The 113,700-nt window shown below is 45.0% G+C and overlaps 1 protein-coding gene across 1 annotated transcript; it reads left to right on the forward strand.

Annotated features, from left to right (window-relative positions):
* Positions 1–13,840: 13,840 nt before the first annotated feature.
* CCDC134 (coiled-coil domain containing 134) lies at positions 13,841–71,549 on the forward strand. Its single transcript, XM_069737039.1, has 7 exons — positions 13,841–13,975; positions 53,378–53,491; positions 58,674–58,795; positions 65,122–65,206; positions 68,448–68,629; positions 68,864–68,935; positions 71,196–71,549. The coding sequence occupies exons 2-7, from the start codon at positions 53,383–53,385 to the stop codon at positions 71,319–71,321; spliced, it is 696 nt and encodes a 231-aa protein (XP_069593140.1). The 5' UTR covers positions 13,841–13,975; positions 53,378–53,382; the 3' UTR covers positions 71,322–71,549.
* The last annotated feature ends 42,151 nt before the right edge of the window (positions 71,550–113,700 follow it).

Consider the following 113,700-nt stretch of genomic DNA (forward strand, 5'->3'; position numbering starts at 1 on the left):
CCCAAGAACGGAATTCACAACACCCTCCCCTCTCACTCAGGAATGCCTTTGTCTGAGACCTTTGAATAAGGTAAAGAACTGTCCGATCAGTGCATATCATTAACCAGCCCTTTAGTGTTGTCACAAGCTCAGAAGTATAAGTCACTATAGTCTTAGACCAGCCTTCAGTCTTGGCCGGGCAGCGATCTAACACAGCTTGGCAAAGCTGTTCCATGCATCTGGATGTATTTATCCTCCTAAGGCTCTTTTCACACTAGCGTCGTTTTGGAGAAAAAACGCATTCTGCAAAGTTGTCTGCAGGATGCGTTTTTTTCCCCATAGACTAACATTACCGACGTATTGCCACACGTCGCATCCGTCGTACGACGGTTGCGCCGTGTTGTGGCGGACCGCCGGCACAAAAAAACGTTCAATGTAACTTTTTTGGTGCGTTATGTCCGCCAATTTCGGCCGAGCCCGACGCTAATGTGAAAGTAGCCTAAGCCACAGGCCAGCCAAGATGAGACCATGACATAACCTGTAAGTTCTCTTTTCAACGTTAATCCTTTTTTATTTTGTAATCTGTAATGTACTGTATTTTCCGGCGTATAAGACGACTTTTTAACCCCTGCAAAGCATCTCAAAAGTCGGAGGTCGTCTTATATGCTGGGTACGGCATGTGCAGGGAGCGGTCCTGTATGGTTCCCAGGATCTAAAGGAGAGGAGACTCTCCTTCAGGCCCTGGGATCCATATTCATGTAAAAAAAAGAATAAAAATAAAAAATATGGGATATACTTACCCTTCGACGGCCCGCGGCTCTCATCAGTGCAAGGGCGGGCCTCCGATCCTAAGGATGCATTGAGCGAAGGACCTTCGGTGACGTCACGGTCACCCGACCAGTCACGCGACTGTGACGTCATTAAAGGTCCTTCGTTAAATGCATCCTTAGGAACGGAGGTCGCCGCTTGCGCCGCTGAGAGCCGCGGGCCGTCAGAGGGTAAGTATATCCCATATTTTTTATTTTTATTCTTTTTTTACATGAATATGGATCCCAGGGCCTGAAGGAGAGTCTCCTCTCCGCCAAACCATCTGCACCGCACATGCTGTAAAAGATGACTGGGCGTATAAAATGACCCTCGTCTTATACAGCGAATATACAGTTAGGGCCAGAAATATTTGGACAGTGACACAAGTTTTGTTATTTTAGCTGTTTACAAAAACATGTTCAGAAATACAATTATATATAATATGGGCTGAAAGTGCACACTCCCAGCTGCAATATGATAGTTTCCACATCCAAATCGGAGAAAGGGTTTAGGAATCATAGCTCTGTAATGCATAGCGTCCTCTTTTTCAAGGGACCAAAAGTAATTGGACAATGGACTCTAAGGGCTGCAATTAACTCTGAAGGCGTCTCCCTCGTTAACCTGTAATCAATTAAGTAGTTAAAAGGTCAGGGGTGAATTCCAGGTGTGTGGTTTTGCATTTGGAAGCTGTTGCTGTGAGCAGACAACATGCGGTCAAAGGAACTCTCAATTGAGGTGAAGCAGAACATCCTGAGGCTGAAAAAAAGAAAAAAATCCATCAGAGAGATAGCAGACATGCTTGGAGTAGCAAAATCAACAGTTGGGTACATTCTGAGAAAAAAGGAATTGACTGGTGAGCTTGGGAACTCAAAAAGGCCTGGGCGTCCACGGATGACAACAGTGGTGGATGATCGCCGCATACTTAATTTGGTGAAGAAGAAACCGTTCACAACATCAACTGAAGTCCAGAACACTCTCAGTGAAGTAGGTGTATCTGTCTCTAAGTCAACAGTAAAGAGAAGACTCCATGACAGTAAATACAAAGGGTTCACATCTAGATGCAAACCATTCATCAATACCAAAAATAGACAGGCCAGAGTTAAATTTGCAGAAAAACACCTCAAGAAGCCAGCTCAGTTCTGGAAAAGTATTCTATGGACAGATGAGACAAAGATCAACCTGTACCAGAATGATGGGAAGAAAAAAGTTTGGAGAAGAAAGGGAACGGCACATGATCCAAGGCACACCACATCCTCTGTAAAACATGGTGGAGGCAACGTGATGGCATGGGCATGCATGGCTTTCAATGGCACTGGGTCACTTGTGTTTATTGATGACATAAGAGCAGACAAGAGTAGCCGGATGAATTCTGAAGTGTATCGGGATATACTTTCAGCCCAGATTCAGCCAAATGCTGCAAAGTTGATTGGACGGCGCTTCATAGTACAGATGGACAATGACCCCAAGCATACAGCCAAAGCTACCCAGGAGTTCATGAGTGCCAAAAAGTGGAACATTCTGCAATGGACAAGTCAATCTCCAGATCTAAACCCAATTGAGCATGCATTTCACTTGCTCAAATCCAGACTTAAGACGGAAAGACCCACAAACAAGCAAGACCTGAAGGCTGCGGCTGTAAAGGCCTGGCAAAGCATTAAGAAGGAGGAAACCCAGTGTTTGGTGATGTCCATGGGTTCCAGACTTAAGGCAGTGATTGCCTCCAAAGGATTTGCAACAAAATATTGAAAATAAAAATATTTTGTTTGGGTTATGTTTATTTGTCCAATTACTTTTGACCTCCTAAAATGTGGAGTGTTTGTAAAGAAATGTGTACAATTCCTACATTTTCTATCAGATATTTTTGTTCAACCCTTCAAATTAAACGTTACAATCTGCACTTGAATTCTGTTGTAGAGGTTTCATTTCAAATCCAATGTGGTGGCATGCAGAGCCCAACTCGCGAAAATTGTGTCACTGTCCAAATATTTCTGGCCCTAACTGTATCCCAAACTCCATATTTTATATGGAAAAGTTGGGGGTCGTCTTATATGCCCAGTCGTCTTATACATCAGAAAATACGGTATGTATGAATTGTCTCCTTTCTAATATCTTTTTATACTTTGTAAATGCAGCGCCCCAGAGACCTGGTCGTTGCAGTATGACGCTCTGCCACTAAGGGGAGTGATGGGACGTCTGATGGCACTAAAAGAGTTCTCCTGACCAGGTATCACCAGAACACTTTACACTTCACACTCCGGCCACTAGGGGGAGCAAAAGGCTTTATTTATTGGGCCACTCCTCACACTGGTAAAACTAGGGGTTGGATAGAAAGTTAGTCAGAAGCTGACTGGGTTGGATTCAGGCAACATCCCGTGGCAGGGGGTGTTGCAGGGAGAAGACACAGGGGGTCCCTGTCAGGCGTGGGAACCTGGCAGGTACCTAGCGAACAGAACAGAACGTAATGGAACCGCGCCTGCACACCCCGCGGCGGTATCCAAGAGAGAGACACGAAGGGAAGGATATTGTGGAACAGTGTAAACACGATCAATCACAAAGGAGTACCAGTAGGAGTCGTGCCGTGAGACCGAGGCAACATCCTACTGAGGCGCGTAGCCGGTGGCAGGAACACCGCGGGAGTAACTGACTCTAGGCCTTACTTCGAACTCCACAGGACAGTTAATTATAGGTTGGCTGTCTCACCTAAACACCTACGAAGACATAGGGGGCAACTGTGGGAGAGGGGCATCTCTAGGGTCCCGGAAGAACTCCAGGCCTTCCCGTCATACGGGTGCGTCCTCGCCATAACATACCTGGGGGATGTTGAACTAGAAAGATCTGGAACCAAAGAAAGAGAGAGCTGTAGAGAACGAACGAACGAGAACAGCAGTTGTGAGGATTATTCCGAATGCTCAGCAGGGTAGGACTACAACACACAGGCGCCAGTGGTAGGCAACGATTTCCATCTGTGAAGGAAACTCTGGATGTGCCCATCGGACCGGCCGGTCTCAGACAGCCCTGTTAAACGTGCTCTGGATTGCGGATCCTGAAGTCTTCAGTAAAGAGACTGCAACCCTGTGTCCTCGTTATTGACTGCACCTTACACCATTACCATCTACCTTACTGGGAAGCCCTGGGGACATACTTCACCTTTGGGAAGGTATACCATCCAGCTGCCATTCCATCACCCCAGCGGACCCCACAGCAGCGTCGGTCACCCTCACCGAACACCAAAGGTGGCGTCACGAACCCCTGACAGACTGCACCACCTTCATTGGACGCCCCTTAGCAGGGTTGCGGACCGGATCTAGCCACCGTGACAGCCTCAGAACCGAACCAGAGAGGCCCGGTACCGAGAACGCGTGGCCCTGTGTCTGGGGGCGATCCATATACAGGTCCTTCTCAAAAAATTAGCATATAGTGTTAAATTTCATTATTTACCATAATGTAATGATTACAATTAAACTTTCATATATTATAGATTCATTATCCACCAACTGAAATTTGTCAGGTCTTTTATTGTTTTAATACTGATGATTTTGGCATACAACTCCTGATAACCCAAAAAACCTGTCTCAATAAATTAGCATATTTCACCCATCCAATCAAATAAAAGTGTTTTTTAATAACAAACAAAAAAACCAACAAATAATAATGTTCAGTTATACACTCAATACTTGGTCGGGAATCCTTTGGCAGAAATGACTGCTTCAATGCGGCGTGGCATGGAGGCAATCAGCCTGTGACACTGCTGAGATGTTATGGAGGCCCAGGATGCTTCAATAGCGGCCTTAAGCTCATCCAGAGTGTTGGGTCTTGCGTCTCTCAACTTTCTCTTCACAATATCCCACAGATTCTCTATGGGGTTCAGGTCAGGAGAGTTGGCAGGCCAATTGAGCACAGTAATACCATGGTCAGTAAACCATTTACCAGTGGTTTTGGCACTGTGAGCAGGTGCCAGGTCGTGCTGAAAAATGAAATCTTCATCTCCATAAAGCATTTCAGCCGATGGAAGCATGAAGTGCTCCAAAATCTCCTGATAGCTAGCTGCATTGACCCTGCCCTTGATGAAACACAGTGGACCAACACCAGCAGCTGACATGGCACCCCACACCATCACTGACTGTGGGTACTTGACACTGGACTTCAGGCATTTTGGCATTTCCTTCTCCCCAGTCTTCCTCCAGACTCTGGCACCTTGATTTCCGAATGACATGCAAAATTTGCTTTCATCAGAAAAAAGTACTTGGGACCACTTAGCAACAGTCCAGTGCTGCTTCTCTGTAGCCCAGGTCAGGCGCCTCTGCCGCTGTTTATGGTTCAAAAGTGGCTTTACCTGGGGAATGCGGCACCTGTAGCCCATTTCCTGCACACGCCTGTGCACGGTGGCTCTGGATGTTTCCACACCAGACTCAGTCCACTGCTTCCTCACGTTCCCCAAGGTCTGGAATCGGTCCTTCTCCACAATCTTCCTCAGGGTCCGGTCTCCTCTTCTCGTTGTACAGCGTTTTCTGCCACATTGTTTCCTTCCAACAGACTTACCATTGAGGTGCCTTGATACAGCACTCTGGGAACAGCCTATTTGTTGAGAAATTTCTTTCTGGGTCTTACCCTCTTGCTTGAGGGTGTCAATGATGGCCTTCTTGACATCTGTCAGGTCGCTAGTCTTACCCATGATGGGGGTTTTGAGTAATGAACCAGGCAGGGAGTTTATAAAAGCCTCAGGTATCTTTTGCATGTGTTTAGAGTTAATTAGTTGATTCAGAAGATTAGGGTAATAGGTCGTTTAGAGAACCTTTTCTTGATATGCTAATTTATTGAGACAGGTTTTTGGGTTATCAGGAGTTGTATGCCAAAATCATCAGTATTAAAACAATAAAAGACCTGACAAATTTCAGTTGGTGGATAATGAATCTATAATATATGAAAGTTTAATTGTAATCATTACATTATGGTAAATAATGAAATTTAACACTATATGCTAATTTTTTGAGAAGGACCTGTATGCCCAGTCATCTTGTACGGCATGTGCGGTGCGGATGGTTCCCAGGGTCTGGAGGAGAGGAGACTCTCCTTCAGGCCCTGGGATCCATATTCATGTAAAAAAAAGAATAAATATAAAAAATATGGGATATACTTACCCTCCGACGGCCTGTGGCTCTCAGCGGCGCAAGAGGCGGCCTCCGTTCCTAAGGATGCATTGAACGAAGGACCTTTGATGATGTCGCGGTCGCGTTACCGGTCGGGTGACCGTGACCTCACCGAAGGTCCTTCGCTCAATGCATCCTTAGGATTGGAGGCCGGCCCTTGCACCGATGAGAGCCGCGGGCCGTCGAAGGGTAAGTGTATCCCATATTTTTTTTTACATGAATATGGATCCCAGGGCCTGAAGGAGAGTCTCCTCTCCTTTAGATCCTGGGAACCATACAGGACCGCTCCCTGCACATGCCGTACCCGCCATAGAAGACGACCCCCGACTTTTGAGATGCTTTGCAGGGGTTAAAAAGTCGTCTTATACGCCGGAAAATACAGTACATTACAGATTACAAAATAAAAAAGGATTAACGTTGAAAAGAGAACTTACAGGTTATGTCATGGTATCATCTTGGCTGGCCTGTGGCTTAGGCTACTTTCACATTAGCATCGGGCTCGGCCCGTCGCAGAGCGTCGGGCCCAGGTACGGACGCATGGTGTGGAAGCGCCGCACAACGGGGGCAGCGGATGCATTTTTTCCACGCATCCGCTGCCCCATTGTGAGTTGCGGGGAGGAGGGGGCGGACACAATGCACAAAAAAAGCTACATTGAACGTTTTTTTGTGCCGGCGGTCCGCCACAACATGGCGCAACCGTCGCACGACGGTTGCGACGTGTGGCAATACGTCTGTAATGTTAGTCTATGGGGAAAAAACACATACTGCAGACAACTTTATTATCTTGGCTGGCCTGTGGCTTAGGAGGATAAATACATCCAGATGCATGGAACAGCTTTGCCAAGCTGTGTTAGATCGCTGCCCGGCCAGGACTGATGGCTGGTCTAAGAGTATAGTTGCTTATACTTCTGAGCTTGTGACATCACTAAAGGGCCGGTTAATGATATGCACTGATTGGACAGTTCTTTACCTTATTCCAAGGTCTCAGACAAAGGCATTCCTGAGTGAGAGGGAAAGGACAACGGGTGGCTTTGCCGGATTGGTCACCTGCAGTTTAAAGCCACACCCTGCCCACCATTAGTATCAGGTTGCCCAGTCTCTATCATAGGCTTTGTCTCGGGTAGGAGTGAAGCTGAGTGGGAGGAAGAGCAAGGGGTCGCAGCTGCATTGTGAGTGTGTGTGTGTGGTTAGCCATGTCCTTCTTAAACTACACTCACAATATGACAATTTTTGGCATTACTGTGACAGCAGCACAGGGCCATATAAATTCTTCAATGAAGCTGGCAGGCTCGTCTTACATTACGGCTGTATAGAGGGGGGAGGGAGAAAGAGTGGCTTAGAATTCCAGCCTTGTGTGGGCAGGCAGAGGAAATTGCAGCTCAGAGCGCTGTATGTCTAACTGAAGTAATCAGGACTTCTTCCTATTTCCTGACATATGCACTGTGGTATCAGTGGCTCAAAGGCATTTAACCCCTAAAAAACATCAGGTACTTATTCAAATCTGTGAAAATGGGCTGTTTGCCCACTTTGATGCCAGTTCTGGTGCCCAGAACCCATTTGGGCCAGGCTGAAGGGACCTGGGTTTGATGCAGGGCATCACTGTCTGTGTATTTTAAGTGTCGTATCAGTGGCCCAAAGGCATTTAACCCCTTAAAAACATCAGTTACTTATTCAAATCTGTGAAAATGGGCTGTTTGCCCACTTTGATGCCAGTTCTGGTGCCCAGAACCCATTTGGGCCAGGCTGAAGGGACCTGGGTTTGATGCAGGGCATCACTTTCTGTGTATTTTAAGTGTCATATAAGTGGCCCAAAGGCATTTAACCCCTTAAAAAAGCCGGATTACGTACCGGTAATGCTCTTTTAATGAGTCCACGACAGCACCCCACATGAGAGAGAGGGATCCGCCCATAGGAACAGGAAACCTACAGAATAAAAGGAGGCGGTCCCCTCTCCTCCTCAGTTTAGTTACAGAGTATAAAAAGGGGAACCGCAAAAGTGTTAGTATTCATTCTTATTCAGTCACATAAATTTCTTAACTCTATACAACCATTATTTGTGACCTTAAAGGAAAGAGCTGTGCATAATTTAGGGAGGGTAATACATGGGTGCTGTCGTGGACTCATTAAAAGAGCATTACCGGTACGTAATCCGGCTTTTTACCCTTCGCCACGACAGCACCCCACATGAGAGATTTTCAGAGAGTCATTATTTGGGTGGGATTACTGTATTAAGAACAGCTCTACCAAAGGTCAGATCAGAAGACGTGGACAGATCAAGTCTATAATGGTTGTAGAAGGTAGAAGGTGTAGACCAAGTTGCAGCCTTACATATTAAATGGATCGGTACATCTGCTTGTTCCGCCCAGGAGGAAGCCATGGCTCGTGTTGAGTGCGCTTTTATACCCACTGGAGGAATCTCGCCTTTTGACGTATAGGCCAAGCAGATAGCCTCTCTGATCCACCGAGATATGGTAGCTCTCGTGACCCCATGTCCTTTCTTGTGGCCCTGAAAGGAGATAAACAGAGCCCTACTCTCCCTCCATGTCTGACACCTTTCTATATAAGTCAGGATGGCTCTTCTGACATCTAAGGTGTGGAACTTATGATGTTCTGGAGTTACAGGTGAATCAAAAAAGGAAGGGAGAAATATTTCTTGTGACCTGTGGTAGGTGGACGCTACCTTAGGGAGGTATGAGGGGTCTGGTTTCAGGACTATCCGATCATGAAATATCAGTAAGAAAGGTGGGTCTACTGATAGGGCCTGGATGTCACTAACCCGTCTAGCTGAGGTTAGGGCTACTAGTAAGGCTACTTTATATGTTAGGATTTTTAAAGGTATTGAATCTAATGGTTCAAATGGAGAGCTTGTTAAGGCCTCTAATACTAGATTTAAATCCCACGGAGGTAGACGGGGAATATGGACCGGTTTACTACGTTCACAAGATTTTATGAATCTGGAGATCCACCTATTAGCTGCTATATTGCATCCATATAGGGCTCCTAATGCCGAGACCTGAACTCTTAAGGTATTTACAGATAGTCCTAACTCTCGGCCTTTTTGCAAGAACTCTAGGATAGGTGTGAGTGGAACTTGCTTAGTGAACGGTACCGTGTAAAAGTCTAAAAATTTATTCCATACCCTACTATATATTAGGGTGGTAGATCTTTTCCTGCTCAATAAGAGGGTGTTTACTAGTTCTGTTGAGAACCCTCTGGAACTTAATAGTTGCCTCTCAAATTCCACGCCGTCAAGTGAAGACCTTTCACTTGCGGGTGGAAAAAGGGGCCTTGGTACAGCAGCTCCTTGTCTGATGGGAGGACCTTTCTTCCTTTCACCTGCTTTATTCAGGAGTTCATCCAGCGTCTTCCCAAAAAGGAACTCACCCTGACAGGGAATCGCACAAAGTTTCGCTTTAGCTTGTGCGTCCCCCTTCCAATTCTTTAGCCAGAGTGCACGCCGGGCTGTGTTGACTAGGCCGGCTGACCTGGCTGCAAGACGTAGCGAGTCCACTGAGGCATCAGCTAGGAATGCTACTGCTTCTTTAATTTGAGGCAATTTCAGCAGGATAGATTCCCTCGAAGTTTTGCCTCTAATCTGTTCCTCCAATTGCTCCGTCCATACTAGTAGAGATCTTGCAGTACAGGTACTAGATATGGCGGGCCTGAACGCCCCCGTATTGACTTCCCATGACCTCTTTAGTAAAGCTTCTGCTTTACGGTCCAGCGGGTCTGTTAGGACCCCTGAATCCTCCACTGGTAGGACCGACTGTTTGGTTGTGGAGGCTACCGCAGCATCAACTTTTGGCACCTTTGACCAGGTGTTTAGGTCTTCATCGCTGAAGGGATAGCGCCTTTTAGAGGATGATGGTAAAAACCCTCTATTCTGCTTGTCCCACTCCTTTTTGACAATATCTTTGATGGTTTGTATGACGGGGAAGGACCTACGTTTCTTCTGTCCTAACCCCGCAAACATTATGTCCTGTGCTGATTTCTTTTCTTTCCCATCTGGGCACCCCATCGTGCTCCTGACAGATTTTATTAAATTGTCCACATTACTGTTGGGAAGACAAAGTCCCCCTTCAGTCTCGGATGAGCTCGGCTGAGATCCCTCTTCGTCTGAAGAAATACATACACCCTCTGACTCCGAACTAACCGGAGACCGGGACCTGCTAGGCTGACGGGTACTGGCGCTACTTGTCTGCGCCAAACCCTGCATCTCTTCTCGGATAATAGCTCTGACATCTGAGGGAGTCATGATATTTTCCTGCCGTAGAGTTTGCATGATACACTCTGCACACAGTTTTTTGGCATAATCATCCGGGAGGGGCTGCGTACATAAAGCACACTCTTTATGCTTAGATTTGTGTGTCCTTTTCTTAGTCTAGAGGAAGGATACAGGAGGAACATATATCAGCATATAGGAAGAGACTCTTTCAAAAACTCACCCAGTGAAGCTGACAGGTACCGGTTCTGGAGGCGGAATTCGTTTGGTGGTAGAACTCTTCTCTGGAGGTCGGCCACCACTCTTTGTGCTGCTCCTCGTGCTTCTCTCCCTGCTGGGAGAGCGCTGTTGCACTGCGGGCAGGTGCGCTTCGTCGGCCGGTGAAGCCATTTCACACACACCGGCCCGACGCTAGCGCTGCATTTTTAAACTTGCCGCCCATTCTCCTGCCTCCCCGGACCAACCCGGAAGTGCTCCCGCGACTTCCGGGTTAGACGCGCCGCTCTCACCACCATGCGGCCGCCAGAGGCTATTAAGCCGGCCGCTGCAGCGCGCGCGTCCTCACAGTGCCGGCCGGACCTACGGTGACCGGACCCGGACCGTGGATGTTTGGCCAGACGAGGGGGGAGGCTGCAAGCAGGGGCTCCCCCGCCGCTGCTTCTGGTACCGCAGCCCCTGCCGTTCCCACAGAAACCGGCGCAGGCGGGTGCATGGCCCAGGGATCCTCTTCATCTGTAGGTAAGCCGGGTCCCTGTAGGAACAGGAAACCTAAACTGAGGAGGAGAGGGGACCGCCTCCTTTTATTCTGTAGGTTTCCTGTTCCTATGGGCGGATCCCTCTCTCTCATGTGGGGTGCTGTCGTGGCGAAGGGTAAAACATCAGTTACTTATTCAAATCTGTGAGAATGGGCTGTTTGCCCACTTTGATACCAGTTCTGGTGCCCAGAACCCATTTGGGCCAGGCTGAAGGGACCTGGGTTTGATGCAGGGCATCACTTTCTGTGTATTTTAAGTGTCGTATCAGTGGCCCAAAGGCATTTAACCCCTTAAAACCATCAGCTACTTATTCAAATGGCCAAAATTGACTGTCTGACCACTTTGATGCCAGTTCTTATGCCCAGAACCCATTTGGGCCAGGCTGGAAAAAACTGGTTTTGATGTGGGGCGCCCTGTTCTATATGTCTGCAGTGTGAGATCAGTGGCCCAAAGGCATTTAACCCTTTCTTCAGCACTCTTTGGTGCCCATGTTGATGCCCAGTTTTGTGCCAGTTTTATTGTTTTTGTAGCAGTTTTTAAGTGTATTCACATCAGGGCTCCTCGCTGCATTGTCTTTTATTATTATGATCATTTTTTTGTTGTTAAACCTATAAAAAACAGAAAAGAAAAAATTGCCGAATAAGAAACCAACTTCAGCTTCGTAACAACACATAAGAAAACAGCAAAACTTCCTCATGTTCAATTAGTTGAAAACATGACATGTGACCCCGACGCCCAATCAGTGCTGTCGTCACTGTCCCTAACCACACTAAGGCCCCGACACCGTGGTAACGGCACAGGAGGGGAGTATAGGCATATTTATTTTATCAACACCAAATATTTAGATCAAGAAGGGGTTGTCCTAGTAGTGGGGCCGATAGTGACTCTTAGGCCATGTGCACACCTTGTGGATTCGCAGCAGTTTTCCATGCGTTGTACAGTACCATGGAAACCTATGGAAAACAAAATCTGCAGTGCACATGCTGCGGAAAATAGTGTGGGGAACCGCTGCGTTGTTTGTTTTCCGCAGCATGTCAATTCTTTGGGCTATGTGCACGTTGCAGATTCATGTGCAGATTTTTCCTGCGTTTTACCTGTGGATTTACAACGGATTTCCCGTGTTTTTGTGTGGATTCCTATTGAGGAACAGGTGTAAAACACTGCGGAATCCTCGCAAAGAATTGACATGCTGCGGAAAATACAACGCAGCGTTTCCACACGGTATTTTCCGCACCATGGGCACAGTGGATTTGGTTTTCCATAGGTTTACATGGTACTGTACACCTGATGGAAAACTGCTACAAATCCGCAGGAAAGTCCACACCGTGTGCACAGACCCTTGGGCGGAGTACTAGCGGTTTACACCTGTTCCTCAATAGAAATCCACACAAAAAAAGCTGGAAATCCGCAGATTTTTCAAAAACTGAGCAGAAAAATCTGCACAGAAATCTGCAACATGGGGACATAGCCTTAGGATTGCCTCTTCAGTGGTGGTGAAAGAGTCCTAGCTGCCTTCCTCTCTGAAGAGGCACTGTGCATACAAGGCTCTGCTACAGAGCACCGGAACCCCGAGCAGCGCCGTCCTCCCGCCGCCACCGTGCACAGCAGTGACCCGAGCAGCGCCGTCCTCCCGCCGCCACCGTGCACAGCAGTGACCCGAGCAGCGCCGTCCTCCCGCCGCCACCGTGCACAGCAGTGACCCGAGCAGCGCCGTCCTCCCGCCGCCACCGTGCACCGCAGTGATCCGAGCAGCGCCGTCCTCCCGCCGCCACCGTGCACCGCAGTGATCCGAGCAGCGCCGTCCTCCCGCCGCCACCGTAGTGATCCGAGCAGCGCCGTCCTCCCGCCGCCACCGTGCACAGCAGTGACCCGAGCAGCGCCGTCCTCCCGCCGCCACCGTGCACAGCAGTGATCCGAGCAGCGCCGTCCTCCCGCCGCCACCGTGCACCGCAGTGATCCGAGCAGCGCCGTCCTCCCGCCGCCACCGTGCACCGCAGTGATCCGAGCAGCGCCGTCCTCCCGCCGCCACCGTGCACCGCAGTGATCCGAGCAGCGCCGTCCTCCCGCCGCCACCGTGCACCGCAGTGATCCGAGCAGCGCCGTCCTCCCGCCGCCACCGTGCACCGCAGTGATCCGAGCAGCGCCGTCCTCCCGCCGCCACCGTGCACAGCAGTGACCCGAGCAGCGCCGTCCTCCCGCCGCCACCGTGCACAGCAGTGACCCGAGCAGCGCCGTCCTCCCGCCGCCACCGTGCACAGCAGTGACCCGAGCAGCGCCGTCCTCCCGCCGCCACCGTGCACAGCAGTGACCCGAGCAGCGCCGTCCTCCCGCCGCCACCGTGCACAGCAGTGACCCCGAGCAGCGCCGTCCTCCCGCCGCCACCGTGCACAGCAGTGACCCGAGCAGCGCCGTCCTCCCGCCGCCACCGTGCACAGCAGTGATCCGAGCAGCGCCGTCCTCCCGCCGCCACCGTGCACAGCAGTGACCCGAGCAGCGCCGTCCTCCCGCCGCCACCGTGCACAGCAGTGATCCGAGCAGCGCCGTCCTCCCGCCGCCACCGTGCACAGCAGTGACCCGAGCAGCGCCGTCCTCCCGCCACCGTGCACAGCAGTGACCCGAGCAGCGCCGTCCTCCCGCCGCCACCGTGCACAGCAGTGACCCCGAGCAGCGCCGTCCTCCCGCCGCCACCGTGCACAGCAGTGACCCCGAGAAGCGCCGTCCTCCCGCCGCCACCGTGCACAGCAGTGACCCCGAGAAGCGCCGTCCTCCCGCCGCCACCGTGCACAGCAGTGACCCCGAGAAGCGCCGTCCTCCCGCCGCCGCCACCGTGCACCGCACACACCGACCCTCATGGCTGAAGGGCAGACGCGTCTCGTTGTAAAACACAGAAGGATGAGCCACGCCCCCTCTACAGACATCTGACTGATCACATGACCATGACGTCATCAGGTCCTTACTGAGATCTCTGTCATCGACCCTTCTGCCCTGGTAACAAGCAGCATGACAGCCCGCAGGGAGTGAGGAGTCATCGCCAGCGCCGCGCACACGGCTCCGGATACTGGAAGGTCAGTGCCCCCGGGGAGCGAGAGACCGACACCTGAGGGTGCGGGGCAGAGACCGCTCACAGCCGGGGATGCCAGGCGGATCTCTGCCCAGAGCTGCTCACAGTGCGGAGCTGTGTACCGGTGATACCGGCTCCGTATACATCTGTGTACCGGTGATACCGGCTCCGTATACATCTGTGTACTGAGTGATACCGGCTCCGTATACATCTGTGTACTGAGAGATACCGGCTCCGTATACATCTGTGTACTGAGAGATACCGGCTCCGTATACATCTGTGTACTGAGTGATACCGGCCCCGTATACATCTGTACTGAGTGATACCGGCTCCGTATACATCTGTGTACCGGTGATACCGGCTCCGTATACATCTGTGTACTGAGAGATACCGGCTCCGTATACATCTGTGTACCGGTGATACCGGCTCCGTATACATCTGTGTACTGAGTGATACCGGCTCCGTATACATCTGTGTACTGAGAGATACCGGCCCCGTATACATCTGTGTACTGAGAGATACCGGCTCCGTATACATCTGTGTACTGAGAGATACCGGCCCCGTATACATCTGTGTACTGAGTGATACCGGCTCCGTATACATCTGTGTACTGAGAGATACCGGCTCCGTATACATCTGTGTACTGAGTGATACCGGCTCCGTATACATCTGTGTACTGAGAGATACCGGCTCCGTATACATCTGTGTACCGGTGATACCGGCTCCGTATACATCTGTGTACTGAGTGATACCGGCCCCGTATACATCTGTGTACTGAGTGATACCGGCTCCGTATACATCTGTGTACTGAGAGATACCGGCTCCGTATACATCTGTGTACCGGTGATACCGGCTCCGTATACATCTGTGTACTGAGTGATACCGGCTCCGTATACATCTGTGTACTGAGAGATACCGGCTCCGTATACATCTGTGTACTGAGAGATACCGGCTCCGTATACATCTGTGTACTGAGTGATACCGGCTCCGTATACATCTGTGTACTGAGTCATACCGGCCCCGTATACATCTGTGTACTGAGTGATACCGGCTCCGTATACATCTGTGTACTGAGTCATACCGGCCCCGTATACATCTGTGTACTGAGTGATACCGGCCCCGTATACATCTGTGTACTGAGTGATACCGGCTCCGTATACATCTGTGTACTGAGTGATACCGGCTCCGTAAACATCTGTGTACTGAGTGATACCGGCCCCGTATACATCTGTGTACTGAGTGATACCGGCTCCGTATACATCTGTGTACTGAGTGATACCGGCTCCGTATACATCTGTGTACTGAGTGATACCGGCTCCGTATAAATCTGTGTACCGGTGATACCGGCTCCGTATACATCTGTGTACCGGTGATACCGGCCCCGTATACATCTGTGTACTGAGTGATACCGGCTCCGTATACATCTGTGTACCGGTGATACCGGCCCCGTATACATCTGTGTACCGGTGATACCGGCTCCGTATACATCTGTGTACCGGTGATACCGGCTCCGTAAACATCTGTGTACTGAGAGATACCGGCTCCGTATACATCTGTGTACTGAGTGATACCGGCTCCGTATACATCTGTGTACTGAGTGATACCGGCTCCGTATACATCTGTGTACTGAGAGATACCGGCCCCGTATACATCTGTGTACTGAGTGATACCGGCTCCGTAAACATCTGTGTACTGAGTGATACCGGCTCCGTATACATCTGTGTACCGGTGATACCGGCCCCGTATACATCTGTGTACCGGTGATACCGGCCCCGTATACATCTGTGTACTGAGTGATACCGGCTCCGTATACATCTGTGTACTGAGTGATACCGGCTCCGTATACATCTGTGTACTGAGTGATACCGGCTCCGTATACATCTGTGTACTGAGTGATACCGGCTCCGTAAACATCTGTGTACTGAGTGATACCGGCTCCGTATACATCTGTGTACTGAGTCATACCGGCCCCGTATACATCTGTGTACTGAGTGATACCGGCTCCGTATACATCTGTGTACTGAGTGATACCGGCTCCGTATACATCTGTGTACTGAGTGATACCGGCTCCGTATACATCTGTGTACTGAGTGATACCGGCCCCGTATACATCTGTGTACTGAGTGATACCGGCTCCGTATACATCTGTGTACTGAGAGATACCGGCCCCGTATACATCTGTGTACTGAGTGATACCGGCTCCGTATACATCTGTACTGAGTGATACCGGCTCCGTATACATCTGTGTACTGAGAGATACCGGCTCCGTATACATCTGTGTACCGCTGATACCGGCTCCGTATACATCTGTGTACTGAGAGATACCGGCTCCGTATACATCTGTGTACCGGTGATACCGGCTCCGTATACATCTGTGTACCGGTGATACCGGCTCCGTATACATCTGTGTACTGAGAGATACCGGCTCCGTATACATCTGTGTCCTGAGTGATACCGGCTCCGTATACATCTGTGTACCGGTGATACCGGCCCCGTATACATCTGTGTACCGGTGATACCGGCTCCGTATACATCTGTGTACCGGTGATACCGGCTCCGTATACATCTGTGTACTGAGAGATACCGGCTCCGTATACATCTGTGTACTGAGTCATACCGGCTCCGTATACATCTGTGTACTGAGTGATACCGGCTCCGTATACATCTGTGTACCGGTGATACCGGCTCCGTATACATCTGTGTACTGAGTGATACCGGCTCCGTATACATCTGTGTACTGAGTCATACCGGCCCCGTATACATCTGTGTACCGGTGATACCGGCTCCGTATACATCTGTGTACTGAGTGATACCGGCTCCGTATACATCTGTGTACCGGTGATACCGGCTCCGTATACATCTGTGTACTGAGTGATACCGGCTCCGTATACATCTGTGTACTGAGTCATACCGGCCCCGTATACATCTGTGTACTGAGTGATACCGGCTCCGTATACATCTGTGTACTGAGTGATACCGGCTCCGTATACATCTGTGTACTGAGTGATACCGGCCCCGTATACATCTGTGTACTGAGTGATACCGGCTCCGTATACATCTGTGTACTGAGTGATACCGGCTCCGTATACATCTGTGTACTGAGTGATACCGGCTCCGTATACATCTGTGTACTGAGTGATACCGGCTCCGTATACATCTGTGTACTGAGTGATACTGGCTCCGTATACATCTGTGTACTGAGTGATACCGGCTCCGTATACATCTGTGTACTGAGTGATACCGGCTCCGTATACATCTGTGTACTGAGTGATACCGGCTCCGTATACATCCGTGTACTGAGTGATACCGGCTCCGTATACATCTGTGTACTGAGTGATACCGGCGCTGTACGTTACACATCTATGTAGGCTGATAATACACCGCGCTGTACGTTTCACATCTATGCAGGCTGATAATACACCGCGCTGTACGTTACACATCTATGCAGGCTGATAATACACCGCGCTGTACGTTACACATCTGTTTAGGCTGATAATACGCCGCGCTGTACGTTACACATCTATGCAGGCTGATAATACGCCGCGCTGTACGTTACACATCTATGCAGGCTGATAATACACCGCGCTGTACGTTACACATCTGTGTAGGCCGATAATATGCTGCGCTGTACGTTACACATCTGTGTTGGCCGATAATACGCTGCGCTGTACGTTACACATCTGTTTAGGTTGATAATACGCCGCGCTGTACGTTACACATCTATGCAGGCTGATAATACGCCGCGCTGTACGTTACACATCTATGCAGGCTGATAATACACCGCGCTGTACGTTACACATCTGTGTAGGCCGATAATATGCTGCGCTGTACGTTACACATCTGTGTTGGCCGATAATACGCTGCGCTGTACGTTACACATCTGTGTAGGCTGATAATACGCCGCGCTGTACGTTACACATCTGTGTAGGCCGATAATATGCCGTGCTGTACGTTACACATCTATGTAGGCTGATAATACGCCGCGCTGTACGTTACACATCGGTGTAGGCCGATAATACCCCACGCTGTACGTTACACATCTATGTAGGCTGATGATACACCGCGCTGTACGTTACACATCTATGCAGGCTGATAATACACCGCGCTGTACGTTACACATCTATGCAGGCTGATAATACGCCGCGCTGTACGTTACACATCTATGTAGGCTGATAATACACCGCGCTGTACGTTACACATCTGTTTAGGCTGATAATACACCGCGCTGTACGTTACACATCTATGCAGGCTGATAATACACCGCGCTGTACGTTACACATTTATGCAGGCTGATAATACGCCGCGCTGTACGTTACACATCTATGTAGGCTGATAATACACCGCGCTGTACGTTACACATCTATGCAGGCTGATAATACACCGCGCTGTACGTTACACATCTGTGTAGGCCGATAATATGCTGCGCTGTACGTTACACATCTGTGTTGGCCGATAATACGCCGCGCTGTACGTTACACATCTATGCAGGCTGATAATACACCGCGCTGTACGTTACACATCTGTGTAGGCCGATAATACGCTGCGCTGTACGTTACACATCTGTGTTGGTTGATAATACGCCGTGCTGTACGTTACACATCTATGCAGGCTGATAATACACCGCGCTGTACGTTACACATCTGTGTAGGCCGATAATATGCTGCGCTGTACGTTACACATCTATGTAGGCTGATAATACGCCGCGCTGTACGTTACACATCTGTGTAGGCCGATAATATGCCGCGCTGTACGTTACACATCTATGTAGGCTGATAATACGCCGCGCTGTACGTTACACATTGGTGTAGGCCGATAATACCCCACGCTGTACGTTACACATCTATGTAGGCTGATGATACACCGCGCTGTACGTGACACATCTGTGTAGGCCGATAATATGCCGCGCTGTACGTTACACATCTATGTAGGCTGATAATACGCCGCGCTGTACGTTACACATCTGTGTAGGCCGATAATACGCCGCGCTGTACGTTACACATCTATGTAGGCTGATGGTACACCGCGCTGTACGTTACACATCTGTGTAGGCCGATAATATGCCGCGCTGTACGTTACACATCTATGTAGGCTGATAATACGCCGTGCTGTACGTTACACATCGGTGTAGGCCGATAATACGCCACGCTGTACGTTACACATCTATGTAGGCTGATAATACACCGCGCTGTACGTTACACATCTGTGTAGGCTTATAATATGCTGTGCTGTACGTTACACAGAAGTAGGTAGAAGGAATAACGGCTAAGTGCAGTATGAAAACACCGCAATGAGGGCTCATCACCATTATTATCGCAGGGATCTAAGGGGTAACACTTCTCCTTGTGGGGAGTGACAAGTCTGGCATGGCATGTCAGAGTGAGGAGACTTCTAAGGCTAGTTTCACATTTGCGTTAGGATCCGCAGCGTTTAGTCTGCATCCGCAAGTGGAGGAAAAAACGCATCGAAAAGCGTACAAATGCGGCGTTTTTTTTACGCATGCATTTAAAAAAACGCCGTGTTTGTAAGTTTTTCGATGCGTTTTTTTCCTGCGTTTGTGTTTTTGGTGGGCATGGTGACAAATTTTAGAGGAGAAAAATCTAGATAACCAGACACCGCCAATGGGACTACAGAGGGCGTGTATTATGGGATATCTGTATATAGACCCTAGGACTACTGAAATCTTAACAGTGTGCTACTGTATCCTGTGTCATGATGGATCTTCGCATGGAGAGCTTTTATTTCAACCTGGATTTAAGCATCAAGCTGTTTCTTGCCTGTGCGTTTGCTTATGAGCAAGACAGAAATCGCGAAAGATGGAGAAGGAGACGGCGTAGGCGTTTTTGGAGACACCCCATTATTGAATTACGTGAGAGACGTGGAGCCTATGACACGCTATATGGCGAGCTTAATGCCAACCCGGACAAATTCCCGAATATACAAGAATGTCGCAAGACTCGTTCCGGGATTTGCTTGCTCGTGTCCAAGGAGCCATCCGGAGACAGGACATCCAGCTCCGTAGAGCGATTACACCAGAGGAACGTCTGCTGGTTACATTAAGGTACGTAACAAATCTATACCAATGCCAGTGCTAATTTTGGGTGTTCTGACATGTTTTTTTTGTTTGGTATTTTCCATTATGTATTTAGCATAACCAGACCATAAATAGAATTGATTGTAATTTTTCTTTATTATTTATTTTCTTCCAGATTTCTGGCAACTGGAGAGAGTTTATCATCCCTCCATTTCCAATACCGGCTTGGAATATCCACCCTGTCGGGAATAGTTGCGGACACCTGCCGGGCTTTGTGGAATGTTCTCCGGGATGAGTTTATACCCCTACCTACCGCGGACATGTGGATTGGAATAGCGGAAAAATTCTGGAGTGTGTGTGATTTCCCCAACTGTTTGGGAGCGGTGGATGGAAAGCTCATCCGCATTATCAAACCAGCCAGAACAGGATCAGAGTACTTCAACTATAAAAAATATTTTTCTGTTGTGCTCATGGCAACAGCCGATGCGGACTGTCGCTTCATCGCCGTGGACATTGGAGCTTTTGGCCGTGGCAATGATTCCCAGACTTTCAAGAACTCGGATATGGTCCGCTGTGTGTATGGCAAAAATTTTAATTTTCCACGGCCACAACCTCTCCCCAACACTGAAGGCCCACCGATGCCATTTGTTATGGTTGAGGATGAAGCCTTTCAGATGTGTGAAAACCTACTGAAGTTATATTCCAGTCAGGACTTGAACCACACTAAAAGGATCTTTAACTACAGACTGACCAGGGCACGAAGAACTGTAGAGTGTACCTTTTGGGATTCTAGTCTCAAAATGGCGCATTCTTGTATCAGCCATTAATCTAAAAATGGAGACAGTCGACGAGGTGGTCACAGCCTGTGTGGTTCTGCACAATTACATTATAGCTAAGGAGCGGCTCAATATTGAACTGGATGAACCAGTTGCACACCCACTGCCCGATTACCAGCATCACCCACTGCGGTCAACAGCTGAAGTTGGCCACATGCGGGACCAATTTGCTGCCTTTTTTGATTTGGATATTGGACGTGTGTCATGGCAGGACAATGTTGTGTAAATGTCCTGTTGTTATTTTATCTGTACCAGTTATTTTCTTACATGTTACTAATGTTTCTCGTTAATAAACGTTTTTTGGTGTCTTGACCGTGTCTCATATGTATTTCCTCTATAAACCGAGGTTGTCCTCACACTAGCAGTATTTGGTCTGTATTTATTATCAGTATTTGTAATCCAAAACCAGGAGTGGGTGATAAAGGCTGAGGTGCTAGATATGCTAATATTATAATTTTCCTCTAATTGGTCCACTCCTTGTTTTGGCTTACAAATACTAATATAAAATACTGACCACATACTGCTAGTGTGACGGCAGCCATGTTGTTTTAGTGGTAAGGTTGTTGACGTCATTGCGTCCTGATTCTGTTCTGCTATGCAGTATCCATTGGACACAGACTGAAGAGACAATGACTGTCATACAAAACAGATCTATACTCAAGGCAGGTGTCAAAAATAATGAATTCATGATGCACATATAACAGCCTCATGAATTCACTATTTCTGTCACCTGTGCAGGTGAGCATAGATATGCCGTGTATGACCGCTATCGTCCCTTCAGTTTGTGTGAAATAGATTATGTGCACAGAAGAGAAAAAGGAGGCTATACAATGCACTTCTCTACTCAACAGGTCATGCGTCCCAACTAATGAGTTTTTGGACACCTGACCTGTAGAGTATAGTTTTGCATTGTATTGCCACCATTTTCTCTTCAGTCTGCAACGTTAGTCACAGACTAAGCAGAATGAAGAGATTATGGAGAAAATACAAGTATACATTTTTTGGTCCACCTCATAGCTCTATACTACAGACACACAAAGTCTTGTGCTTGCTAACTACTGGAGCTATGATGTGACCAAAAAATAAAGTGTGCGGCGCAGTGTTTTATTTGGCGCACTGTGTGTGTTGCCGGTGGCGAAAGACACAATTAACCAAACATAATTGGGGGCAAAAAACTTGAATGTATTTTTGAACAACAAAAATATTTCTTTAACTGTGCCTGCTTGGGGTAGAGTGATGGCAACGGGGTGTGTGAAGCTGTGGGGCCTGGCTAAGTGTGGACGACGCAGGGGTGGCAGGAGAACGGGCAATGAAAATTGTGGGGTCTGGAAGTTCCAGGATAGGGCTTGACACATGAGAGGCCTGAGACGTACTGGAAGGGTGAGACAAACCTGAAATAACAGACACACTGGGAGGTGAGGGGGGAGGAATACTAAAGGTACCTTCACACATAATGATATCGTTAACGATATCGTTGCTTTTTGTGACGTAGCAACGATATCGTTAAGGAAATCGTTATGTGTGACAGCGACCAACGATCAGGCCCCTGCTGGGAGATCGTTGGTCGCTGAACAAAGTCCAGAACTTTATTTTGTCGCTGGATCTCCCGTGGACATCGCTGGATCGGCGTGTGTGACACCGATCCAGCGATGTCTTCACTGGTAACCAGGGTAAACATCGGGTAACTAAGCGCAGGGCCGCGCTTAGTAACCCGATGTTTACCCTGGTTACCAGCGTAAAAGGAAAAAAAAACAAACACTACATACTTACCTACCGCTGTCTGTCCCCGGCGCTGTGCTCTGCACTCCTCCTGCACTGGCTGTGAGCGTCGGTCAGCCGGAAAGCAGAGCGGTGACGTCACCGCTCTTCTTTCCGGCCGCTGTGCTCACAGCCAGTACAGGAGGAGTGCAGAGCACAGCGCCGGGGACAGACAGGTAGGTAAGTATGTAGTGTTTTTTTTTTTTAACTTTTACGCTGGTAACCAGGACAAACATCGGGTTACTAAGCGCGGCCCTGCGCTTAGTTACCCGATGTTTACCCTGGTTACCGGGGACCTCGGGATCGTTGGTCGCTGGAGAGCTGTCTGTGTGACAGCTCTCCAGCGACCAAACAGCGACGCTGTAGCGATCCGGATCGTTGTCGGTATCGCTGCAGCGTCGCTTAATGTGAAGGGGCCTTAAGAGTACGGTGTTTTTTATTTTTTCTCCCTTTCTGGGATCGCCGGGTTCTGGTAAGCCTCGGTGGGCTCATATGTCGTGGTTGATGACCCGTCAGGGTCCGGCTGCGCTGTGCCAGAGTCCATAATGCTCGTAGAGCGTGCAGCCATGCCAGAGTCCATAGTGCTCGTAGAGCGTGCAACCATGCCAGAGTCCATAGTGCTCGTAGAGCGTGCAGCCATGCCAGAGTCCATAGTGCTCGTAGAGCGTGCAGCCATGCCAGAGTCCATAGTGCTCGTAGAGCGTGCAGCCATGCCAGAGTCCATAGTGCTCGTAGAGCGTGCAGCCATGCCAGAGTCCATAGTGCTCGTAGAGCGTGCAGCCATGCCAGAGTCCATAGTGCTCGTAGAGCGTGCAGCCATGCCAGAGTCCATAGTGCTCGTAGAGCGTGCAGCCATGCCAGAGTCCATAGTGCTCGTAGAGCGTGCAGCCATGCCAGAGTCCATAGTGCTCGTAGAGCGTGCAGCCATGCCAGAGTCCATAGTGCTCGTAGAGCGTGCAGCCATGCCAGAGTCCATAGTGCTCGTAGAGCGTGCAGCCATGCCAGAGTCCATAGTGCTCGTAGAGCGTGCAGCCATGCCAGAGTCCATAGTGCTCGTAGAGCGTGCAGCCATGCCAGAGTCCATAGTGCTCGTAGAGCGTGCAGCCATGCCAGAGTCCATAGTGCTCGTAGAGCGTGCAGCCATGCCAGAGTCCATAGTGCTCGTAGAGCGTGCAGCCATGCCAGAGTCCATAGTGCTCGTAGAGCGTGCAGCCATGCCAGAGTCCATAGTGCTCGTAGAGCGTGCAGCCATGCCAGAGTCCATAGTTCTCGTAGAGCGTGCAGCCATGCCAGAGTCCATAGTGCTCGTAGAGCGTGCAGCCATGCCAGAGTCCATAGTGCTCGTAGAGCGTGCAGCCATGCCAGACTCCATAGTGCTCGTAGAGCGTGCAGCCATGCCAGACTCCATGGTGCTCGTAGAGCGTGCAGCCATGCCAGACTCCATGGTGCTCGTAGAGCGTGCAGCCATGCCAGAGTCCATGGTGCTCGTAGAGCGTGCAGCCATGCCAGAGTCCATGGTGCTCGTAGAGCGTGCAGCCATGCCAGAGTCCATGGTGCTCGTAGAGCGTGCAGCCATGCCAGAGTCCATAGTGCTCGTAGAGCGTGCAGCCATGCCAGAGTCCATAGTGCTCGTAGAGCGTGCAGCCATGCCAGAGTCCATAGTGCTCGTAGAGCGTGCAGCCATGCCAGAGTCCATAGTGCTCGTAGAGCGTGCAGCCATGCCAGAGTCCATAGTGCTCGTAGAGCGTGCAGCCATGCCAGAGTCCATAGTGCTCGTAGAGCGTGCAGCCATGCCAGAGTCCATAGTGCTCGTAGAGCGTGCAGCCATGCCAGAGTCCATAGTGCTCGTAGAGCGTGCAGCCATGCCAGAGTCCATAGTGCTCGTAGAGCGTGCAGCCATGCCAGAGTCCATAGTGCTCGTAGAGCGTGCAGCCATGCCAGAGTCCATAGTGCTCGTAGAGCGTGCAGCCATGCCAGAGTCCATAGTGCTCGTAGAGCGTGCAGCCATGCCAGAGTCCATAGTGCTCGTAGAGCGTGCAGCCATGCCAGAGTCCATAGTGCTCGTAGAGCGTGCAGCCATGCCAGAGTCCATAGTGCTCGTAGAGCGTGCAGCCATGCCAGAGTCCATAGTGCTCGTAGAGCGTGCAGCCATGCCAGAGTCCATAGTGCTCGTAGAGCGTGCAGCCATGCCAGAGTCCATAGTGCTCGTAGAGCGTGCAGCCATGCCAGAGTCCATAGTGCTCGTAGAGCGTGCAGCCATGCCAGAGTCCATAGCGCTCGTAGAGCAGAAGGCCATGCCAGGGTCCTGCTGCATCGTGGTGTCAGTGGAGGAGGTCCAAGCAGGAGCAGCGGTTGCATGGTGGTGGCGGTGGGCTGTCCAACTGCACTCGGCATGGTGGTGGTGCTGTACTGGTGTCCGGCAGTGCTAGGAATAGAGGTGGCCGTGCAGTGGTATGCAGCAGAGGTCGGCATTGAGGTTAATCGTGACAGTGAGGGCACAGGTGGATATGCCGACACTGTCTGCTGAAAATACCAACTCTGCTGCATAGCCTGCACGTAAGCAGCATTGCAGGCCTGCATGACACTAAGCTGGAGATCAGGAGTAAGGTGTTCCGACATGCCCTGCTCAATTTGGTTAAAGAAATGATGTGCTGGCCTCTGGAGGTCGGCTTTTACTTGGTCAAGGCTTTTGGTGACCTGGATACGTGTATTCATGTGGCTAAGGGAAATATCCATTCGGTCACCCAAAGCCTTGAGTCCTTCGTGAAAAACCGAGCTCAAGTGCAAAAACTCGGGCATGAGGGACCTGTCCGAGGCCCTCTGCCGCTGCCGGGAGGAGCCCAGAAAAAAGGGGGCAGAGGCAGAGGACTGGGAAAGGGGAACACCTGATGGACCAGCTCCCTGGTCTCCAGGTAGTGTGGCAGGCCCACTTGCTGCAGCGCTGCTGGATGGCTGGGACGGGTCCGTGGCTGTCTGATGAAGGACCGCTCCAGAACCTGGGCCAACAGTACTGCTCCATGTGCTGTGAAAAAAGAAAAAAAACATTATTACCAAAAATTAACCAGACGCCAACTCCTGTGGAATAGAAACATACAGATTATGGCAATACAACACAACCAAATGTGCGAGAGAAATACTTATGTTCTCTGGGCATGGACCGGTCTTAAAAATGCCAGAATGCGATGGTATTTGTACTTTCGGATCCTTGCTCCTGACCCACTGGGAACACGGCTCTCTTGACGCAGGTCCTTGTTGAAGGGGTCCTTCATCGAACGCCAACGTGTTTTGACTTTCTGCACTGTTGAAAAAACAAAAAATTATGGTTACACAATGGACTTTTGGGCATGCTCACACAACTGTGTGTGATGAGAGAAACTCCAGAGAGTTTCTATCATCACACACAGTTGTGTTATCCGGGCCAAGGTCACTGCTGCTTCACACTGCATTGCAATACTTACAAAATGCACTTCGGACCCGAGTAGGGGCGTTGTCCCAGCCATCCCTCATCGCTTTGGCCTCCTCATTCCATAGGCGACGGATTGTCACATTGTCCGACTGCTGTGGAACCCAGGTGTCCCACAACAGAACTTGCTCCTGGACCAGGGAGATGAGAAGGTCATTTTCTATTAGGTCTTCATCCCGTTCTGGAACCTAAAAAATAAATAAAGACATTAATGTTGGACACATTAGCATAAGGAAAAGAAAGACAACAGAGGATGAGCAATGGCATGAATAAGGAAAGTCAAGATACAAAAGGAGTGCAGAAGAAAAATGTAAAGAAAGAGTAAAGTAAAGAAAGGAAGATTCAAGAATACTAAAGTGAGGATACAGTAAACAGTCAGCCTTGTATATGTACATGCTGCCACCTTGCCACCCGACTGTGAGTCCGCTGCTCCTGCTCACCCTCTGCCGCAGTAGAAGAACTCTAAAAAAAGGAAAAATAAAATTGTCATATGTGTAGATGTGACAGTGAATACTTACCAATCTGACGAGGTGAGTACTCACTTCACTGACATGTTTGGCTTCAGAAGGCCCAGGACGTTGTGCCTCATCAGAAGAAGAAGACATTCTGATGCACGCAGAAAGAAAGAAATGGAAGATATTAGGACATGTAGAGACAGAAAATAGAAAATACAGGCATTGGCTTTGATATACTCACATTGTTCAGAGTCTTTTTTCCTCCAAGGTGCTTTCCTCTGTGTGGTCTGCTTCCCAGTCTGCTGTGTAGTGACCTGCAAATGCCCACTCCCTCCCTTTATCACCTTGTATGTGGGGGGTGGCTAATCAGTGTCTAGATATGTTTTTCTCTGGTGCAACGCATGCGTTCGCGGATGCAAGCAAACACATGTGCTTGCGGCCACATGTGTTCACATAGACAGCAATGCGTTTTTTTTGCGCATTTGTGCCGCTAACAACCGCATACGTTTCTAGGCGGCTAATTGACGCCTGCAAAATTACTACATGTAGCGTTCTCCGCGCCAAACCGCAGACGACGAAACAACACATGCGGCGTCAAACGCGGCCAAACCCAATCAAACGCCGACACTTGCGTTTCTAATGTTAAATATAGGAATACACAACGCATGCGGATTACTGCGGATGAAACGCTGCGGACACAACCGCAAATGTGAAACCGGCCTAAGCCTTGCAATGCTCCTCTGGGAAATTCATTATGCATATTACATCTTCAAGAAGAAGAAACAAAGCACCAACCACAGTATATTGTCCAAAATAGTAAATATAATTTATTGTAATTAAATAACAGGGTAAAACAGGAGAGAGAAATGCAGCAATGCAGCACATGTATGTGCACATAAGAGCGGTGGACAGCACAAGGGGTTAATCATAGGTGTAAAGGGGCAATTCCACCAAACAGAGCCATAATGAAGCTGGTATATAACACAGCCAGCAATGGGCTAACATCCAAGACTAAATAACACCTCAACGATAAAGAGGAATAAAACATAAGCGGGGGAATTGCCAGTAAACATACCCTTAATGTAAACTCCAACCACCGTGCCGTCCACAGCCCACCCCGATGCGCGTTTCGGAATGAAACCTTCCTCAGGAAGGAAGAGGAATTGAACTGTAGTGCCACCTATTGGAAGTAGAAATCCTAAAAATCAATTTCGACCCTTTAAGGAGCCTTGACATACGATGTGTCTCTGAGGAGGCAACTTGCATACAATATGATCACAATAGTTACCGTAATTGAAATAATTTAGTAGCCATTTGAAAATTGTTCCCGAAGGGTCGAACCCAACTGAGATAGTTTGTGATGAGTTGGACGCAGAGTGAAGGCAAAGCAGTCACAAGTGCTCAGCTTCCTGGGAACTCCTGGTGAAGCTTCTAAGAGAATGCCAAATCAGGGTGTAGCTGTCATCACATAAGGGCTCGCTCACACTTGCGATTAAATTGTACAAATGCAAACTGATTCAAATCTGATTGCATTCATACCAATTTAATCTTAGGCTAGGTTCCCATTGCGTTAATAGGTTAACGCTAACGGACAGCGTTGCACGGCAAAAATGTTGCAATTAACGCCGTGCAATGGGTCCGTTAGCGCACCCATTGACAGCAATGTTATTTCTGCCTGTAGCGCATCGCTAGTGCGTGCCATTTTCGGCACTCGCTAGCGATGTGCCGTTCTTTTGTGAGGTCCGTCCCTCGCTACCACAGATCGGGGATCTGCGCTAGCGGGGAAGGCAAATGCGGACCAAAAATAAACATTGCATTAGCGCAATCCGCTAGCGCTATGCGCTAACGGATTGCCCTAACGCAATGGGAACCTAGCCTTATGGTTCTGGTCACCTTTTCAATTGCATTTTTTTTTCCTGCTCCATTTGGATAGGAAAAAAATAGCAGCATACTTAATCCTTATGGGGCATACCCATATAAGTCTGTAGGACCCTGTAAAACATTGCACTGCACTCCGATATCACCCGAGTGCAGTGCGATTCCTGCCGACGTCATCCGCAGAGGAAGTGGAGAAATTATGCTTTCATTCTCTCGTGAGATAACAGCACACAGAGCACTGACTCGGATCACGCTCGCAGCAGTGACGCATCAGATGTGATTCGCTAAATGGAGGTGTACTATGTGGAATACCAGTGTTAACACATCCTGGTGTGTTTCACTCGGGTATCTTTATGCCTTGTTTCCATATGTGCTACTTTGTGGTTTTGCAGACTTCATTCTGAATCTACAGTGTGCACATTTTAAAAAGATCAATTCTAACCACTGCATGATCAGGTGTCCAAACTTTTTAGGGGCAATGTATGTACAGACTAATAATACGTACAGTGCCGTATATTACACACATTTCTACCAATCTGTGTACTGAAGACACAAAAGTGCAAAGAGAGGTCAAAAAATACTCTGTTGTAAAAAAGTCACAGTAAATAAGCAAGTGCTAGTCAAAAAATGAAAAAAATACAGGGTATTTAGTTAATACGTTTTTTTGCAAAAAAAAGTATGTTAAGCTGCTCCACCAATCGTATTAACTAAATACCCTGAATTTTTACATTTTTTGACTAGCACTTGCTTATTTACTGTGACTTTTTTACAACAGAGTATTTTTTGACCTCTCTGTGCGTTTTTGTGTCTTCAAGTTCTTTGGTGGTGTGAACAGGTTTCTACAGACTTGTTCACTGTGCAAGTAGCCCATGTGTTTTTGGTTTTATAATTGTTCTCTTGTTTCTACAAGACTGGGGAGTCCACCACTCCTCTGTGGGTCATTTGCATTGTAGCTGTTCCATCCTGCATGTTCTACATGGATATTTTCTCTCTGAACCCTGCTCATACAGGTACTATACAGATGATCAGGTTTTTAAATGCATCAGATACGGATTATATACATTAGATAGGACTGCTCTATTATGGGTATACCTTGGCGATTGGTGGAGCAGCTTAACATACTTTTTTTGCAAAAAAACGTATTAACTAAATACCCTGTATTTTTTCATTTTTTGACTAGCACTTATTTACTGTGACTTTTTTACAACAGAGTATTTTTTGACCTTTCTGTGCGCTTTTGTGTCTTCAAGTTCTTTGGTGGTGTGAACAGGTTTCTACAGACTTGTTCACTGTGCAAGTAGCCCATGTGTTTTTGGTTTTACTATCTGTGTACTGAGTAGTATTACAGTTAGGTCCATATATATTTGGACAAAGACAACATTTTTCTAGTTTTGGTTATAGACATTACCACAATGAATTTTAACCCCTTCATGACCCAGCCTATTTTGACCTTAAAGACCTTGCCGTTTTTTGCAATTCTGACCAGTGTCCCTTTATGAGGTAATAACTCAGGAACGCTTCAACGGATCCTAGCGGTTCTGAGATTGTTTTTTCGTGACATATTGGGCTTCATGTTAGTGGTAAATTTAGGTCAATAAATTCTGCGTTTATTTGTGATAAAAACGGAAATTTGGCGAAAATTTTGAAAATTTCGCAATTTTCACATTTTGAATTTTTATTCTGTTAAACCAGAGAGATATGTGACACAAAATAGTTAATAAATAACATTTCCCACATGTTTACTTTACATCAGCACAATTTTGGAAACAAAATTTTTTTTTGTTAGGAAGTTATAAGGGTTAAAATTTGACCAGCGATTTGTCATTTTTACAACGAAATTTACAAAACCATTTTTTTTAGGGACCACCTGAAGTCAGTTTGAGGGGTCTATATGGCTGAAAATACCCAAAAGTGACACCATTCTAAAAACTGCACCCCTCAAGGTACTCAAAACCACATTCAAGAAGTTTATTAACCCTTCAGGTGCTTCACAGCAGCAGAAGCAACATGGAAGGAAAAAATGAACATTTAACTTTTTAGTCACAAAAATTATCTTTTAGCAACAATTTTTTTATTTTCCCAATGGTAAAAGGAGAAACTGAACCACGAAAGTTGTTGTCCAATTTGTCCTGAGTACGCTGATACCTCATATGTGGGGGTAAACCACTGTTTGGGCGCACGGCAGGGCTTGGAAGGGAAGGAGCGCCATTTGACTTTTTGAATCAAAAATTGGCTCCACTCTTTAGCGGACACCATGTCACGTTTGGAGAGCCCCCGTGTGCCTAAAAATTGGAGCTCCCCCACAAGTGACCCCATTTTGGAAACTAGACGCCCCAAGGAACTTATCTAGATGCATAGTGAGCACTTTGAACCCCCAGGTGCTTCACAAATTAATCCGTAAAAATGAAAAAGTACTTTTTTTTCACAAAAAAATTCTTTTAGCCTCAATTTTTTCATTTTCACATGGGCAACAGGATAAAATGGATCCTAAAATGTGTTGGGCAATTTCTCCTGAGTACACCAATACCTCACATGTGGGGGTAAACCACTGTTTGGGCACATGGTAAGGCTCGGAAGGGAAGGAGCGCCATTTGACTTTTTGAATGAAAAATTATTTCCATCGTTAGCGGACACCATGTCGCGTTTGGAGAGCTCCTGTGTGCCTAAACATTGGCGCTCCCCCACAAGTGACCCCATTTTGGAAACTAGACCCCCCAAGGAACTTATTTAGATGCCTAGTGAGCACTTTAAACCCTCAGGTGCTTCACAAATTGATCTGTAAAAATGAAAAAGTACTTTTTTTTCACAAAAAAATTCTTTTCGCCTCAATTTTTTCATTTTCACATGGGCAGTAGGGTAAAATGGATCATAAAATTTGTTGGGCAATTTCTCCCGAGTACGTCGATACCTCATATGTGGGGGTAAACCACTGTTTGGGCACTCGGCAGGGCTCGGAAGGGAAGGCGCGCCATTTGACTTTTTGAATGGAAAATTAGCTCCAATTGTTAGCGGACACCATGTCGAGTTTGGAGAGCCCCTGTGTGCCTAAACATTGGAGCTCCCCCACAAGTGACCCCATTTTGGAAACTAGACCCCCCAAGGAACTTATCTAGATGCATATTGAGCACTTTAAACCCCCAGGTGCTTCACAGAAGTTTATAACGCAGAGCCATGAAAATAAAAAATAATTTTTCTTTCCTCAAAAATGATTTTTTAGCCTGGAATTTCCTATTTTGCCAAGGATAATAGGAGAAATTGGACCCCAAATATTGTTGTCCTGTTTGTCCTGAGTACGCAGATACCCAATATGTGGGGGTAAACCACTGTTTGGGCGCACGGCAGGGCTCGGAAGGGATGGCACGCCATTTGGCTTTTTAAATGGAAAATTAGCTCCAATCATTAGCGGACACCATGTCACGTTTGGAGAGCCCCTGTGTGCCTAAACATTGGAGATCCCCCAGAAATGACACCATTTTGGAAACTAGACCCCCAAAGGAACTAATCTAGATGTGTGGTGAGGACTTTGAACCCCCAAGTGCTTCACAGAAGTTTATAACGCAGAGCCATGAAAAAAAAAAAAAATTTATTTTCTCAAAAATGATCTTTTAGCCTGCAATTTTTTATTTTCCCAAGGGTAACAGGAGAAATTTGACCCCAAAAGTTGTTGTCCAGTTTCTCCTGAGTACGCTGATACCCCATATGTGGGGGTAAATCACTGTTTGGGCACATGCCGGGGCTCGGAAGTGAAGTAGTGACGTTTTGAAATGCAGACTTTGATGGAATGCTCTGTGGGCGTCACGTTGCGTTTGCAGAGCCCCTGATGTGGCTTAACAGTAGAAACCCTCCACAAGTTACCCCATTTTGGAAACTAGACCCCCAAAGGAACTTATCTAGATGTGTGGTGAGCACTTTGAACCCCCAAGTGCTTCATAGAAGTTTATAATGCAGAGCCGTGAAAATAATAAATACGTTTTCTTTCCTCAAAAATAATTATTTAGCCCAGAATTTTTTAATTTTCCCAAGGGTAACAGGAGAAATTTGACCCCAATATTTGTTGTCCAGTTTCTCCTGAGTATGGTGATACCCCATATGTGGGGGTAAACTACTGTTTGGGCACATGCCGGGGCTTGGAATTGAAGTAGTGACGTTTTGAAATGCAGACTTTGATGGAATGCTCTTCGGGCGTCACGTTGCGTTTGCAGAGCCCCTGATGTGCCTAAACAGTAGAAACCCCCCACAAGTGACCCCATTTTGGAAACTAGACCCCGAAAGGAACTTATCTAGCTGTGTGGTGAGCACTTTGAACCCCCAAGTGCTTCATAGAAGTTTATAATGCAGAGCCGTGAAAATAATAAATACGTTTTCTTTCCTCAAAAATAATTATTTAGCCCAGAATTTTTTATTTTCCCAAGGGTTACAGGAGAAATTGGACCCCAAAAGTTGTTGTCCAGTTTCTCCTGAGTACGCTGATACCCCATGAGTGGGGGTAAACCACTGTTTGGGCACACGTCGGGGCTCAGAAGGGAAGTAGTGACTTTTGAAATGCAGACTTTGATGGAATGGTCTGCGGGTGTCACGTTGCGTTTGCAGAGCCCCTGGTGTGCCTAAACAGTAGAAACCCCCACAAGTGACCCCATTTTAGAAATTAGACCCCCCAAGGAACTTATCTAGATATGTGGTGAGCACTTTGAACCCCCAAGTGCTTCACAGACGTTTACAACGCAGAGCCGTGAAAATAAAAAATCATTTTTCTTTCCTCAAAAATTATGTTTTAGCAAGCATTTTTTTTGATTCACAAGGGTAACAGGAGAAATTGGACCCCAGTAATTGTTGCGCAGTTTGTCCTGAGTATGCTGGTACCCCATATGTGGGGGTAAACCACTGTTTGGGCACACGTCAGGGCTCGGAAGTGAGGGAGCACCATTTGACTTTTTGAATACGAGATTGGCTGGAATCAATGGTGGCGCCATGTTGCGTTTGGAGACCCCTGATGTGCCTAAACAGTGGTAACCCCTCAATTCTACCTCCAACACTAACCCCAACACACCCCTAACCCTAATCCCAACTGTAGCCATAACCCTAAACACAACCCTAACCCCAACACACCCCTAACCATAACCACAACCCTAATTCCAACCCTAACCCTAAGGCTATGTGCCCACGTTGCGGATTCGTGTGAGATATTTTCGCACCATTTTTGAAAAATCCGCGGGTAAAAGGCACTGCGTTTTACCTGCGGATTTTCCGCGGACTTCCAGTGTTTTTTGTGCGGATTTCACCTGCGGATTCCTATTGAGGAACAGGTGTAAAACGCTGCGGAATCCGCACAAAGAATTGACATGCTGCGGAAAATACAACGCAGCGTTTCCGCGTGGTATTTTCTGCACCATGGGCACAGCGGATTTGGTTTCCATATGTTTACATGGTACTGTAAACCTGATGGAACACTGCTGCGAATCCGCAGCCAAATCCGCACCGTGTGCACATAGCCTAATTCTAAAGGTATGTGCACACGCTGCGGAAAACGCTGCGGATCCGCAGCAGTTTCCCATGAGTTTACAGTTCAATGTAAACCTACGGGAAACAAAAATCGCTGTGCCCATGCTGCGGAAAAACTGCACGGAAACGCAGCGGTTTACATTCCGCAGCATGTCACTTCTTTGTGCGGATTCCGCAGCGGTTTTACAACTGCTCCAATAGAAAATCGCAGTTGTAAAACCGCAGTGAAATGCGCAGAAAAACCGCGGTAAATCCGCCATTAATCCGCAGCGGTTTAGCACTGCGGATTTATCAAATCCGCAGCGGAAAAATCCGCAGAGGACCAGAATACGTGTGCACATACCGAAACCCTAACCCTAACCCTACCCCTACCCCTAACCCCTACCCCTAGCCCTAACCCTACCCCTAGCCCTAACCCTACCCCTAACCCTAACCCTAACCCTATTCTAACATTAGTGGAAAAAAAAAAATTTCTTTATTTTTTTATTGTCCCTACCTATGGGGGTGACAAAGAGGGGGGGGGTCATTTATTATATTTTTTATTTTGATCACTGAGATAGATTATATCTCAGTGATCAAAATGCACTTTGGAACGAATCTGCCGGCCGGCAGATTCGGCGGGCGCACTGCGCATGCGCCCGCCATTTTGGAACATGGCGGCGCCCAGGGAGAAAACGGACGGGACCCCGGCTGGATCGGTAAGTATGATGGGGTGGGGGGGGACCACGGGGGGGGGGGATCGGAGCACGGGGGGGGGTTATCGGAGTGCGGGAGGGGTGGAACGGAGCACGGGGGGCGTGGAACGGAGCACGGGGGGGCTGGAATGGAGGACGGGGGGGTGGAACGGAGCACCGGGGGGGGTGGATCGGAGTGCAGGGGGGGTGATTGGAGCACGGGGGGTGATTGGAGCACGGGGGGAGCGGACAAGAGCACGGGGGGGAGCGGAGCACTGGACGGAGGGGAGCCGGAGCAGTGTACCGGCCAGATCGGAGGGCTGGGGGGGTGATCGGAGGGGTGGGGTGGGGGCACACTAGTATTTCCAGCCATGGCCGATGATATTTCAGCATCGGCCATGGCTGGATTGTAATATTTCACCCGTTATAATGGGTGAAATATTACAAATCGCTCTGATTGGCAGTTTCACTTTCAACAGCCAATCAGAGCGATCGTAGCCACGAGGGGGTGAAGCCACCCCCCCTGGGCTAAACTACCACTCCCCCTGTCCCTGCAGATCGGGTGAAATGGGAGTTAACCCTTTCACCCGATCTGCAGGGACGCGATCTTTCCATGACGCCGCATAGGCGTCATGGGTCGGAATGGCACCGACTTTCATGACGCCTACGTGGCGTCAAAGGTCGGGAAGGGGTTAAACAAAACAATTCAGATGCAGTTGAAGTTCAGACTTTCAGCTTTCATTTGAGGGTATCCACATTAAAATTGGATGAAGGGTTTAGGAGTTTCAGCTCCTTAACATGTGCCACCCTGTTTTTAACGAGACCAAAAGTAATTGGACAATTGACTCCAAGGCTATTTCATGGACAGGTGTGGGCAATCCCTTCGTTATGTCATTCTCAATTAAGCAGATAAAAGCCTTGGAGTTGATTTGAGGTGTGGTGCTTGCATTTGGAAGGTTTTGCTGTGAAGTAAACATGCGGTCAAAGGAGCTCTCCATGCAGGTGAAACAAGCCATCCTTAAGCTGCGAAAACAGAAAAAACCCATCCGAGAAATTGCTACAATATTAGGAGTGGCAAAATCTACAGTTTGGTACATCCTGAGAACGAAAGAAAGCACTGGTGAACTCATCAATGCAAAAAGACCTGGGCGCCCACGGAAGACAACAGTGGTGGATGGTCGCAGAATAATCTCCATGGTGAAGAGAAACCCCTTCACAACAGCCAACCAAGTGAACAACACTCTACAGGAGGTCGGCGTATCAATATCCAAATCTACCATAAAGAGAAGACTGCATGAAAGTAAATACAGAGGGTTCACCGCACGGTGCCAGCCACTCATAAGCATCAAGAATAAAAAGGCTAAAAAACATCTAAAAAAGCCAACACAGTTCTGGAACAACATTCTTTGGACAGATGAAACCAAGATCAACCTCTACCAGAATGATGGAAAGAGAAAAGTATGGCGAAGGTGTGGTACAGCTCATGATCCAAAGCATAACACATCATCTGTAAAACACGAAGGAGGCAGTGTGATGGCTTGGGCATGCATGGCTGCCAGTGGTACTGGGTCACTAGTATTTATTGATGATGACACAGGAAAGAAGCAGCCGAATGAATTCTGAGGTATTCAGAGCCGCCATACTGTGTGCTCAGATCCAGCCAAATGCAGCTAAACTGATTGATCGTCGTTACATATTACAGATGGGCAATGACCCAAAACATAAAGCCAAAGCAACCCAGGAGTTTATTAAAGCCAAGAAGTGGAATATTCTTGAATGGCCAATCAGTCACCTGATCTCAACCCAATTGAGCAGCATTTCACTTGTTAAAGACTAAACTTCAGACAGAAAGGCCCACAAACAAACTGTTGTCAGAAACTGTTGTCTCTGTCCAAATATATATGGACCTAACTGTACATAGTGCTCTGTCCTCCAGGCTCAGGTTCTTCTCTTCTACTATGTACAGTGGGTAATGTAAGTATTTGATACACTGCCGATTTTGCCCATTTCCCCACCTACAAAGAATGGAGAGATCTGTAATTTTTATTATAGATACACTTCACCTGTGAGAAACCGAATCTAAAAATAAAAATCCAGACAATCACATTATGATTTTTACATAATTAATTAGCATTTTATGTCATGAAATAAGTATTTGATAAAATAGAAAAACAGAACTTAATATTTGGTGCAGAAACCTTTATTTGCAATTACAAAGGTTAGATGTTTACTGTAGTTCTTGACCAAGTTTGCACACACTTTAGCAGGAATTTTGGCCCACTCCTCCATACAGATCTTCTCCAGATCTTTCAGGTTTCGGGGCCGTTCCTGGGCAACATTGATTTTCCAAAAATTTTCTATTGGATGCTGGTCTGGAGACTGGCTAGGCCACTTCCAGACCTTGATATGCTTCTTATGGAGCCACTCCTTCATTTCCCTGGCTGTGTGTTTCGGGTGTTTGTCATGCTGGAAGACCCAGCCATGACCCATCTTCAATGCTATTACTGAGGGTTGTTGGCCAAAATCTCACGATATATAACCCCATCGATCCTCCCTTCAATATGGTGCAGTCATCCTGTCCCCTTTTTACAGAAAAGCACCCCCCAAAGTATGATATTTCCCCCACCATGCTTCACGGTTGACGCTGTGTTTTTGGGGTTGTACTCATTCTTCTTCTTACTGTAAACACAACGAGTGAAGTTTATACCAAAAAGTTCTATTTTGGTCTTATCTGACCACATCACCTTCTCCCATGCCTCCTCTGGATCTTCTAGATGGTCATTGGCAAACTTCAAATGGGCCTGGACATGTGCTGGTATGAGCAGGGGGGACTAAACATACTGGATTTTAATTTATGACGGCATAGTGTGTTATTAACATTGATGTCTGAGACTGTGGTCCCAGCTTTCTTCAGGTTATTGACCAGGTCCTCATGAATGGTCAGGAATCAGCCCAGAACTACACAGAATTATATTTGCCCCTCAAGGTGAGGTGTTACATTGAGCCCCAGACCAAGGACGATTGACAGTCATCTTGGGTTTCTTCCATTTTCTAAGAATTGTGCCAATAGTTCTTGCCTTCTTACCAAGTTTCTTGCCTTTTGTCTTGTAGCCCAACCCAGCCGTGTGCAGGTCTACAATTTTGTCCCTGGTGTCCTTGGACAGCTCTTTTGTCTTAACCATAGTGGAGAGGTTGGAGTGTGATTAATTGCAAAACCGACAGTGTATCAAATACTTACTTTCCCCATTGTGTATACTGTACATGTCAGAAAATGGAGATCAGATCCAGTGGACGTGGTCTTGTTGAGGTTCTTGATAGGAGTCTTGATCTTTTTCAGCGCTACGTGATAAAAGCCTGCAAACAGAACAGCGCTCACAAGTCATTGAAATCGCGAGCTCTCATGTGCAAGTACTGATCATCTGAACGTAAGAAGTGTGTGTAAGGGTCTCGCGTCCTGGACCCCACCCAATGTAACAGGTTTAGTAGCGGTCTCGCATTATGGATCCTTTCAAATGTAATCGTCCACATGGCTAAGCAGTTGTGGTACTGGAGTTTCCGGTATTTCCTGCTGTTGTGCCCAATGGTTGTCACGTACTGACAGTCGCTATGAAACCTGTAACAGACGTCATTACATGTAAAGATTTTATTTTATGGTTTCATCCTGTTCAACATGTGTGTCCTGGGGCAGGGGCGGACACAGACTGAAGACGGCCCCTGTGCAGAAACAATAGATGGACCCTTTGCAGTTCGATAGCTGATCATAATTCACCCATTTATGTGCTCCCCTGTTCTGGGGCACATGATAAATTAATCTGTAGACCCCTAAAGAGCTGACAGATGGCATGTGAGAGAGTGCACATCAAAAGAGGTGCCATACCATATTAGCAAAACAGGACAGTTATATGAGTGAACCCTTCAGTGTATGACCTCGAGGGTTGAATTTCTGCAGTTGAAATCTGAACGGCCTCTTGGATTAGTGACACTGACTGCCCAATTGTCGTCCTCTGCTTTCACATGTGAATCTGCTTCTAGAAGTACTCCTGTCTAGATTTTTTTTATTAAATGTGTGTATATGTGTCTATACTATATAGTGTGAGTGTATTAATAAACTATCCTACCGTTGCTTTCTCCAGGGTCTAGCACTGTTCTGCTCCTCATCTCAGCGACGTCACCGCAATTCCAATCAGACAGCTCACTCTATGCTCTATTCGTGAGCCAAAAGTCTCTCTTACAATGTAATCCTATGGTGCCTCATTTAGTGCTTCTTTCTGACGCTCCGTAGCCTTACATTTAAACCTACTTCCAGTTCATGCAGAGCGCAATGTGACCTGGAGAGTCTGTAGAGCAGTGATGTAACAGAGAAGAGGAGCAGAATCCCACAGAGAGCGACGGTTGGTGCTTGCCACATATTACCACACTGGCAATACAATACATGGATATACACACATTTAATAAAAAATATAGATGGCAGTGCTTCTTTAAGTAGAAAAAAAGTAGAAAATCCAGCAAGAGGGTCCTTTATAATATCCAAATGTATTGTATGTCCTGTAAGATGGTCACTGGACAAGTTGTCGAGAGGAAATATGTATCACGGAGGTTGGCAGCCTCGGTGATGTTAGCCCGGAAAAGCAGGCTCCAGCACGTATAATGCTGAGAGGGTTAATAGGGCGTGTCAAAGGCCTGGTTTACAAGCAGTCAGAAAGATGGGTGGGACTGGCTGCTCACCTTGGAGTGTACTACTGGAGATAAAAAGGAGACCAGTTGTCTCATTCAGTGTCTGTGAGTGGAGGTGTACAGGCCTCCAGTGTTTGTCTTTGCTAAGGACTAAAGAGCTGGATGGACACTTAACCTGCACTGCTGTATCGACTATTTACTTTGTTTTCACTTTGTGCTGGAAAAAGCTGTTTTTGTTTTGTTATCCTGAGCGGTTTATGGAGTCTTAGTAAACCAGCCCAGACATTTTGCTGAAAATGCTTCCTGTAGCTACCTCAAAACGCAACCGAGTAAGTAGACACTCTACAATTGGTGCTGGAAGTGCAGGCAAGATTCCCAAGGAGCACAAGTGACTGCTTTGGGGAAACCGCATGTCCTGTGTGAAGACAACTGTAAAAGTGCGGTCAGACGAAATGGAGGAGGTGGTCAAACAATTGGTCATAAAGCAACAGGTGCAGCAGAAGACCAAAAGGCTCCTGGTCCAGCAGATCCAGCAACACCAGCTTTAGTGACAACAGCAGCAGATAGAACTCCTAGCAGAGGCATTCCGTGGCAGGGCAACTGCTCAAACCCCAAGTCAAGGAGGTGATTGACATGTGAGGAAGATGGCATGGAGAGCCTTACAAAAGATGACCCTGGTTGATGATGTCAAAGCGTTCTTGACAATGTTTAAAAGGGTGGCGAAATGGGAGAAACTGCCTCTGGGGCAGTGGGCAAAAGTTCTGGCACTATATCTAACGAGGGAACTGCAGGAATCTTATTGTGACCTAGCCTTGCAGGACGCAAAAGAGTACACCAAGTTGAAAACAGAGCATGCTTCAGAGTAATTCTGACAGGGAGCAAACGTTCATCCTATTACACTTAGTTCAAAAGTAGTTGCAACCGGAATCCTCCTTCCCAGCACAGAGTGTGGAGCGGGTTGTCATGGACCTTACCATGTGTCAATGTTGACCTTAGTGTGAATAAGGGCAGACAACTGGATTTGTGGTGGAAAGCGGGGTTGCTGGACACTTTACCCGCACTGCTGTATTGACTATTAACTTTACGTTTTCACTTTTTGCCGGAAAAGGCTGTTTTTGTTTTGTTTTTGTTTTGTTTGTTTTTTTTGATCTTTTGGGATTTGTGGGGGAAAGCGGGGTTGCCTGGTTTCTCAGAATACAGCCAGGTTGCCCTTAAAGAAATCTTATTGAAGGCCGCAGCTGACTGGTTTCCCTTTTGTGTGCTCATCGGCAATGAAGATGAGGCAGTATCCCTTGAGGCCAACATCCCTGAGCTGGAGGTGTCAGGGGAAACTTTGGAACCGCCCAACTCATTGACTTAACACTAAAGCTAGCGTCACACTGAGCAACTTTAGAACGAGAACGATCCGTGACGTTGCAGCGTCCTGGATAGCGATCTTGTTGTGTTTGACACGCAGCAGCGATCAGGATCCTGCTGTGACATTGATGGTCGGAGCTAGAAGTCCAGAACTTTATTTGGTCGTCAGGTCGGCGTGATTCGTCATGTTTGACAGCAAAAGCAACGATGCCTGCAATGTTTTTTCATGGAGCTAACAACCAGCGAGAACGATAAGTACGTCACTGGATCGCTCCTGCATCGTTCAGCTGTTGCCGTGTTTGACGTCTCCTAGCGACCTAAACAGCGACGCTGCAGCGATCGGCTCGTTGTCTATATCGCTGCAGCGTCGCTTAGTGTAACGGTACCTTAACCCCTTCGCGACATGCGCCGTACTAGTACTGCGCTGCCGTCACTGCATTAGTGCCAGCAGCAGTACTAGTACGGCGCACCGATCACCGCGGTCTCGCGCTGAGCGCCGCGGTGATCGGGTGCGGGTGTCAGCTGTATACGACAGCTGACACCCCGCAGCAATGCCCACGATCGGCGCTATCGCCGATCGCGGGCATTTAACCCCTCTGATGCCGCTGTCAGTAGTGACAGCGGCATAGAGGGGGATCGCGCAGGGACGGGGGCTCCCTGCGCTCTCCCACCAGAGCAACGCAATGAGATCGCGTTGCTCCGGTGACCCGGAAGGAGTCCCCGGATCCAAGATGGCCGCCGGACTCCTTCCGGGTCATGAAGTGACCTGGCTAGCCGGCGCCTGCTGAGAGCAGGCGCTGGAGAGCCAGCTAAGCTGCCTGTCAGATCGTTGATCTGACAGTGTGCTATGCACAGTGTCAGATCAACGATCTGATCTAATACAGAGATGTCCCACCCTGGGACAATGTTAGAAAGTAAAAAAAAAAAAAAAATAGAATGTGTAAAAAAAAATAAAAAAAAATCCCCAAATAAAAAAAAACAAACATTTCCCAATAAATCCATTTATTTATGTAAAAAAAAAAAAAAAAACAATAAATGTACACATATTTGGTATCGCCGCGTCCGTAACGACCCGCTCTATAAAACTATCCCACTAGTTAACCCCTTCAGTGAACACCGCAAAAAAAAAAAAAAAACAAGGCAAAAAACCGCTTTATTATCATACAGGCGAACAAAAAGTGGAATAACACGCGATCAAAACAACGGATATAAATAACCATGGTACCGCTGAAAACGTCATCTTGTCCCGCAAAAAAAAGCCGCCATACAGCATCATCAGCAGAAAAATAAAAAAGTTATAGCTCTCAGAATAATGCGATGCAAAAACAATTATTTTTTTTATATAAAATAGTTTTTATTGTGTAAAAGCGCCAAAACATAAAAAAAATTACATAAATGAGGTATCGCTGTAATCGTACTGACCCGAAGAATAAAACTGCTTTATCCATTTTACCACACGTGGAACGGTATAAACGCCCCCCCTAAAAGAAATTCATGAATAGCTGGTTTTTGTTCATTCCGCCTCCCAAAAATCGGAATAAAAAGCGATCAAAAAATGTCATCTGCCCGAAAATGTTACCAATAAAAACGTCAACTCGTCCCGCAAAAAACAAGACCTCATATGACTCTGTGGGCCAAAATATGGATAAATTATAGCTCTCAAAATGTGGTGATGCAAAAACTATTTTTTGCAATAAAAAGCGTCTTTTAGTGTGTGACAGCTGCCAATCATAAAAATCCGCCAAAAAAACGCTATAAAAGTAAATCAAACCCCCCTTCATCACCCCCTTAGTTAGGGAAAAATAATAAAATGTAAAAAAATGTATTTATTTCCATTTTCCCATTAGTGCTAGGGTTAGGGCTAGGGCTAGGGTTAGGGTTAGGGCTAGGGTTAGGGTTAGGGCTAGGGTTAGGGTTGGGGTTAGGGTTTCAGTTATAATTGGGGGTTTCCACTGTTTAGGCACATCAGGGGGCGTCCGATCTCAATTCCAGCCAATTCTGCTTTGAAAAAGTAAAACAATGCTCCTTCCCTTCCGAGTTCTCCTGTGTGCCCAAACAGTGGTTCCCCCCAACATATGGGGTATCAGCGTTCTCAGGACAAGTTGGACAACAACTTTTGGGGTCCAATTTGTCCTGTTACCCTTGGGAAAATAAAAACATAGGGGATAAAATATCATTTTCGTGGAAAAAAAAAATAAATATTTTTTATTTTCACGGCTCTGCGTTATAAACTGTAGTGAAACACTTGTTGGTTCAAAGCTCTCACAACACATCTAGATAAGTTCCTTTGGGGGTCTAGTTTCCAATATGGGGTCACTTGTGGGGGGTTTCTACTGTTTAGGTACATCAGGGGCTCTGCAAATGCAACATGACGCCTGCAGACCAATCCATCTAAGTCTGCATTTCAAATGGCGCTCCTTCCCTTCCGAGCTCTGCCGTGCACCCAAACAGTGGTTCCCCCCAACATATGGGGTATCAGCGTTCTCAGGACAAGTTGGACAACAACTTTTGGGGTCCAATTTGTCCTGTTACCCTTGGGAAAATAAAAACATAGGGGATAAAATATCATTTTCGTGGAAAAAAAAATATTTTTTATTTTCACGGCTCTGCGTTATAAACTGTAGTGAAACACTTGTTGGTTCAAAGCTCTCACAACACATCTAGATAAGTTCCTTGGGGGGTCTAGTTTCCAATATGGGGTCACTTGTGGTGGGTTTCTACTGTTTAGGTACATCAGGGGCTCTGCAAATGCAACATGACACCTGCAGTCCATTCCATCTAAGTCTGCATTTCAAACGGTGCTCCTTCCCTTCCGAGCTCTGCCATGCACTCAAACGGTGGTTCCCCCCACATGTGGGGTATCAGCGTACTCAGGACAAATTGGACAATAACATTTGTGGTCCAATTTCTCCTGTTACCCTTGGGAAAAAAAAATTGCGGGCTAAAACATCATTTTGTGGAAAGAAAAAATGATTTTTTAATTTTCACAATGCTACATTCTAAACTTTAGTGAAACAATTGGGGGTTAAAAGTGCTCACCACACATCTAGATAAGTTCCTTAGGGGGTCTTCTTTCCAAAATGGGGTCACTTGTGGGGGGTTTCCACTGTTAAGGCACGTCAGGGGCTCTCCAAATGCGACATGGTGTCCGATCTCAATTCCAGCCAATTTTGCATTGAAAAGTCAAATGGCACTCCTTCCCTTCCGAGCTCTGCCATGCGCTAAAACAGTGGTTTATCCCCATATATGAAGTATCGACGTACTCAAGACAAATTGCACAACAACTTTTGGGGTCCAATTTATCCTTTTACCCTTGGGAAAATAAAAAATTTGGGGCAAAAAGATCATTTTTTGTGAAAATTAATAAAAAAAATTTTTTTTTATGGCTCTACATTATAAACTTCTATGAAGCACTTGGGGGTTCAAAGTGCTCACCACACATCTAGATTAGTTCCTTAGGGGGTCTACTTTCCAAAATGGTGTCACTTGTGGGGGTTTTCACTGTTTAGGCACATCAGGGGCTCTCCAATCGTGACATGGGCTCCGATCTCAATTCCAGCAAATCTTGCATTGAAAAGTCAAATGGCGCTCCTTCCCTTCCGAGCTCTGCCATGTGCCCAAACAGTGGTTTACCCCCACATATGGGGTATCGGCGTACTCAGGACAAATTGTACAACGACTTTTGTGGTCCAATTTCTCCTGTTACCCTTGGTAAAATGAAACAAATTGGACCTGAAGTAAAAATTTTGTGAAAAAAAAGTTAAATGTTCAATTTTTTTAAACATTCAAAAAATTCCTGTGAAGCACCTGAAGGGTTAATAAACTTTTTGAATGTGGTTTTGAGTACCTTGAGGGGTGCAGTTTTTAGAATGGTGTCACTTTTGGGCATTTTCTGTCATATAGACCCCTCAAAGTCACTTCAAGTGTGAGGTGGTCCGTAAAAAAATGGTTTTGCAAATTTTGTTGCAAAAATGAGAAATCGCTGGTCAACTTTTAACCCTTATAACGTCCTAACAAAAAAAAATTATGTTTCCAAAATTGTGCTGATGTAAAGCAGACATGTGGGAAATGTTGTTTATTAACTATATTATGTGATATAACTCTCTAATTTAAGGGCATAAAAACTAAGAGTTTGAAAATTGCTAAATTTTCATAATTTCCAACAAATTTTTGTTTTTTTCACAAATAAATGCAAGTCATATCGAAGAAGTTTTACCACTATCATGAAGTACAATATGTCACGAGAAAACAGTGTCAGAATCACCAGGATCCATTGAAGCGTTTCAGAGTTATGACCTCATAAAGTGACAGTGGTCAGAATTGTAAAAATTGGCCCTGTCACTTAGGTGAAAACAGGCTTTGGGGTGAAGGGGTTAAAAGGGATTTGATAATGTGACTATACTTAATGGTGTTGTCCAAGAGCCAGGGTCCAACATCAGATACCCACATTTGCCATGTGTCACCAATCAGAGAGGTTAGCTGATCGAGCAGTTACTGGTACCAGGGCCCTACAGATGCAAAGTGTTAGGCGTGGCAAATACTCATTTTAGGTGGTCATCTGTGGTTAGATAAATGCTAGGAAATCCTAGGAATAGAAGTTCTACCATCCTGGTTTTCACTGAGAAATCATGAACTATTGTAGGTCCTGTCCTATTTGCCAAATGACCCCCCCCCCCCCCTGGTAGATCGCATCCGTAGTCCCTTGGTGCCATTGCCTATCATTGGGGTCCTCTTTGATCGCATAACTCTGGAGTTAGTGGGAGCTCTGATCAAGTCCGCCAGGGGTATCAGTATATCCTGGTGGACTATACTACACTGTACTGGGAGGCAGTACCATAAACTCCTCTACAAAATGCATAGCTCGATAGTTGGCCCATATTTTTTCCAGAGCGGGACTGCCTAAGGAGTCCCCAACGGAACAGGAGACTCCATTAATGTTTAAGGTGATGAGAGTTATGCAAAACTGTGCAAATTACACAACTCCGGACCCCAGTCTACTATCCACAGACAGCAGTTCTATTGGAAAGGTTTAATAAAACCTTGGAGACCATATTAAAGAAGGTCGTAGACAAGAACGACTGAGACTTGGACTGACTACTGCCATACCTGTTATTCTCCATCAGAGAAATCCCACAAGCCTCCACTGGTTTCTCTCTATTTGAATTGTTGTACGGCCGACATCCCCGTGGACTTCTGGATGTAGCGACTGAGACTGGGAAGCAGAATCTACACTCTATAGGAGTTTAATCAAACATGTGGCCCAGATGCGAGAATGGATTGCTGAGGTATTGCCCATTATGAAAGAGCACTTCCTCAGGGCCCATGAGAGTATACAATAGGTTTGCAAGGGTGAGACATTTCAACCCTGGGGATCGGATACTCGTGCTGGTACCTACGATGGAGAGCACATTTCTGACCCAAGTGGCAGGTCCCTTATGAAGTTGTGAAAAGTTTGACGAGATCAATTATGAAATCCACCACCCAGGAAGAAGGAAGGAAACTGTACCAGGTCTACCACAGCAACTTTATCAAGCATTGTCAAGATAGAGAACCAATGAAAGCCATTTGTTTGCTGGGGAAGTTTGAAGCCAATGTGAAAGATGTCCAGGTGCCAGAGACTGTCACGTGTCCAAAAGCAGCAGTGCCGAGACTTGCTACATCGGGACAGAGACCTGTTTTCAGAATTACCAGGTTGTACTCGGGTCACAGAGCATGAGGTTCTCACAGAGCATCATGTTTGGGTAAACTTGAAGCCATATTGGATCCCTGAAGTCCACCGAGAGGTAGTCTCAAAGGAGGTGAAGCGGATGCTGAACCTGGGAGTCATTGAAGAGTGGTTGGTCTAGTCCTATAATCTTAATGCCAAAACCAGATGGAGAGTGACTGTTTTGCAATGATTACAAGAAGCTGAATGAGCTCTCTAAGTTCAATACGTATCCAAAGCCTTGTGTTGATGAACTGATTGAAAGATTAGGGCCGGCCTGTATATTACCACCCTTGACTTCACAAAAGGGTATTGGCAAATTCCCTTATGCAAAGACAAGGTGAAGAAGGCCTTCTCTACACCACAGGGATGTTTCCAGTACACAATGATGCCATTTGGGTTGCAAGAAGCTCCGGCCACCTTCCAGAGAATGCAAGGACCAGATCCTAGCTTCCCATAAGAAGTACGCACCGGCCTACCTGGATGACATAGTGATTTTCAGCCAGAATTGGGGAAGCCATCTGAGCAAATTCCAGGCGATACTTGATGCTCTAAAGAAGGCGGGGTTTTCCATAAACCCAATGGGGATCGAAGAGGCCAAATACTTTGGCTATGTGCAAAATCATGCCCCAAATAAAGTTGACGCTATCTAGAGTTGACCACAACCTATCTCAAAGAATCAAGTCGAAATGTTCTTTGGCATCGTGGCTACTGCTGCTAGTTTATCCATAACCTTGCCTTGCTTAGCTGCCCCTCTGACGGACCTCCTTAACGGGACAAAGTCGGCTATGGCTAAGTGGTCTCCAGAAACTTGGACTGTTTTCCAGGAACTAAAGCTAGCCCTGTGTAAACAGCCAGTGTTGGTGACACTGGACTTCTCCAAGGAGTTTGTGGTCCAGAACCCCCACTAGTGTATGGACTATTTACCGTATATACTCGAGTATAAGCCGAGATTTTCAGCCTATTTTTTTGGGCTGAAAGTCCCCCTCTCGGCTTATACTCGAGTCATATACCCGGGTGTCAGCAGGGGAGGGGGAGCGGGGGCTGTGTAATCATACTTACCTGCTCCCAGCGCGGTCCCTGCAGTCCCTGGCTTCTCCGGCGCTGCAGATTCTTCCTGCACTGAGCGGTCACATGGCACCGCTCATTACAGAAATGAATAGGCAGCTCCACCCCCATAGGGGAGGAGCCGCATATTCATTGCTGTAAATGATCGGTGCCATGTGACCGCTCAATTACAGGAAGAAGCTGCAGCGCCGGAGAAGCCAGGGACTGCAGGGACCGCGCCGCAGCAGGTAAGGGGAGCGCAGCGCTATTATTACCTGCCTCCTCGCTCCAGCTCCGTCTGCAGCGTCCTCTAGCAATGACGCTCAGGTTAGAGGGCGCTGTGACGTAGTCAGTGCGCGCCCTCTGCTGAGCGTCAGTGCTGGAGACGGAGCCGCAGAGGAGCAGGTAATTATTGAAAGCGCCGGCGTCCTGAGAAGAGAGGTGAGTATGTGATTTTTTTTTTATGGCAGCACCAGCAGCATTCTAAGGAGCACCTATGGGGCCATAAAGGTGCAGAGCATATATGGGGCACAGCATTATAAGGAGCACCTATGGGGCCATAAAGGTGCAGAGCATATATGGGGCACAGCATTATAAGGAGCACTTATGGGGCCATAAAGGTGCAGAGCATATATGGGGCACAGCATTATAAGGAGCACCTATGGGGCCATAAAGGTGCAGAGCATATATGGGGCACAGCATTATAAGGAGCACCTATGGGGCCATAAAGGTGCAGAGCATATATGGGGCACAGCATTATAAGGAGCATCTATGGGGCCATAAAAGTGCAGAGCATATATGGCACAGCATTATAAGGAGCACTTATGGGGCCATAAAGGTGCAGAGCATATATGGGGCACAGCATTATAAGGAGCACCTATGGGGCCATAAAGGTGCAGAGCATATATGGGGCACAGCATTATAAGGAGCACCTATGGGGCCATAAAGGTGCAGAGCATATAAGGGGCACAGCATTATAAGGAGCACCTATGGGGCCATAAAGGTGCAGAGCATATATGGGGCACAGCATTATAAGGAGCACCTATGGGGCCATAAAGGTGCAGAGCATATATGGGGCACAGCATTATAAGGAGCACTTATGGGGCCATAAAGGTGCAGAGCATATATGGGGCACAGCATTATAAGGAGCACCTATGGGGCCATAAAGGTGCAGAGCATATATGGGGCACAGCATTATAAGGAGCATCTATGGGGCCATAATCAAAGGTGCAGAGCATATATGGCACAGCATTATAAGGAGCACCTATGGGGCCATAAAGGTGCAGAGCATATATGGGGCACAGCATTATAAGGAGCACCTATGGGGCCATAAAGGTGCAGAGCATATATGGGGCACAGCATTATAAGGAGCATCTATGGCACAGCATTATAAGGAGCACCTATGGGGCCATAAAGGTGCAGAGCATATATGGGGCACAGCATTATAAGGAGCACCTATGGAGCCATAAAGGTGCAGAGCATATAAGGGGCACAGCATTATAAGGAGCATCTATGGAGCCATAAAGGTGCAGAGCATATATGGGGCACAGCATTATAAGGAGCACCTATGGGGCCATAAAGGTGCAGAGCATATATGGGGCACAGCATTATAAGGAGCACCTATGGGGCCATAAAGGTGCAGAGCATATATGGGGCACAGCATTATAAGGAGCACCTATGGGGCCATAAAGGTGCAGAGCATAAATGGGGCACAGCATTATAAGGAGCATCTATGGGGCCATAAAGGTGCAGAGCATATATGGGGCACAGCATTATAAGGAGCACCTATGGGGCCATAATCAAAGGTGCAGAGCATATATGGCACAGCATTATAAGGAGCATCTATGGGGCCATAATCAAAGGTGCAGAGCATTCTATATAGCACAGTTGTATATGGAGCATCTATGGGGCAATAATGAACGGTATGGAGCATCTATTTTTATTTTTGAAATTCACCGGTAAATGCTGCATTTTCTACCCTAGGCTTATACTCGAGTCAATAAGTTTTCCCAGTTTTTTGTGGCAAAATTAGGGGGGTCGGCTTATACTCGGGTCGGCTTATACTCGAGTATATACGGTACTTTGTTTTGACTTTGTGCTGGAATAGGCTGTTTTTGTTTTGTCATCCTGAGCAGTTTATGCTGTCTTACTAAACCAGCCTGGATGTTTTACATACACCATTTCCTGTTTCTATCTCAAAATGCTACCGAGTTGGTAGAAACCCTACGGTCCATTGCCAGTCCATTATCTCTAGAAAACCATAGATGCTTTTCAATGCAAAGCTGCGTACAAGAAGCAAAGGTGATTTCTGAAACGTGTCTGCCGTTTTCTATTTGTGATGGATTTGATTTTAATACACACAATAAATTTGGATATTTTAAAGGGATCCTGTCAGCAGGATTGTGCACAGTAGCCTACACACAGTGTCAAGTCGGTGCCATTATACTGATTACAATCATATCTTGGTGATGTAATGTGTCTTGTGGTTGTTCTTTAATCCTTATTTTCAGTTTGTAGTTCATGAGATTATCGTGCCCTAATGCGGGGCTGGTGTATGTGGTGCTCTGTTAAGGTATTAATTATGCAGATGCCGACAGGTCACTGATCCCTCACTGACCCGCCCCCTAGTTTACATAAAGAATACCTAACATACTGAATAAAGAGAAAAAAAACGCTTCTGCAGGCAGGTGCAGCATAATTGCATGTTTAGTGTGCCAATAATATATGTTCTTGATGTTATTCAGCTAAGGGAAAAAACAATTTGACTCCCACCGTGGATTTCGTCACCCAGGTATCATTTTATTCAGTATAACGGCGCCAACCTGACACTGTGTGTACTACGTTACTCAGCACAATCCTGCTGACAGGTTCCCTGATGGTCTTGCTGGATTTTCTACGTTTTTATTAGTAGACTTGTCTTACTACAAGTTGTTGCCGTGCATTCGGGCCTCCCTTTCCTCAGGTGAGCCGTTTCCTTCCCTCTTTCTTTTGACTGCTTGTTTAAGTAGTATAATCTGAGTAGAATATTTTCAATGCTTGTGAACAAGATTTCTGCGTAGAAACTATGCTGCAATCCATGTGAAAAATGTAGTGCCTTATGAGTTTACCGGAAAAACTATTCCAACTGGTAAGAACAGTCCAGTCACATACAGACTCCGTGTAACAACTGAATAAAATGACTTTATCTGTGGACCCAGACTGTCAGATCTGTGAACTTTACACAGCCCATCCATGTGTAGTACAGACATTAGTTTATGGGCAATGTTTTATCTTAAAGGGGTTGTCCAGGTCGACATAGTGTAGGTCATCAATATCCGATCTGGTACGACCCAGCCCCTCCCCACTGATCAGCTGATAACCGCTCCAGCGGTGGCCGGATATGCGCTCTGTATTGGCCTTTCCCGGGTACTGCAGCTCTCCTTGGAAGGCGTTAGAGACTCACTGCTGACTGTGGTGTGGACAGCCGTACCCCATACAGTGGAATAGGTTGGAAATTTGTTTGTCGCATGTGTTTGGACATTTGCAGAGATGTGAGCTTCAGAGAGCTCCTCACAAGGAGGTACACTAGTTACAAGTTAAAGCAGAATTAGGAGTGCCCTTTTTTAAGAGAGGGGGTTATGTGAAAGACGCCTAACTTAATTCAGACCTAAGACTGGGCATCCATCAGTTGACCCCCAGGATAGTGATAGTTCACCTTGTGTTTACCCCCAATAGAAGGGTGCTATCTGTTATTTTGGGGCACCACATGGTCAGGACAACACGGCGCACCCTCTTATAATTCTTTGATGGAACTACAATAGACCTCATGTAGTCCATGGTCTGTCACTCTCTATCTGCATTCCATGTTTGGTGCAGGGTCTCTTGTATGCCAAGCGCAGCCTTAAAGAGTCTTACAACTTCTCAAAAGACCATCACTAAAGGGGTACAATTTACAAAAAAGCTGGGAATATGCTAAAGTAATAAAAGTAGGCACAAGCTCTAACATGTCTCTAGCACCGACTGCTCCACTGCTCTCTGCCTGGACAAGAAGTGAAGACACCCCATTCTTTGGTCACCTGGCTGTGGTTTTTGGGGACCAGGATAGGGTGTGATTGTGCTGCTGTAATGGATGGTAAGCCATAGAAGCACTTGGTAGCACTAGTACATTTTCAGGAGAGGATGTGTGGGAACAGTGGCCCAAATGTACAGACCCCAGCACTGTGCACTGCCATTCAGGCACTAGGCTGTTTGCTTGAGCCTTAACCCGTAGTATATAGATTACTTGATTGAAATGAAGGGGCGTGGATGTTCAATCGAGAGTTTAGCCTGTTACACACTGTTACTTGTGGATTAATTTATACTAGGCATTGGGGCGACATAATGGGTGCAGGGGGGTGCAAATCGCACCTGGGCCCTGGAGCTTAGGGGACCCAAAAGGTCTCTGGCTCATGTGAAGTCTATCACTGTTTAAGACCTGCAGTAGTTGGGGGTCCTGTTGGAGATTTTGCTTGGAGGCCCACAAGTGACACCACTGCTTGAGTGAACTACCGTATGTATGTTGTGTGGAGGTGGAATGGGCGGGTGACACCTGCAGACACATCTAAACCTCAAGTGAAACCAGAACCACCCATTTGTGAAGACTTGTATAATAGCTGATTACACTGGTTTGCCTGGAATGTTTTAAGATCCTCTTGGTACTTAGGGTAGGGACACAACAGCATTGCACATAAGCACAGCTTTTCCAAGTCTGGTAACTCTTAACCCTTTCACGTAACCTAGAAGTCCAGCAATATTATATAGGCGTCCATACCTACAGCAAATGTGGGTGCAGAGAATGTGGGGGGTAAGAAAATACAAGAAAAATAGGGAAATTACAGGGAGAATAAAGATGTAAAGGCAGGCAAAGTGGTCAACCCTGCTCATAAAATGCCAAGACAAGCTGAGGGAGCTATCCTTACATTCTGTGGATTGCTAGTGTGCTGTTAGGAAATGCCGATCTCTCCACATGGAGCTTTGTGGGTTTGTTCCCACGTTCAGGACTTGCTGTGGTTTGCACCCTGCGTATTGATGCATAGTGGATGGGATTACTAAGCGTGTATGTGCACCTGCGGATCACCCGTGGAGAATGACTTGTCGCACGTCTTTCAGATCTGCAGCATGTCGGTCTTTCTGCTCGAACCATGGGCAGCATGAATCAGAACCGAGTGGCACGCATACACTTAGGTATGTTTTACGCTGCTGCCGTGTCTCAGAGTACGCATGATGTGAAAATCCAGGAGGAGACTGTGTCCTGGCTGACTAGTCAAAGGGGTTCTCCAGTAGCTTCTTCCCCGCACCGGTTTAACAAAGGGAGAGGGCCTGTCAGTCAGCGGAGTTGGGGTGGGGAGAAGCAGCTTGGGACAGGCCTCGGACTAGTCATCTGAGACACACAGACCCAATTCATCAAAGCTTTCACACCACTTTGAAAACTCCACTCAGAGTTGCGCCTTTGCAACTTTTGTCATTCCAGGTGTGCAGGAGTCAGACATACGCCTCTTCATGAATTGGGAGCACCTGGCCAGTGGCGTACATAACTCTGTGTGTCTTTCTGCAATTGCTACTCTAGTCCCTACTGGAGTAAGATTTGTGTCTCCACTAACGCCGCTGCTCAGCGCCACGCTCTGTCCTGCCCCATAGAGAAGGCCAAAAGTGGCAACAGTTTAGCGCAGCCTCATGTTGCACAAACATTTTGCAACTTTTCAAACCTTCTAATGTCAGAATTCTGGCGCAAAAGCTTTAATGGATTGGGCCCATAGTGTTGCTTCTTTCGCATCACCATTGTCTGTGTGTGCTGTGTAGGAGAGACCCCATAGCGGGTGGTCTCCACCCAAGAGCTCAATCGGAGAACGAGACTGCAAAGGGGAAAACACAGGCTACAATTCATACAATTGCCATGTATTGTTCCTCCCCATGTACACACAGACCTCTGAAGTGGCAGGAATGATCGGAGTACATTGCGCGCTTGTCATCCTTTTATCTGATCACTCAGTCTCTGTTTTCCCCTGTCTTGTAGGGCCTATGATGGATCCGGGCCAAGTATGGAGTTTTTTGCTGCTGGCTGTGCTGTCCTTGGGGAACAGCTCGGAGACAAACAAACAGAAGAAAGACACGGCAGCGTTTGAAATCTGTATCCCTTTACAGTAATCACTGCTACCTCCAGGGCGTAAGATCAGTATGTCATCTCCCCCACACAAGAACACGGCTTCATGATCCCGGATATCTTATTACATATGTTAATTCTTAGAGCTGACACAATATTACAGTAATAAGATGCGCTGTATATATTCGGGATTCACACATTATATGACAAGAATAACATATTTTTGGCAGCGACGTGTTCTTGGCAGTCAACATCTTAAATATCTTCTTGGTACTAAGATTATTAGCAATTAAGTGGCAGCATTGCAGAACCGGATAATTAGATGGCACCAATCCGAGATACAATAACTAGTGATGAGCGAATATATTCGTTACACAAGATTTCTCGAGCACGCTCGGGGGTCCTCCGAGTATTTTTTAGTGCTCGGAGATTTAGTTTTATTTAGTTTTTCTTGCTGCAGCTGAATGATTTACAGCTATTAGCAAGCATAAGTACATGTGGGGGTTCCCTAGCAACCAGGCAACCCCCACAAGTACTTATACTGGCTAATAGCTGTAAATCATTCAGCTGCGGCAAGAAAAACTAAATCTCCAAGCACTAAAAATATTCGGAGGACCCCCGAGCGTGCTCGAGAAATCTCGAGTAACGAGTATATTCGCTCATCACTAATAATAACCAAAAGACTGTCACAAAATGTCTCCTAAAATGCATGCATACGTCAATATTTATTAGCTAGTATAGGGACCTGCTATCGCACCATACGGTAAATGCTTTAAGAATAATTTGTCTTTTTCCCTTTTTTAACCATCGCCTGTACATGAATGCACAAAGGATCAGTAGGAGGTGAAATTCTGCTGGAGGCGCACAGCAGCTCTTTGTGTCACTGCGACTCCTGCACTACGGCCACCAAGACAATTTAGTCTCCAAAAATCCAACTCTCTCCCATATTAATTTTTTTTTTTTTTGCAACCTGATGTTGCTGGTCGGGGTAATTTTGGTGTTACAACGAGACCCCATTCTCTTTTATTGCACCACGATGCAGCAGTGATACATTTATTTATTTATTCCAGAGGCTGTGCAACCAACTATTAAGATGAAGGTGCCAACATAGTTAGTAAGGCCGAAAAAAGACATTTGTCCATCCAGTTCAGCCTATATTCCATCATAATAAATACCCAGATCTACGTCCTTCTACAGAACCTAATAATTGTATGATACAATATTGTTCTGCTCCAGGAAGACATCCAGGCCTCTCTTGAACCCCTCGACTGAGTTCGCCATCACCACCTCCTCAGGCAAGCAATTCCAGATTCTCACTGCCCTAACAGTAAAGAATCCTCTTCTATGTTGGTGGAAAAACCTTCTCTCCTCCAGACGCAAAGAATGCCCCCTTGTGCCCGTCACCTTCCTTGGTATAAACAGATCCTCAGCGAGATATTTGTATTGTCCCCTTATATACTTATACATGGTTATTAGATCGCCCCTCAACAATTTTGTCCAACCCATTTTTGGGGTTTTATGAGAAATTATGTGCCATTTGCCTTTTTTTCTTTTTTGTGTTGTTCCGATAGACACAAAGGAAGGAAACATGAACATAGCAAAACATATAATTCCAATAACTTTCTATGAGAAATACTTTTTCTGGAACAATTTCAAGGGCGCCAACACTTTTGGCCATGCGTCGTGTGTTGCGGCTAAGGTGGCCGTGTTGCCCCAGACTTTCGTCAAAGGCCAGAATCATGTCCATATGTCCTCCGCCTGGCCGGTATACATCATTAGGCCTCATTCTGATGTCCATTTTGCACATACATAGTCTATCCATATTTTTCAGGAATACAGCACGTACCCATTTAGTTTATGGGGCTGTTAAAATATCCATGTTTGGTTGTTTTTGCGGGCTGTGTGTCCATGCAAAACGCCCAGAGCCATGTCTGTGTTTTTCCAGCAGCACTGCCAATATACAGTTAGGTCCATATATATTTGGACAGAAACATCATTTTTCTAATTTTGGTTATAGTCCTTACCACAATAAATTTTAAGCAAAACAATTCAGATGCAGTTGAAGTTCAAACTTTCAGCTTTCATTTGAGGGTATCCACATTAAAATTGGATGAAGGGTTTAGAAGTTTCAGCTCCTTAACATGTGCCACCCTGTTTTTAAAAGGGCCAAAAGTAATTGGACAGATTCAATAATTTTAAATAAAATGTTCATTTTTAGTATTTGGTTGAAAACCCTTTGTTGGCAATAACTTCCTGAAGTCTTGAACTCATGGACATCACCAGACGCTGTGTTTCCTCCTTTTTGATGCTCGGCCTTCACTGCGGTGGTTTTCAGTTGTTGTTTGTTTGTGGCCTTTCTGTCTGAAGTTTAGTCTTTAACAAGTGAAATGCTGCTCAATTGGGTTGAGATCAGGTGACTGACTTGGCCATTCAAGAATATTCCACTTCTTTGCTTTAATAAACTCCTGGGTTGCTTTGGCTTTATGTTTTGGGTCATTGGTCGTCGTTTCATACTACAAATGTACAATCAGTTTTGCTGCACTTGGCTGGATCTGAGCACACAGTATATCTCTGAATACCTCAGAATTCATTCGGCTGCTTCTGTCCTGTGTCACATCATCAATAAACACTAGTGACCCAGTGCCACTGGCAGCTATGCATGCCCGCGCCATCACACTGCCTCCGCCGTGTTTTACAGATGATGTGGTATGCTTTGGATCATGAGCTGTACCAAGCCTTTGCCATACTTTTCTCTTTCCATCATTGTGGTAGAGGTTGATCTTGGTTTCATCTGTACAAAGAATGTTCTTCCAGAACTGTGCTGGCTTTTTTAGATGTTTTTTAGCAAAGTCCAGTCTAGCCTTTTTGTTCTTGATGCTTATGAGTGGCTTGCACCGTGCAGTGAACCCTCTGTATTTACTTTCATGCAGTCTTCTCTTTATGGTAGATTTGGATATTGATACGCCGACCTCCTGGAGAGTGTTGTTCTCTTGGTTGGCTGTCGTGAAGGGGTTTCTCTTCACCATGGAGATTATTCTGCGTTCATCCACCACTGTTGTCTTCCGTGGGTGCCCAGGTCTTTTTGCATTGATGAGTTCACCAGTGCTTGCTTTGTTTCTCAGGATGTACCAAACTGTAGATTTTGCCACTCCTAATATTGTAGCAATTTCTCGGATGGGTTTTTTCTGTTTTTGCAGCTTAAGGATGGCTTGTTTCACCTACATGGAGAGCTCCTTTGACCGCATGTTTACTTCACAGCAAAACCTTCCAAATGCAAACACCACACCTCAAATCAACTCCAGGCCTTTTATCTGCTTAATTGAGAATGACATAATGAAGGGATTGCCCACACCTTTCCATGAAATAGCCATGGAGTCAATTGTCCAATTACTTTTGGTCCCTTTAAAAACAGGGTGGCACATGTTAAGGAGCTGAAACTCCTAAACTCTTCATCCAATTTTAATGTGGATACCCTCAAATGAAAGCTGAAAGTCTGAATTTCAACTGCACCTGAATTGTTTTGTTTAAAATTCATTGTGGTAATGTCTAGAACCAAAATTAGAAAAATGTTTTCTCTGTCCAAATATATATGGACCTAACTGTAAGTCTATTTTTTTGTGTACATGAATAATACTGATGTCTGAATTCAGCCCTTCATGCAAAAAAAAGAAAGTTTAGAGGAGTGACGTAGATTTAGCAAAACCTAAGAGAGAAACAAAATGAACATAAACCTGCTGTAAGTAAAAAGCAATAGTGCATATAAATTACATAGGGCACATAGTAAACAAATCGAAAAAAGCGTCAGTCATCCCACCAGTGCCAAGGTCACTGCCAGTACCCAGTGGGGCTGGTCCTAAGCTCTAGTATTAAACCTGACCTTGTGTTAAAAATGACCTCAATGTGAATAAGGGCCGAACAGGACCAGGGCCCACCTATTGGCAACCAGCCAGCGAAAGCTATAGAGACATAATGGCCAGCTCAAATAAAGGAAGGTCACAGTCTTACCTGCACTGGGTGCGAGAACCTAAAGCAAAACTGGAAGAAGTGAACTGGAGCATAAGTTGGTATACATGCAACATGTGAGAGCATGTTCACACAGACACACAACCTAAGAACCAAAAGGAACATGTATACCCTGCTGTATGTAAAGGCAATAGTACATATAAATAACCTTGGGTACTTAGTAAACACAGTTTTGGATAAAAGATTAAAAAAAAGTGTAAAGGTTTTGGTAATTCATCGAGTGGGTAATAAAATTGTGTGGTTTACATTATTATTATTATTATTATTGTTATTATTATTATTATATATTTTAAACATGGATGTCATAGTTAACACCTGTCACTGTTAGGCACCCATCATAGCCTCTGTTTAAAGGGGTTGTCTGGCCTGAAGCTACAAGTTTACAATTACTCTGTGACTGAACACTTGTGGATCCTCACATCGTGCACATTGTACGCTGTGAGGATTCTCCATTGACGACGGCGGACTTGTATGCAAATCGCATTCATGCAATCACATGTGGACACATACTGACTAGACGTGCCCAGCCTTACTCAATGCAAATGAATTGATTGAGACCGGACATGTCTAGTTGGAATGTGGCCAGAATGATGTAAATCACATCACCGCCCACTCCTAATGCCAGCATTTGAGAATCCTGACTTGTAGCTTTAGATAGGACGCCTTTAAGAATACATAGAAGGAGCTCTTCCTGTCATATACAGTAAAGAAACACAAAAAATGTGATGTGAACAAAGGCTTAAAGGGAACCTGTAATGCGCTTCATGCTACCTAACCTCGGGCAGCATGAACCAGACTCTGGCTGCAGGATTTCAGCCAGGTGTTTCAGTGAGAATACAGGTAAAATGATAAGATTAGTGACTAGTGCTGCCTTCCTCCGTCCATGTTCTCCCTGCATCTTGTTATAGCCGAGACCTGTCGGTCATCTGCAGCAGCGCTGGGAGAATACAGCCGGATCTTCTAAATTCATTCTTTCTGAACCTCTGGAGCACGTCTGAGGATAATATACCTGGCTACAATCCTGCAGCCTGATTCGTGCTGTCCGCAGGTTAGGTAGCATAAATGGCGTCTTTAACACATATGGAGAAATACATGAAGGTTTATTCTTACAGACTGTACTGTACGTTGTGACTGATTGTCTTCTGGAAAGGTTTATTCCTGCTATTTAGGCCTTGACAGATTGTAGATAAGAAGCTTTTTGAGGTGAAGAGGAAGGATCAGATCAATGCCCTCAATAACCTAATTGAACTAAATGATGTCAACCAGCAGTACAAGATTATTGACATAATGTTGAAGGGTCTTTTCAAGGTGAGATTCTTCCCACACCATTTAATGCATGTGCCATGCTACCTCTGATTGTGTGGGCACCCTGACTGTATAAAAGTTATTTTTTTTGTATCGTATTCAAGAGTATAGACTGTCCTGCGTCTTCATGTGCGTTTGCACTGCAAGACTATTGTGAACTACCAATCTCAGAATGCTTTTTCATGATAATCACGCACTGTAAGCAGGCTGCCAGTAACAGGTTTACCTAGGTTTATTGACACCCTTAGCAATAATTCCCCACTCCTCATACTGTCTGCATCAATCGCCCCATCCTTCTTATATTGTGTTTGCACAACTCCCTCACAAACCCCTCCTCACTGTGTCCACACCAAAACACACCTCACTCCTAATGCTGTTTTCTCACAAATCCCCCCCTCTGCTCATACTGTGTCTGCACCAATTCTGCCTCCTAATACTGTCTGCACAAATCCCCTGCATCTTCTTCTCAGTGTGTCTGCGCCAAACCACACCCTGCTCCTTATCGTGTGTCTGCACAAATCCCCCATAGCTCCTCATACTAATTGCACCAATCCCTCCCTCTCTCCTCATACTGTATCTGCACCAATGCCACCTTGCTCCTTCTACTGTGTCTGCATGATCCGCTCCACTCCTCCTAGTGTGTCTGCACTAATCCCCCTCACTTGGCATACTGTGTTCTCAATAATCCCACCCCCGACGCCGACGTTCACTGCACTTCTGGGGTGTTGGAAAGTGACATCAGCAGCTTTAGAAATGATGTGGTTGCACTGCTGATGTCATTCAGAGCCTGAAGTGCCCGCATTCTGAGATATGCGAGTATAATGGATTGCTGGGAGTCGGGCGCAGCATCTTCTCAGTGCCAGTTGTCAGCTTGATAGCCAGCACAAAGAGCGGCTGACTCCCACTCCGGGGGGCGGCAAAATGCAGCTACCAGGGTGACACACTGGACCGCCAGATCATCCCTCGCCAATCGCCCAACAAACAAGCAAAACACTAATTTGCCTGTGAAATGATCTTTTGTGCTGCACAGGAGATCATTGTTTTCAGCAGCACATTGTCCTTTAACAGAACCTGTGCTTCTGAGAACGGTGGCAGCATATTCCCTGCACAGCTTATTACAGATGGTCCAGTGTGTATCTGAGGTGCGGTCGGCCTATGTAAACAGGCTATTAAATGACTGCCAATTGGTAGATATTTACCTATCATTGCTCTTTTAACACTGCAAATCGGGTGGTGTGAATGCATCCTTACAGTCGTTTTTTTAGTACAAAAGATGTAAGAGTACAATGCTTTTAATAGGTTTTCACAAATAGACTAACTGTATGAAACACTGACTGAAATCCCAAGTTATTAAAGGGGTTCTCTGCGTCTCCATGGTTTGGATCTGACCTGCTAGATGAATAGGATGCGCTGTAGTAACAGGCACAGCCAATTGTAGGCTCGAGGTGTAAGCAATGGAGGACCCTTCAGGCTGTGTTCATATGTTGCGGCCACATAATGTTTATTACACAGTCGTGGCAAAATCACATTGTTTTGTCACTATTTGCCAAAATTGCAGCAAAAAAGTTAAAGTACTACAACAGCAGCAGCAGCAAAGAAACCACGGAATCACAGCTTTGTGAACACAACTTTAGGCTGGTTTCACACGTCATTGACATTGGTGAATGATGCTTCGCTATCAGCAGCTCATTCCCCAGTGGTTTTCAGCCCTGGGACGGTCGCATATTGGCACCGTTCAGGTTAAAAACGATTTATCCCCCCGACATGGATTGCAGCGTGGGACACGACGACGGACAGGTATAGTATATTGTTGTTTTTTTATTTTATTACAGGAGGTTGATGGCTTTGGGGAATTAGGCTTTGCAGTAAGTATTGTTTAATTTTAGAATATTAAAGGAGTCTGTGTCATTTTTTAAAATAAAGGATTTTATTCTGGCCGTGTCTTTAACATATAACTATAGGATTAGTAATGGAGAGGGGTCTTATAGATACCTCTCCATTACTAAGCTGTTGGCTTGATGTCACCTGACAGAGATCACCACAGACCTGACGCATGGACTGGCCCCGGGTCTCCTGACCCCAGCTTCACAGCTTCATATATGGCTGAGATGCAAGTCAATTCAGGTCAGGAGACCTAAAGTCAGAGGACCCTTGGCTGGTTTAGTATTCAGAAAGTGATCGAAGAATTTGTGGAACTCTCCTACATATGGGTTGGCCGGAACCAAGTGTGATTAGATGTAATTAAAAACCAGATGGTGAGGGGAGGAGTGCTCAGTCAGTAAGCTAACATAGAAATGACAGAAAAATTACTGGCACATCAAATCTTGTGTGAATAGGTGCATACCAGGAGCAGCTACCTCCATATATAATATACAAAAAAAGGTTGCACTCTATCGTGCCAAAACACGTCAAATCTAATATATAATTGCCTAGAATACTACTTCCTGCAATTTGTGCCAACTTCCGTGGCTTTGTCCGGAGCTAATGTCCGGAGCTAATGTGCGGAGATAATGTCCGGAGCTAATGTCCGGAGATAAGTGACGTCAACAGTGTCCAGTGTCTGATTGGTTGCCGCCTGCTGCGAGCGACCAATCAGAAACGTGCCGTACTGTGACACACTCCGCCCGCCATTTTGGTGTGATTTTTGAATTTTTACCTCACAGCAAGTTTCTACTGCGTGGAGGCGGGCCCAGTGACGTTGCTCTGCAAGCTCTTGCCGAATTTCGTCAAAAAAATGATAATACCATTTACCAAAACTATATATATTTAGTTGTGAAGTGGTTCAGTGACATTTTCACACCAATTTTGAACTTTTGTTTGGTGTTTTCTCCATATACTGCCTATTATTTTTGTTCTTTCTTACTATTATTTATTAATTGTATTATTCTTACATTTGAATAAATAAAGTATATATGGATTCTAGACTCCCGATTCTTTAGAATCGGGCTGCCATCTAGTATGAAATAATGAAATATGAATAGCAAAATGGCTTTTTGAACATTAGGAAAAAATTTTTGAGATGCTTGGCACAGAATTTGGCCCATATGTAGGCTTTGCTGAGAGAGTTGTCCATATTCGCCAAGCATACAGACATTAGCCTTCGGTAAGTGTTCACATTTGGACAGGGAGGTCAGGGAGCCATCAGTTTAATGAGACCACCTTGACGATGGTTGATGGGCTCACACTATTTGGCCAAATTCTGTGCTAAGCGTCTCAAAAAAATTTGGATATTAAATTTCCCAGAGGAGCATTTCACGGCAAATAAGCCTCCTTACCTTGACAAGCCAGAGCTGGTATGTCACTCTCCACAAGGAGAAACATTACCCCTTATATATTATATAGAGTCATTACAAACAGAGTGATCTATTTCAAGTGTTTATTGCTGTTAATGTTGATGATTATGGCTTACAGCCGATCAAAACTGAAACGTCATTATCTCAGTAAATTAGAATACTTTATAACACCAGCATGAAAAATGATTTTAAAATCTGAAATGTTGGCCTACTGTAATATATGTTCAGTAAATGCACTCAGTACTTGGTCGGGGCTCCTTTTGCATCAATTTCAAATGTGGCGTGGCATTGAGGTGATCAGCCTGTGGCACTGCTGAGGTGTTATGGAAGCCCAAGTTGCTTTGATAGCAGCCTTCAGCTCGTCTGCATTGTTAGGTCTGGTGCCTCATCTTCCTCTTGACAATACTCCATAGATTCTCTATGGGGTTAAGGTCAGGTGAGTTTGCTGGCCAATCAAGCACAGTGATACTGTTGTTTTTACACCAGGTATTGGTAATTTTGGCAGTGTGGACAGGTGCCAAGTCCTGCAGGAGAATGAAATTTCCATCTCCAAAAAGCTTGTCAGCAGAAGGAAGCATGAAGTGCTCTAACATTTCAAGGTAGACGGCTGCGCTGACTTAGATCTTGATAAAACACAGTGGACCTACACCAGCAGATGACATGGCTCCCCAAAACATCACTTATTGTGGAAACTTCACATTAGACCACAAGCAGCTTGGATTGTGGCCTCTCCACTCTTCCTCCAGACTCTGGAGCCTTGATTTCCAAATGAAAGGCAAAATTTACTTTCATCTGAAAACAACACCTTGGACCACTGAGCAACAGTCCAGTTCTTTTTCTCCTTGGCCCAGATAAGAGGCTTCTGATGTTGTCTATTGGTCATGAATGGCTTGACACAAGGAATACGACACTTGTAGCCCATGTCCTGGTTACATCTGTGTGTGGTCGCTCTTGAAGCAATGACTCCAGCAGCAGCCCACTCCTTGTGAATCTCCCCCAATTTTTTGAATGGCCTTTTCTTAACAATCCTTTCAAGACTGCAGGTATCCTGGTTGCTTGTGCACCTTTTTCTACCACACTTTTGCCTTCCACTGAACTTACCATTAATATTCTTGGATACAGCACTCTGTGAACAGCCAGCTTCTTTAGCAATGACCTTTTGTGGCTTATCCTGCAGTGTGTCAATGACTGCCTTCTGGACATCTGTCAGGTCAGCAGTCTTCCCCATGATTGTGGAGCTACTGAAACAGACTGAGGGACCTTTGTAAACTCTTAGGAAGCCTTTACAAGTGTTGTTTTGTTAATTATTCTAATTTACTGAGATAACGACTTTTGACTTATCATAATGACATAATCATTAATGTTAACAGGAATAAACACTTGAAATAGATCACTCTGCGTGTAAAGACTCTATATAATGAGTTTCACTGTTTGTATTGAAGAGCTGAAATAAATTAACTTTTTGATGATATTGTAATTTACAGAGTTCACGTGTATGTTTTGTTTGAAGAGAGCATGGTCCTCATCATACACAGGAGATTACCTAATCACTGCTGAACTGAGAGATTTCCATCAGCCACCACTAGAGGGCGCGGATTGCATAATGTATTTTTGTAGAGATGTGCGTGTGCATTTACATCTTCCTCTAATGCAGGATGTCAAACTCAAATACACAAAGGGTCAAATTAAAAAAAACTTTGACAAAGTTGTGGGCTAACCTTGATATCTATTTTCAAAAAATGTCTACAATTGAGGACGTTTTTCTTTATCATTAAATTTAATGATGAACCTCTACATATAGAAAGAAATTTAAAGGGGTTTTCCCACTAACATAAAGTACATTTTAATTAAAAGATCTTAGACTAAAATAAACACACAATCAGAAATGGGATATTCTGGAATAATATAATATTTTATGTAAGGGCAGTAAAAAGCATATGGTCCAATGGCCTAATTTAAATATGTAATAACAAAGGAAAAAAACCTTGAATTAATAATACAAATAAAGTATGATGCCAACAAAAGTGCCCCTCAAACACAGTATAGTACCCAGACAGTGGTACCTTCCACATACACTGTATGAAGACCCTGCTGTACCCCCCAGCAAAGTATTTTGACCTCAACATTGTGATCCTAACACAGCCCTATACACAGTATAATGGCCCTACATAGTCCTCCCCACTGTATTTTTGGCCCCACGTAGTCTTCGACACAGTATAATTGGCCCTGCATAGTCCTCCACACAGTATAATGGGCCTCACATACTTGTCCACACAATATAATGGGCATTACATAGTCCTTCAAACAAAAAAATGGTTTTTCTTAGTCCTCCAAACAGTATAATGGGCCCCACATAGTCCTCCACACAGTATAATGGGTCTCACATACTCGTCCACACAATATAATGGGCATTACATAGTCCTCCAAACAGAATAATGGGCCTGTCTTAGTCCTCCACACAGTATAATGGGCCCCACATAGTCCTCCACACAGTATAATGGGCCCCACATAGTCATACACACAGTGTAATGGACCGCACATAGACCTCCGTATAGTATAATGGACCTTACATAGTTCTACATACAGTATAATTGGCCCCATATAGTCCTCAATACAAAATAATGGGCCCCACATAGTCTATACAGTATAATGACCCCATGAGTCCTCCATATAGTATAATTGGGGTGCGGTACTGTCATCGCGGGCCAAATATAATCACCCTGTGGTATAGATTTGTCCCACTGCCCAGAGTTTGACGTATGTTCTAGTGGCAGCTGCTTGTTGTCTTTAACTTCTAAATATGGCTAATTAGCCTCATTAAATTACAATAGCAAAACCTCACAATGTTGGGTTTTTTAGAGATTAGTTACATTTATTTATACATACATTATTTTTGTCCTGGGGGAATAGTAAAGGCTGGGCTAGATAAATGTCCTAACACGTGATGAATTTCCTAACCATATCCCAAATGTGACGGAATTATCTGCGCCATGTTGACTCATGAAAGCTCCACATTTGTACGATTTCCTGTAACAGGTGCTGGAGGACTCGCGCCTTGTTCTGATTGCGGCAGGAGTACAGCCCGATGGCCCATTCCCTGCGGATGAGAAGATTAAAGATGGTAAGAGAGATGGTGGCTCATTTGTAAGGTAGAAGCCATTCATTACATCAAGTTGAAAAGCTTTTTTTTTTCATTTACTCTTGAGAATTTCCAACCTACTGTAAAATACCCTTCGGGCTCAGTTCCCACAATAAATATTTTAGAGTTTTTGATGTTGCAGATCTTCTGTATCATTTCCTTACAACTTAGGTTATGAGTTTGTGTATTTTACATGCATTTTTATCACTTTTTCTGCTGTGGTTTATGCCTCCTTTAGGTCTCCTGCTTTGTTTTGGATTCTTCTTGTTAATTAGCTTTGATAAAACTTTAGTGATGAAGTCGCGTGCGGATTACATGCTTTTTTTGTGCATTTCTGCTGTACACACTAAAACTGCACATGAGCTTTTTACCTGCAGATTTTTCTCATATCATTCAATTCTGTGGGAAATAATAAAACCCAAATTAAACACATATTTACCACTAGATGATTTGACATGTTGCCGATTTCACAAATGGTCCGTTTGCGATGCTTTAAAATGAGAAAAATGTGGGTATGAGATTTCAATAAATCCCACTCACTTTACTTCTTGTGGGAATTTAGCCAAAAACTTGTTAGACGGTACAGTGGCTCAGTGGGTAGCATTGTTTATTTGCAGCACTGGGGTTCTGAGCTCAAATCCCACCAAGGACAACATTTTTCTTTAGTTCTTATGTTCTCTCTGTTTTCTCTAGTTTCCTCCCAGAATACAAGGACCTATTGATAGAGAGTCTGGATAGTGGGTGCGGGCAATGTCTGTCTCCTGGCATGCAGGTATCGCCTTTACTTTGCTGTTCCAGCCGGGAACCATAGTCTGAGACCAGTCTTGTCAAGCATTGCCCCATCCAGCTTCTCCCAGAGTTGCTAGAGGTGATTGACAGCTCTCCCCATAGCAAGGGACCTGTCAATCACCTACAGCCGTGGTGGCAGCCGAGTGTGTCAGAATATTATACCTGGCTGCAGTTGTGTAGTGAGGATGGGGTACATGAGTCAGGTGAGAGGCTCCCTTAAAGATCTGTGACACTTTGTTAGCAAGAGATATAACATAACTGTATAAATAATGTATTGCTATTGTGTGGCACTTTCTACTTCTAATGTATTCACTGAGTGATAAGTAACTGAAAGTTAAAAACTGATTTTCTTTCTTTTTTTAGTTATGTGTCCGTTATCTTTTAGAAAATCTAATGTGTGCAGCTGTATATATGACAAATATACTGTACTAGATGGTGGCCCGATTCTAACGCATCGGGTATTCTAGCATATGTATGTATTTTTGTATATAGCAGCCACATAGTATATAGCACAGGCCACGTAGTATATAGGAGCCATGTAGTATATAGCAGACATGCAGTCTATAACACAGCCCATGCAGTATATAACACTGCCCACGTAGTATATAACACAACCCACGCAGTATATAATACAGGCCACATAGTATATAACACTGCCCACGTAGTATATAGCAGCCACACAGTATATAACACAGCCCACGCAGTATATAACATAGGCCACATAGTATATAACAAGCCCATGCAGTATATAACACTGGCCACGTAGTATATAGCAGCCACGCAGTATATAAAACTGCCCACGTAGTATATAGCAGCCACGCAGTGTATAACACAGGCCACATAGTATATAACACTGCCCACGTAGTATATAGCACAGCCCATGCAGTATATAACACAGGCAACATAGTATATAACACTGCCCACGTAGTATATAGCAGCCACGCAGTATATAACACAGCCCACGCAGTATATAACATAGGCCACATAGTATATAGCACAGCCCACGTAGTATATAGCAGCCACGCAGTATATAACACAGCCCATGCAGTATATAACACAGGCCACATAGTATATAGCACAGCCCACGTAGTATGTAGCAGCCACACAGTATATAACACAGCCCACGTAATATATAGCACAGCCCACGAAGTATATAACACAAGCCACAAAGTATATAACACAGCTCACGCAGTATATAACACTGGCCACATAGTATATAGCAGCACGCAGTATATAAAACTGCCCACGTAGTATATAGCAGCCAAGCAGTATATAACACAGGCCACATAGTATATAACACAGCCCACGCAGTATACAACACTGGCCACGTAGTATATAGCAGCCACACAGTATATAACACAGCCCACATAGTATGTAACAGTGTGGGCACTATATCCCTGTTAAAAAAAAAAAAAAATAATTAAAATAAAAAATAGTTATATACTCACCCGCCGGTGTCCAGCGAAGCTGTCCCGATGCGCGCGCTGCTGCTGCCAGCTTCCGCTGCTGCTGCTAAGTCTTCTGGGTAATTTCCAATGCATCTCTGGGAACGGAAGCTGGTGGCAGCCGCGCGCGCTTCGGCAGACGATGGAAGGTGAGAATAGCAGGTTTTTTGTTTTTTTATTATTTTTAAGATTAGATCTTTTTACTATTGATGCTGCATAGGCAGCATCAATAGTAAAAAGTTGGTCACACAGGGTTAATAGGAGCATTAACGGAGTGCGTTAGCCGCGGCATAACGCGGTTCGTTAACGCTGCCATTAACCCTGTGTCAACGTTGACTGGAGGGGAGTATGGAGCGGGCCCTGGGCACTGACCGAACGGAAGTAGGGAGGGACTAATTCTCGGCCGGACTGTCAGCGACGCGGGATTTCCGTGACAGACAGACAGACGGAAGTACCACTTAGACAATTATATAGTATGTTTGTCATATACGGCTATATCGTTTATGTATAACTGTGTACTATATACATTGAATTTGGCTGAAAAAATTCCTTTCTCTACAGTAAAAAAACAAAAAACAGTAGAAATTCCAAATGAATTCATACAATACATACATATATTGTACACAGTATTGTCCAATCGCTGCATGAATAGCCTGTGCCTTCAGTAGTACAGTACTGAACAGTGGAGTCCCAATGACAGATCTAACAAGGCGACTCTGCAGATCTGCCCCAGCCTGCACGGCAAACTGGAAAATGGAGCTGTACAAAACAGGAAGTCTCCGTCCTTTGTGTGTGCTACTAGAATGAAAGATATCACGTCAGGTTATGTAGAGAGTAACATTACAAAATATCAATGAAATGATTTGTTGTTGTTTTTTTATAGTTAATTGATGCATTCCCTTCAGTATTTGTTAAGTTTTGGCAGCGTTTAGTATTGGATCTTCTAATTCTCTGCTGTTTGCCACCTTCTTTGTGTATCTCGGTTGCAGCCTATTCACACACCGTGGAGAATTCTGCTTTCTTTGGTGATGTCGTACTACGTTTTCCCAAAATCGTTCACCATTACTTTGATCGAAATTCCAACTGGAACAACCTAATTCGTTGGGGTATCGGCTTTTGTAACCTGAGTGGCATCTTTGACGAGGGTCCACATTCGCAGCTTCTTGGCCTGGTATGTCTTCCCTGCTATGACGGCCTCCTTCTCTGTGTTTGTGCTTCCGGATGTGAAGTTGACATTACAAAACCTCAAAGTGAGCTCCAAATTCCCGTTCCCGTTGTTCCGACCCTGTGTAGTACCCTCACCGTACAGTGTGAACTGTTTGTGTGAGATTTCCCATTGCTGTAGGTGTAGGCTGCCCATGGCTTATCTGACCGCTTTGCCGTGACACTTCACCTCTTATTTTAGATGTCTCAGGAGCTGGGCATCAGTGAAAAGTCTCCGGATTATCGAAATCCTTTTAGAACTGAAAATATGGAAGTAAGTTTGTTTTCCCTTTGACAATATGTTGATTTTACCGTATATTTATTCTTGGTAAATACATGGGACGATCCATATTAATCAATGAGTTTGTTACATTTTCTAACCCCCTATAACTCACAGAAGGTAGGGGCTCAGCAATAAGGGCTATTAATAAAGTTTCTACTGAATGAATTGACTGTATGCTTTATGCCTGGACGAGGTGGGTTCTTCAGAGTCGAACCCCCTCTTTATCACCACTCCTCATTCTGGATGATATCGGTGGCTGCTGAATTCCTTTTTACGGTTTCAGAAAACTCCTGTCCAACGGCAGCAGGTAAAAAACAACCAAACTGGCTTTACTTTCCCTCCCCGAGTCCAGCACTCAGTGTCTGGCCTCGTGTGCCGCCAATCATTGACCGTAGCTGCTGTCTTCTGAGCTCTGTGATTGGCTGCAGCGCTAGCGATGTGACAAGATCAGATGGCGTGATCACTAGACACTCTGCATTGGACCTGGGAATGATGAGTAAGGAACAGTTTTTTTTGTTTTTTTTTAAACAAACTGCAGCCAGAGGACAGAGCATGTCCAAAACCAGAAAACCTTTTTTAACTTTGCATTTGCAAATGTTTTTTGTTAATTAGATAACCCCAAGTGCTTCTCTTGTTGGCAGCTTGCTCTTAGGTGTCCGCCGCCAGTGTTCAGTGGGTGCTGCCGGCTTCATCTAAAGGCAAAGAAAGCAAATGTCCACATTGTGTCTTGCTGTGGTGCTCGCGCTCGGCATCTTGAACTCTACTGACACATGCACTAAACTTGCCCTTAGGCTACTAGTCACCTGATGGAAGCCAGATCAGTGGTCACCTGCCTTTTTAATATTTTTTTTTTCTTGCGGTATGGACTAGTGACTCGGAGTGTGCTTTTTCTGGTGTCTACTACTGTATTACAGTGTATTATGCCCGTCAGTGTTACACACAACGATTATTGCCATGGGGTGCAGCTGAGGAAGCCCCCCTAGATGGAACCGTGCAGAGGATTGGATATGAGTACCCAGTTATTAAAAGAATCATTCCAATATGTTCACTAGTGTTTCTAAATAGAGCATTTCTCCCTTCTGGACGCCAGGGGACATAAATGTTCCTTTTATTTTCCACTACGGTATTACTGACTGACAGTGGATTATCCTCGTCCAGCCAAAGGATTCTCACCATGGCAGAGAGAATATGTGCACGATTGTGGGCTCCACTGTATAAAAAGGACATGGCTGAAGTTGAGCGGGTGCAGAGTAGAGTGACCAAGGGAATGGCTGGACTGCAGTACCAAGACAGGTTATCAAACTTGGGGTTCTTCATTTTAGAAAAACAAAGGCTTAGAGACGATCTTATACACAGATTCTTTACAGTAAGAGCAGTGAGACTAGGGAACTCTCTGCCCCCTGACGTTGTAGTGGATGATTCACTGCTAAAATTCTAGAAGGGCCTGGGTGCCTTTGTTGAAAAATATAAGCTTACAGGTTATGGGCATTGATCCAGGGAACTAGTCTGATTGCCGTATGTGGGGTCAAGAGGAATTTTCCCCCTAATATGGAGCTATTAGTGTCTTCCCCATGGGGTTTTGCCTTCCTTTGGATCAGCTTGTTAGACTTAAGTCCATCAAGTTCAATCCATAGCCTATTTTCAACCTTACAAACTATGAAACTATACGAGCTCCAGCCCTCTGTCAAAGCATTTTATGTTCTGGCAAAATTGGCATTGCCTTCATTCATGTAAGCTGGTCCCAACTACTTGTTATCCACCATCAGGTGAGTTGGTGCCTACTGATATGTGTGTTTGGTGCTTTCACATCTTGATGATAGATACCACAAAACATAGTGCAAAATTAATCTTAAAACTATGCGCTTTAAGCCTATACATGAACCAGGAAAGCACCCATCATCCACTAAACATAGAGCTGGGACCCCCTAATACCAGCATGCACAGAAGGAGTTGCCAACAACAAACTCAAAGCACAGGAAGGATTACTTCTTAAAGGGGTTGTCTGGTATAAAAAACATTTAAAACGCCAAATGAGGGAGTTGAGCAGCCTCCTATATCGGCTACATTGGCACGTGGGGCGTACATCAGACACGCACTGCAAACGCCTTGTGAGATGATTCGTACTTTTACATGTTTGCCTACCGGAAGCTGCCGAATGGTGTTTATAGATTCTAATACTGCTATATAATGTCTCATCAGTTTTGTCACGGAAAATGTGATTGTTCTTTAATACTTTATGTATTTTTCTTAGTTCTTACCCAATACAGATGCTTTTCAGAAAGCTTTAAAAGAAGAAGAGAAACGGAGACGTAAGGAAGAGAAGCGGAAGGAGATCAGGAAAGGTCCTCGGATAACGCGCTCTCGGTCAGAGTTATAACGCTGGGTAACATTGTGCGTCGAGCGGAGGAAGCCTTACAGAACAATACATGTGCCAACGTGACTCCTGCCTGAACCAAGATCTGACAATAACTACTCTAACACTGGATTTAGCCACAAGCGGAAGATGTGCCAGCGGTTCTGTGCGCCAAGAATGCTGAATGTGAATTATCAGCAATTTTATTGATCACTCACAACATGATTCAATCTGTAAAATTGTTTCAAGGAATTTTGAAGGAGCTAGTCTTATTTATCATGTTACCCCCTACACATTAATAATCTTTATTAATAATCTTTATTTTTATATAGCGCTAACATATTCCGCAGCGCTTTAGACATTATCGCTGTCCCCAATGGGGCTCACAATCTAAACAATCTACACATTAGACTAATGTCGGCTGAACCCACCAATATCTAATGTCTATGGGGTCCCAGACAATTCATAGCCTGGGAATGAAGGATCCGGCATGTCCAATTGCTGACTACAGACCCCTTTGTTCTCAAGGAGATAAGTGGCCACCAGAGATCTGGCGGCGGCTTTCTCATAGAGAACACAGGAGCGCTCGACCGAGTGACTGCCCCTTTGTTTTGGAGAGTTGTCAGTGTAGCTGCCAGTCAAAGCATTAGCAAACTGATGCTCATCTACTATGTATAGAGGGCTGACACCCATCTGCTACTGTGTGGAGGGCTTACACCCATCTTCTACTGTGTATAGAGGGCTGACACCCACCTGCTACTGTGTATGGAGGGCTGACACCCATCTAATGTGTATGGAGGGCTGACACTCAGCTACTGAGTATGGAAGGCTGACAGCCATCTCCTGCCGAGCATGGAGGGCTGACGGCCATCTCCTGCCGAGCATGGAGGGCCGTCGGCCATCTCCTGCCGAGTATTGAGGGCTGATGGCCATCTCCTGCTGAGTACAGAGGGCAGACGGCCATCTCCTGCTGAGTACAGAAGGCTATCGGCCATCTCCTGCTGAGTACGGAGGGCTGTCGGCCATCTCCTGCGGAGGGCTGTCGGCCATCTCCTGCTGAGTACGGAGGGCTGTCGGCCATCTCCTGCTGAGTACGGAGGGCTGTCGGCCATCTCCTGCTGAGTGCGGAGGGCTGTCGGCCATCTCCTGCTGAGTACGGAGGGCTGTCGGCCATCTCCTGCTGAGTACGGAGGGCTGTCGGCCATCTCCTGCTGAGTACGGAGGGCTGTCGGCCATCTCCTGCTGAGTACGGAGGGCTGTCGGCCATCTCCTGCTGAGTACGGAGGGCTGTCGGCCATCTCCTGCTGAGTACGGAGGGCTGCCGGCCATCTCCTGCTGAGTACGGAGGGCTGTCGGCCATCTCCTGCTGAGTACGGAGGGCTGTCGGCCATCTCCTGCTGAGTACGGAGGGCTGTCGGCCATCTCCTGCTGAGTACGGAGGGCTGTCGGCCATCTCCTGCTGAGTACGGAGGGCTGTCGGCCATCTCCTGCTGAGTACGGAGGGCTGTCGGCCATCTCCTGCTGAGTACGGAGGGCTGTCGGCCATCTCCTGCTGAGTACGGAGGGCTGTCGGCCATCTCCTGCTGAGTACGGAGGGCTGTCGGCCATCTCCTGCTGAGTACGGAGGGCTGTCGGCCATCTCCTGCTGAGTACGGAGGGCTGTCGGCCATCTCCTGCTGAGTACGGAGGGCTGTCGGCCATCTCCTGCTGAATATGGAGGGCTGACGTCCAGTGGTTCAGATACCTGCACGGAGCAACAGTAGGTTATTTTTTACCATTCTGCCAATGTGATACATACATGTAACATATTTAGGCCACATGCTGCATTGTAGATATTGTGGCAAAACAGCAACAAAGCTGCTATGTGTGAATGCGTAGCCTCGTGGTTAACTCATGTTTTTACTTTGGCGCAAGATAAAAGACCCAAATTTGCAAAACCTTGGATTTTTTAACTCTGAGCACAATTTACCTGCAGTGTGTGACTATAACACTCTTTAAAGATTTTCCCATGAAAGATTTATTAGGTCTCCCGTCTATAGGTGATAGACGTATAATTGTTGCAAGGCACAGTGTTCAGACCCTCCCCAGTCACTAAACCTAAGGGTCTGTTCCCCAGTTCCTCCTTATTGCAGCCAGAGTTAAACTGATGGGCATGGTCGCACATGGCGGCTGCACTCGGATGTCTGTTACTCCCATACACATGGAGAACATTGATTAAGCGCATCTGAACTTGGCCATAATGTGGGAAATCTCTTAAAATTCCTGGTTTACCTTTGAAAGTTTTTGTTTTGCTGCCATTATCTATGGGTTTGTGCATAATTAGTTGTTTTAACTTTTTTTTTTTTTGAGGCCTTCAAAATCAATGCATTTCCAAGTGGAAACCTCTTCAAGAAATGCTCTTTCTATTGAGGAGTTTTTAGTTTTCCGTACTTAAAAAGTAACCATCATTTTAATTTTTATTTCATAATAATAATAATAATTTTATTTATATAGCGCCATCATATTCCGCAGCGCTTAAAGGGAACCTGTCACCCCCCAAATGGAAGATGAGCTAAGGCCACCGGCATCAGGGGCTTATCTACAGTATTCTGTAATGCTGTAGATAAGCCTCCTGATGTAACCTGAAAGATGAGAAAAAGATGTTAGATTATACTCACCTGGGGGGCGTTCCGATCCGATCCGATGGGTGTCGCGGTCCGGTCCAGGGGCCTCTCATCTTCATCAGATGACGTCCTCCTCTTGTCTTCACGCTGCGGCTCCGGTGCAGGCGTACTGATTTGCCCTGTTGAGGGCAGAGCAAAGTACTGCAGTGCGCAGGCGCCGAAAAGGTCAGAGAGGCCCAGCGCCTGCGCACTGCAGTACTTGGCTCTGCTCTCAAAAGGGCAGACAAGGTACGCCTGCACCGGAACGTGAAGACAAGAAGAGGACGTCATCTGATGAAGAAGGGAGGCCCCAGACCGCGACACCCATCGGATCGGACCGCCCCCCAGGTGAGTATAATCTAACCTCTTTTTCTCATCTTTCAGGATACATAGGGGGCTTATCTACAGCATTCCAGAATGCTGTAGATAAGCCCCTGATGCCGGTGAGCTTAGCTCACCTTCCATTTTGGGGGTGACAGGTTCCCTTTAATCAATAGTGCACATGAACATAAGAAGCTTTGTGAAATCTGCTTCTTTCTTCACCTAGAGTCCTAGACAGATCAATCATTCCCAAAATTCTCAATTCCCAGATAACTTCTGTAGTTATTGAAGACAGATTATTCCATTACTGAGAGAGATGGCTGTTGATACTGATAAGATTCTATGTAGACAAAAGGAGGGAGAGTCTCCGTCTCTAGCTCGTCCCTTTCCCTACCTCTTCCCCTATATAATATAGTATAAAATCAATAGTAACGGTCTCCTATCTCAGTAATGTAATAATCTTTCTTCTCTGAATATACATTTTACCAGGGAATGAGAATTTTAAAAATTAATGTTCAGTCCAGGAGGAGAAAAGGGCTGATTTCTCTGATAAGATATATTACAAAGTTGCTTATTTTCATGTCTACTATTGATTTATGAAATAAAATAACCGTCGTTTTAAATTGTAAGCAGTTTTGAAGAGTTTTTTTTAAGCTAATTTGCAGCCATCTGATTGGTCAGTGCCTTGTTTACAGTGGATTCCATCAGAAGCATCTTCACATAACAAATCCTGAAGCTGGAAAAAAAAAAAGCTGAAAAGACTGAAGATATGAACAGAAAAGTGTTTGTTGGTCACATCTCCAGTCTTTTCTCATCAATGAGGATAGTTGTGTAATACCCTGCCAGGAAGCTCTTGTGGCAGCAGCTTCTCTCCCGAGAATTAATGGTTTGAGCGTTGAAATCCAACATGTTCAACCCTTGTTTGCTCCCACATAATCTGTGTGCAGGCTCCACCAGCTCACACACACTAAACCTAGTAATCTCTCTGAAATTTGAGCAGTCGACCAACTTTTCTCTAATGTGCATAGGGGTCGTAAAGCTAGAATAAAGTGTGACAATAGGATTGTGTGTGGCTGGTAAAAGACATGGAAGCTGTGGAATTCTTCCGAGTTTAGGATTCTGTTCTCAGTTGAAATGAGTGGTTTTGTTTTTATCCTATAAGTAAGCTGCTATGTCACCAGTTCTGTAATATTGTGGAGCTGTACGTTTACACTGGCAGATCTTATTGTAAGCTTGTGAACACTGTACATTCCTCCCCCCTTTGTCCCAAAAACAAATGGATACAATGGAGCAATATGTACAGGGATCAAAACAATGATCTAATGGTAAAACATATCACATAAAGGTACTGAAGCATCCAACCTCAATGATGGCGCAGACGACATGCTAGTTTATACTGAATGAGAGATTTTTCTATAAGATTTTGAATGTTTCCATCATAAGGAACACTTATTATAGAAATAACACATTTCGGAATATCTTTTTCTATTACAACGTTGCTCAGTTTGAGTATATACAGTTTGTTACTTCTGGAGGGTAAGATATTGATAAGATCCCATCTATTTTGCTGATGTTCCATACAGTGCAGATTTTTCACTCCGACATGTGTGAACATGCCTTAATGCTGGTAATACGTTTGTGAAAACAGTTTGGTCAGTGGTATCGTGTCTGGTTGAGTCTGGTCGTCTGCCGACTGTTTCCAGAGAGCGGATGTTTGGGGAAAGGGGGATCAGACATATTGGACTTCAACATGCTGCTGGTTGGGTCTCCCCATTGAAATAAATATGCACGCTCGGCTTAGATGAGCATGCATGTTTCCGATTTCATATTTATGGCCATGGTTACACTTGAAAGCATACCAGCCAACCATAAGTGCACTCTGTTTTTTAGTCTTTATCAGAGATTGAGTTTTGTCAGGGCCAACACAAAGTGCGGTGCGTCCTCTTCAGTAACTGACTGCAATTTTATGTTGAAGGATGAATGGGGCAAAAGCTTGAACAAAATGTAGGAATGGTAGAACGCTTACTCTGTTCTTGGAAGATTTATTAAATTTTCATGTTATCATATTATTATGGGATTCTGGAGTACAGACGTGAAGGTGACCAAAACGCTGCCGGTGCTGCCTAAAGCCAGCAGTAACATCGCAGCCGCCTGCGGCAGGGGGTAAAAAGGAAAAAAAATGATCTGATTGGTTTCTGGATCAGTAACAAACTGCTGCACTTGGAGCCGGCGCTGCACTTTGTTTACAAGCCAGTGGTAACACAGTTTTGAAGATATGGCATATTGTAAGTAAATAACTTTCCGTGACGTTATGTAATAAAAGTGAAAAAAAAAAATAAGCACAGGGTGCATATACTTGGGGATTTTGGTAAATTACTTTATTTGTACTTATTTATATATTTACGATGTGGTTTTCATCTTTACTGTGAGGTTGTAATGGTGTAAAGAGAAAGTGCTAGTTTAGTCATAATCCATAGGGAAGTTCATTTTACTTTTCTACCGTTTGGAGTTGCTGTAATTTCAATGCGTTGTTTCCTTTAAAAAAAAAAAAATTAAATAAAAATAAAGAAATGTTTCAAATAGATTATCGGTATCAAGGTGATTAAATTATAGAGCCAGATAATACAGGGGTGCCCAAAGGTACAGCAGGTGTATAATGTATCCGTGAGATAAGAGATTCCAGGTAGACGCTCACCGACACACAACAAAAGGAGATTATAAGGACGTTCCTTATTACACTCACACCTAGCGCTCCTGAGACGTCTTCTGTCCATGTTGGAATATTCGAGGAACCCGTCCAGTACACCCAGTGCCACAGTATCCATGTCTGTTACTGCTTCCAAGATTAAACTCTTTTAATTCATCCTGTGGCTTCCTCTCAAAAACCTTACTCTTTTCTACACGCCAAAGAAAGAAGTCCATTAGTGTGTTCGTGTATACATACCCATAAAATCCTACAGAATCGCAGGGATTCAACTCTAATGTACTTTTGGACCGTCCCCGTATATGTGTGAGGGCTTCATCAAAGCAATTTTAGATCAAGTTCTTGAGGTTCTTTCTAAGATAAAACAAAATTCTCTTCAGTATCATCCTTTCTTTCACATGAAGCACATAATCCAGGCACCGCTCCACACAAATGTCTTCTACACAGCAGGATATAATTGGCCCTTTCCCATAAAAGTGTTCCCGCTAGTGTCCAGATTCCAAGAGAACTGGTTGGGAAACAACTGCGCAGAGGACCTGGGATGGACCCTCTGTCAGCAGATCGGGGGATCTGTGCTTCTACAACCATGTTAGTAATTACACAGCTATTTGCCTTGTGACTATGTAATAATACACCTGCTAAAGGTTTAGTATCGTATGAGGCTAGTTTCACATTTGCGTTAGAATCCGCAGCGTTTAATCCGCAAATGAAGGAAAAACCGCTTTGAAACGCATACAAACACTGCGTTTTCACGCTTTTCCATGCGTTTTGCATGCGTTTGCGTTTTTTGTACGCATGGTGAAAAATTTAACAGAAACAAAATCTAGATAAACAGACACCGCCAATGGGACTACAGTGGGTGTGTATTATGGGATATCTATATATAAACCCTTGGACTGCTGAAATCTTCACAGTTTGCTACTGTATCCTGTGTCATGATGGATCTTTGCATGGAGAGCTTTTATTTCAACCTGGATTTAAGCATCAAGCTGCTTCTTGCCTGTGCATTTGCTTGGGAGCAACAAAGAAATAGAGTACAACAGAGAAGGACACGGCGTAGGCGTTTTTGGAGACACCCCATTATTGAACTCCGGGAGAGCTAAACACCACCATAAATGGAATTGATTGTAAATTTATTTTTTTATTCTTATTTCAGATTTGTGGCAACCGAAGAGATCTTAACATCCCTCCACTTTCAGTACCGGCTTGGAATTTCCACCCTGTCTGGAATAGTTCCGGACACCTGCCGGGCTTTGTGGAATGTTCTCCGGGATGAGTTTATACCTTTACCCACGGAGGACATGTGGATTGAAATTGCTGAAAATTTCTGTAGTGTGTGTGATTTCCCCAACTGTTTGGGAGGGGTGGATGGAAAGCACATATGCATTATCAAACCCACCAGAACTGGATCAGAGTACTTCAACTACAAAAAATATTTTTCAGTTGTGCTCATGGCAATAGCAGATGTGGACTGTCACTTCATCGCTGTGGAAATTGGAGCTTTTGGCCGTGGGAATGACTCACAGACTTTCAAGAACTAAGATATGGGCCGACGTGTGTATGGAAGAAATTTTAATTTTCCACTGCCACGACCTCTCCCCAACACTCAAGGCCCACCGATGCCATTTGTTATAGTTGGAGATGAGGCCTTTCAGTTGTGTGAAAACCTACTGAAGCCATATTCCAGTCGGGACTTGAACCACACTAAAATGATTTATGACTACAGACTGACCAGGGCCCGTAGAACAGTGGAGTGTACCTTTGGGATTCTTGTCTCAAAATGGCGCATTCTTGCGACAGCCATTAAGCTAAAAATGTAGACAGTCGATGAGGTGGTCAAAGCTTGTGTGGTTCTCCACAATTACATAATGGCTAAGGAGCGACCCAAAATTGAACTGGATGAACCAGTTGCAATCCCATTGCCAGAATACCAGCATCACCCGCTGCGGTCAACAGTTGAAGTTGGCCACATGCGGGACCAATTTGCTGCCTATTTTGGTTCTGATATTGGACGTGTGGCATGGCAAGACAATATTGTGTAAAATTTCCTGTTGGGTTTTGTCCTGTCCTAGTTATGTTTTAAATGTTAATAATATTTTTTGTTAATAAAATTCGTGTTTTGCTATCTTGACTAAGTCTCCTATGTATTTCCTCTAAAAACCACTTATGTTGATAGTGGAAAGGTAGTTGATGTAATTACGTCCAGATTCTGTTCTGCAGTATCTATTGGACGCAGACTGAAGAGAAGATGGAGGTATAATAAAAAGCAGATCTACACTCATCAAGTCAGGTGTCAGAAATAATGAATTCATGGTGCACAAATAACAGCCTCATGAATTCACTATTTCTGACAACAGTCCAGGTGAGTATAGATATGCCTTGTATGACCTCCATCGTCTCTTCAGTTTGTGTGAAATAGATTACGTACACTGAAGAAAAAATGGAGGTTATACACGGCAGTTCTCTACTCACCAGGTCAGGTGTCATATATAATGAGTTCATGACGCACAGTTTTGTGCATCATGAACTCACTATAACATATGACCTGTTGAGTATAGATCTGCCTTGTGTTACCGCCATTTTCTCTTCAGTCTGCGACACAGATTAATCAGATTGAAGAGATTATGGAGAAAATACAAGTTATATTTTTTCTTGCCACCTTATAGCTCTATACCAAACACACAAAGCTGCAGTGTTGTACTTAATAACTACTGGAGCTATGAGTTGGCAAAAAAATATAGTGTGCGGCGCAGTGTTTTATTAGGCGCACGGTGTGTGTTGTCGGCGACGAAATGCACAAATAACCAAACATTATTGGGGGCAAAAAACATTATTATTTATTTTTTAACAAAAAAAAAAAATTAACTGCGCCTGCTTGGGGTAGAGTGACGGAACTGGGGGTTATGTAGCTGTGAGGCCTGGCTAAGTGTGGACGACGCAGGGGTGGCAGAGGAAGGGGCAATCAACGTACTGGGTCTGGGAGTTCGGGGATGGGGCTTGATGCGTGAGAGGGCTGAGACACACTGGAAGGGTGAGACAAACCTGACATTACAGACACATTGGGAGGTGAGGGGGGAGGAATAGAGATAGTCCGCTGTTTATTTTTCCCTTTTTAGAATCGGCGCTGTGGTCTGGGGAGCCTCTGCGGGCTCATTTCTTGTGGCTTTGTCATAGTGGCCGAACTGTCAGGGTCTTTGTGCCGCTGCTGCTACTGCATGGTTGCGGTTGGAGGGCCATGCCAGGGTCCTGCTGCTGTGGCATGGTCGTGAAGCGAAAGGTCATGCCAGGGTCCTGCTGCTGCATGGTGGAGCGGGAGGCCATGCCAGGGTACGGCTGCTGCTGCTGCATGGTGGAGTGGAAGGCCATGCCTGGGTCCTGCTGCATCGTGGTGGTGGAGCGGAAGGCCATGCCAGGGTCCTGCTGCTGCATGGTGGTGTCAGTGGAGGAGGTCCAAGCATGGTGGTGGTGCTGTAGTGGTGTCCGGCAGTGCTTGGAATGGAGGTGGCCGTGCAGTGGTATGCAGCAGAGCTCGGCATTGATGTCAAGCGTGACCGTGTTGGCACAGGTGGATATGCCACCACTGCCTGCTGAAAATACCAACTCTGCTGCATAGCCTGCACGTAAGCAGCATTGCAGGCCTGCATTACACTAAGCTGGAGATCAGGAGTAAGGTGTTCCGACATGCCCTGTTCAATTTGATTGATAAAATTATGTGCTGGCCTCTGGAGGTCGGCTTTCACTTGATCAAAGCTTTTGGTGACCTCCTGGATACGTGTATTCATATGGCTAATGGCAGTATCCAGTCGGTCACCCATCGCCTTGAATCCATTATGAAAGACTGAGCTCAAGTGCAAAAACTCGGGCATGAGTGACCTGTCCGAGGCCCTCTGCCATTGCCGGGAAGAGCCCACCAAAAAAGGGGCAGAGGATTGGGAAAGGGGAACACCTGATGGACCAGCTTCCTGGTCTCCAGTTTGTGTGGCAGGCCCACTTGCTGCAGCGCTGCTGGATGGCTGGGACGGGTCCGTGGCTGTCTGATGAAGGACCGCTCCAGTAACAAGGTCAAGAGTGCTGCTCCATGTGCTGTGAAAAAAGAAGAAAAAAAAACATTAATACCAAACATTTACAAAACGCCAACTCCTGTGGAATAGAAAAATACAGATTATGGCAATACAACACAGCCTAATACCCCAAAAAAATACTTACGTTCTCTGGGCAAGGACCGGTCTCAAAAATGCCAGAATGCGGTGGTATTTATATTTTCGGATCCTTGCTCCCGAACCACTAGGAAGCCGGCTTTCTTGACGAAGGTCCATGTTGAAGCGGTCCTTCATCGAACGCCAACGTGTTTTAACTTTGAGCACTGTTGAAAAAACAAAAAAGAATGGTTAGACAATGGACTTTTGGCCGCGATCACACAACTATGTGTGATGAGAGAAACTCGTGAGAGTTTCTCTCATCACACACAGTTGTGTGATCCCAGCCAAGGTCACTGCTGCAGCACACCGCATTGCAATACTTACAAAATGCATTTCGGACCCGAGTCGGGGCATTGTCCCAGCCATCCCACATCGCTTTGGCCACCTCATTCCATAGCCACCGGATCGTCACGTTGTCCGAGTGCTGCGGAACCCGGGTGTCCCACAACGGGACTCGCTCATGGACTAGGGAGATTAGGAGGTCATTTTCAATGAGGTCCTCATCCCGGTCTGGAATCTAAAAAATAAAAAAGACATTAATGTTAGAGAGATTAACATAAGAAAAAGAAAGAAAACTGGCATGAAAATTGAAGTCAAGAAAAAAAAAAGGAGTCAAGAAGAAAAAGGTAAAGAAAGAGGAAAGTAAAGAAATGAACATTCAAGAATAGTAAAGTGAGGATACAATAAACAGCCAGGTATACTTACACGCTGCCGCCTTGCCACCCAACTGTGGACCCGCTGCTCCTGTTCAGCCTCTGCCGCAGTGGAAGAAGTGTTATTAAAAAAGGAAAAAAAAAATTGTCACATGTGTAGATGTGACAGTGAATACTTACCAATCTGAGGAGGTAAGTACTCACTTCACTGACATGTTCGGCTTGTGCAGGCCCTGGACGTTGCTCCTCAGAAGAAGAAAATGACATTCTGATGCACGCAGAAAGAAATGGCAGAAATTAGGACATATAGAGACAGAAAATAAAAAATAAAGACATTGGCTTTGATACTCACATTGTTCAGAGTCTTGTTTCCTCCAAGGTGCTTTCGTCTGTCTGGTCTGCTTCCCAGTCTGCTGTATAGTGACCTGCAAATGCCCACTCCCTCCTTTTATCAGTTTGTATGTGGGGTTATGGCTAATCGGTGTCTAGACATGTTTTCCTGTGATGCAACGCATGCGTTCACATAGATCATAATGCGTTTTTTTTGCTGCATTCCTTCCCCTAACAACCGCATACGTTTCTAGGCAGCAAATTGACACCTCTAAAGTTACAACATGTAGCGTTTACCGTGCCAAACCGCAGACAACCAAACGGCGCATGCGTCGTCAAACGCGGCAAAACGCAACCGTTCACAGACACATGCGTCCCTAATGTTAAATATAGGAATACACGACGCTTGCGGATAATTGCGAAGAAACGCTGCGTACACAACCGCAAATGTGAAACCAGCCTAAATGGCTTTAATGAAGACCTCATCTGTGACTTGTATTCACCTCATTGAATCCCAACAGTCACTGCAATCAGTTTTTCTTGTCTGAAGACTATATACATGATCGGTTATGGTAGATTGTCCTTCCTTTCCCAACCCAGCCCCACAATTTTAGGATATTCTCAAATGTAGAAGTGATATTTGCACAATAAAATATCAAATATTTGCATACATATTATTTTGGGCCAAATTGCAAGTCTACAGACCTTCTAGAAGAAGCTGTCAAATCTCATCTTGAGGGTTTTGCCAACAAAAACATCATTTCTTTTTTTATTAAAGGGTTTGGATAAAACAAAGGAGCGCGATAGCTTGTATGAAGATTGTTACAGTTGTGGTCAACATTATTGACACCTGAATTTGAAAGGGGTCTTCCACTACTATTGTATTGTTGACTTCTGCTTAGGAAAGGTGACCAATATCTGATCAGCGGTGGATCTGCCACCAGTCGACACCCCAGCCCTGTGCAGCTGTACCCGTGAGTGGCAGCTCCTGGGTGCCGCAGATTGCCTCCTAATTCTGGCCATGTCAGGTACCACGTATCTTCTTCATTCTTTTCTGACGTGTGTGGACAGCTCCAGCTTTTTGTTGCATTGTATTTGGGCAGGCTTTTAGTATCCTAATGATGCACTGTTGTTACATAGTCACTTATTTCTGTAGATATTGACTTTATGACAAGCAATAATTTTGCTCACAGCTCTATATACTGTGCAAATCCGAACACAGGGTATATATTGGCTGACAGCTTGTTATTAGTAAGAACGTGTGGAAATGGTAAAGGTATTCAGCGTTTCTTCAGCCAAAGGGCAAGAAATTCCATCACAAGACACAAGCCCAACTAACACTCACACCCTGTGCACATGTATTGTTCATATATTACATCCGTTCCCTTAGAAGACTACATAGGGAAACTAAAGAAACGGAGATTTTACAAACAACCACAACTGTTACTTTGCATTAACTGTGATACAGTTTTTTGAGCCACAATTTGTCAATATGTTTGTATTTTACTTTGTTAGGTTGCTAAGAACTTATTAAATGTGATTTTCATATTGACGCTTGTTTCTGTTTTTCTTCCTTGTCCATGTTGTTTTTCACTGTCATGCAAATGGTAATCACTTTTACTGTACTTTATAGATGTGGCTAAACAGATAATCCACAATAGACACCATATGTAATAGTGGCCCCCCTACAGTGACAGCATATGTAATAGTGGCCGCCCTACAGTGACACCATATGTAATAGTAGCCCCCTACAGTGACACCATATGTAATAGTGGCCGCCCTACAGTGACACCATATGTAATAGTGGCCCCCTACAGTGACACCATATGTAATAGTGGCCCCCTACAGTGACAGCATATGTAATAGTGGCCGCCCTACAGTGACACCATATGTAATAGTGGCCCCCTACAGTGACACCATATGTAATAGTGGCCGCCCTACAGTGACACCATATGTAATAGTGGCCCCCTACAGTGACACCATGCGTAATAGTGCCCCCCTACAGCGACACCATATGTAATAGTGCCCCCCTACAGTGACACCATATGTAATAGTAGCCCCCAAGTGACACCATGTGTAGTAGTGCCCCCATACAGTGACACCATATGTAATAGTGCCCCCCTACAGTGACACCATATGTAATAGTAGCCCCCTAGTGGCACCATGTGTAATAGTGCCCTCCTACAGTGACACCATATGTAATAGTAGCCCCCAAGTGACACCAGTAGCTTGTTTCTACCTCATGCGCACTATTTTGCAGCCCATACTGGCAGTACATTCCGCGTGGCTCCTGCTCCATCCAGCAGTTAGTGTCACTTATGACACACCATTGTATCTCTGCGGCTTGTGCCTACCCCCGCGACCTATATGTCTTCAGGCTTCTTATTGATGCAATCTAACTTTGCTACTCGGGGCTTCTCTAAGCATACCAGTATATTAGCACACTGATGAAGGTCCTGTAACGATCGAAACGTTTGTGAATACTGTATGTAAATAAAACCCCCACTTTGCATCACAACACTTTTGGAGTGTGCTAGTCACTTGCATTTTACCATATGTAATAGTGCCCCCCTACAGTGGCACCATATGTAATAGTAGCCCCCTATTGACACCATGTGTAATAGTGGCCCCCTACAGTGACACTATATGTAATAGTGGCCCCCTACAGTGACACCATATGTAATAGTGCCCCCCTACAGTGACACCATATGTAATAGTGCCCCCCTACAGTGGCACCATATGTAATAGTAGCCCCCTAGTGACACCATGTGTAATAGTGCCCCCCTACAGTGACACCACATATAATAGTAGCCCCCTACAGTGACACCGTATGTAATAGTGGCCCCCTAGTGACACCATATGTAATAGTAGTGGCCCTTACTGCTAATATCAGCAGCCATATGGTGTGTATAGTACATTTTCACATGATTCAGAAAATACTGAAGTTTTTAATCTTTTGCAAGTTAACACATCCACACTAAAGTATCTTAATTACCTATATTTTGTAAAGAAGAGAAAATTTTCACCTTTTCGATCCAATAAGGTTCGAAATATAGAAGAGATCCTTTTAACACAATTAACTTTTATTTAAATAGAATATAAAATCATACAAAAAAGTAGAGTATATCACAGTAAGGGATATCTTCAGGAACCAGGATAATCACAGCGGATGTAACCGTAAAAAGATGTAAATTCACACTATATACGTCTAAATACACAACCAGTATAATTCTATTAGAGAAAATTCCAATAATTATCAATTTGTTGTAACAAGTGTTGTTTCATCATGCTTTACATATTCAATAACTGGTCTAACAAGTGTAAAGCAGTAACATACGATTTGTTTACACAGAATTGTCTCCCAATATGAATAGATATTATCTTATTAAGTTTCTATTGCACTTAATGTCCGCGGCATATCTACATCAAACCATAAAATGGTGATGTAAAAAAAGCTGTTTAGTAGCGAAAAAAACCATACAGTGATTAATATTCCAAACTTTATAACCAACTCTTCCACTTAATCAGGCTATACATAAGGCTGGAAAGGAAAGGAGGAAAAACAGGAAGGAGCTACTGCTCAATACACTTAATCTGCCCTATATCGGCATGTTGCCATGTTAATGCCTCCAAGGAGTTAGCTGGATCACAGTACATTCAGTTGTAATTAAGGGGCCGTGCAAAGACAACTGTGCTGTGCAAAAAAATATATACTAATACCTGTGGGCTCTGTATGTCCTTACTGTCCGGGTCCTGTGTTAGCGATATCCCTTCACCCCGACGCGCGTTTCGCCGCCAGCTTCTTCCGGGGGCGTGTCGGGGTGAAGGACAGCTGACTTCTTATCCCTAGCTCTAGCCAATCAGCTAGGAAGTCTGCGGTGTGACGTACGTGGCACATGTCAACATCGCCTCTCTCGCTGAAATGATCTTCCAGCCTCCGCTTGTGACACGCAGGCGCAGATCGCCAGCTTGTCTGTTTAAGCATCATAGGAAGATCGCAAGCAGAGGACGATTGCGCATGCGCCCTGTCAACACTGCAGATCTAACTACAGGCCGATGCTAATGACATGTGTGAGGATGGTATCCTCTGATACAGCGTTACCAAATGATTAAAGACTAAATAAACCGTTGTAAAGTTTCTTTAGTGGATTGCTCACTATGAAAATAACTATCACGACTTTTCACAGACGGGGACAAAATAATACTATATGCATATATCTGCTAGGTATGTCTCTTGTCATATATCTCATATATCCAACTTATATACATCTAAATATCTGCCTATGCATTATATAGATATTAATCACAGAATAAACTACGTGATGACTATATATATCACCATAAAACTCAGAAAAATTTATTAAAGTGCGAATATAGTGCCTGAGTGATGATAATAAAAATAATACAAGTGCGTAATTGATATATTTTTCAAAAATGAAAAAATATTCATCATATAGTACACGTATATAGAAAAGTGAAAGAAATTTAACTGTATAAAGAGTGTGATAATATTAAGGCTCAAAATATGCCCGTTTAATAAAAAAGACAACAAAAGTGCTAGAATAGTAATACTGACTACCGGAGTGCTCAGAGTATACAGTTTAATGGGAAAATTGATTACCATATACATATAAAGCCATCAAAAGGGCGTATACTCAGAAGTGAATGGATAGGCGTGAATCCGAAAATAAGAAGTAAAAAAGTAAATAAAGATTGATAGCTAATGATTAATAACCAACAATACAAAGAAATACTAATTGGTAATAACCATAAGACATACTTAGGAGATGAAGAATGACTAATAAGTAATAAATAATTAATAAATAACTAATAAGAGATGCCCTATGCCACATACATATATATCCCCCCCGCCATGTATAGAGTATTTAGAGATAAAGTGATACATTCAATATTAAGTATATCTATAAAAGTCCAATAGTTAGATGAAACTCCAATATCTTTTCCTGAACTGAATCCATTTCTTAAGGTGTAATCTGCTGAAGAAATATAAACGTCTTTCATCCTTGGAATCCGTCAGAGCTTCTCCCATCATTATCATACACATCGGAGAATTCATACGATTACTAGTATTACTAGAACTAAAGAAAGAGAAGAAAATTAGATTCAAATTTAAAACAGATATTAAAAACCATAGTTTAACCTATAGCCGACCCCCCACCCCCTAAAATAAATGTAGATATATATCGCATCCCATACTAGTTGTTTATAGAAACGCTGCAAAGCCCATATTTTCATTAAGACCCTGGGGGCATAAGGTTCCCAGGCGATAAATCCAACGGCTTTCTAGCTGAGCTAGTGCCTGGGACAAATTCCCCCCCCTTGGGCCTAACACAACCTGGTCTATAGCTCTAATTTTTAACCCTCTGGAGTTAGATTGGTGGTACCTCTTGAAATAGTCTTCAATGGGGTTTCATCTTCAACGGTTTTTGCCTTGTCGATGTCGCGCACATGTTCTCTGACTTGAATCTTTAGTTCTCTTGTTGTTAATGAATACACATATATGTAGAACAATAACTGTATAGTGTGCATTTACCAAAATACCAAACCTATAACATAATGCACAACTCATAGAGACATAGTAAACGTAATTTTATTAATCATAAAGAAATCACATAACATAAATAAAAGGGAAAAGCAAAACCAGGTGGAAAGAAGGTACGGGATACCACAGAGACCAAAGTAAAATAAAATAATATAACAAGCCACAAATAGTTCCAACATTAGTATCCACAGAATGTAAAAATACCAGTTTTGTCTGTAGCGGGATATCCAACTATCACATAAATAATTGTAGTGCCACAAGGTGTACTGTTCCACTTTCCCTCGTCAAAGCTCAGGCGAAACGCGCGTCGGGCTGGTGCGGGCCATCACGGGACCACCCATACAGTTAAGTATTCCACTGATTTATGCAGTTACTTTATTGTCTGATTTATGGGGTCTAGGTGAACTGAGAGCACATTGTGCTGCTGCATTAGCGATTACATTGTGCCACGATCTGCATTATATTGCTATACAAGGAGTTTCCCTTTACTGCCAGACGGACTTAATGTGCAATATCTATGCTATGTTGTCATATAAATGATTTATATTTTGCTATATTAATTTGTGCACATAGCGTATGTATTTTATATGGTGCCTTATTTATATCCCTTCCTAGATTTATTATTACTCTGGCACTTTTAAAGTTCTCTGGAACAGTACACCTTGTGGCACTACAATTATTTATGTGATAGTTGGATATCCCGCTACAGACAAAACTGGTATTTTTACATTCTGTGGATACTAATGTTGGAACTATTTGTGGCTTGTTATATTATTTTATTTTACTTTGGTCTCTGTGGTATCCCGTACCTTCTTTCCACCTGGTTTTGCTTTTCCCTTTTATTTATGTTATGTGATTTCTTTATGATTAATAAAATTACGTTTACTATGTCTCTATGAGTTGTGCATTATGTTATAGGTCTCTTGTTGTTAAGCCAACATATACTTTTTTGCATGGGCACTCTGCGTGATATATTACTCCCTTGGAAGCGCAATTAAGATGCTTCAATATTTTGAATGTTCTTGTTCCATCATGATTATCGAAGGTTGTTGATTTAATAAGGTTTGAGCACGCCTTACACATCCCGCATGGGAAAAAAACCATTTGTTCCTATATGATTAATTTTCCTCTTATCCCGTTTAGAGTCATAATGACTATGTACCAGAATGTCCTTCAGGTTTGGTGATCTCTTGGCCACCATTTGGGGTACCTGTGGAAGTATTTGTTTTAGAATAGAATCAGTCAAGAGGATACTCCAATTTTTTCGAACAATATCTGTCAATGGTTTTCATTTATTATTATACGTTGATATAAATCGTATTTGTGATTGATCTTCTGGTGAAGAGAAAATGTAAAGACTTGTGACATTTTGGGGTAAATATACAAACACATTTGCCTTTATAAAGTGTTGGACGGAGGTGCTAATTGCCCACCAGTAACATTGGCTCTGGAGCCCACTGTTCATCTATAGGGTTGAGCGAAACGGATTGGACAATTTCAAAAATCGACGACTTTTGGCAAAGTCGGGTTTCGTGAAACCCGATCCGATCCCACTGTGGGATTGGCCATGAGGTCGTCGATCTTCGCGCCAAAGTCGCATTTCGTATGACACTTTAAGCGCCATTTCTCAGCCAATGAAGGAGGACGCAGAGTGTGGGCAGCGTGATGACATAAGTCTCGGTCCCCACCATCTTAGAGAAGGGCATGACAGTGATTGGCTTGCTTTCTGCGGCGTCACAGGGGCTATAAAGTGGCAGCTTCGTCATAAGAAGGGATATTGTTAGGGAGGGAAGATTAACCCCGAAACTGCTTGTGCTGTAGCGATTTCCACTGTCTAACACCACCTTTTCTTTGCAGGGACAGTGGACTTTTTTTTTTGGTGCATCAGCTCTGTAGCTTATAAGGCTCCCTGATAGCTGCATTGCTGTTTGTACGCCGCTGTGCAAACCAACTGCTTTTTTAAAAGCAAAAATCCTGTTGCTCCTTTCTGCACAGTTATCTTGTTTATTTGTCCACTTATTTGTGTGCAGCAGTCCTTTTTATTGCTGCCATACTTGTCCTTTAATCATTGTAGGGAGATTGAAATAGTACTACAGCCCTTGTATTTTTTGATAGATCTGCCAGCCACGTTGTGCCACTGACATTGTGTAGTGTAATACACTGGGCCTGTTTTTTGCTGCATTCTCCCCCCCCCCCCCAAAAAAAAGGGAAAGTTACATTGCCAACAAGTTTCTATACGTCAGTTCTGTTGGTCGTATATCTGGCAGCCACGTTCTGCCACTGACATTGTGTAGTGTAATACACTGGGCCTGTTTTTGGCTGCATTCTCCCCCCCAAAAAAGGGAGAGTTACATTGCCAACAAGTTTCTATACGTCAGTTCTGTTGGTCGTATATCTGGCAGCCACGTTTTGCCACTGACATTGTGTACTGTAATACACTGGGCCTGTTTTTGGCTGCATTCTCCCCCCAAAAAAGGGAGAGTTACATTGCCAACAAGTTTCCATACGTCAGTTCTGTTGGTCGTATATCTGGCAGCCATGTTCTGCCACTGACATTGTGTAGTGTAATACACAGGGCCTGTTTTTTGCTGCAGTCTTCCCGCCAAAAAAAGGGAGATATAAATTCTCCAAAAGTAAATATACACCTTCTACCTTGTTTAACAGTACCATATAACGGTTGTTATTTTGGTAGCATTTCCCCAAAAATGAGGAAGTCTGGTGGAAGAGGCCGTTGCCAGCTGGTACTGCTGGTGGTGGTAGTGGAGCGTCTGGTGGTAGTGGGAAAAGCAAGATAGCACCAAAGGCTGGAGGTGTTGAGCCAGCGTCATCGTCTGGCTACACAAGGCCTTCGAAGGCTCCCTTATCTTGGAGTTGGAAAACAGCTTTTAAAGCCGGAGCAGCAGGAACAAGTTTTGGCTTTCCTTGCTGACTCAGCCTCTAGCTCTTTCGCCTCCTATTCAGAAGGTTCGAAATCTAAAAGCAGCGAGTCGTCAGTGGATGCTCCCGGTCAGGAACAAGTCGCTTCCTTGTGTCCTTCACCCAAACCAAAAGTGAAGGATGCAGCAGGCGAAACTACAGTTTACTCCATGGAGCTCTTTACACATACCGTACCTGGGTTAGAGAGGGAAATTGTTAAAAACCCATTACAAGATGAATCGGACATGGAGTGCACAGATGCACAGACACAGCTAGATTATTATGCTGTTCCATTTACTCAGATCACTACATTGCCCTCGCAGTGTACTGAGCCAGAATCTGACCCTGATGAGACTATGGTGCCCAGTCCCGAACGCTATAACACCTTACACGGTGACACAGAGGACGGTGCACATGACATTGAAGAGGAGGTGATAGATGACCCAGTTGTTGACCCAGATTGGCAGCTATTGGGGAAGAGGATGCCGCTGCCAGTAGCTCAGAAGCCGAGGAGGATGATCTGCAGCAGCCATCTACATCGCAAAAGCTGTCACCTGGCAGGCCAGTATCAGGCCAAAAACGTGTGTCAAAAACCACAACAGATGTAGGACAGCGTGGCCATCCGTTGACAGTAGCACAGCGTGCAAAACCTGAAAAGGTATTCCATAGTAGGATGAGTGCAGTGTGGCAATTTTTTTACCAAGATCCGAATGATCAGTCCAAAGTTATATGTAAAAAATGCTCAAAGACCTTTAGCAGAGGGAAGAATGTTCTAAATTTAAATACAACGTGCATGCGTAGATATTTAACCAGCAGGCACTTGGAAGCATGGACTAACTACCAAACGTCCCGTACCGTTGGTGCACCTGCTCATATTGAAGCTAGTCAGCAACGCAACATTGCTTCCCTCACTGGAAGCCCACCGGGTATGACACCACCAGTAGCAAATGTGGAGGTATTGTCGCAAGGCCACAGCAGTCAGGGAACCACAAGGTTCTTGGTTGGAAACACTGTAGGTAGGTCCACATCAAGAATACCATCACCAAGCCTCTCTCAATCTGCCATGTCCACCACTACCCCCGCTAGTTCTGTCAAGGTAAAAATATACGTCTTTATACATTTTTGTACTTTTATATATTCTTATGCTGTGAAACAATACGTTTTTCCCCTTCGCTTGCAAATGCAAATTTAACTGTATTTAAGATGGCTGCCAGTATTCACCTTTGCCCCACTTTCAGGCTGAAGGAACAAGTTGCACATTCCAGAAGGACAAGTATCATTTCTCTGGAATTCGAAACTTAACAAGATGTGGACAAAGAAAGATTCATCAGATGATGTCAGAGCCAATCAGAAGGGCTGAATACTAGATACATTGCTTAACCCCCGCCTAACCCCGCCTTCTGCACACCTTCCCCCAATGGACCATGTAATATTGTGTTTTAGGAAATAAAGTTCAGTTGCTGTGAGGTTACCACTACGTGTGGAAGCATAAGCAGACTCTGAGTTTGAACCAGCATTGTGTCTGACTCATTCTTCACTCCGGTACCACTGCTTTTAATCTGATTTGGAATGACTGGTGGATGAAGGGTATTGTTGTGACGACCCCGACAGTTCCACCATATGCAGCTCTCCAGTCCAGCTCAGCTCAGCCTACAAGAGACTCTCGATAGGAAAAGAAAGTACTCTTCCTCTCATCCGTGTACACAGGGTTTGATCGGCTACATTGCTCGACTAATCTCGTTAGAGATGATGCCCTACCGGTTGGTTGAAAGCGAAGCTTTCAAAGCCCTGATGGTCTACGCAATACCACGCTATGACCTACCCAGTCGACACTTCTTTGCGAGAAAAGCCATCCCAGCCCTCCACCAGCATGTCAAAGTCCGCATTGTCCATGCACTCAGGCAATCAGTCAGTAGAAAGGTGCACCTCACAACAGATGCATGGACCAGAAGGCATGGCCAGGGACGTTATGTGTCCATCATGGCGTACTGGGTTAATGTGGTAGATGCAGGGTCCACAGGGACAGCCATAGTGGGACAGTTCTGCCTAGCCCACGGTCTAGGAAACAGTTGGCTGTAGATGTTCGCCCCCCTCCTCCTCCTCGAGAAGCGAAAGCTCGTCCACAGAGCGCAGTCGCATGACTACTCCATCCGCTGCTGCCAGTGTTGCACCCGAGGTGTCCCATTATCGAACAGCTTGTGGCAAGCGTCAGCAGACTGTGCTGCAAATGAAGTGTTTGGGCGACAACAGACACACCGCGGAAGTACTGGCCGAGTTCTTGCAGCAAGAAACTGAGTCATGGCTGGGCAGTGTACATCTTGAGGCAGGCAAGGTAGTCAGTGATAACGGAAGGAATTTTATGGCTGCCATAGCCCTTTCAGAACTGAAACACACACCTTGCCTGGATCACACCTTGAACCTGGTGGTGCAGTGCTTCCTCAAAAATTACCCTTATTTACCAGCCCTGCTCCTGAAGGTGCGCAGACTTTGATTGCACATCTGCCGGTCGCCTGCACACTCCAGCCGTATGCTGAACCATCAGCGATCGCTGAATCTTCCCCAGCACAGCCTAATAATCGACGTTGCAACAAGGTGGAACTCCACACTGCACATGCTTCAGAGGCTGTGCGAACAGAGGCGTGCTGTCATGTATTTGTGGGAGGATACACATACACGGGCAGGCAGTTGGATGGCAGACATGGAGTTGTCTGGTGTACAGTGGTTGAAGCTCCAAGACCTCTGTCAAGTCCTTCAGTGTTTTGAGGAATGCACACGGCTGGTTAGTGCAGACAACGCCATCATAAGCATGAGCATCACACTAATGCGTCTGCTGATGCAAAGTTTGACGCACATCAAGGAGCAGGCGTCTGCGGCCGAGGAGGAGGGAAGCCTTGATGACAATCAGCCATTGTCTGCTCAGGGAAGTCTCCGGGACGAGGTGGCGGAGGAAGAGGAGGAGGAGGAGGATGATGGGGATGAATATTTATGGGACGAGGATGCTTCTCAGGGGGCAATAGAAACTGGTGGCATTGCAAGGTCAGGTACAGGGTTTTTGTGGGCCACAAGTGATGTTTATTTTCAAGAAAGTGCTCCTCAACCCAGCACAAGCAGTGAATTGACACCTGGAACTTTGGCCCACATGGCAAAGTATGCCTTGCCTATCCTAAAACGGGACCCCCGCATTATCAAAATGATGACCGATGACGATTACTGGTTGGCCTGCCTCCTGGATCCACGATGCAAAGGAAAATTACAAAATATCATGCCACATGAGAACCTTGAGCAAATATTGGCTACCAAACAAGCAACTCTTGTAGACCGTTTGGTTCAGGCATTCCCAGCACACAGCGGCAGTGATGGTTCTCACACAAGCTGTAGGGGGCAACATGGCAGAGGTGTTAGAGGTGCAGAAAGCCGAAGTGGCAATATTGCATTGCTCTCATTCACAATTAGAGATGAGCGAACCCGTGGATATTTGAGTTCAACGAACATACAATACAAAGTTTGGTTCGGGTCCGAACTTGATATTGAACTTGACCCTGAACCCGATAGAAATCAATGGGTACCTGAACTTCGGTTCTTTAAAATCACTGTAACCTGGTTATAGTCAGGGCTAGGGGGCTGCAAAGGGAACTGAATTGGGGATAAGAGCAGGACAATTGCCCTGCAAACAAATGTGAATATGGAAATAATAGGAAGTAAATGAATAACCTAAAAATTTTAATGGTGCGTTCACAGAGACTGAGGCTCGCTATTTCCAGTCCAGTTAACAATTTCACCCACACAGCACGGGGCACAGTACCCCTACATTAGCAGCTTACAAATTTCACACACAGAGCAAGGAGCACAGTACCCCTACATTAGCAGCATACAAATTTCACACAGAGCAAGGAGCACAGTACCCCTACATTAGCAGCTTACAAATTGCACACACAGAGCACGGGGCACAGTACCCCTACATTAGCAGCTTACAAATTTCACACACAGAACAAGGGGCACAGTACCCCTACATTAGCAGCTTACAAATTTCACACACAGAGCATGGGGCACAGTACCCCTACATTAGCAGCTTACAAATTTCACACACAGAGCAAGGAGCATAGTACCCCTACATTAGCAGCATACAAATTTCACACAGAGCACGGGGCACAGTACCCCTACATTAGCAGCTTACAAATTTCATACACAGAGCAAGGAGCACAGTACCCCTACATTAGCAGCTTACAAATTTCACACACAGAACAAGGGGCACAGTACCCCTACATTAGCAGCTTACAAATTTCACACACAGAGCAAGGAGCACAGTACCCCTACATTAGCAGCTTACAAATTTCACACACAGAACAAGGAGCACAGTACCCCTACATTAGCAGTTTACAAATTTCACACAGAGCAGGGGGCACAGTACCCCTACATTAGCAGCTTACAAATTTAACCTACAGAGCATGGGGCACAGTACCCCTACATTAGCAGCTTACAAATTTCACACACAGAGCATGGGGCACAGTACCCCTACATTAGCAGCTTACAAATTTCACACACAGAGCATGGGGCACAGTACCCCTACATTAGCAGCTTACAAATTTCACACACAGAACAAGGAGCACAGTACCCCTACATTAGCAGCTTACAAATTTCACACACAGAACAAGGAGCACAGTACCCCTACATTAGCAGCTTACAAATTTCACACAGAGCAGGGGGCACAGTACCCCTACATTAGCAGCTTACAAATTTAACCTACAGAGCATGGGGCACAGTACCCCTACATTAGCAGCTTACAAATTTCACACACAGAGCATGGGGCACAGTACCCCTACATTAGCAGCTTACAAATTTCACACACAGAGCATGGGGCACAGTACCCCTACATTAGCAGCTTACAGATTTCACACACAGAGCAAGGAGCATAGTACCCCTACATTAGCAGCATACAAATTTCACACAGAGCACGGGGCACAGTACCCCTACATTAGCAGCTTACAAATTTCACACACACAGAGCAAGGAGCACAGTACCCCTACATTAGCAGCTTACAAATTTCACACACACAGAGCAAGGAGCACAGTACCCCTACATTAGCAGCTTACAAATTTCACACACAGAGCATGGGGCACAGTACCCCTACATTAGCAGCTTACAAATTTCACACACACAGAGCAAGGAGCACAGTACCCCTACATTAGCAGCTTACAAATTTCACACACAGAGCAAGGAGCACAGTACCCCTACATGAGCAGCTTACAAATTTCACACACAGAGCAAGGAGCACAGTACCCCTACATTAGCAGCTTACAAATTTCACACACAGAACAAGGGGCACAGTACCCCTACATTAGCAGCTTACAAATTTCACACACAGAGCATGGGGCACAGTACCCCTACATTAGCAGCTTACAAATTTCACACACAGCGCATGGGGCACAGTACCCCTACATTAGCAGCTTACAAATTTCACACACAGAGCACGGGGCACAGTACCCCTACATTAGCAGCTTACAAATTTCACACACAGAGCAAGGAGCACAGTACCCCTACATTAGCAGCTTACAAATTTCACACACAGAACAAGGAGCACAGTACCCCTACATTAGCAGCATACAAATTTCACACAGAGCACGGGGCACAGTACCCCTACATTAGCAGCTTACAAATTTCACACACAGAGCACGGAGCACAGTACCCCTACATTAGCAGCTTACAAATTTCACACACAGAGCAAGGAGCATAGTACCCCTACATTAGCAGCTTACAAATTTCACACACAGAGCAAGGGGCACAGTACCCCTACATTAGCAGCTTACAAATTTCACACACAGAGCATGGGGCACAGTACCCCTACATTAGCAGCTTACAAATTTCACACACAGAGCACGGGGCACAGTACCCCTACATTAGCAGCTTACAAATTTCACACACAGAACAAGGGGCACAGTACCCCTACATTAGCAGCTTACAAATTTCACACACAGAGCATGGGGCACAGTACCCCTACATTAGCAGCTTACAAATTTCACACACAGAGCATGGGGCACAGTACCCCTACATTAGCAGCTTACAAATTTAACCTACAGAGCAAGGAGCACAGTACCCCTACATTAGCAGCTTACAAATTTCACACAGAGCACGGGGCACAGTACCCCTACATTAGCAGCTTACAAATTTCACACACAGAGCAAGGAGCACAGTACCCCTACATTAGCAGCATACAAATTTCACACACAGAGCAAGGAGCACAGTACCCCTACATTAGCAGCTTACAAATTTCACACACAGAGCAAGGAGCACAGTACCCCTACATTAGCAGCTTACAAATTTCACACACAGAGCAAGGAGCACAGTACCCCTACATTAGCAGCTTACAAATTTCACACACAGAGCAAGGAGCACAGTACCCCTACATTAGCAGCTTACAAATTTCACACACAGAGCAAGGAGCACAGTACCCCTACATTACCAGCTTACAAATTGCACACACAGAGCAAGGAGCACAGCACCCCTACATTAGCAGCATACAAATTTCACACACAGAACAAGGGGCACAGTACCCCTACATTAGCAGCATACAAATTTCACACAGAGCACGGGGCACAGTACCCCTACATTAGCAGCTTACAAATTTCACACACAGAGCATGGGGCACAGTACCCCTACATTAGCAACATACAAATTTCACACACAGAACAAGGGGCACAGTACCCCTACATTAGCAGCTTACAAATTGCACACACAGAACAAGGGGCACAGTACCCCTACATTAGCAGCATACAAATTTCACACAGAGCACGGGGCACAGTACCCCTACATTAGCAGCTTACAAATTTCACACACAGAACAAGGAGCACAGTACCCCTACATTAGCAGCATACAAATTTCACACAGAGCACGGGGCACAGTACCCCTACATTAGCAGCTTACAAATTTCACACACAGAGCAAGGAGCACAGTACCCCTACATTAGCAGCTTACAAATTTCACACACAGAGCACGGGGCACAGTACCCCTACATTAGCAGCTTACAAATTTCACACACAGAACAAGGGGCACAGTACCCCTACATTAGCAGCTTACAAATTTCACACACAGAGCATGGGGCACAGTACCCCTACATTAGCAGCTTACAAATTTCACACACAGAGCATGGGGCACAGTACCCCTACATTAGCAGCTTACAAATTTAACCTACAGAGCAAGGAGCACAGTACCCCTACATTAGCAGCTTACAAATTTCACACAGAGCACGGGGCACAGTACCCCTACATTAGCAGCTTACAAATTTCACACACAGAGCAAGGAGCACAGTACCCCTACATTAGCAGCATACAAATTTCACACACAGAGCAAGGAGCACAGTACCCCTACATTAGCAGCTTACAAATTTCACACACAGAGCAAGGAGCACAGTACCCCTACATTAGCAGCTTACAAATTTCACACACAGAGCAAGGAGCACAGTACCCCTACATTAGCAGCTTACAAATTTCACACACAGAGCAAGGAGCACAGTACCCCTACATTACCAGCTTACAAATTGCACACACAGAGCAAGGAGCACAGCACCCCTACATTAGCAGCATACAAATTTCACACACAGAACAAGGGGCACAGTACCCCTACATTAGCAGCATACAAATTTCACACAGAGCACGGGGCACAGTACCCCTACATTAGCAGCTTACAAATTTCACACACAGAGCATGGGGCACAGTACCCCTACATTAGCAACATACAAATTTCACACACAGAACAAGGGGCACAGTACCCCTACATTAGCAGCTTACAAATTGCACACACAGAACAAGGGGCACAGTACCCCTACATTAGCAGCATACAAATTTCACACAGAGCACGGGGCACAGTACCCCTACATTAGCAGCTTACAAATTTCACACACAGAACAAGGAGCACAGTACCCCTACATTAGCAGCATACAAATTTCACACACAGAGCACGGGGCACAGTACCCCTACATTAGCAGCTTACAAATTTCACACACAGAACAAGGAGCACAGTACCCCTACATTAGCAGCATACAAATTTCACACAGAGCACGGGGCACAGTACCCCTACATTAGCAGCTTACAAATTTCACACACAGAGCAAGGAGCACAGTACCCCTACATTAGCAGCTTACAAATTTCACACACAGAGCAAGGGGCACAGTACCCCTACATTAGCAGCTTACAAATTTAACCTACAGAGCAAGGGGCACAGTACCCCTACATTAGCAGCTTACAAATTTAACCTACAGAGCATGGGGCACAGTATCCCTCTCACAAGCAGCTTACACATTTCACCCACAGAGCATGGGGCACAGACGACATAGCGGTCTCATACGATGCTACGTCATCTGGGATCATTGTCACGAGGCATTATTGGGAACAGGAGCATCGCGAGGAGCGGGAAGGCCATGGGGGATGCTGGAAGGTGAGAATATCACAATTTTTTTTTTTTTTATTATTTTTAACATGCATAGGCAGCATCAATAGTAAAAAGTTGGTCACACTTATCGAACACTGTTTGACAAGTGTGACCAACCTGTTAATCCATTTTCCAAGCGATGCTACAGATAGCTTGGAAAACGCTAGCATTCTGCAAGCTAATAACGCTTGTAAAACGCTTGTGTTTAGTGGGAATATGCATGCCAATTCTGCATGCGTATTTCTCACCACAGGGAGTTACGGAATTGCCGCGGAAATTTCCGCGGCAATTCCGGACATGTGCCCATAACGGTATGTGCACAAGTTGCAGATTTGCCTGTGGATTTTTCTGCACCGAATCTGCATCTCTTGGCAGAAAACGCGTTTTTGAGCAGTTTTGATGCGTTTTTTTATGTGTTTTTGAAAGCTAAATAAAGATGTATTATTGAACAAAAAAAAAAGATTTGTGATGTCATGTCTTGTCCAACCTCCTCTTTTACATTTGTCCAACCCACACTCCATTACACACATAGAGAGATAGATGTAGATAGATAGATGTAGATAGATAGATATATGGATAGTTAGGCTACTTTCACACATCAGGTTTTTGCCGTCAGGCATAATCCAGCGAGTTTTGAAAAAAACGGATCCGTTTTTTATTCGCCGGATCCGTTTTTTTCTCATAGAGTTGCATTAGCGCCGGATTGCGCCTGATGGCCACACGTTTCATCCATTTTTTTGCCAGATCCGTAAAAAAAAGCTGTTTCTGGCAGACGAAGAAAACGTACAGAGGAAATTTTTTTCTGTCCAGCGAAAAAACGCACAGAGACGGACTCGGCGAAAAACGTATTAAACTGAGATGTGAAACGATGAATCCGGCCTCCGAATCCGTTTTTTCGTGCATTTTTTTCCATTGAAATCATGCACATCTTCCAGTCTCTCTCTAAAAAACAAAACAAAAAAAAACATCAATTGCATCAGTTTTTCACTATTTGCAACGAATCTGTTTTTTCAAAAATTCGACCGATCCTGCCTGACGGAAACAAACTGATGTGTGAAAGTAACCTAACTATCCATATATCTGTCTACATCTATCCATCAGGCAGGATCCGGCGAATATTTGAAAAAACGGATCCGTTGCAAATAGTGAAAAACTGATGCAATTGATCCGTTTTTTTTTTAGAGCAAGAGAACGGAAAATGTGCATGATTTCAATGGAAAAATGCATAAAAAACTGGATTCGGAGGCCGGATTCATCATTTCACATCAGTTTCATAAGTTTTTTGCCGGATCCGTCGCTGGGTGTTTTTTCGCCAGACAGAAAAACCGTACTTCTGTACATTTTCTGTGTCCGCTGGAAACAGCTGTACTGACGGATCTGGCAAAAAACGGATAAAACATGTGGCCATAAGGTGCAATTCGGTGCTAATACTATATCAGAAAAAACGGATCCGGCGGAAAAAAAACACGGATCCGTTTTTTTCATAACTCGCCGGATTGTGCCTGACGGCAAAAACCTGATGTGTGAAAGTAGCCAGATAGATATATCTGTAGATACATAGATATATCTATCTATAAATATATCTATAGATCGATATAGCCATAGTTATATCTATAGATATAGCCATAGTTATATCTATACATATATCCATGCATATATCCATAGATATCCATGTATAGATAGATTTATCTATGGATATATCCATAGACATATAATAGCGAGGCCTATGTTTCTTAATGAACGTTTAATTAAAAAAAGGAAAAAAAATAGCGTGGGCTCCTGCGCAATTTTCTGCGCCAGACGGGGAAAGCCGACGGCCAATATTTGTAGCCTGGGAAGGGGGTAATACCCATGGCCCCTCTCTAGGCTATGAATATCCGCCCGCAGCTGTCTGCGTAGCCTTTACTGGCTATTAAAATAGGGGGACCCCCCCGAAAAAAAATAGACCCCCCCCAAAAAAATGACGTGGGGTCCCCCGATATTTTATAGCCAGAAAGGCTACGCTGTCTGGATGGATATTGCCCCTCCCCAGCTACAAATACCAGTCCGCAGCCGCCCCAGAAATGGCGCATCTGTGAGATGCAACAATTCCGGCACTTAGCCCCTCTCTTCCAACTCCCGTGTAGCGGTGGGATATGGGGTAATAAGGCGTTAATGTCACCTTGCTATTGTAAGGTGACATTATGCCCGGTTAATAATAGAGAGGCGTCAATAAGACACCTATCCATTATTAATCCTAGAGTAGTGAAAGAGTTAAAAAAAAAAAAGTAAAGACACAGCCAGAAAAAAGTATTTTAATATTCTTAATTTAACCATACTTACCATACTCGATCGCCTGTAAAAAATTAAAAATATTAAACCAACCATATACTCACTGTCCGACGCAGTCCAATTTAATAGCGAGTGTCCCACGACGATCTCCCCTATAGAACAGTGACATCGGGTGAGGTCACTGCTTTATAGGGCCTTCAGTGACACACTGACAGGAGACAATGGCTCCTGCAGTGCATCACTGAGGTTAACTGAGTTCACTCTCTCACTTTATGGCAATTGCTGCATGGGAACTTTCTCACACAGCAGTGCCACAAGTGAGACACTGGACTATTTTTTACAGTGGCGGAGGAATACAGTGCGGAAGGATACCTTCCGTCATTGTATTCCTGGAGCCTCTGGAAAGCAGTTGCATCAGCTGATGCTGCTGCTCTCCATGGGAGATCATTGTGGGACACTCGTTTTAATTGGATATCTGCGGATCAGGGATTATATTGTTTGTTATTTTAATATTTTTTACAGATGACACTGGCTTCGGGGATCAAGGTGACAAGGTGATGGTGAGTATGTACTCTGTTATATGTATTGTATGTCTATATGTATGTATTGTATGTAATGTATGAATGTACTGTATGTATGTATTGTATGTTATATGTACTGTATGTCTATATGTATGTATTGTATGTTATGTTGTATGTACTGTTATATGTTGTATGTTATGTTGTATGTACTGTTAGGTTATATGCTCTGTTATATGTTGTATGTACTGTTGTATGTTCTGTTGTACGTTATGCTGTATGTTATGTTGTATGTTCTGTTGTATGTTATGTTGTATGTTCTGTTGTATGTTGTATGTTCTGTTGTATGTTGTATGCTGTATGTTGTGTTTTATTTTGTATGTTCTGTTATATGTGCTGTTGTATGTTCTGTTGTATGTTCTGTTGTATGGTGTATGTTCTGTTGTATGTTCTGTTGTACATTGTATGTTCTGTTGTACGTTGTATGTTCTGTTGTACGTTGTATGTTCTGTTGTACGTTGTATGTTCTACTGTATGTTGTATGTTCTGTTGTATGTTGTATGTTATGTTGTATGTTCTGTTGTATGGTGTATGTTCTGTTGTATGGTGTATGTTATGTTGTATGGTGTATGTTTTGTTGTATGTTGCATGTTCTGTTGTATGTTCTGTTGTAGGTTGTATGTTCTGTTGTAGGTTGTATGTTCTGCTGTAGGTTGTATGTTCTGTTGTATGGTGTATATTGTATGTTCTGTTGTATGTTCTGTTGCATGTTCTATGTTATGTTCTGTTGTATGGTGTATGTTGTATGTTCTGTTGTAGGTTCTGTTGTACGCTGTATGTTCTGTTGTATGTTCTGTTGCATGTTCTGTTGTATGATGTATGTTCTGTTGTATGGTGTATGTTCTGTTGTACGGTGTATGTTCTGTTGTACGTTGTATGTTCTGTTGTACGTTGTATGTTCTGTTGTACGTTGTATGTTCTGTTGTACGTTCTGTTGTATGTGCTGTTGTACGTTGTTGTACGTTGTATGTTCTGTTGTATGTTCCGTTGTACGTTCTGTTGTATGTTCTGTTGTATGTTGTACGTTCTGTTGTATGTTCTGTTGTATGTAACGTAGTAGCATAGTTATTAAGGTTGAAGGAAGACTATAAGTCCATCTAGTTCAACCCATAGCCTAACCTAACATGCCCTAACATGTTGGTCCAGAGGAAGGCAAAAAAACCCATGTTACAAATAGTAAGCTCCACTTTGGGGGGAAAATAATCCTTCCCGACTCCACATATGGCAATCAGACTAGCTCCCTGGATCAACACCCTATTAAGGAATCTAGTATATATACCCTGTAACATTATACTTTTCCAGAAAGGTATCCAGTCCCCTCTTAAATTTAAGTAATTAATCACTCATTACAACATCATACGGCAGAGAGTTCCATAGTCTCACTGCTCTTACAGTAAAGAACCCGCGTCTGTTATTATGCTTAAACCTTTTTTCCTCCAAACGCAGAGGATGCCCCCTTGTCCCTGTTTCAGGTCTATGATTAAAAAGATCATCGGAAAGGTATTTGTACTGTCCCCTCATATATTTATACATTAAAATAAGATCACCCCTTAGTCTTCGTTTTTCCAAACTAAATAGCCCCAAGTGTAATAACCTATCTTGGTATTGCAGACCCCCAGTCCTCTAATAACCTTGGTCGCTCTTCTCTGCATCCGCTCTAGTTCAGCTATGTCTTTCTTATACACCGGAGACCAGAACTGTGCACAGTATTCTAAGTGTGGTCGAACTAGTGACTTGTATAGAGGTAAAATTATGCTCTCCTCATGTGCATCTACGCCTCTTTTAATGCATCCCATTATTTTATTTGTCTTTGTAGCAGCAGCCTGACACTGGCCACTGAATATTAGTTTGTCATCCACCCATACACCCAGGTATTTTTCATTGACGGTTTTGCCCAGAGTTTTGGAATTAAGCACATAGTTATTCATCTTATTACTTCTACCCAAGTGCATGACCTTACATTTATCCCCATTAAAGCTCATTTGCCATTTATCAGCCCAAGCTTCTAGTTTACATAAATCGTCCTGTAATATAATATTGTCCTCCTCTGTATTGATTACCCTGCTGAGTTTAGTGTCATCTGCAAATATTGAAATTCTGCTCTGAATGTCCCCTACAAGGTCATTAATAAATATTATAAAAAGAGGGCCCAATACTGACCCCTGTGGTACCCCACTGCTAACCGCTACCCAGTCCGAGTGTGCTCCATTAATAACCACCCTTTGTTTCCTATCCCAGAGCCAGCTCTTAACTCACTTACACATATTTTCCCCTATCCCCATTATTCTCATTTTATGTATCAACCTTTTGTGTGGCACCGTATCAAAGGCTTTTGAAAAGTCCATATACACTACATCCACTGGGTTCCCTTGGTCCAGTCCGGAACTTACCTCTTCATAGAAGCTGATCAGATTAGTCTGACATGAACGGTCCCTAGTAAACCCATGCTGATACTGGGTCATGAGGTTATTCCTCTTCAGATACTCCAGTATAGCGTCCCTTAGAATGCCCTCCAGAATTTTACCCACAGTTGAGGTTAAGCTTACTGGCCTATAATTTCCGAGTTCAGTTTTTGTTCCCTTTTTAAATATTGGCACCACATTTGCTATACGCCAGTCCTGTGGTACAGACCCTGTTATTATGGAGTCTTTAAAGATTAAAAATAATAGTCTATCAATGAATGTACTTAATTCCTGCAGTACTCGGGGGTCTATTCAATCCGGGCCCGGAGATTTGTCAATTTTAGTGATTTTTAGACGCCGACGTACTTCCTGCTGGGTTGAGCAGGTGACATTTAATGGGGAACTTTTATCACTAGTCATTTTGTCTGCCATGGGATTTTCTTGTGTAAATACTGATGAAAAAAAAGTCATTTAGCATATTGGCTTTTTCCTCATCCTCATCCACCATTTCACCCAGACTATTTTTAAGGGGGCCAAAACTATTTTTTTTTAGTTTCTTTCCATTTACATAGTTAAAGAATATTTTGGGATTATTTTTACTCTCTCTGGCAATGAGTCTCCTTGTCTCAATCTTTGCTGCCTTGATTTGCTTTTTACAGAATTTATTTAATTTTTTGTATTTATTTAATGCCTCCTCACTACCTACTGCCTTTAATTCTCTAAATGCTTTCTTTTTGTCACTTATTGCGCCCCTTACAGCTCTATTTAGCCATATTGGTTTCCTCCTATTTCTAGTATGTTTATTCCCATACGGTATATACTGTGCACAGGTCCTATCCAGGATGCTGGTATGTTCTGTTGTATGTTCTGTTGTATGTTCTGTTGTATGGTGTATGTTCTGTTGTATGTTCTGTTGTATGGTGTATGTTCTGTTGTATGGTGTATGTTCTGTTGTATGTTCTGTTGTATGGTGTATGTTCTGTTGTATGGTGAATGTTCTGTTGTATGGTGTATGTTGTATGTTCTGTTGTATGTAGTATGTTCTGTTGTATGTAGTATGTTCTGTTGTATGTTCTGTATGGTGTATGTTCTGTTGTATGGTGTGTGTTGTATGTTCTGTTGTATGTTCTGTTGTATGGTGTATGTTGTATGTTCTGTTGTATGGTGTATGTTGTATGTTCTGTTGTATGGTGTATGTTGTATGGTCTGGTGTATGTTGTATGTTCTGTTGTATGGTGTATGTTCTGTTGTATGGTGAGTGTTGTATGTTCTGTTGTATGTTCTGTTGTATGGTGTATGTTGTATGTTCTGGTGTATGTTGGATGTTCTGGTGTAACATAGTAACATAGTAACATAGTTAGTAAGGCCGAAAAAAGACATTTGTCCATCCAGTTCAGCCTATATTCCATCATAATAAATACCCAGATCTACGTCCTTCTACAGAACCTAATAATTGTATGATACAATATTGTTCTGCTCCAGGAAGACATCCAGGCCTCTCTTGAACCCCTCGACTGAGTTCGCCATCACCACCTCCTCAGGCAAGCAATTCCAGATTCTCACTGCCCTAACAGTAAAGAATCCTCTTCTATGTTGGTGGAAAAACCTTCTCTCCTCCAGACGCAAAGAATGCCCCCTTGTGCCCGTCACCTTCTTGGTATAAACAGATCCTCAGCGAGATATTTGTATTGTCCCCTTATATACTTATACATGGTTATTAGATCGCCCCTCAGTCGTCTTTTTTCTAGACTAAATAATCCTAATTTCGCTAATCTATCTGGGTATTGTAGTTCTCCCATCCCCTTTATTAATTTTGTTGCCCTCCTTTGTACTCTCTCTAGTTCCATTATATCCTTCCTGAGCACCGGTGCCCAAAACTGGACACAGTACTCCATGTGCGGTCTAACTAGGGATTTGTACAGAGGCAGTATAATGCTCTCATCATGTGTATCCAGACCTCTTTTAATGCACCCCATGATCCTGTTTGCCTTGGCAGCTGCTGCCTGGCACTGGCTGCTCCAGGTAAGTTTATCATTAACTAGGATCCCCAAGTCCTTCTCCCTGTCAGATTTACCCAGTGGTTTCCCGTTCAGTGTGTAATGGTGATATTGATTCCCTCTTCCCATGTGTATAACCTTACATTTATCATTGTTAAACCTCATCTGCCACCTTTCAGCCCAAGTTTCCAACTTATCCAGATCCATCTGTAGCAGAATACTATCTTCTCTTGTATTAACTGCTTTACATAGTTTTGTATCATCTGCAAATATCGATATTTTACTGTGTAAACCTTCTACCAGATCATTAATGAATATGTTGAAGAGAACAGGTCCCAATACTGACCCCTGCGGTACCCCACTGGTCACAGCGACCCAGTTAGAGACTATACCATTTATAACCACCCTCTGCTTTCTATCACTAAGCCAGTTACTAACCCATTTACACACATTTTCCCCCAGACCAAGCATTCTCATTTTGTGTACCAACCTCTTGTGCGGCACGGTATCAAACGCTTTGGAAAAATCGAGATATACCACGTCCAATGACTCACCGTGGTCCAGTCTATAGCTTACCTCTTCATAAAAACTGATTAGATTGGTTTGACAGGAGCGATTTCTCATAAACCCATGCTGATATGGAGTTAAACAGTGATTCTCATTGAGATAATCCAGAATAACATCCCTCAGAAACCCTTCAAATATTTTACCAACAATAGAGGTTAGACTTACTGGCCTATAATTTCCAGGTTCACTTTTAGAGCCCTTTTTGAATATTGGCACCACATTTGCTATGCGCCAGTCCTGCGGAACAGACCCTGTCGCTATAGAGTCACTAAAAATAAGAAATAATGGTTTATCTATTACATTACTTAGTTCTCTTAGTACTCGTGGGTGTATGCCATCCGGACCCGGAGATTTATCTATTTTAATCTTATTTAGCCGGTTTCGCACCTCTTCTTGGGTTAGATTGGTGACCCTTAATATAGGGTTTTCATTGTTTCTTGGGATTTCACCTAGCATTTCATTTTCCACCGTGAATACCGTGGAGAAGAAGGTGTTTAATATGTTAGCTTTTTCCTCGTCATCTACAACCATTCTTTCCTCACTATTTTTTAAGGGGCCTACATTTTCAGTTTTTATTCTTTTACTATTGATATAGTTGAAGAACAGTTTGGGATTAGTTTTACTCTCCTTAGCAATGTGCTTCTCTGTTTCCTTTTTGGCAGCTTTAATTAGTTTTTTAGATAAAGTATTTTTCTCCCTATAGTTTTTTAGAGCTTCAATGGTGCCATCCTGCTTTAGTAGTGCAAATGCTTTCTTTTTACTGTTAATTGCCTGTCTTACTTCTTTGTTTAGCCACATCGGGGTTTTCCTATTTCTAGTCCTTTTATTCCCACAAGGTATAAACCGCTTACACTGCCTATTTAGGATGTTCTTAAACATTTCCCATTTATTATCTGTATTCTCATTTCTGAGGATATTGTCCCAGTCTACCAGATTAAGGGCATCTCTAAGCTGTTCAAACTTTGCCTTCCTAAAGTTCAATGTTTTTGTGACTCCCTGACAAGTCCCCCTAGTGAAAGACAGGTGAAACTGCACAATATTGTGGTCGCTATTTCCTAAATGCCCAACCACCTGCAGATTTGTTATTCTGTCAGGTCTATTAGATAGTATTAGGTCTAAAAGTGCTGCTCCTCTGGTTGGATTCTGCACCAATTGTGAAAGATAATTTTTCTTGGTTATTAGCAGAAACCTGTTGCCTTTATGGGTTTCACAGGTTTCTGTTTCCCAGTTAATATCCGGGTAGTTAAAGTCCCCCATAACCAGGACCTCATTATGGGTTGCAGCTTCATCTATCTGCTTTAGAAGTAGACTTTCCATGCTTTCTGTTATATTTGGGGGTTTGTAACAGACCCCAATGAGAATTTTGTTACCATTTTTCCCTCCATGAATTTCAACCCATATGGACTCGACATCCTCATTCCCTTCGCTAATATCCTCCCTTAAAGTGGACTTTAGACAAGACTTTACATAGAGACAAACCCCTCCTCCTCTCCGATTTTTACGATCCTTTCTAAACAGACTGTAACCCTGTAAGTTAACTGCCCAGTCATAGCTTTCATCTAACCATGTCTCGGTTATTCCCACTATGTCAAAGTTACCTGTAGATATTTCTGCTTCTAGTTCTTCCATCTTGTTTGTCAGGCTTCTGGCGTTTGCGAGCATGCAGTTTAGAGGATTTTGTTTTGTTCCAATCTCCTCACTGTGGATTGTTTTAGAAATGTTCTTACCTCCCTTCTGAGTATGTTTTCCTGGGTCGTCTTTGTTCGAGTCTAATGTTTTTCTTCCCGTCCCCTCTTCTTCTAGTTTAACGCCCTCCTGATGAGTGTAGCGAGTCTTCTGGCGAATGTGTGTTTCCCAGGTTTGTTGAGGTGTAGTCCGTCTCTGGCGAGGAGTCCATCATACCAGTAATTCACACCGTGGTCCAGGAATCCAAATCCTTGTTGTCTGCACCATCGTCTTAGCCAGTTGTTTGCATCAAGGATCCTGTTCCATCTCCTGGTGCCATGCCCATCTACTGGAAGGATAGAAGAAAAAACTACCTGTGCATCCAGTTCCTTTACTTTCTTCCCCAATTCTTCAAAGTCCTTGCAGATTGTCGGTAGGTCCTTCCTTGCCGTGTCATTGGTGCCAACATGTATCAGAAGAAATGGGTGGACGTCCTTGGAGCTGAAGAGCTTTGGTATCCTATCGGTCACATCCTTGATCATCGCACCTGGAAGGCAGCATACTTCTCTTGCAGTTATGTCCGGTCTGCAGATGGCTGCTTCGGTGCCTCTCAGTAGTGAGTCTCCCACCACCACCACTCTTCGTTGCTTCTTGGCTGTACTTTTTGCTGTCACTTGTTGCTGTGTGCCCTTTTCTTTTTTGCTTGCTGGTATTGCTTCATTCTTAGGTGTGCCATCTTCATCCTCTACAAAGATTTGATATCGGTTCTTCAGTTGTGTGGTTGGTGATTTCTCCATGGTCTTCTTGCTTCTTTTGGTCACATGCTTCCACTCATCTGCTTTTGGAGGTTCTCTGACACTTTTTGCACCTTCTGTGACCAGTAGAGATGCTTCTGTTCTGTCTAGAAAGTCTTCATTCTCTTTGATGAGTTTCAAAGTTGCTATTCTTTCTTCCAGACCCCGCACCTTTTCTTCTAAAAGGGCCACTAGTCTACACTTCTGACAGGTGAAATTGGATTCTTCTTCTGGTCGATCTGTGAACATGTAGCACATGCTGCAGCTCACCATGTAGGTTTTCACATCTGCCATGTTGCTCCTAGATCGTGCTGACTTGCTGTGTGTTTTCCTTCTTGTGTAATCTACTCAGCCAAGCTCTCTTGCAATAATGTCCTACAGGCAAAAATTCGCGCGCCTTACGGCGCGCGGTTTGGTGATGCTTTCGAAGCAGCTGGTCCCGGCTGTACCAAACGATCTTCTAGCTTAGGGAGACTTCGCTTCTCCCAGAAGGCACCTGGAATATGCAAATTAGCCTCCTGAAGCTTGAATCCCTGGTTTGGTGATGCTTTCGAAGCAGCTGGTCCCGGCTGTACCCAACGATCTTCTAGCTTAGGGAGACTTCGCTTCTCCCAGAAGGCACCTGGAATATGCAAATTAGCCTCCTGAAGCTTGAATCCCTGGTTTGGTGATGCTTTCGAAGCAGCTGGTCCCGGCTGTACCAAACGATCTTCTAGCTTAGGGAGACTTCGCTTCTCCCAGAAGGCACCTGGAATATGCAAATTAGCCTCCTGAAGCTTGAATCCCTGGTTTGGTGATGCTTTCGAAGCAGCTGGTCCCGGCTGTACCCAACGATCTTCTAGCTTAGGGAGACTTCGCTTCTCCCAGAAGGCACCTGGAATATGCAAATTAGCCTCCTGAAGCTTGAATCCCTGGTTTGGTGATGCTTTCGAAGCAGCTGGTCCCGGCTGTACCCAACGATCTTCTAGCTTAGGGAGACTTCGCTTCTCCCAGAAGGCACCTGGAATATGCAAATTAGCCTCCTGAAGCTTGAATCCCTGGTTTGGTGATGCTTTCGAAGCAGCTGGTCCCGGCTGTACCCAACGATCTTCTAGCTTAGGGAGACTTCGCTTCTCCCAGAAGGCACCTGGAATATGCAAATTAGCCTCCTGAAGCTTGAATCCCTGGTTTGGTGATGCTTTCGAAGCAGCTGGTCCCGGCTGTACCCAACGATCTTCTAGCTTAGGGAGACTTCGCTTCTCCCAGAAGGCACCTGGAATATGCAAATTAGCCTCCTGAAGCTTGAATCCCTGGTTTGGTGATGCTTTCGAAGCAGCTGGTCCCGGCTGTACCCAACGATCTTCTAGCTTAGGGAGACTTCGCTTCTCCCAGAAGGCACCTGGAATATGCAAATTAGCCTCCTGAAGCTTGAATCCCTGGTTTGGTGATGCTTTCGAAGCAGCTGGTCCCGGCTGTACCCAACGATCTTCTAGCTTAGGGAGACTTCGCTTCTCCCAGAAGGCACCTGGAATATGCAAATTAGCCTCCTGAAGCTTGAATCCCTGGTTTGGTGATGCTTTCGAAGCAGCTGGTCCCGGCTGTACCCAACGATCTTCTAGCTTAGGGAGACTTCGCTTCTCCCAGAAGGCACCTGGAATATGCAAATTAGCCTCCTGAAGCTTGAATCCCTGGTTTGGTGATGCTTTCGAAGCAGCTGGTCCCGGCTGTACCCAACGATCTTCTAGCTTAGGGAGACTTCGCTTCTCCCAGAAGGCACCTGGAATATGCAAATTAGCCTCCTGAAGCTTGAATCCCTGGTTTGGTGATGCTTTCGAAGCAGCTGGTCCCGGCTGTACCCAACGATCTTCTAGCTTAGGGAGACTTCGCTTCTCCCAGAAGGCACCTGGAATATGCAAATTAGCCTCCTGAAGCTTGAATCCCTGGTTTGGTGATGCTTTCGAAGCAGCTGGTCCCGGCTGTACCCAACGATCTTCTAGCTTAGGGAGACTTCGCTTCTCCCAGAAGGCACCTGGAATATGCAAATTAGCCTCCTGAAGCTTGAATCCCTGGTTTGGTGATGCTTTCGAAGCAGCTGGTCCCGGCTGTACCCAACGATCTTCTAGCTTAGGGAGACTTCGCTTCTCCCAGAAGGCACCTGGAATATGCAAATTAGCCTCCTGAAGCTTGAATCCCTGGTTTGGTGATGCTTTCGAAGCAGCTGGTCCCGGCTGTACCCAACGATCTTCTAGCTTAGGGAGACTTCGCTTCTCCCAGAAGGCACCTGGAATATGCAAATTAGCCTCCTGAAGCTTGAATCCCTGGTGTATGTTGGATGTTCTGTTGTACGTTGAATGTTCTGTTGTATGTTCTGTTGTATGGTGTACGGTGTATGTTCTGTTGTACGTTGTATGTTCTGTTGTACGTTGTATGTTCTGTTGTATGGTGTATGTTCTGCTGTATGTTGTATGTTCTGTTGTACGTTGAATGTTCTGTTGTATGTTCTGTTGTATGGTGTACGGTGTATGTTCAGTTGTACGGTGTATGTTCTGTTGTACGTTGTATGTTCTGTTGTACGTTGTAAGTTCTGTTGTACGTTGTATGCTCTGTTGTATGTTCTGTTCTATGTTGTATGTTCTGTTGTATGGTATATTTTGTATGTTCTGTTGTACGTTGTATGTTCTGTTGTATGGTGTATGTTCTGTTGTATGTTCTGTTGTATAGTGTATGTTCTGTTGTATGTTCTGTTGTTTGGTGTATGTTCTGTTGTATGGTGTATGTTCTGTTGTATGGTGTATGTTCTTTTGTATGGTGTATGTTCTGTTGTATGTTCTGTTGTGCGTTGTATGTTCTGTTGTACGTTGCCACCTTGCTAGTGCTGCCTTTAATTTATTATATAGCCCTTGTTGCTCTGTGGGCAATTATACTACTATATTACACTAGGCTTGACCTACCTTGTACTTTGTTAGCATCTAGTTAAATTCCGGGCAGATGCATTACCCCATGATCTTTTTCTATATGCACATTACTGGGGTCACCCGCCATCATCTGGGGGTGATTGCCATCCTGTCGGTTCTGTGCACAAGTCTTGATAAGCCTTGCCTTTAAATTATTATATAGCCCTTTTTTCTCTGCGGGCAATTACATTACTATATCTTATTGGGCTCGACTTACCTTGTACTTTTGTTAACATCTAGTTAAAACCCTGTGTAGATTTTTTATCCCATGATCTACTACTATGTGCACATTACTATTATATATATTCCTGTGTGTCCGTCCTGATTGACAATTTTATAGTGTGTTCTTTGACTATCTTTAATAAATTATGTTCTGGTGTATGTTCTGTTGTATGTTCTGTTCTGGTGTAATGTTTTATGTTCTGGTGTATGGTGTACTGCTGTTTTATGTTCTGTTTTATGGTGCATGCCCTGTTGTATGTCCTTTTGTATGGCCGTGTTTTTTTTTTTTTTTACATTCAACACATTAGCCGGATACTACTGTCCATCATTAGCTAATGTGTCAATCACTGTCCCTGTAGCAGGCATAGTCCAATGGGACTTGTAGTCCCATCGGACGATGCCTGCACACACACACAGACCCCCGAGAGGCCCGCACAGACCCCCGGCAGGCCCGCACACACACTCCCCCTCCTGATTTGCAGCGTTTCACCCACAGCTAAACCCAGATCTTTTTTAGATCTGCGGTTTTGCTGCAGATGTGCCCGACTCAATGCAAGTCAATGGGTGCAGAAATGCTGCAGATTTGCACAAAGAATTGACATGCTGCGGAAAAAACAACGCTGCGTTTCCCCAGCATGTGACAGCGGATTTGGTTTTCCATAGGTTTACATGGTACTGTAAACCGCATGTAGAAATGCTGCAGATCCGCAGCGTCAAAAACCGCAACGTGTGCACATGGCGTATGCCGCGTTTTTCTTGTCACCTCTGTTTTTAGTGCAGAAAAAAAAAGCTGTTGCAAAAAGCCCTGTGTGAGCATCATCCTAGTGCCCAGCGCCCCAATAATCAGCTGTAAGGCTACGTTCACACTAGCGTTCGGCTAGTGTGCGTCGCGCTAGCGTCGGGCGACGCACGCGTCATGCGCCCCTATGTTTAACATGGGGGACGCATGCGTTTTTGCTTGTTGCGTTTTCCAACACGTGCGTCTTTTTTGACGCTACCGTCGGACCAAGAAAACGCAACAAGTTGCATTTTTCTTGCGTCCGATTTTTGTCAAAAAACGACGCACGCGTCGAAAAACGCAGCGTTTTTGCGTGCGTTTGCACGCGTTTTTCGGTGCGTTGTGCGTCGCGTCGCCGACACAGCGGCGCACAACGCTAGTGTGAACGTAGCCTAACCCCCTGTGCAGGACTATGGCGCAGCCTGTCCTGTGACCGCAGCGCTACTT

The sequence above is a fragment of the Ranitomeya imitator genome, chromosome 8, assembly GCF_032444005.1.
Source record: "Ranitomeya imitator isolate aRanImi1 chromosome 8, aRanImi1.pri, whole genome shotgun sequence".
In the NCBI taxonomy this organism is placed as follows: domain Eukaryota; kingdom Metazoa; phylum Chordata; class Amphibia; order Anura; family Dendrobatidae; genus Ranitomeya; species Ranitomeya imitator.

What these genes read in the sequence shown, in the direction of transcription:
- CCDC134 (XM_069737039.1), top strand. Translation starts at nt 53,383, where the DNA reads ATGATGGATCCGGGCCAAGTATGGAGTTTTTTGCTGCTGGCTGTGCTG. An exon ending in CACGGCAGCGTTTGAAATCT is followed by an intron (nt 53,492 to 58,673) that starts GTATCCCTTTAC and finishes GACAGATTGTAG; the next exon opens with ATAAGAAGCTTTTTGAGGTG. An exon ending in TGTTGAAGGGTCTTTTCAAG is followed by an intron (nt 58,796 to 65,121) that starts GTGAGATTCTTC and finishes TTCCTGTAACAG; the next exon opens with GTGCTGGAGGACTCGCGCCT.